Raw genomic sequence first — 136,540 nt, 5'->3', positions numbered from 1 at the left:
TACTTACCTTACACTTACCACATATCAGTAACTTATTTTTCTTCGGCCATAAATATCGATTCACGTTTGGCCAAATTGAGTAGGCCCACTTGCGTTCTCCACTGTGCGTCATTTTGTTTTGCTTTGCTTTCTGATCAACGGTTGTACGAAATATACATATTCAAAAGTCTATTCTCGTATTCGGCTTATGTAATTCGTTGTTCACCAATGCGATTTAAGTCGATGATTATATACGAGGATTGGCGACATGTACATTAGGAGAACAATCAGAAACGATCTAGCTGTAGTCAGATCTTTGAGCCTCTAAAGCTTAATACATCTAGATTTACAACTTAAGGTACGATAAATCTCTGTATGCGAATCGGAGGACTATAATGATGATTCCGTTTTTACTGAAAACTATCCATACCTGACAGTTTTGTACCATAATTAACACTATTTGGAATAGCATTCCTTTCACTTGTCTTCTGTCTTCTCATTTGCGAATTGAAGAGCTTCTAGAGTTCGAGGCGCTCAAGTTATACACAGTATATTAAGAAACTAAGCTCTAGATATAACAGAAACATATCTCCTTACTGATAGATTTGTACAAAGGCTAAGATACTGTCATTCACTGTAGAAAACAAATGATAGGAGAGATTAACTTGAATGCTTAAGAAGAATCATGTTTGCATTTAAATTTTACTCTTTCTCTCACTCTCTTTTTTAAAATGCTTTCTAAAACCCTTGAAATCTTCTAGACTTGAGTCCTAAACAGAAGAAAAAAAGTGAGAAATATGAAAAAAAACTTTACATCCAGGTTTAATTTAGCTGTAGAAAACAGGGTTCTTTATAGTTTTACATATGATTTTGATATTTTAAAAACTTCTGAAAACATGCCAAAACGATCATGAATCGGTTGCTGTTAGACCACCAAGAAAACCTGGAAGCACTGGACATCTGTTTTGTTCTAGTACGGAACTACTCAGCAGTGCGCATGCACGACCCCGCTGAAAGTATCTCAACCTGATGAGAAGTCTCACAATGCGATAAAATAACCGTCTAGTAATTCCAGGTTTCCAATCGTGGTCTAACATCAAACGGTTCATGATCTCAATCAAAAACTTAATAATCTCCACAACCACTATACTGAAAATCAATAATCATCCAAACACTCACCATGTGACATGTAATCCATCAATTTTCTTTTTAAGGACTCTCTAAGAGGTTTTTATTCAAAACTGATTAAACAATTTACTTTCAGATTTTTCTTAGCTTTTGAAAAAAAGCTATATTGAAAGGATCCATATGATTTCCTGGAATCATCTTATAATTAGTTTCAGAAGGGGTTTTGTGGAGATTTTAGAAATTTCACTGATTGAAATCATGAGTCAATTGAAGCTAGACCACCATGGAAAACCTGGAAGCACTGAATGGCTGTTTCATCCTAGTATGGGACTCCTCAGCAGTGCGCATCCACGATCCCGTACCCCACGAGATCCAAACCCAGGACCTATCATCCTCGCGCCAGGAGCTTAACCAACTAGACCACTGAGCTGGCCTGCACCCAACGGTGTTAATGTCTAACTTCAACCAACCCATGAAGTTGCGCCACCGTACATCATTGTCTTCAGTGAGTTGATATCTCACAACAGACTTGATTGAACTCCACTGGTCACGGTTCTCACTAGAACTCCAGGCGTATCTCTTGAAGTCAGTAACTAGGGAGCAGATGATTATTATCAGAAGGAGTTTTGTGGGGCGCGCTGGATGCGTACTGCTAATGAGCCCCATACTAGGATGTAACGGTCATTCAGTGCTTCCAGGTTTTCCATGGTGGTCTAGCTTCAATTGACTCATGATTTCAATCAGTGAAATTTATAATTAGTTACTAATTCACAAACTATTTTTAATTATTTTTTGATATCATTTCATAATAATAAATAACTTCAAAACAATCAACTAATTGAAATATATAAGAATAAATTCTTTAAATAAAATAAACACATTTCATCATAAAACAATAAAAGTAAATGTGAATAAACAGTTAAAAATTAAACTTGTCAATTAATTATGTCATTCAACATAATGGTATTACTTACAAAATAATTAGTAGTAATTACTATAAACCTAAAAAAACAAAGCATTGAGAATTAATGATAACATTGTTTACGTTGTTTGTTTGTTCGTTTGTTTTAATCCAACTAATACATTAGTGTTGTTTACAATTGAAAAAAAAAATAATGATAACATAGAAAAAAACTTAGTTGAGGTATAGTAAATATAAAGTATATTTTATAGTGATTGATTGTTGTAAACAAAGTTGTAAACAAATAATAATAATAATAATCACTTAAGAAACGTTTAATTACAGAGTAAGTATGTTATTTAAGTTCCTTTTTTGCTAAACAAATAGTTTTAAGAAGTATGTGTAACTAGGATAAACAGAAGGGGTTTGATGTTTGATATCAGAGTCAGTAATCTACAAAATCTTGAAGATTCTTTTTAGACTAATATTAAACTGATAAGTTTACTGAAAGAAAAGATGCTGAAGGTGAATAGGATATACATTGAAAAAAAAATTGTCAAATTGCATCATGTTGTAAATGTTAACTTGAAATCCTGAAAGGAAACGGAAAATAGAAAGGCCAAAGAATACATTGTATCGAGAATTGGAGGCAGACATGAAAAGGATAAATAATAACTGGAAACGTTTGTCCAGATGAGAGATGGATGGAAAATGCTAGTGAGCGACCTATTCTCCTTAACGATGGGTAACAGGAGTAAGTAAATAAGTGACTGGATTTAATAGGCATTAAACCCTGGATCTAGGTTTCGTATCAGTCAGAACTCGTTTGAAAAGTTTACCTTGAATCTTGATGAATAATTTAAACCCGCGTCATTTTTAAAGAATCACTTCAAAAAGTATTAATCAAACCGAATTCATAAATGAAATCACTGTTTGTTTTTCCGTAAAAAAACAAATTGGAAGTGGTTCCGAATTATCATATGCCTAACCTCATTTGAGCGTTAAATATACAAACCATGGAAATCGAATTGAAAAATTGTTATTTAAAAATGAACCCTTCAGAATAAGTTATGTATAGATCAAATTAATTGAGACTGACAGCCGTGGGTTCAAATCCCGTGAGTGGGATCGTGGATGCACACTGCCAGAGAGGAGTCCCACAATAGAACGAAACGGCCGTCTAGTGCTTCCAGGTTTTCAATTTTAGTCCAACATCAATCAGTTCATAATCTCAATCAAAAACTAAGTAATAAGATCTTGAAAACAAATACAACCTTATAGATTGTTATCAGTAAAAAGAAAAAACTTCCGTCTAGTTTCAATTTGTTATCTCTCAAAAGCCTATCAATCATGTATAAAATAGTTGATAAGTTAATAAATACAGAAATAAACAAAAATCCACTGCTAACTTTTCATTGATTTGTTAATTATCACTAATTCAACTATCTAAATGATTGATAAGTTTCAATCAATACTAAGAACTAATTAAACATAATATTAGTTTCAGAAAGGGTTTTGTGGAGATTGTAGTAATTTCAACAGTTGAGATCATGAGTCAATTAAAGCTAGACTACCATGGAAAACCTGGAAGCACTGGACGGCCTGGCGTGAGACTGATAGGTCCTGGGTTCGAATCCCACGAGGCGAGGTCGTGGATGCACACTGCCAGAGAGGAGTCCCACAATAGGACGAAATGGCCATCCAGTGCTTCTAGATTTTCCATGATGATCTAGCTACAAATGAATGATGATCTCAACTGTTGAAATACTATTAGTTACTATTCAATTATTAATTAAATTATTAAATATTTCAGTCTTATAAAAAGTTATCTATAATCTAAACAGCTCACTAGTAAATTTAAAGTTAAATAACATAATTTTAAATATACCAGTTGTTTTGAGATTGTAAGTTCATCTTCTTGACATGCTTCAATTCGTCCTGTAATTACTTATTAACTCTTATTAACCGTTTAATCAAATGAGTGAATGTCATAAAATGAATATTAAATCATCTATTTTTCTTTTTATTGAAGCAGAATGTGAGAAATAAACAAAGAAACAGACAAATGATCTAATGGTACTTTTATGCTAATAATGTTATATTCCGATGAGAATAATAAATGGTAACTGTTAGAATCTATTTCTGGACTAATACTATCAATATATTTTTATTATATAATTGTCAGGTAACTAAACTATTTATATTCGTGTTCCTGTTATTATAAGCTTTATTTTGACCTACAGATTGTTATTATACGATTCGTCGTTCCTGATTTATATCCAGTCTATTAATTAGAGTTTCCCACATTCACAGCCACTTTTGGCTAGATCTTGTACAAATGTTAGTTTCTATTTTGCAGTGTGATGTGGTCTGTTTGGTTTGTATATAAACCCAGTGTGTTTGAAATACATGATTCATATCGCAGAGGATGAGACTGGTGTTTCGAACTCAACAGGCAGGGCTAGGCAAGAAGTAGAACTGATAAAGACTCTAGACTGTTCGTACAGGTTTATGCGTCATTGGTCTGGTCGATAAATCACTGTTCTTTAATTGGCGGTATCATTACATTATACATTGATAGAGGCACAAATCCACAAGTTATAACAAATAAAATTTGAGATATGTTAATTTACTGTAATTTCTAGACTACACTTCAAAAAACAAGCTACTTGAGTCTGATATATATTTTTAGCTAAATTTTGCTATTGACAAAATGACCAACATCTTTTTACTGCTACTAATTAGTTATACCATGAGAGATGTAAATTACTCAAAACCATCCAGCTAAGAGAACAAAACCCCACCCAAATCATCCACCTGAGCTACAAATCTTCTCCACCATCTCAAACTAAGTGGTACGGTTAATTAAAGCTTTGTCCTTTTTTTTCTACCTCAAGTCAATAGATTGAGTAAGTTTCAACTACTTAAGATTGCTTATCAGTATGCTAATCAGTATCTATAAAGTTTCTTTTTACTTAAAACGATCAATCATCAAACTGTCGTTTCAATGAGTGCACTTAAGCTATTCAAGATTTTAATTACATCATAATTGTCGATAATTAATAATTTAAACTGTAGGAAGTAGTTATTAGCACAAACTAGTAGAAACAATAAACTGTTAGATAGCTGTTTCATTATAGGATAAAATACCTCGGCAATGTTTATCCACCTAACTACATGAAATCAATCTTAGAACCATCAAGTAAAACCAAAGGCGCTATGTCGTTAATAAATGAGTAACAATTTATTGGTCGGTATTTTTAACTTCAAATAACCGGATCCTTAAGTGAAGTTAACAGTAGGTTACTTTCTCAACTCTGATCTGGCTAAAAGATGTCTTGATTATTTTGAGGTGATTCTACATAAAATCGTATGTGTGTATGGCTTGAAAATCTCAAAATAAAAGTAAACAGCGTGAGGCTATAATTTATGGACGAGCCAATCACGTATAAGAATAAAGGTCTCGGATTTCGGAGCGAAATTCACCCATCCATTTAGCTAAATAGAGTTTTGGCATTATGGCTTAGGTCAGCTCGTGAAGAAAACCCTAAATCTAATTTCTAACCTTAACCATCAACTTTAAATCATAGTTCTAATTTCTCACACAGGTTTATAACCATCATTTGGTCCTAGTTATTAGATGAACATTCTCAAGGTCACTGTAACGTCGCTCAAAGGTCGTCTATAAATTATATTCTCACCGTGAACATTTCCTTACTGCTATCTGGCTATCAAGAGTCGTATATCAAATACAAATTCATGATTTGAAACCCTATATCTAAATTAAAATTTCAATGAGTGATTTCACTTTAATTTAAAGATGTAAAATGATATTAAGATAATTGTGTTACTTAAATAATCAATGATTGATACCATTGGTCTGTTGACTTCTTGGTATATTCTAAAAACGGCTGGTCAACGGAACTACAGTCAAAGTGTAGTGAACAAGAACATCAGTGGGGACAATCGACTAAATTTGACAGGAAATTACAGAGGATCTCACTAAAATTTGAGAACCATATAGTAAATCGTTAATTTGCATAATATCAATCCATCAAATCAAACTTGACTGTTCCTGTTGCAAACATCAATCCATTGTCTCAAATTTCATTGTTCATGCATTTTCATATCAACTGTGTTCCGTTCTCACTCTTTCCTCATTGACCTTCTACTGAAATATATTCTATGTCTGACCACCATTATACACTACTTATATGGACATAAGTAACCCACGCCACAATAGTAAATAAATAATTGAAAATCTCATTTACCTACCTGTATATACTTATAAATTGTAAATCAATTAACTTTGCTTCCTAGCAATACAAGAATGATGACTGAGATTGAATTAAAATTTGATTCTAATTCTCTTACGAATCAAGTGAGGCTTTGAAGTGAAATATTCTGACCATCTTTTTTCTATTAATTCTAAATAGTTTAGTTACTAATTAATATAGTTAGATCCCACTGGATTATTAACTTTTAGCATTGTCTCTCTGTGGTCTTTGATCAATAACTTCTAGACATTTTGTGGATTTTGCTCAATTTGAGAACGAATGATTTATTTCTAACATTTATCTAATCCTTACTACTGATTGAATTCTGTCGATTAATTTGCAGTGTGATTAGTAGTCTTAAGGACTCAAACTTGAGTAAACCGTGTTGAGATGGTAGGTGGTTGAAGATAGCTGGAAATAGATCTTGTCATACATGGCATTTGTCAGTAAGAAATGCTTATAATTTTGATGAGACTGACGTTCTTAGTGGAATTCGAATAGTTACTTCTTTCAACAACCTAAAATTTCAGCATAGGGTAGACGATATCGAGTGATTTAGACTAGTTGCCACATTACAAATTAATTAGTAGGATTCGATATACACTAAGAATCAGACAAACATGATACTAGTCACTACTCATTGATCAATCATTGGCAAACATCTTAACCCTATAATAAGTCAGCAGCAGACCGGGTAGCTCAGAACTACAATCTGATGAGCCGAGGCTGGTCTACGTGTGTTCGGATCTTAAAGGAAATGCTAGTTCCCAGATGTTAGTGAGGACACCTTGCTCTTCAGTAGCAATTACCATGAAATCGAGGTCTATGATTTCTTGCCAACTAACGTCAACCACTCGATATATATATATATATATATATATATATATATATATAATCTGTTGTGACTTAAGTCATAAACATGGGAAATTATAAAAAATAGAGTGGTTTACTGCTACTCACTTTGTCTGTTACCTTTTCATACTTTCATGATTTAGACAGTTTTCGACAGGAAAAACTATTATTCCACTTTGATTATTCCATGAGGCTCAGATCAGTATTTAGATCACTTTGTTTTAATTGGTGAGAATTTATAGAAAATCATTTGTATGAAATGCCTTTTACATACTTAGTACCAAGATCATGTGGAATTACTTGCTTAAATCTGAAGAAAAGCACGGATAAACTATGTTCGTACATAATCAGTTAGAATAAATGTATACGTGTTAGCAGTCGCCCAGTTATTCAGTAATATGCAACACAAAACCTGGCGCATATGAGGATTGATTCAACTCCCCACATCACAACACAGCGAGATAAGATTATAGAAGAAATTCACAGAGCAGTTATAGAAGCAATATCAGTAGTAGTGGAACGATTCGGTCTAAGAAAAACACAAAACGTATGAGGGGCATATCCTAAAAAGAACTGTTACCAGAATCATTTAGATACATAAAATTTTTAAAATATCCTAGTGATTCTCTTAAAACCCGCAAAACAATTGAGCTACCTACTGCTACGTTCCATTTAATTTATGCAAATACATATAAACTACTTTTAAGTAGTACAAGTGTCTGTAACAAAACAATCGGCCTCCAGTTGATTAATACACAAATTAACATGAAATTGGTCAGCTGAAGGTCGCACATCTAGTATGACAGTTTTAGACCATGTTGATTTTAGAATCCAACATTTCACACAAAATGACTAATAGTCATTCTCACAATGGGTTTTGTGGAGATTTTAGAAATTTAACTGGTTGAAATCATGAGTCAATTGAAGCTAGACCACCATGGAAAACCTGGAAGCACTGGACGGCCGTTTCGTCCTAGTATGGGACCCCCAGCAGTGGGCATCCACGATCCCGCACCATGCGGGGCTCGAACCCAGGATGCCGGATCAGTGATCTAGTGGTTGAGTGCTCGGGTTCGAACCCCGGTGGTGCGGGATCGTGGATGCGCACTGCTGAGGAGTCCCATACTAGGACGAAACGGCCGTCCAGTGCTTTCAGGTTTTCCATGGTGGTCTAACTTCAATCGGCTCATGATTTCAACCTGTGTAATAGTCATTCATTAAACCATAGTATCAATTTCTTTGTAATTCCACCTGGAGCCCCGCTGGGGCTACTGCCGTTCCCAAACCCGGATAAAAGAGGAGGGTTGGGCATGGGGTTAGCAACCCCACCTCGTAGGAAAATAACTCTCTGAAAAAAGCTCTAACCAACAATTTATTTGTACAACTTAACAAAAACACTATATTCATTTCAGATATTCTATAAATTATCATTAAAAATAAAAGATGGAACTAGTCTACTTACGTTTTTTTTCTACTCATTTTCAGTTTATTATCCTAAAACTATATATTTCATTTAGAGTATATACCATGTAAAATGTATCAAATTAAACCTAATGGGAGGCAAACTTAAGATAGGCAAATAATCCCGGTCAGTAGCCTATGCTCCATTGGGAGTAAAAGGTGTAAGTAAGTAAATAAAAAGAAAAATGAAAGAATTTTTCTTATAATCAGTTACTAAACTGTAATTAACTTTTTTTAATGGATTATTCGTTCAAATACATTGAAACTATTGTAGTCCTGTGACAGTTTTACTTTTCTCTTTGTGTTCCTCACTTTACTTCCAGTAAAGATTCTCTTCGATAGATTATTTCTTCTTTAAATTAATCGTTTCATAATTTACCTTGTAGTTAGAAAAGTAGAAAGAGGAAACAATAAACAAACAATTTTACACATGAAAAAAGAAATTACATTGATAAAAGTTTCAGTGATTAAAGTTGAAAGGAAATCAATATTTAACTTGGTAGTCTGTTTTAAGCTTTACCATTGAAAAGGACTATTTAATCTATAAAGTTGAGTAACGTATTTATAGGTAAATGATGATTAGAAATATGACAACAATTGATGATGTAATAAATAAATTGCAGTTGAGACTATGTGAAAATAGCGCGAAATAACTGGTTGATAAATGCTATTCAGAATTATACTAACCAACTTCCCGATGAATATCTACTTACTTCCTTACGCCTGTTACTCCTCGTGAAGGAACATAGGTCGCTCACCAGCATTCTCCATCCAACCCTGTCCTCGGCAATCCTTTCCAGCTCTTTCCAGTCGTTATCCATCCTTTTCATATCTGCTTCGATTTCCCGATGTTATGTGTTCTTTCGCTTTCCTCTTTTCCGATTCACTTTAGGATTACAAGTTAGGGCTTACCTCGTGATGAAATTTGACGGTTTGAGTAGTGTATGTCCTATCCATTTCCATCGTCTTTTCCTAATTTCCTCTTCAGCTGGAAGTTGGTTCGTTCTCTCCCACAGAAGGCTATTGCTGATGGTATCCGACCAATGGATGTTGAGTATCTTGCGTAGACTGCTATTTATAAATACTTGTACCTTCTTGATTGTGGTTGTTGTAGTTCTCCAAGTTTCAGCTCCATACAGTAGAACTGTCTTGACATTGGTATTGAAGATTCTAACTTTGATATTGGTTGAAAGTTGTTTTGAGTTCCATATGTTCTTCAATTGTACGAATGCAGCCCTTGCTTTACCAATCCTCGCCTTTACGTCTGCGATGAATATCTAACCAGGATTTATATTTTCTTTCCTTATTCCTCTTTCTAAGAAAATAAGTGTATTGATATTATTTAAAGCCATTGAGTTTGCGCAAACTATAAAATTCTTATCATTTTTCAGTATATTTAAGATCCTCAGTCAGAATAACTCAAATGAAACCAGGCTTGGAAATAAACAAGTTAAAAGAAAATTGGCAATAATATTCTGGTAAATCCAACAAAGTTGACATCACACCATTTTATTTTATATGTTGCAGGGACAAACAATGTCTCCAATCCATTGGGTCACACGTTATGTATGTCTGAACACCGTTTACTGTGACGGCAATGCTAACTAGTGTTGGGGACGGTTGGAAGAAAGTTAGGGGCGGTCAAACTAAAACGTAGCATCAGTCCACAAAGTTACTAACTCCTAGTCTTAGTCATGTTGGTGGATGTGGATTACTTGGTTGGGGTCCGCGTGACTATCGTAACCAATGGTTGGAGACTTGGTGACATGGTTCAGAAACGACCACAATGGCGTATGTGTATGCACCCCTTGTCTTCCCTTAAACCATGAGTTTAAAATTGCTTTATGCCTTTCTTTCTACAAACTAATTCTTTCTCACTGTATAGTATCGTTATACGCAATCTTTCTTTATATATTACTACCATTGAAGTGACTACTTCTATTAATTTGGTGTTAATCTTGTTGTATTAATGAGGTGTTTGATAAGTCTTGCGGATTGAACGCTATATTCATCTCCTAAGCTATTCTGTAACCCCAAGCTAGAACTATACAGCGACCTGAACGCGAGAGAGAAGATGCGAAGTATGCGAGAAGTAGCTTACCCTAAGGTTCATTTTAACACACAAAATATAGGGTTTTTATAATATTTTTAGATGTCCTTGGGTTGCTCGAAGATTCTGGAATGCTACTAAACATAGTAGCAGTGTAGCGATCAGCCAATCAGAACCTCTTCAAGTGATGTTCCACCCCCTTGATATTTTTGGCTAAAACTTCAAGCGAACTGTGATTGGAGGAAACGCTCCTTAGTGTTTCCTGATCCTTTCTTGTCTTTTGCGAGAAATTTTCTAGATCACCCCAAAAGTATTGCAACTTGAACCGATGCATATATGTGCGCGGTCCTACGTTGTAGCTGACTGACTGACTGACCAGTCCATTGGGTGACCATTAACTGAATGTTATCTGAAAAGATTATACGTCTGTATTTTTACTTCGGTGTAAACGTCTTTCATCATAGAACGAGAATTTGATCTCAAAAAGATTTTTCACCTATTTCACTCTCTATATGATATAAAATGCATACCTTTCATATTCCGGGATCACCCTTTCAATACAATTGTTGGATTTCATACAAACTACTTAATTACATTTAAGAAGTTTTTTTAAAAAAATGCATTTTAATAATAACACAAACCGACTAGAGCTAGACATTCACCTAAAATCAAAAAGACTGAATAGTTGTTTTATTTTTATTCGAGATTAGACAACAGTACCTATCAACGGCTCTATCGCAAAAGATCGAACCCAACATCTTCAGTCTCATGCACCAACACTTAACTTCTAAGTCAGTAACCCCGGACCAAATGGTGTACATGTCTAATTTTAATGAATTCACAACATTACACGACCATTTTCATTGTGTTTGGTGGAAAGCTGCCTCACAACTGACACGTTTGATATCATTATCACTCGATAGCTTCTACAAACCTCTATACTGATAATTATCATGTGCTCATCAGTGACTGATTTTGAGAGTTATATCTGGAGTTCTAATGAGAAGTTATGATTAATAAAGTTAAAATGTGTCGAGTGAGGGGCAGTAATTCACTAAACACAATGAAAGATGGTAGTGCAATATTGTGAATTCATTGAAATTATATATTACCGCTGGACTCCGATTGAGTGGTCTAAAAATTAAGCGTTGGAGCGTGAGACCAAAGATGTCGGGTTCGATCTCTTATGATAGAGTCTCAGATGTGTACTGTTGAGGAATACCATATAAGAATGAAACTACTCTCCAGTCTTACTGGCTTTAAATGAATGTCTAACTTAGGTCGGTTCTTGATATCGATAACATTGAATAATTTCCATAAACTTGTAAACTGAAAAATGTGTTTGTTTGTGATACTAAATAGTCTTCTTTACATGGAATATCTTGTTTCACATGTTGTATTCGAACACTTATGCCAACAAAACAAACTCATAGAGAATCCAATGTCATCAGTTTAACCGAAAGAAACACTTGGTAATTTATAACCAATAAGATTAGCATTATTAAATAAACATAAATATTAGTTCTCATCTTTAGAAGAGATGTATTTGTTAATAAACTATGAAAGATTATTTAACCAAGTGATTTCATAATATTTATAAGTGTAAAAGCTAATTGTTACATAGATCTACTTTTTTCTATGGTGGTCTAGCTTCAATTGACTCATGATCTCAACTATCCAAATTACTATGATATTCACAAAAACCCCTTCTGATATTCATCAACATATGTTCACCAATCACCGGCTTCAAGAGGTATATCCCAGAGTTCTAGTGAGTAGCAGTGACCAGTGGAGTTCAACTGGATCTGTAGTGAGATAGTCACTCACTGATGGCAATGGTGAATGTGTCGTTCAGTTTCATGAATTAGTTGAAGTTAGACATTAACACAGTTGAATGCTATCTGGTTCAGTGGTCTAGTGATTAAGCGCTTGCGTGCAAGACTGATAAGTTCTGGGTTCAAATCACACGAAGCGAGGTCGTAGATGTACACTACTGAAGAGTCCCACAATAGAACGAAACGGCCATCTAGTACTTTCAGGTTTTCTATGATAGTCTAACTTCAATGGACTTATAATCTCAACTATTGAAATTACTATAATATACAATTAATTTGTATTGACTAATATTTAACGAATGGAAGAAATCTGTATAAACTAAATTTATAAAAAGATTATCGAATAAAACTTTTTTTGCTACCATAGGGGTTGTGGAGATTATTAAGTTTTTGATTGAGACCATGAACGGTTTGATGTTAGATCACCTTTGGAAACCTGGACGAAACGGCCGTCCAGTGCTTCCAAGTTTCCAAAGGTAGTCTAACAACAATCGGTTCATGATCTCAATCGAAAAAATTCTTGTTGTTGCTAACTTACAATAAGATTTGGTAATTGAATAGAATTTAAATTGATACATTGTTCATTATCTTGTTTCCAATGATTCATGAATTTTATATTGAAATTAGAAAAATCTGATGATTTCCTATTTATTGAAGGAGCTGAATATGATCGTAATTTATGGATTTTTGATGAATTCGTTTGATATGATTTATTGAAATTATCATTGATTAATATATCTAATTGATCTAGTTCATTATACTTAGTTACTATATTATTATTATATTTTATATCAAGATCAATATAAGTATCTTTTATTGATTGAACATTTTGTTTATGATTAAATTGATTTTTTTTTAAATAATGAATTTGTTTTAATAAATAATATTTAAATTGATTAATATCATAAGATGATTGATAGAAATATTGATTTGTTAATAACTTTGAATAATCAATAATATTGGTATGATTATTAGTAGTAGTATTAGTAGTAGTAGCAGTAGTAGTAGTAGTATTGTTGTCATTTGTTACCTTTACTTGTTTTGTTTGATGTTCTATAGTTGAAATATTTTGTTTCATTGATTGATTGAATAGATTATTATTATTATTATTATTATTATTATTACATAATAATTGTTCATGTTCTTTTTGTTTTAATTCTTTAGTAACTGCAAATGCTGATTTAGGACGTTTTATAACACTTGTGATAGATTAAGAAAATGTTTATAGTGAAGAAACATAAACAAAAGGAATAAAAATAATGAATTAAAATATGAATTAGTAAAATGATTTATTCATATTGTTAATATTGATAATCTCTAATGGACTTAAACCATTAACTGAAATGTTGAATTCAGTTAGCTTAGAATGTTTTACAGAATATACATATGTTAAGGATCATTTATAATAGATAGAAAATATATTGTAAGATCTTTGACTGAGATCATGAGTCAATTGAAGTTAGACTACCATGGAAAACCTAGAAGCACTGGATGGTTGTTTCGTCCTATTGTGGGACTCCTCAGCAGTGGTGTTAGTGTCCCAAAATAGGACGAAATGGCCGTCCAGTGCTTTCAGGTTTCCAACGGTGGTCTAACATTAATCGTTTCATGATCTCAATCAAAGAAATTGATAATCTCCACAACCCCTATACTGATATTGTAAGATTTTTGAAAGATATCTGAAGAATGTTAGTAAAAAACAAATAGGGGCAAGACTACAAGTTATGGATGAATCAATCCGATTTAAGATAACAGGTTTTGGATTTTAGCTCGAAAATTATTATTATTATTATTATTATTATTATTATTATTATTATTCGCATTCGTGAGAACTTCAAACCTAAAACTGATTATGAGGCCTATTTTCTAACATTATAATGTACATATATGTAAATTAAAATGACTTCTTTTTTATAGATCTACTCAAGATAATTAATACAAAAGGTGAATTTTTCTTATCAGACTTTATTTTCATTGACATGTTACATAGATATGAATCCTTTTGAGATGGGTCCTCTTAATATGCATCAAACTACTATCATTTTAAAAGCCAAAAAAATAGCAAATATAATAGTTTAAATTCACGTAGTATTGTTTATTTGAATCTTCTCACTGATTTTTAGGACTGTAATCGGTCAGTCTCTCATTGGCATATATGAATTTTCTGCGGATCACCTCGATATTGCCTTAAATCAAAAGCATTATAAACAAAGATCAATGATAGATAACAGTAGAATCCAGAAAACGCATCTCGTCCTACAGGGCTCGCGTCCTTGAGTAAACATCAACTCCGGGATACAGATACATCCGGTTATCGAATTCCGAAATGGACGAAACGTACTTCCTGGATTCCACTGCTAGACACCATCCATCTTTGTTTATAATAATTAAATACTGTTAATAGCTAGTAAGAAAATTCCTTTATTATTCAGCATTAAAATCAATATGTTTATGTTAGTGATATGTCTTGTTTCAAATAGAGTCACACTAACTGTAACTTGGGAATACAAGGACCCAACATTATTTCGTGGGGGAGGGTAAAGTCACAATCTAAACTTTGAATCTTTAAAAAAAAAGAAGGGAAGGTGATATGACGGGAAGAAAAATCAAAATTCCATTGATTTACTCATTATGAGTCTTGTTCAACATTACTTCCGTTTTTGATTCAATGTAATGATTACTCAATGAAGTACTTGTTTTGTTTTCTCGTATGATAACTTATTCTGTATAACATACAATATTCGTGTATTCAATTGACATGAACTATGATCAGCATATGATTTGTCATAAGTGAGTATTTTTCATCCTAATTATTAATCAAAGCGTTTGCACAATCAATATATCAATGAGCGTATTTTTGACTAACATCGTCGTGTTTTGGGGTTAACAAATCTTCACTTATACCAGTCTTTGTGTTCTTACTTTCGCGTCGTAGGGATTTCAGAGGTATAAATGATAAGTGTTTCCGATACAACAATCAGTGACGACCAAATATAAAGAGTAGCTTACAAAACAACAAGACGGGGATTTTGGAAAAAGTCGGCAAGACATATCAGTTAGAAATATTGCCTAAAAACGAAATCAAATCAAACCTGTGCTTCACCGCATATGTTCCCGGTATTGGTGGTGATATTAAAAATTCAAATTCAAAAGATTTCTTTTTACTATTTCGTAACAAATTATTGGATCTATTAGAATTTGATTGAATCGATGACCCTGATGATATTCTACTCATTCTATTTGACTTTGAATGTTCACTCAAAGATCGACAAGCTGAAATGTTTGTAGAGAAGAAATACAAGTAATGAATCAAAATTTGAACTAGTAAAATGATTTATTCATATTGTTAATATTGGTAATCTCTAACAGATTAATTTGAGAAATGTTGAATTCAGTTAGCTTAGAATGTTTTACGGGGTCATTTGTAATAGATGGTATATATATATATATATATAGCAGTGGAATCCAGGAAGCGCGATTCGTCCTATTTGGGACTCGTCAGCTGGATGTACCTGAATCTCAGAGTTGATGTTCACTCTAGGGCTTGGACTCAGTACTGTTCGCTTCAAACGCCATCGCATTATCCACTTAGTTAGTGAGTCCGCCTAACATTTTGAAGAATGTTTGTAAAAATAAGTTTATCATATCATATAAGCGCATTCAAACGATCTCATGAAGATATGCATAAACGAACATTGTGTGGCTTATTTATACTTTATTTATTAGTGATTCCAGTGTCAGATTCTTTTATTAACAGCCCGAATGCATTTCAATAAATAAAATCTGAAAGAAATGTTCCCACCTATTACGGGGATCATACGATATCCAAAAAACTGTACATCATTACTCACTGTATAAATAATAATGACAGGATTCCATTTTAATTTAGTTTATTATTATATTAAATGTCAGACGCTGAGGAAAGTTACCAAAGAAATTAGGTTCTAGTGTTTAGAACAACTCCATCTGTTGATTCCATGGTATTATCTTGATCACACTTTAAAAGTTTCCTACTATCAACCAAAATATTTTTACTTCCATCTATGTAATTATATTGATTTTGACTCGATTAGAATAAACCAGTAAAATAATAATGTTCCTTTTTTTTAAAAAAAAAAACCCGAACTTAAGTTTCAGAATTAATGGCACTCCTCAACAAACCGTATCTGCAGTGCTAAGGCGATTGATAACATCTTCGGCATTCAAGTCACAATCATTCATCTATAAGATTGGAGATGCTGCTGACCAGATATTAGAAGTGTGGTCAGTAGAATTCTAACTCGTCAATAGCCAAATAAGCTTATCATTAGTTTGAGTGTAGAATCAAGATGAAAAAAATGAATATTGATTGCTGATAACAACCATGTTGGTACGTGATAACTACTTTCGGCACTCAATATCACTAGAACATATTTTCTCAAAGGTTGTACACATGACCTTCACTCCTAGCACTTAAATTATCTGATGATGTAGGAATTAATAGTATGTACATTTATTGAAACAAAACCTTAAGGCGTAGTTTCAAATTCTATAGTCTTATTCCGGTTTTTCTGATTCAGGTAAAACTATTTTGATTTGAATATTCGGATTACTTGGATTTAGCTAGAAAAGGACACAAACAGATACATTTTTGTCAATGTTCACTCATCTATTCAATATTAATACTAAAGATCCGTTTCATCATGAATCATTTTATAATGCAAACTATGAGAGCTTAAAGTAAGGTAACACATTTTAAACAATCTAATCAAAGGTTTAGGATAAATTTCCAGGGTTTTTATTAGTTTTAATAGGAAAACTAACTTTTACAGGAACACAACAGTAATCAAAATGAAAACAATCAAAATAACTAACTGAACGAAATTTAGAAATTGGATTCATCTAATGCTAACTTGTAGATTTAAAAGTAATGAGTTTAACACAAGATTTGAGTATCCTGAGTTTAAACCCTTATGGGTTCGTCGGTGGATACAACTGAGGAAGCTGACACGAGAGTGAAACAACTATCTAGTGTCTGTTAAGTTTACAATGTTTGTTTATATGAAGTTAGTTCATGATATGAACTGTTTAGCGATTTTTGCCAGGTGTTTTTCGGCGAGATGGGGTTGCTATCCCCATGCCCAACCCTCCTTCTTGATCAAGGCTTGCGACTGACAATAACCCTAGAAGGGCTACAGGCGGGGTCAGTTAGGGAATCCTAACAGGTGGCCTATATTCCATGAAGAGTAAAAGGTGTAAGTCATAGTATATTAAGTATTTGACTGGATATAATACCTGTACTTCAACAATGAGAGTCAAGTTGTTTTTGTTATTTATCTCAGATAGATTAAAACAGCACGAAACATCACACGCAAGCGAGATTGCATAGACTATAAGATAAATTCTTTGGTACAAACCTGATTTACGCCTTACACCTATCATATTTGACTGTTTAAAAAATCTTGGATCTGCTGAATTAATTAAACATGATCTAATATATCTTGACTCAGCATAACTAGGCTTAGAGTGTAATGAATTGTTATTCTGTTGATTTGATTTATTCTTAATTGATTTAAGCCAAAATTCTTCCGCTTTATCTTCAACTGATTCATGATATTCCCATTTTACAGTATCAAAATTTAAAGCTAATATATTGTGTTGTGTATTAACAATTAATCTATAAATAAACAGAATTAAATTAGATTGAATAACAAAACATGATAAACAATTCATTTGTATGTTGGTTGTTTGAATCTTACCATTGATGTTTAGGAATGTAATCAGTCAGTCTCTCATTAACATATGTGCATACTGTGCGGATCACCTCGATATTGCCTTAAATCAAAAGCATTATAAACAAAGATCAATGATGGCTAGCAGTGGAATCCAGGAAACGTGTCTCGTCCTACAGGGCTCGCGTCCTGGAGTAAACATCAACTCCGGGATACAGATACATCCGGTTATCGAGTTCTAAAATGGACGAAACGTACTTCCTGAATTCCACTGCTAGACACCATCCATCTTTGCTTATAATTCAAAGACAAGTTTGTTTAATTAATCAAAAGTCATATACATGTTAATCTTTATGCCATGGCATTATGTTTTAAGTGATTATAAGGCTTAAAAAAGTTTACCTAATGCTTCTTACATGAAAAACATACATAGAATTCAATCACCGATTATTCTGTAGCATCGATATTCGCTAATCCATTCATTGAAGGATTAATATGAATATTCAACGATGTAATTCTTATGTAAAACTGTTGGATCATTTGACAACATTATGTAGTTACATGAGCAGAAATAGAATATGTATTATATATTACCTAAAAACCACTTTTTAAGAGTGATAATCACTAAAAAACAAACAAGGTTTAAGAGACAGTATGATGATGTTATCAAGAAACTAAGTCTTCTCATTTTAATAATGACTGTCTTTGTGTTCAGAGAAATCGTTATAACTTATAATTGGCAACATATAGGTAAATAGGTTCATTCTTCGTCTGTAGTGGAATTTTATAAAAACGAATAATTATACACTGTTGTAACAGGAGGTGTCCGAAATCTGATACTGATATTCGATGTGCTACACGATAACCCCCCAACTGACTACTTGGGCTAGAACACAAGAGTGACCGAGAAAGTGTGTTAGGCTACCGAATAAAACGTACAAATACTCATTCACATATATACTACTCTATCCTTAGAAAATTGACCCCAATGAAATGTACCTGACATTTAAGTCACTTCTGACTGCCATCGATTGACTTACTCATTTGGCTACTGCTGATTTACCCACCATATCACACATCAGTGTATTTTCAATTACTGTACAACGCAAGCGTACTCCATTTCATTTTTTTCTTTAAACATTCTATTTGATCTTTACTATTTGAAAATTCGTCAATATGGATTAATGCCATACTATGATAAATTTCATAAAAATTCCAATGAACTGCTGATTTCAAATGAACTACCAGATTGAATATATTTCCATTACTAGTAAAAAAGCAGAATTATAGTCTACACAGAATTCTATGTCTTTAGTTAATCCCTATAATATTACGATCAAGGATTATGACAATATTAACTCTTAAGTTCTAAATATCCTTGTTATAATATCTATATGGGAAACTAAAGTATAAAAACTTAATAAAATGGTCAGATTTTGACTTGTTTTTCAGAAGTACATTATTTTCAGAAGGGGTTTTTTGTGGATATTATAGTAATTCCAATAGTTGAGATCATGAGTCAATTGAAGCTAGATCACCATAGAAAAACTAGAAGCACTGGACGGCTGCTTCATCCTTCTGAGGAGTCTCACAATAGGATGTTTATTGAACTTGAATTTTCTTATGATAATAGTCTGATAAAAATGTATACACTATCAATGTTTATGAAAGATTCAATAAATATTAACATAAACTAAAAATATACCGATTTTCCAATGGCATAATACTTATAATTGGATCATGACGATAATTTCCCGGTAATATTCTTTGACAGTGTTGAGTTAATAAATTCCATACACGTATACGACCATCTGAACAACCAGTTATAATTCTTAAATCAATCAATTCAACACATAACACTTCACTAAATAAGAGAACAAAATTATTGATATTCATTTGGAGTATAAATGAACAAATTATTTCAGAATGCATAAATTGACTATATACTTTAGTTTTCCTTACCCTTTGAATTTCTTTTATCAATATGTATATTGTATTTGGCAAACTATGTAACTGTGAATTTCATATTGAATAATTAAAGGTTAAATGACCGTCCAGTGCTTCCAGGTTTTCCATGGTGGTCTAGCCTCAATTGACTGATGATCTCAACTATTGAAATGAAAGATTTCTTGCTAATCAGCCATTAACTAGCAAAATGTAGTTGAAATATTTCATTTAACACATATTTCTAAGTAAATCAATACTGATAACTTAGACTATGGTAATAGACAACGGAAATTCAAACCATACAGTAACAATATGATTTTTCTATAGATCTCAAATGCATACATTATTGAAAAAGTTTATCATCACGAAACTTATATATTGTGTGTCACATAAAAATCAACTCAGTTCATTTAAAACAAACCTTCAAAAATTGGATGTCCTGGTTTCTATCGAATTTCTGATCCTGGATGAATCATTTGTCTAGTTTTCCATGACTTTAGACAATTTTCAACCCGGTCTTATTTCGTAATGACATCTACTAATACGCTGTTGAACTAAGTTAGTATCTGTTACCAATTATTTATGTAATTATTCTACGCCTTACTAGCTACTAACTTTTAGTTTCTAAACATTTATTACTTCCAAATTGTTCAGAGTTATAAGTCATAATCCTTGCTACATAGAGTACATTTCATTATACAATTGAATTTCTTCATAAATTAAACATATTAATCTAGAGGTTAAGCTTTCGTAAGCAAGACCGAAGGTCATGGGTGTAGGAATGAATTACCTACAAATGAATTTCTTGAGTAAGTACCTATACTGTCGCACATAAAATCTTAGCAGGGCTCTAGTCAAAACAAATAGCTATGTATATATCCAACAAATATGATCTGTTCTTAAAATCTAATTTAATAAAATTAGTGCAAAAACGGAAAGTACTAGTCAGTTACAAAGAGAAAAATAAACGCGCGTATACCAAGTAGCATCAGGGATACAACATAATGAAGTAAAAGCAAGGGTTAGTCATTCTTACTTAACTTGTGCAACTTCATCTTACTTACTTACTTACACCTGTTACTCCTCGTGAAGGAGCATAGGTCGCTCACCAGCATTCTCCATCCAACCCTGTCCTCGGCAATCCCTTTCCAGCTCCTTCCAGTTGTAATTCATCCTTTTCATATCTGCTTCTATTATCCGACGTAACGTGTTCTTTGGCCTTCCTCTTTTCCGCTTCCCTTCAGGATTCCAAGTTAGAGCTTGCCTCGTGATGCAGTTTGACGATTTGCGTAATGTATGTCCTATCCATTTCCATCGTCTTTTCCTAATTTCCTCTTCAGCTGGAAGTTGGTTTGTTCTCTCCCACAGAAGGCTATTGCTGATGGTATCCGGCCAATGGATGTTGAGTATCTTGCGTAGACTGCTATTTATAAATACTTTTACCTTCTTGATTGTGGTTGTTGTAGTTCTCCAAGTTTCAGCTCCATACAGTAGAATTGCCTTGACGTTCGTATTGAAGATTCTCACTTTGATATTGGTTGAAAGTTGTTTTGAGTTCCATATGTTCTTCAATTGTAGGAATGCGGCCCTTGCTTTGCCAATCCTCGCCTTTACGTCTGCATCTGAACCTCCATGTCTATCGACGATGCTTCCCAGATATGTGAAGGATTCTACATCTTCCAGAGTTTCGCCATCAAGTGTGATTGGATTGCTGTTCTCCGCTTTGAATTTGAGGACCTTGGTTTTCCCTTTGTGTATACTGAGGCCTACTGATGCAGAGACTGCTGCTACATTGGCTGTCTTTATCTGAATCTGTTCACGTGTACGTGATAGGAGGGCTAGGTCATCTGCGAAGTCCAGATCGTCTAATTGGTTCTGAGCTGTCCATTGTATTCCGTGTTTTCCTTCAGATGTCGAGGTCTTCATAATCCAGTCGACCACCAGAAGAAAGAGGAAGGGAGAGAGTAAACAGCCTTGTCTGACTCCGGTCTTTACTTGGAATGCATCTGTCAGCTGTCCTCCATGCACTACTTTGCACTGTAGTCCGTCGTATGAGTTCCGGATAATATTGACAATCTTCTCAGGAACTCCGTAGTGTCGAAGAAGTTTCCATAATGTCCTCCTATCTACACTGTCGAATGCCTTTTCATAATCAATGAAGCTGATGTATAGTGATGAGTTCCACTCAACTGATTGTTCGACGATGATCCGTAGTGTTGCAATTTGGTCTGTGCACGACCGATCCTTTCGGAATCCAGCTTGTTGATCTCTTCATCATTGATAGTTAAATTAAGAGATTCATATTAATAATTGGTTTGGGATTAAATGGGCCTTAGGCGGTGCGTGTTTAACTCAATTATAATTGGTTGATTCGACAGATATTAACACTGGATTTCATTCCCGCATGTGGAATCGTAGATGAGCTCTGACGAGGAGTCACAAACTAGGACAAAACTGCCGTTCATCACTTTCAGGTTTAATATAAAGAAAGAACCGTGATTTGATCACAGTGAAGATTTAGAAAAGTTAAATAAAAAAGCACCCTTATTGTTACAATCCACTTACCCAGTATGCACTAATGTACCTATACAGTCGGAGAATTCTCCAATTATAGACCATATTTTTACAGATTTATCCCTGGACGATGTGACTAAATGATAGTTGTCGAACCGTAACGCTGTAATAACATCAGTATGACCAGTCAATACCTGTTATAATAATGATGTTAATAAAACATAATTCAACTGTATATCATCAAAAAACGTTTTTGATTATCTTTTCTGAATATTATTCAAGTTTGTACACGTTATTCTTTCAGTATAACACATGTAGATCAACGTAGAATATTATTCTAATGTTTTCAAAGTTGAATTTGCGATTCGATCTAAGCTACACCACCGTTGAAAACCCGGAAGCACCGGATGACCGTCTCGTCCTAGTATGGGACTACTCGGACGATCCCAAACAAAAGACTCCAACCCAGGACCTTTGGTTTCGCGCGCGAACGCTTAACCTCTAGATCACTGAGCCAATAACCAACGGTGTTAATGACCTTTCATCCATTGTCTGAGGTGGACGATTGTTTCACATTCGATACGGATTGGACTCCACTGGTCATGGCTCAAAATGGATGACGGCTCTGTGGTCTGGATGTTAAGCGTTCGCACTTGAGACCGGTGGTCCCGGGTCCGAGTCCCGCGTGCGGAGTTGTGGACGCGCACTGCTGATGAGCCTCACAATAGAACGAAAAGGCCTTCCAGTGCTTCCAGGTTTGCAACGGTGGTCTAACATCAACCGGTTCATGATCTCAATCAAAAACTTAGTAATCTCCATAACCCCTTACTTTGTTTTTTTTTGTTGGGTTTATCATTTCATGTAAAATGAAGACATAACTAATTTAAATTAGTGTAATTGTTTGGTAGTGAAAGTAAAGTGTGATTGATCGTTCAGTGTGAACAAGCAGGCACTTAGCCAACTAACTATTAAATATGTGATTCTCATCCCTCTCCTTGATTTCTACTCCGAACCCACTGTGTGTGATTGATTGTAATTGTATTAGATAAGGTATTGTCTAGTGTCAATCTGGTTCTCTATTTTGTATAATGAAACCTAGTTCTTCTATAACGAGATTAGTCTAATTAATGAATTAACATAATATCGAAGTATACCTGAGAGAGAGAAAAAAATATTATAAATTGTATCTTATATCAGTGATTATTTTTGTACCGATTAAATATAGCGTACAACTTTACTTACAACACTTAGTATAATTATTTAACTAACTTATTATTTATTTATTTATTGAGTTAATTATCGTAGTGTTATTATCTGGAGGACCATTTAAAACTAGACGGTACTCTGGTATGAAGATTATAAATAAAATCAAAGTAATGTATTCATTAAATTCACTTGGTATTATTTACTTGAATCTTCCCATTAATGCTTAGGATTGTGATTGATCAGTCTCTCTCTTATTGGCATATGTGCATACTGTGCGGATTGCCTCGATATTGCTTTAATTCACAAGCATTATAAACAAAGATGGATAGTGACTAGCAGTGGAATTTAAAACACGTGTTTCATTCTATTTGGGACTGGTCAGCTGAATGTACCTGCATCTCAGAGTTGATGTTCACTCTGAGACTGGAACCCAGTACTGTTCACTTCAAACGCTATCGCGTTATGCACTCAGCTATTGAGTCCCGACAGGTACTGACGAGTCGCAAATAGGACGAAACGCCTGTCCTGTATCCCACTGCTAACCACTATCCATCTTTGCTTATAATTTATTCATTTTCTATTCGATTATTATAGTTTCAACAACAAAAATTATCATTATTGTTACAGTTTATGCAGTAATCAGTTGTATTTATTCATACATTCAGTGCAGAATGATAAAAATCTTTTTTAAAAACTAATAACTAACTAATTTTATGAATATGATTGTAAGTATTCATTATTTTATGTAATATTAACCTTTATTAAAATTGGTTTTTTATTACCAATTCTCCATACATTTATACGTCCACTATGTTCACCAGTTGTACAAATGTATCCTCTTAAGCCTACTGATGTGATTGGAGTTGAATGTTTCATAATCCATAATGGTTTTTGTTCATCTAATCTCCAGACTTTAAAATATTTCACAAGCATAAAAAAAGATCATTTAATTTAACAAAAATCTACTAAGTAGTATATCAAATTAATTATTTGGATTATTGTTAAAATAATACTGAATAAAAGTATAATATTTTATACTAGAAGGGAACTATACAAGATAATAAAAGGATGCTTTTCTACTTTGAAGAAATCTAAATACTTGAAAATAACTTTAAATGAACTAAATCATCTTTAACCTTTAAAAGATAATGAACTAGAAGAGTAAACATAAAAAGTATTTTATCCTATTCATTGTTAGATGAAATCATTATTTCTAATTATAAAGAGAGTTGGATGATGGTTAACAGTGGAATCGAGGACGCGTGTTTTGTCCTATTTTAAACTTGTCAGTTGGATGTATCTGCACTGCAGAGTTGATATCTCAGGACTATTATTCAACATAAAGAAAATCTAAATCTATTCAAAACTTAGTGTTTTGAGATATGGTTGTAAATTGGTTTTTGATGTTCAACTAATAGGTGCCTGTTCATTTTTATCACCTCACTTGCATCAAGTTTTACATGTCTTTATGTTTTGGCTACTTAGATGAAACCTAAGAATATTAATCGATCAATTCAAACTTACTTTTGTGATCAATCTGACACTCGAATGCTTGGTAATAACTTCCTAGTCGTTTCCCATTTATTCATTCATCTTTGGACAATCACATCGACTAATCGCTTAAAATTTATGCCCTATCTTGTACACTGACAGAAACCTGAAGCTCAAACAACAAGCGTAAATGACAATTACAATAATGTAAGAAGACCTTGTTCATAAACTCTGAGTTCATAGGTGGTACCATAGCAAATATTCAAAAACCCATTAATGAAATTACTAAGAAAAACTTTCTATTCTCCAAAGCAGTATCTTTTATATTTGTTCAATGATGAATGTAAAACGACGAATAATTCTATTCTTGAACACTTCGTTATCAAGAAGCAGCTTTTAAAATCACTTACTTAGTTGAATAATCTGGCTTTAAAAAATGCATATCCGAAATCGATTATTTTTTAAAATTTATTTCTATACTTGTAAACTCTTGTGAAAGAATAAACATGCATATATACGAACAAATGCATACGGAGACAATTAGTGTGGCACCAGACTCTGCATTAGTAGGCCTCAACATGCACAAAGGAAAAAACAAGATCCTCAAATACAACACAGAGAACACCAACCCTTTCAACTCTGGAAGATGTGGAATCCTTCAAGCACCTGGGGACCATCATCGATGAACAAGAAGGATCGAATACAGACATATAGGAAAGGATTGGCAAAGCAAGGGACGCATTCCTACAATTGAAGAACACATGGAATTCAAAACAACTTTCAACCAATATCAAAGTGAGAATCTTCAATACGAACGTCAAGACAGTTCTACTGTATGGAGCTGAAACTTGGAGAACTACTACAACCATCATCAAATTGGTATAAGTATTTATAAATAGTTTGCTACACAAGATACTTAACATCCATTGGCCGGATGCCACGAGGTAAGCGCTAACTTGTAATCCTAAAGGGAATCGGAAAAGAGGAAAGCGAAAGAATACATTACATCGGGAAATAGAAGCAGATATGAAAAGGATGAACAACGGGAATGAGCTGGAAAGGATTGCCCATGACAGGATTGGATAGAGAATGCAGGTGGGCGGCCTATACTCCTCCATGATCAGTAACAGGTGTAAGTAAGTATATATATATATATATATGAAATAATGTTACTATTCCAAAATTTATTAGTTGTATATGAATGAATTCAACTTACTACAACATGTACGATCAACTGAACCACTTGCAAATTGATATGTACCTTGAAATCCTTCTTTTTTAACATCATCACTTGGATTATTATTATTATTATTATGTCTATTATTTGAATGATAAGATGAATATGATCGTTTTTCAGATGTTCTATTATATTTTGACCATAATTTAGTTTGATCTAACCAAATACAAAGTATAGTATCTGTATGACCATGAAATATTCTAATACATTTTGATCGACTATTTCTAAAACTTATAGGATTTAATAGATTTGTTTGTTGATTTAAACAATGTTGATTATTATTATTATTAATATCAGATAGATTCCATAAACGAATACTTGTATCATAACTACCTGATAATAAAATTTGAAGTTTAATATCTAACCATAATGTTTTTACACTTCCAGCATGTCCAATTAACCAAACACGATTTAAATGTGCCCTACATATTCAAATAGAAATATAAAATTGATTGTATAGTTTAAAAGAAGACAAAAAAAAGAGAACATTTTAATGATTGTTAAGTTTAATCGCTCAAAAATATTCCCATTATATGCAAAACACAATGATATGAATGAAGAATATTCATTCCAATGAATTTCTCATCAGGTACTCTATAATTATCTGATATCCAAATGAATAATCCATAAAATTAGTCAGATTTAAAGTAGAGTACATCATTCCAAATTGGGAATATGTGAATCAAGGATTGTTGTTTGTTATATCAAATCAAATCATATCGTTAATGTTGAAGCTGACTAATGTGAAGTTGTCGACTTGAATCAGTTTATAAGTGAGATGAAATGGTAAGAATAAATGGTCAGGATAAATATGGTCAACGTTAGGTGAGAGAGAGAGAGAGAGAGAATAATCCAATACAAATCAGAAAGTACGTAATATGTAGAATAATATGAATTAGGTCAGATATAGTAGATGTTATTTATTTATTTTAACACATAGGTATTGGTACAAGGAAGCACCAAATAGATATGCGCCACACAAATCTCATTTGATATGTGTGAGGGCTGTGATACTACCCGGGTGCCCAGACCGAAGCAGGTGGTTTTCTTAGGGGGCCACACCCGGAGCCTTCGACCTGAAGGTCTGGTCCATAAGGCAGTGGAGCAACGTCAAAGGGTCCAGTCACATGGTAGTCTATGACCAACGATTGGTTCATACGCCATTTGTTCCTTTAGGATACTGCAGCCCACGTGCACCATTGGTTTGGAATCAGGGTTTTCCAACTCCCCTAGGTGGACTCTACATGTCCACCAACCCGGTTAAAGCACCGGACATTCGCTTTCCGTCCTCTCAATTTCCTAAACGACACCCCCGTCACGACAATGCAGTGAGTAGGACTTCCCTGGCATAGGCTATATACGCGTGACCATGTGAGAGTATTTCGAGAGGGGTAGCGGACTCTCCCCACTCTCGGCCGTACCAGGACATTTGGGGGTGATACAGTAGATAGAGGTGGATGCTGAATAAATTCCTCAAAAAGGTTATCAAGTGTAATAATAATAATAATAACAATAATAATAGTAATAATAATAATGGTAAAGATAATAATAATAATAATAACAGGTCTGCTGAACTTCAGTCTTAGCATTTCACTCAGTGCATCATCTCTGAATTATAAGCGAATATACAGAGGCTTTTTATTCACAGTTAGACATTCTCTATGCTCCCTTTTAGTGACTATGTTTTTATTTATAATTAATTTGTAATTAATAATTACTAGTTACTTACATAAATTCAGCAGTACTACCGGATTGATTAACATTACCATTTTGTTTATGAATGCAATTAGATGAAGATTTTTCACAAAATGACTTCATAGTAATATCTATAAATTTAATTGTACGTTGTTGAGATCGTCCTTCACAATGAGCTAACCAATGACTTCTATTATCTACATGTATTACACGTCGTTTGCATAATGGTTGATTTGGTTGCCTATAATAATTAAATTATTGAATTAATGTAACAAAAGTAAGTTGTTTTAATGAAACATTCAATGAATATAATGTCCTGTTTTATTCCTAAAAAGATACCAAAATATATACATAAATCTAATGAACAGACATAGATAATTTCACTGGTTGAAATCATGAGTCAATTGAAGCTAGACCGCCATGGAAAACCTGGAAGCACTGGACGGCCGTTTCGTTCTAGTATGGGACCCCTCAGCAGTGTGCATCCACGACCTCGACCCCTGCGAGATTCGAACCCAGGACCTACTAGTTTCGCGCGCGAGACTGATAGGTCATGGGTTCGAATCGGGCGGGGTGGGATCGTTGATGCGAACTGCTGAGGAGTCCCATACTAGAACGAAACGGCCGTCCATTGCTTCCAGGTTTTCCATGGCGGTCTAGCTTCAATTGACTCATGATTTCAACCAGTTAAATTTCTAAAATCTCCACAAAACTCCTTCAGACATAGATAATCGAATCACACGTTCTATAATATCAAATACTAGTTTTTTTCTACAAAGTAAATCTGTTGACAAAGTTAAGCGTTACAATTACTTAGTTTTCTAACTTTATTCATCATTTTTATGGTCAAAACTCTTTCACAATTCTAATCTTCCGATTTATTCAGTCACTCATTTAATTGACTTTGTCAATTAATCATGTAACCCTGATTATGGTTTTATGATAGTATGTATGTGTTTATTCATGTTTTGAATTTCTTACAAGATTTATAAAAACTAAGTCACCTTACTATTCTTAGTGGGTCTATTAGCGAACTTCAATGACGTATATAGTCTCTGGATCTTTAATCTGTCATTCAACATACTAGTATGCCTGAAATATATGTACCTTAAATATAATTCGTATTAGACTTTTGATATACCGTTGTTCTAAATGTGCTAAATCGATGGAATACATAAGAAGTCAAGTAGGATATACATTACATTAGCGTAAATATTGTCTGATTATAAAGGAGTCAGACGTTTGCCAAAAATATAAAGTCTTGCAAAATTTTGCAATTCAAATGTTATGATCTCGATTATAAAACGAAATAAAAGTTCATTCTTATAGTTGAGTTCGTTGTGTGGGGTCTGGTACCATGCAACGCCTACATGGACTATTCTAGCATTCGGACAGACCAGTTATTCATCGCAAGTTACATTTTGAACTTGTCAGTTGTTCGCTTATAACATGACTGTTTTTATTTGAGCGTATGTGTATCATTTGCCCAGTTCATTATTTCTTTAGCTGATTTTTATCTGACTATAAATAGTAAATCACGCTTTATCAAAGGGAATTGGCACACTTGCCTTTTCCGCTTCTCTTTGTTTGCCTGCTTCTCATTTTAACGTATGTCTGCGTAAACAGTTGAATGAAATAAAGCAATCCAACTTAATTTGTGTTTGGCTCCTTACTATCGCCGTCACTCAAATGGGGTTAGCCTAAGTGTAACATAAGGAAGTAAACGGAAGATCTGTATTCATGGTATATTCATATGTTCGTCCAAAATGGAGTCACATTTCGGACCACTTTAATTTCCTCTCTTAAATGAACCTCAGGAATTTTACATTGAACCCAATACTATTCATTTTTAATCATGCAACAATACTGAATAGCCTAAAACGTTATTTATAAGCTTGAATGGAGACAAAAAGGCTATAATTTACACCCTATTGTTAATTATTACTAATATCTTCTTAAATATATCCTTTATATAATAGATAGAATTCGTTGTTTCTGATTTCAATGGAACAGGACACAATTATTTTCAATAAACTAATGAGTAGATCAGTAGTAAAAATATGCTTTGGCTTGACTTCTTCAGTAAATTTTTCAGTTGTTAGTAATTTAAATGTCTCGAAGCTGATAACACCTATTTATAACATGGAATCTAAGTCACATTTCTAACAAGACGGTAAAATTCCTCAACAAAAAACAAAAATACAAGATGCTACATCTTTACTTTATCAATACTGAATATTACCCATGTAAAGTCCTTACCTTTCTAGCAATACATAAATGCTAAATGGTCCACAGTAGATATTTCTTTCAAACATCAAAGCATATCGTATTTTTATCTTATTATATGCTTGTTTTATTTCATACGATATTGAATCCCATGATTTTTGTATCAAATCATTCCAATCATCAGATGAATCAGACTATGGTTTTACAAAAATAGAAAAATTCCCTCATAACAAATTATTGATTTAAACAAATGACTGATTGACTATTTATGAAAGAGGAACTTCTGAGTTAGTTCACCTTGACTGAGTTCAAAGTTTGTTTTCGTCATAGATCGATACAAACTACAGAATTACTGTAAGTCAGGAAGCACTGGATGGTAATTTTTTTCATCTTAAAATAAAACTTCTGAATAGTGAACACTCAAAACTCTATCATGGATTGAATTCATTACCTTCAGTTTTGGCTGTGAGTTTTTTAACTCTCACACCATTATGTTTGAATTCACTAGTCTAAATTTCTAAGTTTAATCAATTTGGTTTAATTTATTGTAGCCAAGTGAAAATACAGCAATAAATAAAATGAAATCAAGAAGTATTGGAAAGAAAACTGAAAAATCTAATTACTTTTGAAATCTAATTTATATGAATATTTTATTACGGCAGTTGTACAGTACTTTTCCAATTAACATCATAATTCCAATGCTTTTAATATTATCTTTGAGTGTACATGATAATTTGGTAAAAGAAGAAATAAGATTACCTGTTACACAGTAATTTATGTGCATGGAACAAATATTTGCATCAAATACATTAGAATTACTATCAATGCAGAAATATCAAAACGTCTAGGATATGATCTAACCACTAATCTACGACATACGTACCACAGATCTTCAAATTACACTAAGAGTAGAGAAACTAAGCTTGATAGGCAATATTAACGCAATAATTAATCATGAATTGGTCATCTGGAAAGGTCTAATACTATACAGTAGCCCTTATCATTAATTAAATTTCATTGGTTCACGGATTCAGAATGGATCCTAAATACAATCATTCGACTGTATAGAATATACCATATATGATGTTAGATAAAACCATGAAATCAATTTTTATACACTTTGACATAGATGACCAAGATCAAAATAAAACTTCTCTGTTCGGAACAATAAGTAAAAATTATCGACCACATTTTCAATAGTTCACCAATTAGAGCAAATCTCAATGATTTTGTCTTGGTGGAAAAAAAAGAATCCAATTCTCTGTTCAACTTTAGTGAAAGTTACAATCTTTATACAATTTTTAAGTACTTTACTCAAGGTCAAATAAAAGTATTCTTTAGGAAGTCAATTACTACTGATAAGCTGAAAAATATGTTTTTAATTCAACTTTAAAAGGACAAGTCAACTAGACTAGACATTTAATTTCGTATATCCTTATCATTAACCAATATAAATTCTAACATAATATCAGATTATCCACCGATAACAAATCGCCGTTTTGTTCGGTTCTGAGATCATTCAACACCACACATACTTCACCTTATTTGTCCTCTAGAAAAGACATCTCCTCATATGGAGTCTTTTCTTTTTACAAAGGCAATGAGTAGAAGAATTATACTCTAAGATAGTCAACCTTTAAAATACTCAGCACCAATGCCACTTACTACGATTGGATATTCCTCTGAATGACTATGTACGTATTAGAAAATTTCACTCATATGTATTGAATAAACCATAAATCTGCTCATTTCTAAACGTAGGATGCAAGGGTTCTGTCTTGTATGAGTTTGATAGATCGAAATATTGAAATCTCGAAATGAGATGTTACAGTCCTTCCTGAATTTTAGTAATCATTCAAATGAATCAAACCCTCGTCAAATATAAAAGTGATACTACTTTACAAGTTTTTCGAAGACCATTTTCAATAAAACATTCAGCTTATTTGTAGAAGTTTTAGATGTATCTATTTATCATTTTGTTCAATCCAGCAATATTTTATGAGAAAAAATAACCGCCTATGTTTACCAACATAATTTTTGTCGTTAGAGTGCATAATATATGTAACATAAATAATATAAAAATAAACCTGACTCAAATCACCCTAATGAAATTCAGTCGCTTCACACATAGCGATTTCGTAGCGGAATTCTTTTATACGATGTGAGGTTGCTAACTCTACGACCCGCCCTCTTTATTAACTGGGTTTTGGGACAGGCAATAGCTCTTGACGAAACTTCAGATGAAGTTACTTTATACATACCAGTAACAATTGCTACTGAAACTAGGATATTTAAAATACTTTGTGGATGATTTATTTATTTAAGCTCTAGCTCGTAAAAAGAAATATAAACATATCAGTTTTCAAACCTGTGATCAAGATTCTGAAAACCAAACACATGAACTAACAAACCACAGTTTCACTAAGGTACATACCAAAAAATCATTTAAATCTAGATTAAAGCATTGCTTATAAAAAGACTAATTCATTTATAATATGACACGTAAAACCTGAGCATTGTTTTTTGAAATGAACTAATAGTGAGTACTTTTTCATCTCATTTAAATTTTTGACACATACAGATAACTGCTGGGAGTTTGACACTTTCTTGAAGTGAAGATGCAGGCTTAACATCTACATGGTTTATAATTTTTGTAGAGGCCTATTCCTCTTTATTTAACCCCAATAGACGGTATACCGTTAATCAAGTATTTTAGCAGGCCAGTTCTCCCAGTATTACTATGAATTTACCAGAGAATATTCAGGAGCTGGAACACCAGTTGTTGGAATAGTGTATTGCAAATGATTAATAAAGCCCGCAAGCACGCAAAAGACATGCATACAGGGAAGCGAGTGAGAGTAAAAAGCCGAAATATCCTTAGATATTTTGTGAGTGTTAACCACTTGTGAGTAAGTTATTGAGTGTCTTTTTTAACAACCATTAGGAGGATAGACAAAAATTGAGGTGCAGACATGTGTTCAATCAAACTCATACATACTTTTTACATGGTGGGTTAATTGTCTAAGTTACAAGAGGTAGGTAATAAGAAATTATACGAGCTTACTACGGTTTTATCCACTACTTAATTTTGCATGATTGATAAGAACAATAAGAACCATGTTCTTAATCGATAAAAACAAAACAGATCAAATTTTCGGTAAAAACTTACATGCATTTTTTTCCCTTGACTACATGTATTATCATTACTCCCTGTAACTACCCGCGGTTCCTTAAATAACCCAGAGTTTGGTTCACCTGAAATTTTACTTCTCAACTGAATTGGGCATACAGGAACTGGTACTAATGTGTATCTCATAAAGTGTGGATCAACTCGAAACAGTGATGACTGAAAATTAAATAAAACAATATCAGTCAGTTCATCATAATTTAGCTCCTTCCTTACAAACTAATGTAGGGTGTATATGTAAATGATCTAAAATAAAGGTTACAAACCACAAATGGTGTGTAGTTTTTCTGCTTCATAGCAAGTATTTATCAGAGATTTCGAAAAACTACTGATTAATTCAGTAATAGTATTGGGCTCGAAATGTACTTTTGATAAACTAGAGGTTGGTTAAGCGCCTAGCGCGAGACCGATAGATCCTGGTTTCGAATTTCGCGGGATGCGGGATCGTGGATACGCACTATTGAGGGATCCCATACTAGGACGAAACGGAGGTCCAGTGTTTCCAGGTTTTCCATGGTGGTCTAGCTTCAATTGACTCATGATTTCAACCATTGTATTGTATCAATTAGATGACTGAATTAATGAAAAGTGCTGCTTAAAGAGAATAATTTCCAGACACCACGAACAAAGTTTAACAGTCAGCATCAGCCGTACTACAAAGAACAATGTGCCGAGTAACTACAGTTTGATAAAATCCTTCACCCACCATCTCATCCAGTCTTATCAGATAAAAGACAAACTCAATACCCATACCCAAAGGCCTTGGTAAGAACTTCGATTATTTCCCATGACTCTGCCACTCATTTGACGTATAACTATAGAATGATTAGTACCAGGTACGAATAACGGTAATTCATCTTTGTTCATAGAGATGCGGTGGTATGATAGCTTTGATCTTCCATATTACCCTGAATAAATCTAAATAAGCTTGCTGGTTGAAACATTAGGATTACTCAAGTTTCAACCAATGAGACTGCTTTAAGCACAGTTTTTACACATGTTATTTTCGATATACTCAGCGCACAATTTCTTTTTAACTGTCCGTTCAAATATTAAAGAATATCCATATGAAAAATTATGGTTTCTGGAGTACTTTAACACGACCAATACAGAACATTTTTGTTTCACAGATTCTGTAATTTACCAAGTTTTAATGATTTCATTGAATGAACAGGTGGAATGAAAGTGAGCTGGGTATTACACCTGTTATAGTTTCAATAGGAAAAGAGAAAAGCCACCTACATAATACGGAGTTTGTGTGTCGAGATCTTAAAAGCTAGTATGTCTTTGAAAACAAGGAAGTTTGAAAATAAATAAACTGAACTGAAAGTTTTGATGGCAAAATCTCGGACAAATGTAACAACAGCCAAATGAATATGTCTTATTCTGGACTTTTAAGATACGTCTTTATGAGATCTAATACAGATACTAATTGGAAGGACTACGAAGCTACTCTTAACACTTGGAAACATCTACAAATGAAATTAGGTTTGTGGGGTGTTTATAGCAATAGTGTATGCTAGTGAAGCTAATTAATAATTTATAAATGACCCAAGACCTAACAAAGTTTTAGACAGACTTCTATTAACCCACTTATTACTAATAAAAAGGAATACACCAATGACACGAAAAGCCAAAGATTCGAAATGATAAAGTAAACATTTCATGAGCTATGTTCGAACACATTACAACAACGATTGGTATTAACTGCTTAATCTTAATTTGCTTTGGCCGTTGGTCTCCTCAAGATCAATCAAGTAAAATAATTATTATTCAATTAACGGTAGTCCAAATCTTTACGGAACTGGTAGAGGTCACAGTCTTAATGTTACATAGATGTCTTAATAGTAATGTGCTATCATACATTTTCTGATACTTTACTCTATTTGGATTCGCCGTGCAAGCGACACATTCACCACCATCAAAAAGTTTCAGATGAAAATTACCTTAAATTTAATTAACAGTGTCCTTAATGGCAAGATATTCGACAGTCAAAACGGAGGCAAATAATAATCTACTATTTGAGAGTATGTTGATCACCAGAACAAACACAGCGAACCTTTAGACTCACGTATATCAAGGTCAGTCCAAAATGATCAAACCAAAGAATACGACAACTATAATTCAATGACTTATAAGGTGATCTTCATACAAATACTATTCAAACGAGTGGCGGTATTTGAAGTATTTGGCTATATGCAAAATTTCGTTAATAAATCCCCATCAAACCCATCACCATGTACAAAATTAACAGCAAATGTCAGAAAAAGAATAATTATGATTTACCTGCAAACTTCTCAGAGATTAAAATCAGGTTACTGAAGCCTCTAGGGATATATGTTACTCAAACGCCTACTAAATCGCTGCAATCAATATTATGCGATGAAGAAATATAATAACAGAGGAAGACAAGCTAAGGATTACCTCCAAAATAAGTTGTGGCAAGAAATATATTTCCTTAAATATCTAGCATTTTTATCATGGTAAAAAAAACTCCGAAAGTTCCTCCTAATCTATAAAAGACCCAAATTCAGTAGCACTACAAACATATGGTTAGACAGCCGCAAACAAGGTGAAAGCTGGCAAAAAAGTTCCCTGGCCTAAGTTGAAGCATCTCACAATGGAAGAGCAAAAGGGGAAGTTGACAAGATGAGTCTTGAGGAATGTATAAATGACAATACTTAATGAAGTAAAAAGTGAACATCGGGAATAAAAATTTAAAAGAATCAGTGAGAGTGAATATTTGAGAGAACGAATAAATACCATCATCACTAAGACTGAAATCTAGCCATTGCTGGGCAAAATTCTTGGTCATAGATTTCGAGTAGCTTTTGGACTTTTATCAAAGCTTTTGCTTAAAAACTTATAAGGAATCTGGAGGTCTTACTAACAATCATCTCTGAAGATGTCAGAGGAATTTACATATACTTTAGTAGAATCACTTTAAAGGAAAATCTTACGTTTTCTATTGACCATAAACCGTGCTTCAGCATTTGTATAAATTAGTGCTAGTTTTGTGTATACCTAACTATAAAGTCTCAAATTCAGTTAAATGTGTCGAGTATGTGCAGTGTGTTCTCTCTTCAGTCATGGTCCAACTGTGACTATTAAAGTACGTGTTGGCAAAATCTGAGGATTCCTTAGTTCACATATCAAAGTCTGTATCCCTACTACTTCCAAGTGTTTTACAGCCTCAGTTCCTTAACTTAACTTGCTGCATCGGTTGATTTTAGCGATTTGTTTAAAAAAGTCATGTCCTCAATATGTATGAACTAGTTTGTTCATATTAACTGAACAACTGACCGCAACCAGATCAGCAACCACACGCATTGTCGAGAAAAAAGTTTCCGATCACTGTACATCAATGTCTATTGAGAGCTACAAAATAACTTGAGCTATGTTTCCAGAATTTTAAAAATATATGTTTCTATAACACTATAGATAGTTTCTGAAATCTTACCGTACATTGAAGTTCGGTCGAAGGGCTACCTCTTGTTTTACGTGCAACCTTTTTTTCTTGATTGTTAACAAATGACTTAATTTTTGAGGTGATATTCCATGGCAGTTGTATTGAAGATTCATATTCCCGAGTCTTAAAATCACCTTTTTGTAGTGAATTTTTGTGAAGTTCAGAGCTGATCGAACTTGTCATAGACGGACTGCTACCAACCAAAACATATAGAATAAAAAGCCTTTGATAAACTAGAGGTAAACGTGATAAGTAATTTATAACTCGGGTCTCAACTTCATCCATATGTTGAGGTGAAAGAAGCTTCCGTTTATCACTAGCAAGATTCCAATCCATACAGCCATATAACCTCATTTTAGAGTAAAGAATGTCTTTTGACTTGTTTAACTCAACAAGTTTACAAATATCATCTCGTAACTTATTCAAATAAGGATTACTCATCAAACTCATTAATAGAGCTTTGATGTTGTCCGTGCACCACGAACTCAGGATACACTCACCAATTTTTATTAACTCAGAAAAAATGCAAGTTGCACAACTACAGCAATTATAAAAGTCTTTATTGTTGCAAGAATCCATGAGCGCATTAACTGCAAATAAACTTTAAAAAGTACACAGCCTTATGTCGTCCGATTAATCGTATCCAAACTTCAAATTTGTTAAGCAGAAATAACTAGTCTTTTCACACTTCGGGATATATCCCATAAGTATGTTTGTAGATGCAACTACTTCATTACTTGATCTTTTAAGAAGTGACTTTCTAGAACCTTGAATAAACACAGACATCGCTCACTAAGTACAGATTCAGATTTACGTGGTAAGGATAGAAGACTTATGGCCTATGTCATTCCCTTTCTATTATGCTTCTGCGAGTGCCTGGTCTTCTCTTGAATGAGTCAATTGAATGTGCGGACACCACTGCTTCGGGTAACAGGTTCCAAGTATTGATGACGGTGTGAAAACCTGTATGCCACAGGTATTTTGTTCGTTCTTGGCTTTTCTACTAGCCTGCTATGTCCTCTGAGATGTCCCGATCTAGCAGGAAGAAAAAGAGAGAAGAAGTTAGGTCCGAAATCACATCTCAGTATTCTGTACATCAAAATTAGATCTCCCCTTGATCTGCGATAGGACAGAGTAAAGAAGCCCAGCTTTTAAAGCCGCTCTTTGTATGGTAAACCCCGGAGTTCTGGAATTGCACGGGTGGCTTCCCTTTATACTTCTTCTAGGATATCTGAGTCACCTTTTAAACAGGAGCTTGCAGCCTGAATGCAGTTCTCAAGCCCAGTTTCCTCTAAGGATGTGTATACTGTGGTGAACATGGTAGTATCTAACTTAGTGAATGTCCGTTTTAAAGCCCACATGGTTCGAAACCCCTTAGATGCGACCTCCCGGCAACTAGCCGTCGTCTTAAGACCATGACTCACTGTCACCCCTAGATCCTTATGTGACTGGGCCACGGGTAATGGCACTTCCCCTATGTTGTACCTATTAACCACTGGATCCCCAAAGTGTATATAGATACTTTGCCACGTTGATAGGCATCCGCCACACTTTAGGCCAGTTAGTCACATCATTTAAGTCTGCCTGAAGAGCACATGTATCTGTGTCTCCAGTTGTTAGTTGCCAGATCTTTACACTGCCAGCGTATAATAACGTTGGAGACTGTACTATACTTGGAAGATCATTAACATACATCATAAAAAGTAAGGGACCTAGGACGGAATCTGGAGGTACCCCGCCTAGTACTGGTCTCCAGATGGAGCACTTGGAATTTATTCTCACTTTCTGTCTACGACCTACTAGGAAATCCTTAATCCATTTTAAAAGAGGTCCGGCAATACCAAGGTTTTCCAACTTCAATAGCAGTCTATTAGTTGGCACCTTGTCAAAAGCCTTACTGAAGTCTATGTAGACAACATCCACTAAGTTTCTGTTGCTTGGCGCCTTCATCCAAAACTCCCTTGCTATAAGGAGGTTCGTTGTACAAGACAGACTCTTTCCAAAACCATGTTGTTCTATGTTTAGCAAGTTATTGGTTTCCATAAATGCCATTATGGTCCGTCTGACTATGCTTTCCTATATTTTAACTACGACACTGGTGAGGCTTACAGGTCTAGAGTTGAATGGAAGTTGTCTCGGTCCTGTTTTATGTATGCGAGTGATGAGTGCGTCCTTCAAATCCATAGGTAATACACCTTGGTCAAGTGACATGTTGAATATCACAGTCAGTTGTGCCGCAATATATTGTGCAATATGTCTCAAGATTTTGGAGTGTAGTTCATCTGGTCCTGTCGACTTTTTCATGTCTAAGGTGCTGAGAGCCTTAAGTAAGAAGGTGGTTTGTTGACTCTGTATTTGTGTCTGGTTCTTTGTCTATAGGAGGTTTCTGAGTGAAAACTGCCCCAAAATAGTCAGCTATTGCCTCTGCTTTTTCCTGATTTGCCTCTATCATTTCAGATCCACTCCCTTCTTTGATTAGGTTGGGAATCCAATGATGCATCTTTGTTCTGTAGTCTATGTACGAGAATATCTTCTTAGGCTGCTTGAGTGTAGATTGCGCCAACTGCATTTCATAGTTTCTTTGAGCTTCCCGAATTTCAATTATACACGTGTTTCTTACCGATCTGCAGCGTCCCATAGTACCTGCTGTACCAAAACTAATAGCAGTATTCCAACATTTCTTCTTTTGTCTTAGTAAACGTCGAGTATCCCGGCCTATCCACTGGTGGTCGTGCTTCTTCTTCTTTGGGACAGTCCAGGGTGGGTATGGTTGAGTTACCCCACTGTATAACTGCTTGAAATAAGTCCATGCCTCTTGTACTGAAACCCTTGAGTAAATTTTCCAGCTTTCAGCCGATGCGAAGGAGTTGATTGCCCCCATATCGGGCCGTCGGCAACTGTTTGACAGGCAATCCAGCCATGAATTTGAATTATATGACTTCATGGTCCGTTCTCCCTAGTGTTGGGGGGAACGTCATTTGGCCGACATCATCACCGTGTGTGAAGACTAAATCTAAAACAGAAGAAGAGTTTCTTAAGTCATGTCTTGTGGGGTTTCCAATGTTTTTGGATAAAGCTAATCCAATCGAGGTTTCTAACAGTTTGCAATCGAATGACGTTATCGATGATCTTACTTCGAAATTAACCCAGTTTATATACGGTGCGTTAAAGTCGCCCACTATAAGGCTTTTACTCCTAGTACACCGGGATTTAATTTCACTCAGGAGGAAATCACCTACTACATATTCTGGACTGCAATATACTACAACTAGTCCAATATCTGGCCGTCTACATTTCAGTTTGCATAGCACCAGTTCACAAGTCCCTGAATCATGTGCCACTGTCTCAACTGCTCGTATGGTTAGGGTACTTTTCGTGCACAGGATAACCCCGCCTGCACTAGGGTTTAATCTGTAGACTTATGGTCTACTATGATATTAGTACTGCTCTAATAATAGACCTAATCCTAAAATTGTAGATTTGTCATGATGTAACTGCCTAGTCTATGAGATCTTACGTGGAAGTTACATCATCGTCTACACCAACTCACTGTATCGTAACAATTACCAATACATGATGGTGAGCGAGCTTCGGCTAGAGAAAGAACAATATGTTTAATATGAATAAAAGATATAAGGTAACATTCCGCAGGGACCGCGCCTGCATGGCCGAGCCAGGCCATCCAATCAACCCCAATTCATTAAACCCCTTGTTCGCGCCTTCTCCATCGTTAGGTATTTCTCCGCGTTAAATATTGAATATCTATGTTCCGAGTAGTCTCGTGTTCAGCTTTGAGGATTGTGTGGTCATGGTCCAATACCACTACAAGTCTATCAGCCTTACTGGATAAAAAAACCCAGTCAACCGAATTTCATTATCTAATACTCCTGACGTTAATTGTTTTTCTGAGACAGCAATAACATCCGAGTTTTCTTTACACACCATTATCTTGAGCCCCTCCATTTTATTTAGTAAACTGCGAGCATTTGTGTAACACACCTTTGATTCCGTAGAGAGCTTGCCCTTATCACCCAAAGTGGGTTGAGGATCGTTTCCCTCTGAACGTTTACAATTTGAACACCCTTAAGGACGAGGTTTCTTCCACCGTTTCGACGACGCTCATTTACTTCCACTTCTGCAGCTCGTCTCTTAATACGATCAGTTAGGTTGAGATCCTCATGGACATATATTCCGAAACCAGTCAGTTTACGTGAATCACCTAGTATCAAGTTTCTTTATTCAGCCGTAGCAAATGTAACCTTCAAGAGGCGGCTCTTCTGAGGATTTTCAGAATCCACCTCTTGTTCTATTCTATAAAGCTATACAATAGCAACAACCCAAGAGCTCAGAAAATCAACTACGTACGCACTTTGTTCGAGAGGGCGAGGGCGCACTGCAGCACACTGGCAGCACGAAAAAATGAAGAGAAATACCTGAAGGACGTATTTCAAAAGAACGGCTACCCAATCAACTTCATCAAAAAATACCAGCCGCACGCATCATCAGAATCAAAGTCAAGCACAGAAATCAACAAAAAGATCACCCTTCCACGCAAAAAAGGCATATCACAAAGCACAATGAGACTGTTGAAAACATTCGGAATAGGCGTTGCACACAAAACGACAAATACACTACAATCAATCCTATTCAAACCAAAAGAAGAAATGCTAAAAGAAGACAAACCAAACATCGTCTACAAAATATATTTTGCCAACCGCGAAAAGACACTACATCGGACAAAGCGGACGCCTACATGGACATCAATCAGCAGTCAAACGCCATGACATTCCCTCACTTATATCAATGCACGTGGACAACTGATGAAACCTATTTGACTGGAAAAATTTTGAAACCTTGGATGGAGGAAATTCCAAAAACACCAGAGAATTTTTAAGAGTTAGACACTCATGTCAATCAGCAATCAACAAGCACATTGAAATCAACCCAATTTATCAACCAATCAGGAAAATTATTTATAAACATAGGAACAAAGATCAAACCAATGGGAGATACCTTTATGGTCTAATTTAAATTTAGAGCTAAGCTCATGATAACGCCCTCAACTTCCTTGAAAGCAAGGTTCTGTTCATCTGCTGCTGCCCATTTATCAGAGGACAATTTTCTAGCTATGTTTAGCAGCTCGATCGCCTTTAGGATCAGCAGAGACTTGGTAGAACGACGTTCTTTACACAACCAACATGATAATGGCTTACAGCACCGTTCATATGTAGCCGGTTTGAGTCACGTGCACATACTGTGATACCACTTATTGTAATTATCACACTGCATCCCCTCATCGCCCGGGAAATAGTACGCTGGTCCACCACAACGATGTTTCAATTGCGACATAGATTTGTTTTATGTTTATATGTAAATAAAACTTCAAAAAAATTAAAAATGGGACTTCTGTAGTTACAGAAAGATCTTAGCACCTATGGATGCAAATAATCCTCAAAGATATATTCATTGTCGAAGAATAAGTCCCAGTGTCTTTAGTTTTTATGCATCTGTACTCGTAAAGTACAAATGATAAACTTCACTAGTTTAAAAGCGATACTTTTGGGGATTACTTTAACTGAAAAATTGGATTCAAGCGAAAACAGTAGTCTTGATGCGTAATTTAACGATCAACACCATAGAAATTGCTCAGAGGAAAAGAATCACTGTTCTTTTTTAATAACCCGGAAGACATAATTCTCTCTTGCTAATGAGCGGTTTGAGCCGCTACTACTTAATTATTAAAAATTGTGTTTTCAGTACTTAGGAGTGCATCGGGTCTTTTTTCCAAAGGACTCCAGTAATTTTGCATGGACAAGGTCAGACAGTAGTGCATTTCAAGAATTGATTGCTAGTAGCCTGAAGTTCATTTTAATTTCATTTTAATCCGCCAGTACTTACCCTGTATTTCGAGTTAGAATGAAAGTTGATTAAGTCTTTTGGAGGATACCCAGGAGTGTTAAGCATATTGGAAGTCATTGGAATATTGCCTCCGACTAACCTATATTCTGATGCGTGAAACCTCATTGATCTAGGTGTTTTGCACAAGACGTAAATTTGAGCCCCCGGAATGATCATGTTTCTCGCCTCCAGATACGTTCCAGGATACTCTTGTCCTCTTATAGTGAAGAGTTAAGCATTTCATTATCATTCAGTAATAGTGTTAAATAAGACTTCCTAAATAATTAAAATAACCCATAGTGTCATTGAATAAGAAAAAGAGAATTCAGCGAAGAAAATTTTCTTTTCGACGAAATCATTTACTTAAGCTGTACATTCGTATATGTAGTTATATGGAAAATGTATGTCTATAGAAGGATAGAAAGGGTTGTATCACAAAAAAATGGATTCGACAATAAATAACAAATGAGGTTAACGTACTAATCAAGGGGTAAGGAAGAACAAAATTTAAGGGTCAGATAATAGTCCAATTGACAGATTGACAGATATGAAGAAAAACGACAAAACAACAAAGGTCATAATAATAAACTGAATGATAATCAAGAAAACTTGTAAAAGGTAATAATAATAAATGATTGAAGTTTAAAGTGCAAAATAGTAATTTAAAATTATGGATAATAATAAAAGTGCATCAGGAAAAAAAATACCTAGCAACATACCCATTAAGGCCAAGGAAGGATAAGAGGCTGGACAAATCGTTTCTGCACGCAAAGTTCAGGCTTTAGTTTGTGGATTGCCAATGCCTCTGCGGTGCATAAAATATTGATTCGAACCCCCTTCGATCCAGTTCCTTTGACTCTGTAAACTATTTTAAACGAAGAGTCTTTTGGAGCGATATGTCCACAGTTGATTAAGTGCTCCTGTATAGAACTCGTGATTGTTTTTCGCTCCCCTTTCAAAAGCCAAGCCGGATAATGTTCCGAGATGCGTTTGGATAATGATCGCTTTGTGCGGCCTATGTAACATGCCCCACATGAGCAAGTAAATTTATAGATACACATTGAAGTGGCCCAAAGCGAAAGTTTGTCCTTTACACACCCCAGAATGGTAGGTCGGCTAGAGAAGATGATTCGAAGTTTAGCTGCGTGGAATGTTTTATTCATTGATTTCGAAATCCGTTTATTTAGGATTTCAGCAGCTGTATCTCCCTTAAATTCCATATTCATAAATAGAGTTTTTTCTCTACTGTCAATGCTTTATCATGGGGTCTAGGTACCAAGTTTCTATCGATGAATCTCGGTGGATAACCGTTTTTGATTAGGATCTGTCGAAGATAAAATAGTTCCCTATCTATTGTGTCGTTGGAACAAATTCGCCTGATCCTTGAGGATAAAGAATGAATTAAGTTCCTTTTTCTAATTAATGGAACCCAACTGTGGAAGTTCGTGTATTGTCCATTCCAAGTGGGTTTTCTGTATATCGATCTCTGTAATAAACCGTCAGGCATTCTTTTTAAATGGATATCAAGAAAATGAAATTCGTTGTTTGTCTCTGCTTCTAAGGTGAATTGGATTGATGGGTGACAGTTATTGAAAATATTCAAAATATCATTGAGGTCACTGTCTTCTTCGCAAATAATGAAAGTGTCATCCATATATCTTTTATATAAATGAAATCTTTCAATTATTGGTCGAAGTACCGAATTTTCTAGGTTCGCCATAAAACAATCAGCCAGGAGAGGACCCAATGGAGAGCCCATTGCAACTCCATCTATTTGTTTATAGAAAATATCATTAAATCTAAATTGCACGTTGAGCGTACATCTTAGAAGTAGTTCTTTAAGGTAATGTATCGGGATACGCATATCAAGATTATTATTTTAAATATAGTCACATAAAAAGCAAATGGTTTCTGTGAGAGGAACATTTGTGAAAAGAGAAGTGACGTCTAATGAGAACATTTTTTTACCGGATACATTGATATTTCTAATGGAGTCAACAAAGTCAAAGGAATCAAGAGCATTGTGTTTGTTGATATGATTTTTAACAGGTTGTAGAATGTTAACTAACCATTTAGCGATTAAGTGATAGGGAGAATTGTTCATATCCAGTATAGGACGTAGTGGGTTATTATTCTTATGAACTTTTGGTAGTCCATATAGTCTTGGTACAACAGAACCAGATGGTTTGAGGTGTTCATAGAGGTCATGATTGATAATATCCTCATCTTTCATTTTCTTCAAAATTTTAATTAGCATTTGTTCAGTTTTTTTCAGTAGTGTCTTTTTGAACGTTCTCAATAGAGAATTTGACAGGATCAGATAATATTGAAGATATTTTTGTAACATAGTCAATACGATCCATAAGAACAATTCCTGCACCCTTGTCTGGGCGGCATAAAACTAAGTCCTTAAGTAAATGATTTCGTCGAAAAGAAAATTTTCTTCGCTGAATTCTCTTTTTCTTATTCAACTTCCTAAATACTGCCTTTGCTAAAGTTAGTAGCACATGTATAACCAGCGAAACTTATTGTTTTTCACTAGGTCGTGATTACGCTTTACTCTGTTGTACATGAATACTTACATGAAAATATTAAACGAATCAAGGTGATCTAAGATTCGGTGATCACAATGATTTAGATTTTATAACTACACACAATATGTAGAAGTGCGAGTTGATGTTACAAAGACATAAGGGAGCATTGATAAAGATAAAGAAACAAAAAATGTGAAAGACAAACATGGAATGTAGAAAATTAATGAAATTGTTTATCTGGTCAAGAAAACAAGTAGTCAATGATTTCTTCCGAACATATTTACTAGGACTATAGGTTTCGATCCCCATAGGTTCTACTATATATAGGAGACTGTTTCGGACCCCATTGAAAATTCACTAACTTACCTATCTTCCCACCACCAACCTTCACTTTTATATATTTTATAAATTGGTACAATCTGTGTCATTGCGATTATCGACTCTTAAATCACCTTGATTAGTTCAATATTTTCATGTAGGTATTCATGTGCATCAAAGTAAAGCATGGTGATGGTTTAATTTGTAGGCCCTGAATAAATTTTTAAAGATCAGGTGTTAAGCACTTTAGATAAACTGAACGAAAATGGGCCTTGAAGGCACTAGTGCATGATTTTCCGGAATGCATTTTGGTTGCAGCGTAAGACCTTATCGTACAAAGCACCTAGACTGATAGATCTTTTCCAAACAACGACAGTTCTAGAGTGAAGTTGCTTAATTTGTATGTCTTGTCTTTACCATGCTACAGATGGATGCTTAAAGTTGTTCCAATGTTTTCCAACAAATATTGAAGTCGAGTCGGATCATCCTGATATCACAGGTTAATATCCTAATTCCAGACGTCTCTCTGAAGCCCAACATAATCAACAGGAAATAATGCCTCGGAGGATAATGTTAAGGAAGGTCATTTATTGAAATTAAAGTACTGGATGCTCTTGTATATAACCCTGGGGCATCCAGTATCCCGATAAAACATGGTGTTCTCTCTGACCTCGAAAATTTGATTATCTTGATAGGGCTTTATTCAGTCACTTTGTGCCCATCGACCTGAGTTCATTGATAGAACTTGTCTGGTGGACCGTATCAAATTTCAAGAAAAAACGAGGTGTATTGCACCCGATGACCCCTAATGTTCGAGAATGGTGGTCCGTATAACCACTGAAGTCACCAAATTGGCGATGTAGGACTAAGTTCCTCTGAGGCCATGCTATTGGCGTGAGACGGATCCTATGACTTTTAAGTAGTTGGGTGGGTCATTACAAATCAAAGATTTTATAAACCTTGAAGATATTGAATATAAAGCTGAAGAATGATAGTTTGAACGGTTATTGCATCGCCTTTTCTAAAGACTGGAGAGACATGTGCTATCTTTCAAGCGTCTAGAACAATAGATTGGTTTACTGATTGTCAGAATAGTAAATTGAAGGGTGTTTCAAGTATTGAGACCACTTCACTCAATAAAACAAAGGGAAATATGTCTAAGCCAGAATGTGTATAGTTGTCTAGATGCTGCAGTTTGTTGACTCACTGGTCAGCTGCTTAAACCCACTCCCAAGAGTCCACTTTAACAGCAGATAAAGCTTTTTTCGATGTAGGTTGTGCATGACAGTTTTAACTCATGAAAGTGCTGTTTGCTCAAAATCTCTGGAGTGAAAACACCTCTTTTGTAGTTAGACCATTAGGACCTTATGACTAGGAGCTCTGACCTATTTATGTCGAAAAGAGGTGGCATGAAATAAAACGCTTTTCAGATTGAGTCTGTTTATCACATTTCAAGTTGTTTCAAATGGTTCTTAGAAACTTTCGCTTAACAGGCTTCCGTATCAAGTAGCAGTGAATCACCGACGCCTCAAAGCAGGAACCCAGGTATATTTAACGATAAAAAAATATTGGTTAATCATAGTGAGATACCGCCCTTAGTACTTCAGAATGTGTTAAGTTTTCCCTAAAAAGACTCCTGGGAATTTGCCTGGTTAAACTTGACCGGTAGAGAATTACATCACTTGACCACTCTTGAGAAGTAGAAGGTGTACTTACAGTCCATTTTGTCGCTAGTCTCTGGTTTTTACCCCTAAGGTTTGTGTTGGGACTGAGCGTAAGTAGGTGTTTAAAGAGATGCCCAGATGTGTTTGGGATGCTGTAGGCTATTAGGTCAGCTATAAGATACCTATACCCCAATGGGTAAAAGTTCATTGATTCGAGCTGCTCTCGATAAGACTCGGATTTTAGTTAACGAACTGATTTCGTGGCTCACCTTTGGATACATTCCAATGCATTCTTATCCTTTAAACATGAGGGAGGAAACACCGTATTTCTATACTCTAAATGGGGTCCAATGAAACTGTTGAATATTAAAGGGAAGGTCTACCGTCGCAATAGCCAATAATGTACCTCAGTATTACCAGTGCAAGATTTGCTCGGTAGGTATTTTTGTTTCCATTAGCGTAAGACTTAAGACCACATCATCAGTAAAAGTAATGAACCCGACAGTACTTGCTGAAGAAGGTTGTTTATATAAAGGGGTCCTAGTAGTGAACCCTGGAGGACCCTACAAGGACATTACGTAGCCTGAGAAAAAGTAAACTTTATCCTGCCTTAGAAAGTCGATTATCTAAACGTGAAGTAGGCCAATCAATGGCGGCTGGACACATCTTGGTTTAAGCTTGTTTATAAGACATCTATGATTGACCCTATCAATATCTTTCGAGAAGTCAAGGTACATTACATCAACCTTCCCCTTGTAAACGAGATTGGCTGTCTGTTTGTCTGCCGCGGCCAGCAGTTTGGTTACACAAGAATGGCTCTTCATGAAACCGTGACGTTTGAGTGAAAAGAAGCTAATGGATAGCATGTAGTCAGATAGAAGGTCGGACATCAGGGACTCCACAATTTTTGAGGGTGTTTAGGAAAACGCTACCGGCCAGTAGCTGAAAGGTTTGCTACGTTGACTTCCTTTAGGAATTGGTGTAATGTAATCCAGTTTCCAATTTTCTAGTACTGTACCTCGGCTTTAGGAATATGAGAACATTATGCTAAGTGGTTTTGTTAGTATTAGAGCCGCTTCCCTCAGTATAGAATAATGAACCATATTCTGGATAGAAGTATTCTTGTTCATATGCTTGAATTTCTGAAAAACCAAGTCAGCTTTCAGGTTCACTTATGGGAGCCCCTTGGATTTGCTGGTAAAGTTCTCGTCGATGAAGTTAGCATGAGACGGCCGAAATGTCTGAAAGTGTCGTTCTGCTAGGAGGTCAGTAGAGTCACACTCATTGTAGGTTGAGTCATTAGGATCTAGCAATTAGGAAACTCCGATTCTGACATGTTGAAGATAGGCTGCACAATATAATGAGCTTTTCGGATTGAAGACAAAATTATCTACACCTGACTATTTAGAATAACTAATAAAAATAATTTCTTTGCAAATGACCGCTGAATGAGCCAACATAGGTCAATCGGCTCAATTTCTTGCTTATGAAAACCGATTGGATAGTTGGTCCTGTTCGTGATGACTCTCTCATTATCATAAACCTTAAAGACAACCCTGACCTTCCTCTCAGTTTGCAGGACAAAAATGACAGGATGCCCTGGGGTGAATTGAACAAGAAACTTGAACTTCCTAGAATAGAGCCATTGACGGTCACACGAGAAAGGAATCTAAGCATCAAAATCACCCAAGGCTACTTCGTGTAACACTTAAGAATGCTACCAACGTAGATGATGTCCTGGTAGATAGTCGTTTACTGAAATCCGATGGGAACGTAAGAATACTGCCAGACACACCGTATTCTGAACGCAATCTCATCCGGAACGTCCCTAAAGAGTCTCGCAACAAGTTTTTCTGCAGAAGAAATATAATTGTGCAAGGTGTGCCGGAAAACATGGACTCCAGTCAAGCAAACCCTGATATTAGGGAATGGAAATTCATCAAACAGTCCTTGAGGCTCAAAAACGTACTGACTCAACGTGTGACGAGACTAGCGAAGAAGGACGGTGATTCTAGACCCCGGCTAATGAGGATAACTCTCCCATCCTCCCATATGGCGGCTGTAACTCTGGAAGCATTTTCTAAGAACAGACGTCTGTTGCCAACTGGAATCCACATGCACCCGGACAGGCTATATGAAACCAGGACCAAGCACAAAGGCAAGTCGGGGCTGATCACTCCACTTGTGGACTGTCTCGATGATAAAAAATATGTGACGGACAGAGCTTACCAACTCGGCAAACTTTATATAGGTAGGCTACCTGTCCATTCACGTAAGGCTGACACAGACAAACAGGAATAAGCTCACGCGTTTCAAATTGAAAGCATAAACTGCTTATACATGAACGCCGCGAGTCTACCAAACAAAATGGATGAGCTACGCGAGCTTAGCAACGCTACTAATGCTCATCTGATAGGAATATCTGAATCTTGGATATCTTCTCAGTTCTCGGACCAGGAGCTAGCAATACCTGGGATGTCTTTGTTTCGCAATGACAGAAAAACGGGAACTGAGGTTGGAGTAGCAGTATACATACGATCTTGCTTGGACGCGCACCAAGTTCATAACCTCGAGTTTAACAATCTTGAGGAATCCATATGGTGCTCTGTAAGATTGTCTACTACTTCGAGGTGCCTAGTCGGAGTCATATATAGGAAGCCCACTGCCGACATCGAATATGACAGTCGCATGCTGGAAGGACTATCCCGCTCTACACATCTCGGTTTCACTCATATCCTGATTCTAGGGGACTTCTATCTCCCCAGAGTCAGTTTCGCGTAACATACGTATATCGGAAGTGAAAACTCAACTGAGGCTCGGTTCTTCAGTCTCGTTAAAGATGTGGGGTTATACGAAAATATGAAGTCGGCAACTCGTTGTAGAATCAGTCAGTCACCGTCGCGCTTAGACTGTGTATTTACAAACGAAGAATTTCTAGTTGACAACCCCTCAATCCTGGCTCCTCTGGGGAAAAGCAATCACGCCGTTATAGCCTCCAGTTTTGTCAGCAAAACTGAGCTAAGATTTCTCACCAACAATATGCGCTGGAATTTCAAACGGTTGAATGTGTCGGCTCTACAGGACTATCTACAACAGGTGAATTGGGATGTTCACTCTCAACTCGGTATGGATACTCAATGGGACCTCTTACTGCACACGCTCTCATTTGCTACAAAGCAGTCAGTTCCTCAAACGGTCCCCAATAGCTACAAGCAACCTACAGTCATCAAGAACCACACTCTTCGCCTGCTAAGTCGCGAAAGGCACTGTTGGGCAAAATATAAACGAACTGACAACAATGGAGTGTACAGGCAATACAAATATATGAGGAACATATGCACGACAGCTATAAGAGAAGACAGGCTTCATTACCAGATAAAGCTTATGGACAAATTTGCCTCCAATCCGAAAAGCTTATTCTGTTAGGCAGCCTCTCTTCGTCAAGCAAAAACTGGAGTTTCCCAACTGCTAGGTCCTAACGACCAGACCAATAACGACGGCGACACCGCTGACCTTTTGGCTGAACAATACTCTCGGACATTTCAACCGACCCACATCAACTATACTGAGGACAGCTTCATTTGCAACGGCACAGGACTTTCCATAGTGAACCTGAGCGCTGACTTGGTGTTCTGGAAACTACAGCACCTAGGAAAATGCATTTCTCCTGGCCCAGATATGGTCCATTCTGGTATACTGAGAGAAGCAGCCTCAACTTCACTTTATCTCAGGCTATGGAATGTCCTAGTGGGGTCCCCCAGGGCTCAGTACTAGGACCTCTTCTCCTCTCGATCTACATAAATGATCTTCTACAACAGATAACGTCAGATTTATTACATTTTGCTGATGACGTGAAACTTTAAAGGGAGAGATACGCGGCCATGACGATATACAGGCACTTCAGGAGGATCTGACTCGACCTCAAAGTTGGGCAGACGATAACGGACTTATCTTTAACACTTCAAAGTGTAAAGTAGTCCATCTGCGACATGTCGCAGACTACATTTATAACTTAGGAAACGCCTCTCTAGTATTATCCCAAGTCGAAAAAGATTTAAGAGTCCTGGTGCCCTACGATTTAAAGTCTTATGGTTACTGTGACAAAAATGCCTTCCGAGCAAACCTTGCACTGGTAACATTGAAGCGCATTTTTGGTCAGTTTTACGAAAGAACTTTCCCTATAATCTTCAACAGTTTTATCCGTCCCCATTTAGATTAGTATTTTGTCCCTCACTCCAAAAGGATAAGGAGACTCTGGAGCGTACCCAAGAGCAAGCCACGAAGTCAGTTCGAGAACTCAAATTCAAACCTTATGAAGAGCGCCTTCATTCACTTAACCTTTATCCATTAGAGTATAGGCGTCTTAGAGGTGACCTTCTGATGGCTTACGGTATCCTTAACACTTCTGGACATCTTAAACACCTACTTAAGCTTAGTCACAATACCAACCTAAGGGGTAGCACCCAGAAATTGGAAACACAACATAGCAGAACGGATTGTAAACACAACTTCTACTTCTTAGGAATTGTCGAATGCTGGGATTCGCTGCCGGCCGAGCTAGTCCAAGCGACTTCCCAGGAGTCCTTTAAGAGGCAACTTGATCTATTCTTAAGGACTAAGGATAGTATCACACTATGATTAACTAATTTCTTTTCCTCTTTTATTGTTAACATACCTAGGTTCCTGCCTGGAGGATTTGGTGATCCCTCGCTACTAGACACGGAAGCCTGTTAAGCGAAAGCTTCTTCTATTCCGTCCACAACCATTTGAACCACTTGAACCATTTGTTTAAAATCACCTGGAGGCGCTAGTCTTCACTGTAAGTAGCTGGATTGCTGTATAGACATGGGTCACGAGAACATTTGGCACTCACGTCCGAAGAATTATGGTCAAGGCAGTAGATGCTGTCGTGTTTGTTCCAATCGACATGGTTTGATCCGGAAATACGGTCTACATATGTGCAGACAATGCTTTAGACAGTATGCTTCTGTAATTGGCTTCAAGAAGTTTGACTAATAATACAAGTTATCATGGATTAATTGTTATTGTTATTAATCTCATTTCCTTAAGTTTGACGTCACAGTAATGTTCCGTTGTAGTACTGTCCTTGTGTTGTACCGTCAGGATATAACGTACGTATTGTACTTAACACAGCCTCACTTGTTTCTATTCTTGTGCTATATGGTAGTATGTGTATTTAAATTTATGGCCCTCACCTTAATATGTACATTATCATATTATTAGACTGACTGATTAGCTAGGGTCGCTAGCAAGCAACCAGAACATTAAAAAGGCCTCTACGGATTCTACTATGAGTAGATTACAACTTCAAGCAATAAAAGTTTACGTTTGAACCTGTGATCAAATTTAGGCAAAACGGTGCTAGTTGAAGTAAGACCTCGTCATGGGATTCGTAGTGATTTTATTTCCTAATCCTGCATATTGACTAGTGATTACACCAAGTCATTCAGACAGTATGGTACTGTATGCATCATAGTCATGACTGTCTCAACAGTACCTCCAAGCCTTTGTAAATACCGTTATCCAAGGAATCCAGTGCGGGTTTTTTTAATAAGTTCGTTAAGCTTTCCATCATGGGTACCTGTCCCGTGATTATCACGTGTCACATCCAAGCCTTTGATCACTAGTACCCTAAGTATCCAACACAAACCTCCTGACTTTCGTGGCAAAGAAATGCCGTTTCCCTTAGCCTATGATAGATTTCTCGTCCTCCATGAAGTAAGTCGCATTTTCATATTTTAAGAATTAATCTACAAGCTCCCGATTTTTTTAATTACCAACCCGACTTCTCTGTCGACGGTTTTCTGGAAACAGTGAGAATCAAAGTGGTATTCAGTAGCTTTCACATCATTATGGTGTAGATCGTATTATTTGGAGGGCAGATTTTTACTGAAGTATGGAAAATGCTGCAACCACGGCCATCGACCTCAAGTGATTTACCTTTCCTTTGTTGCTGGGGCTGTCAATACTAATCATATAGATCAGATCACAATAGCTGTAGCTGCAGTGGATTTCAAATTTTCCCATTTTTGGTCACACAGAAGGCGGTACTAGTGATTAATAGTTAATATCTAGTTTAAGATATTTGTAACTAGTACGTGTTCCATCTTAGATTTTTCATAGGTGATAAATCACATTTTATGCTTTTTCTCCGACACCTAGACGTTCAGTCACTATAATCCTCATAATCATAAATTAGGTGGTCCGTTCCACTTCCTGTTTATAGGTCGATCTAATTTGTTGCTGGACGGGAGTGTTGCGGTGAGTACTATATCAATAAGTAATTGGTGCCTTGTCATCTGAATATTTTTACGGTTATCGACCTCGTTGCAAATATTACACATTAAGAGTGTCGTTGTTAGTTTCGATTACCTGAATCGATATTTACAAAAGTAACGAGGTTATACCTCCACCATTAAATTTTGAAGAATCAATTACCATGACTATCCCTCAGAGCTTACAGCTTGATACATTGTTTAGTCCATCTCATGTCTTAATCCTTGAGCTTTTATGTCATCAGATTAAACAATTACTCGACCATAGTTTCTGAATTCCAGCGAAAGATGTCTGATTTGTCAACTTTCGCCCCTCGGACATAGTGTCTCGCTCGTCAAACTTCCAGAAGGAATAAAATCTAAGGTTTCCTTTATAGCTGTTTTAAGTATATTATATAGAATGGCAAGTAGTTTGCAGTGGCGTATCCACGTTAGTAATTATGTCTTTTATAAAGACATCAGTAAATATAGGGTTTCAGGTGTTTTATTAGCCAATGACAAGCTCCGTAATAATAACATTGTTTTAAACCGGAAACAATGCAGTAAGATGACTTAGATATAAAAGTACGAGTATCGAGAAAACGGTATGTACGTCACCACGTCACGCACGCAATTTCACAGACATCAAAATCTTGTTAGGTAGTAAGCGGGGTTAAATCACTCAATCCCATAAGCTCATTAATATGCCAGGATTCCATATATGGTATAAAGGAGAAAATAGATTAAGTAGTGTGATACATTTATATACATCAGGCTCGTGGAAGCAATGAAGCAAATGGGACCAGACCATCTGTGCAGCGGTAAGGGAGTAGGTGTGATAGCGCTTTGGAGTGTTGTGCGGCGCTTATAAGTCTGAAACCATCGATGTAAGTCACTAAGCTGCAGAAGCCACATCTCCAGGCAAACACCAAATACTGTAATATGCCCGAACGTAAAGTATTTGTCAACCTAATCTTAATGAAAACAGTTCTGACTATCACTGGGCATCTTGATGCTTATCAGTCTCCATACGCATACACCATACCCTATTGTGCTCTGTATTTGTGGACCGCAACCCATACGAGCTGAGGCTGTCAGGTGACTGTTCGGTCGACATTGATACCACACAATCGCTCACAACCAGTGGTAACACCCAGCTTCTTAATTAGTTCTGACTCAAGTCGTGTAAAAAAGCAGTCATCGTCAGATTTTTCAAAAACCTTGCATCCAAAAGCCGCTCAGTAGTCTATTGCTAATGGTAAGAGCCAAGTACCCCATCGTCGGGAATGATTGCAGTTATTGCTAATAAGATAAAAATGTAAAAAAAAGTTGTTTTCGTTGTCTGTGTTACCTTAAGTTTCATCCCACGGCACAGACTAGTAAGTCAATTAAGAATGTGAGAAAGAATGAACATATAGGATAGAAATCTAAAGTACCTTATGCATGATTCTGATGAACTAAATTTTCGGAGTATATCACGAACAAAGTGAAGTATTAAAATACTAACCACTCAGCGCTTGGGATGCAACATTTCCGTCAAGAGATTTGCAAACGTTAAGCTTAACTTTGGAAGGGTCAAGAAAGTGCAGCCTATGACGAAATACATGGAATACTTCATAAATTAATGATCGTTTACATTGGGAAAGTATTTTAAAACCCAACTAATACGTGAAATTATTGTCTTAAATAACGACCTGTTACCGGTAAACGAATTAGCTAGAGGGAAACCTCCAGTACGAGAATGAGTGATCCGATCTTGAATCAACTATCAGTAACGAGCTTCCTTGGTAGTATGAATGGACTCCATTTTTAATGTCAGGATCTTACCATTACTGTTGTGTGTATTTTTCATCGGATATTAAAGTCGAGACCTCCTTGGTTTTCTACTGGTAAGTAGGCTGTATTTTAGGTAGCAAATAAGACTAAATCAAATTATATGAGATCAACAGATATGAAGTGAGAGTTACCATCTTTATTGTTGAGTTCTGAATGACTCACCTCAAAAGTTAGGTTGAATCTAGCCGAACTATTATATTGGTTTGGATGTAAGTTCTCATTCTGCAATTTTCTCAGTAAGCTAAACTCTTATCTCACTAAGTGTCCAAATGTCACTGGTTCGTAGCAGGAATTAAGTCTATCTACCAAAGAAGTGATATTTCATACTATGTCGATAGAGATAACCTTCAAGCCACAATTTATTAAACAATTCTAAGCGGATGTCTGACGCTTTAACCGGGTTGGTGGACACGGAGGGTCAACATAGGGGAGTTGGAAGGCCCTTGTCCCAAACCAATGGTGCACATCGGCCCCAGGGAACAAATGGCGTATGAACCTTTTGTTGGTCACCCACTATCACGGGACTGCATCTCCTAACTTTGCTCCACTGCCTTGTGGATTAGGTCGATAGGTCAAAGGTTCGGGGAGTGGCCTGAGAAAAGCAGCTGTTTCAGTTCGGGCTCCCAGGTAGTATTTCAGCCCTCACACATATCGTATGGATTGTGTGGCGCATATGTATTCGGTGTCTTCTTGTACCAATGTCTAGGTGTTTAAATATAAAGCTGACAGTTTAAAAAGCATCCCAATAAATGATGTCCGTGAGGTATCATACTCATCTCTAACAATAAATACAAGTGACAGATGGAATACATAATCATTTAGTGTCTCGAACAAATATAACCGATCCCGACTACAGCTAGCTAACTCAACAAAACCTCAAGTCACCAATAAGAGAATTAAATGCACATACATGTGTACCTTCCTAATATACAACTTAACAGCCAACAGATATTCGGGAACAAAAAACAAATTACTGTATTCGATACTGTTATTATTGTTATTATCACTAGTAGTAGTTACTATCTGTTATCACTGTCTTATCTCAAAGGCAAACAATATACATAATTATATATTGTTTAGTCAAACAAAACAGAATTTTGACAAGAGGGAATTGTAGACCAAAAGAGTGAGCGAAGAGAGGGAGGTGGGCGCAAGTCAGAAAATGTGAACACCACAAGTAATACGCGAAATGAAATATTTAGAGTATGAGATAGAAAAAAGAGCAATACATAATAGCCAGAAAATATTAGACGCATTAGAAGACATTTAACAAAAATGAAGCAGAACTATTCAGTTAATAAAGCCATTGCTTTCTGTAAAGAAAGCATCCGTCGTCAAATAGCTCATTCTTCACACATACACACAGAGAACGAAGTTATTTTATATGAGGATCCATTGATGCACATAAGTTAAAGTGTGAGAAAAGCTGTGTCGAAACACATGTTTTAGAGGAAAATATATCGCACAAACTAAAGACGCGACTGCAAGAGAGACATGATACATTTGAATTAAAGCAGCAATAACAGAGAGCAGTAATAATATTCGTCGAAAAAAAAAACAATGAAATGAAGCAGTGTATAACATATGTTTATGTGATTTTGACCAACAGGCCTGTTTATGAGTTTGCATTTACATACACATACACCTTCAAGAATTAAGATAAGAAGAATTAAAATAGAACTGAAGAAAAATGAAATACATAGTTAAGTACCAAACGTTTATATTTATAAGACAAGACTACAATTGAATACAATAGATTTAGTCATTGGCGCACATGCAACCATGAATGTAAGCGTTAGGCGTAAAATTCAAATGTTTACTGCATGTGTGCATATATATCTATATACTGCGTATCAACACGTTCATATCTGCACATGTCAATATGGCAATAAGTTGTATATGGAGCAGAGAAAAGCACATTTATGAATTGAGAATGTATGTTGCCTTGTCATGGTGGACAGTAGTATAGTAATAATAATAATAATAGATAACAGATTGAGGAATTAAAATCGGCAAGGCATGAAAGAGAAAATACAAGGTGACCATAGTTTACTTGGAAACGAAACACAAAATGAGATTATGCAATCAGAGATTAACGCTAGAGGGAGAGAGAGACACACAAACAAAACCGTGTGGCACAAAAATACATACTATCGAGAGAAAAAAAAACAGGATATTAGAAGACAGAGTGGAAAACAATATAGTGAATAGAAAAAAATTGATTTATTTCCCTAATTCACATATGGAGAAATGACATTTTTTTTCTTGAATTTTTATTGGAAAATCCAACACTAGAGAGTAGTTTGTTTTTTTTTCTCTCTGTTTATTCAAACGAATCAACTCAAAAGATATGATCATAGTATTTGAATAGTGACAAAATGAAGTTATGCAAATAAGAATGAGTACAAATGTTTACCGTATTCCCCTCCACTCCTTAGTGAATTCAATTACATAACAATGAAACAATATAGATAATAGTTTATTCCACCTTATCAAACTTTAGTATTGTTGTAAATATATTTTATTTCAAAATACATTATTTGTGTCAAAGCACAAAGCGTTAAAAATAGTGAATAGAAAAACACAAGCATACATAAATACATACATACATATAAAAGGAAAGCGTTAAATAATAATCATTTCATAAATTTAGTACGAGCAACGAAACATGGCAGCACATAGTTTATTTAGTTACTTATCTATTCTCATTCCATAACAACAACAACAACATGATACGAAATATTGATCATCATTTGAACTATCCGCTACTTCTATCATTGTTTCCGATTAGAGTACTATAAGTTAAAAAAGATTTTACATACAAAAATGTTTGAGAGAGAGAGACAGAGACATAGTCGAATGGAACTATCATCATTATTATTACTAATGAATTGCTTTGCCTGTTTCAACATTTGATTTATTTAATTTTAGGCATTGAACAGATAAAATCCACTTACATCACTTGTATGTGTTATTTAAAAAAAATGTGTATTCTAGTTATTTATGAAATTGTTAAGCAAGTGTATCTGTGTCTCAAGGTAAGTATTAACATTGAGAGAAGAGAAATGTAAAAGCATTCGATTATACAACTATTCTTTTGTAGATTACAAATGGGAGAACAAAACAAAAAGGGAACACAAAGAAAAGATAAGATAAAAAGGTATTTCACAACAAATAAGAAACGAATGTGAATTATAATTGTACGATTATTACTATTATTATTATTATTATTATTATTATTATTATTATTATTATTATTATTATTATTATATAATGTGTTATTTGTGAAAATACTTTCTGCGTTGTAGACGTGCATCTTACACTCGCTTACAGGTTCTATGCAAGTGTACAACATGATTCTTAAGCAGTAATCGAGAGAAAAAAAGAAAGATATGTACTCAACCAAATGATGAATAACTGCACCAAAAAGAAACCATACATAAATCAACACGACCAATAATAATAGACAAATATCAAACAAAGAAAGGAAACATAGAACAAAGAAAATAAACAGACAAACAAATAAATAAAACAATCAGTCAATTAATACAAACCACATCCTTTCAGATTATTTGCTATAATCACATCGGTAACAGCATCGAACACAAACTGAATATTATTTGTATCAGTTGCACATGTTTGATGACAATAGATTTCTTTGTTAGGTGATCGGTTTTTTGCTTCGAATGACGCTTGAATATAAATAGCCGCTTCTTCATACGTTTGTTTACCTATTTTGTATATGTGTATATGTATCAAAAAAAGAAGGATGGTAATGAATAATAGTTTAAATAAGAAATATTATCCAATTATTTACATAACAGCAAGATTGATTGGTTGTTAAGCGTCGATAGCACATCAAACAAAACCAATGGGATAATGAAAAAATTATAATAAAAAATTGGCCAGATTTATGGAGATGGAAACATTTTCTAAAAAAAATTATTTCCATGATAGATTTACTGACATTATATAATGGAAATTGTTTTCTGTTTAGAGAATCTATTCCTTCCACTAATCGAAAAGAGAAAAATTTGGCTACTTATGAATGATGAATGATTGAGATTTCAAGTGAACCAATTTATCTTTTTAATTATCTGATTACATTTGTCTTATAGCTTCAAACCATATCATGAGCACGTCATAATCGGAATATAAAGTGAAAGTGTTGACTGTTATAAAACTCACAGATTACTACTACTAATCGTTAAAGATTTTGGTGAAATTGAGAAAGAGTACGCCGTTTATGGAGATAGTTTATTTTAAAAAATAGATCTTTTTAGGCTGGCTAAGCATTTCAGTGGGGTGTTGTGAAGATCTGAAAGATATATCAAAGCTAAGATGACTATCAACCCACTGTGTTGATGAAAAACATATGACGTGTAATGCCTATTAAACAGAATATGTATAACTATCATACACAAATCTCTTGTACATGGCTTCTGAGTTAAAATAATTTATTGAATGACTTTAGGTTAGTTCCTAAGTGATTAGATTCGTAGATCACAAACAAACTGTGTTCGCTCATAATCAACACCCATTTACAAGTTGTTCAGGAAACATAATTTTCGTTAGCGCCACAGATACACTGTGTTAATATGTGTTGAACGACTTTAACATAAAATTTATCTGCTGACACTTATTACCGACCGATGAATAGTCTGCCATTAGGGGCGGCCAAACCAAAAGTGGCATCAGTCCACAAAGTCACTAACTTCTAGTCTGAGCCATGTTAGTAGATGCAGACTACTTGGTTGGGGTCCGCGTGACTATCGTAACCAATGGTTGGAGACTCTTGGTGACATGGCTGAGAATCGTTCACAATGGCGTCGGTGTATACACTCCCTGTCTTCCCTTAAACTAAGAGTTCAAAATCGCTTCATATCTTTATTTCTACCAACTAATTTTTTCTTCCTTTACTATGTTCTTATATGCAATCTTTCTTTTATATATTACCACCATTGACTTAACTACTCCAATGAATCCGGTGTTCATTTTGCTGTGCTAATACGGTATGGCAACTTGGACCGATGCATACATGTGCCCGGTCCTACGTTGTAGCTGACTGACTGACTGTGAGGAATCTATCAGGTTCTCTCACTGTTGAAATCGAATAGGACGACATCATAACACAACACAAATAAGTACTTATCACACAAAAACCAAGTATAACAGGTTCGCGTACTCGCAGCTCTCAATCATCGTCTTTTGTGATATTATGCCGTGCTAGGAATGAATTAGATTTCGAGTGGTTTGAATCAACAGCCTATTTGTTTGAAAGATATTTAGCTTCAACTAGACCATCCAATACTTTCAGATTTCCAATGGTGGCCTAACATTGATCGATTTATAATCTCAATCAAAAACTATCCAGCTAATTGGAGAAAAAAAGTGTGCATACGATAGTAGAAGCCAATTTCCAAAAAAAAGAATACATACCTGGATATTCTGGGAAACAAATAGTCAATGGGGAACGTTTGATTTTCTCTTCGAATAGATCTTTTTTATTTAAAAATAAAATAATACTTGTATCAGTGAACCATTTATTATTACAGATTGAATCGAATAATTTTAATGATTCTTGCATACGATTCTGTAAAAAGAAAATAAAAAAAGGCAAATAACAAACTTGCAAATATACTACTTATTTACTACTGAGCGAAAAAAAATGAAAAATAATCCATTTGAGGTTTATAAATATTTTCTTTATAAAAATAAAATTAGGTGATAAGAAAGGTTTGTAACTCAAATGGATGATGTTGGTTGAGTTTCGTTCTCTATAGAGAACGATTTAATCTTATAGTTTTAATTGTCCTTCTGGATATTGTCGGTAGGAAAATTCTAGTGGAAGTGAGCTACATGAATTTTCTTACATATGACCGCCAGCTTATTCTTTCGTTAATATTTCATGGTTGTTTTTGTTGACCATTATCCGATCAGTGACTGCATATTCATTTTGAATGTCATCCCTGCTGACCTTATAGTTCTCCATGATTTTGTTTTACTGGTTGATAAACTGGTTTGATTTCGATATGTTTATTGATTACTGATTGACTGAGTGCGATGCTTCCAAGAGACCTCTGGTCTTCTTGGTATTTCCTTTATTCACGATACCGCCATTTTCCCAGTTGAACATGTGTTCATAACCATATACATGAATTGATATAACTAAAGATATGTAACGGCACTTGACAGTTTGCTGGTGTTCACATCCAGACGGTCACACCTTGTTCGATAGTGCTTTTTTCGCAGTTGAAACAGTTTATTTTGCAAACGATGTTTAACTTTTTCACTTTTGTCATTTCATACTTTGTATAAGATTGACTGAACCGATTTCATTGGTTTCTACAAACACCTTACTTTTATCTGAATTTATCCAAAAAGATAATCAAAACTTCATGATGAAACCATCCAGCTCAGATGGTCAAATTCCTTAGAGAACAGAGAAGTATATATTCCTCCCAGTTAGTAGTAGTATGGATTGAGACATAGAGTAAGTGAACACATCTACTCCTGCCTAATTATTTCAATCTTCACGATTTTTACCACTAGTTGACAAGATTCTGTGAGGAAAAAAGATTGAGACATGTAAAAGAATGGCAGACTAAATTCTATTAGTGCATTGAAAGTCTTTCGGATCAAACCTCTAAAGTATTTTTCTGATTAGTTAGTTTACGATTCGTGGATTTAAAAAACAGCACGATTGACTTATTATTAATAGTAGCAATAGTATTTAGTAACAATAGTATATACTAGTCGCCAACATTGTCTTCTTTTGCTTTATACATTAAAAATCTGGTATTCGAAGTGACTACACGCTATTCATGATGATCTTGTTAAACTTAGAAATACAAATCAAAAATATGAAGTTTATGTAAGGGGAATGTGTTTTCAAAGAGCATAAAATACAGATGCAACAGACTATACGACTTATTAGTTACTCAGGATTAATATCGAATCTACTTTCATTCCATCCTAAAATGACGACTACACCGATCAGAAGCGACGTAATCAAACTGGTAAATTGATATGAATATCCAAGAAAGGTAGTACATTCACATTACTAATTAAAATAATAAAGATTTTAACGGTTGTAGTCCAGTTGATCAGTAATAACCAATGATAAACCTAGCACAAATATGTGTTAGTCGAATTTGTCATATCATATTGGCGCGACGAAATGAAAATTAACAAGTTGAAAATAGATCGAAATAATGTGGTAGCAATAATAATGAGGAAGATTGAACATAAAGAACACCATCCGATAAATTAAAGAGGTATGTATGAAGGAATATTGGAACTTAATGTCTAAACTAAGATAAAGAGTGAATGCATCATTATTAGTGAGAACGATTCGAGCCATGTCATCCAATGTCTCTAACCACTGATCGTGGTTACCGTACGGACTCCAATCATGTATTCTGCATCTACAAACACAGACCAGACTGATAGTCAGTGACCTCATAGACTGATATCACACCTTTAATTGGCTGAGCATAGTTTTCTCCCAACTTACACTTTCATCAGTTATGACATTGTTCTCTGAAGTGGACAGTGGTTGAACATACAAAACACATTATTTGATTTCAAAGAATACTACTTTCCTAACCATCAATTCAACTAAAATAAATGACAATCAAAATTATACTTTTCTATCGTACACATAATCACAATCAAAGAGAATTACTTGTCGTTCAATCTCACAAGATTGTAAAGTCCGAACTCCGTGTCATCTACTTTGGGTGTGCCTAGTATAGTGTCAAACTTTTTGACCCTATATCGAGTAAAAAACAATTGTGATGATACGTGTCACTCCATTGTTGAATGTCTTTTGTGAATTCCTCATTCGGTATCGAAATAATTAGTTAGTATCAAAAACCTAGAAAATTCATTTTATGTTTCTTAATAAACCACTCTATTACAAAATTAATAAAGGGATACAAAACCAATCCATACAGATTTGGATCTGGGCAAAAGAAGCCTTAGGACTGCTAGGTTAAAAAAAATACAGATTTGTAAAGGAAACCCATCACCCTTTCAAATTCATGATGAATATTTTAGAAGTTTGATACAACATCATACACTAAAGTAAAAAGTGATGATTAGTAATTTCGAGAATCTACTAAGATTTTCTAAAAATTAATAGACATACTGTTGTCTCATCTTCATGCAACACTTGATCGTATTCGCTCATAGCAACACAGAAAATAATTGCTGTCACATCTTCAAAGCAATGAATCCATTTTTTACGCTCCGATCGTTGTCCACCCACATCAAAAAGTCTAAATTTTATCAAAGATAAAAACAACAGGGCAACATAACACATAAACACAAGTCAAAAATTATTATTAGTCAGGAAATTTTTGTTAAACGAATTGTAACTTAGCAGGAAAGTGAAATGTGTTATATAAGATTAAACACGTGATTCTAACTTAGTGGAATAGTGAGATGACCATGAAACTCAACTGCAGGGTAAACAAAAATAAACTGAAAATACCTGAACTACTCATAAGTAAACAACTTAATTATACACAAATATTACCAAAATGGTTGGTGTATTATTTTGACCAAAGACAGCAGAACAATTTGCTTTAAAACCAATAGCGATTAGTAATCTCACTTAGAAGAGGTTAACAATCCGAGAACTATATGGGTTCGATTTGTTACACCTCATGATAGTATATCAGAAGAAAATGAAGGAATAAAATGAAAACAAGAGAATTTAGAGAAGTACAATAGGTTGGCTCAGTATGCAAAGATATGATCACATGAACCTTAATTTCAAACGTTAAATAAGCATAAACTTCTTAATATTAATGATACCCAACAAACACCTATTTCAGAAAACGCATCAAAAATCAGTGAATCCAATTGTTTATGACGTATTTAGACAAAACATCAAAGTTAGGAGGTTTAGACACATAAAAGATTCTATCTAAGCTAGAAAGTTTGTTCTGAATCAGTCAATAGATCTAACCAAAACAAATACCTATTTGGAATAAAAATTGGACATTTGTATTTTGAATAAAACTTCTTGATCTATGATAGCTTAAAGGAATAAAATATTTTAAAAAAAATAGTTACCATGAAATGAATCAAGCTATAAAGAAAGAACTTTTGTTATCAAAATAACATTTACTGAAAATAAAGAAATTACTGTGAAATATATACCTATTTATATGAAAAAGATATGAAATGATATAAGCTGACTGGTTACTCTGTAAGCTTCAGAGTTAATAACTGGTAGGATTTGGTTGTGTAGATAAAATTTCAACCTCTCTTATCTCTCAAAATGAAGAAGAAAAAAAGGCGAGACCATAATTTATGAACAAACCAATCAAATATAAGATAACAGGTCTCGGATTTCGGCGCGAAATTCACCCATCTGTTTGGTTAGATAGATTTTTGGCATGATAGCTGATATCGATTCGTGATGAAAACCCCTAATCTAATTCCTAACCTTAACCGTCAACTGTAAATCAAAATTCTAATTCCTCATACTGGTTTATAACCATCATTCGGTCCTAGTTATTAGGTGAACACTCTCAAGGTCACCCTAGCGTCCCTCAAAGGTCGTTCACAGATTATAGTCTCATCGAAAAGAAAATAATAAAGTCTTACAGAACTAAATTTAGTCAAATGAAATGATATCAATGACAAAATTGGAGCTAAAAAAATCTATTAATTCATAGTTATATAATATACTCTTGTGGGTCAGGGTAATTTTACATTGGTTCTCAAAACCAGAAACCATCCAAACTTTCACGTGACAACTCAAACAGTACAGCTCAATCGCGTTTAACAGGAGAGTCGCACACTGCTAAGGCTTAAAATTTGTAGCCCAAATAGTACAGCTCAATCCTGTGGTGCAACCACCACACAGGTACCAAGTACCCTGGTGGACAAAATGCATTAATTAATAAAAAAAAGAATTAATGTCAAAATACACATACTTGAAATTCATATTTTTAAATTGAAAGTGTACTTCCACGATACCAGTTGTTTTAACACGAGTTCTAAGAATATCTTGCTCGGTTGGCATATAATCTTTAGCACCAAGACGATCCAAATCATCAAGAAAACTAAAAGAGAAAGGTGTAATTTTCAAATAACACAATGTCAGTTTTGACTGAACAACAGAAATTCGATTATTTATATAGAGAGATACATAAATGATTATTGACATTTAAACTGATACATGATACATAAAAGTTATTTAGTATAGTAACAATATATATTACAAACACCTAAGTGTTATTCCTTTAAACTATGAGATTAAAATCGCTTCATATCTTTCCTCTTGTACTATGTCCTGATATGCAATATTTCTTTTATATACTACCGCCATTGAATTAACTACTTCAATAAATTCGGTGTTGATCTTGTTGTGCTAATGAGGTAATGACAACTTGGGCCGACGTTTTAGCTAACTGACTGAGAAAAATTGAATTAAACTATCGAAATGAGGATAAATAGGTCATTTTAACAAATGGGTATCAATTAGTGAACCTCTAGTCTCAACAGAAAATAAGTTCGAAAACAAATCGACCTACGTTCCAGAATCTGACTACTTCAACAACGGTAACAAACGGTCAAGATGCAAGTGAACCCCAAGAAAATACCCTATTAGTAAGGAGGAGGTGTTGGGGGTGCTAGGTCCCCAGAAATCACTTGGTAAACTTATCACTTTTGTAGTTTTATTAATGAAGTTCCAATTTCTCAAGTTCGCGCCGAATGAGCCCATTTTTGACCTTCAGTTTCTATTTCCCACCTGGAAGGACCTTAAATGTCATTGATTCGTTTCCTCTTTTAGTACCCTATTTTGTGATGTTTTTCAAGGACATTTTTCATTATATATATATATATGTCCGCGTGAGTTGTGTGCTTGTCGTTTGTCCTTCCAGGCTGTTTGTGGAATATATATATTTTCCCGTATGAGTCTAGTCTTTCTCCTCTAGTTAGTACAGCTGAGGCTCAGTAGAATAGCTAAGCTTATCCTGTTGTTGGCTGGCTTGCTGGCTTTTGTACCGTTCGCCGGTCCTAGATGATATCGTAATCCTTCGAAGATAGCACTATCAAGTACTCAATTAGACGGCAACTGAAATGTGGAATTTACAAACAGTAATCCCTAATGATGGGATCTAAAAGGAATCTAGCAGTGAAGTAGAGAGAATGTGATATTTAACGAAGACAACATCAAAGTGGAACAACTCTCTATCATAACGACGAAGACCATGAGGTGGTACATAGAAAAGTTAACAAACTAAAATGTTGTGGCAACCAATTGGAACATATCAAAGGTCTCACGAAAATCCGAATCAGAAAAATTGTACCGACGGTTATCGTCACAATTAGTAACTAACACTCATTCACAAAAACTAGATAACCTGATATCTGCATAGCATAAACATGTTTAACAACTTATCATCTTAATATCATTCACTGTCATGTACATATTCACAACTAATTACAACTTCGTATTCCTCATAATATATGATTATCACTGTAAACAGACTATCGGTTTCCATCCCCTATCTATATTCTATTTTAGAAACTATTTAGTAATGAACCTATTCTATCATTAACAACAAAAAGCATTTAGTGTGTTTTACAGTAATTGGCTAGTTGCGTTGACCTTGAAAGAGACTTTGTTTTGGGTCGCAAAAAGGACAAAGACGACAAACTTATTTATTTGTACTATTTTGTTTGCGAAAAGTTATCACCCAACTGTCTTTAATGATATTTATGTGAGGAAAACAATGAAAAAGTAGGCTATTAACAGTTTTCTACATTTAATTGATTGATTAAGATGATAAAATGTTTGAGACAACAGTAAACTCAACAATTCATCCTCTATAACAGATCAGTTTATAATTCAAAAGAGATTATGGGAATGGAATTAATGCCTCGAAAACAAGTAAATAAACGAGACAGGTAAACCATAATCAAATTTACATTTACAGAAATAATCAATTATATGAACGAACCCCTCAGCACCTAATGAAGTTCAGGTAATAGGATACTATCACTTTATTTTAAACAATATGGCCCATACTGATAACCGTCAGATTGACTATCCCAACTATTATATGTTTTCCGAATCAGTAAGCTTAATATACATTGTCAAGCAAATAAAAATGTAAATGAATTATTACAAATTAAAGAGGTGTTTGAGTTCATCCAGCCTCACCGATGTTGATACACTAAAAAGCTTTTCCTTTATCACATGAACATTGAACTAGTGTCACATTTAACGTTAATAATTGAAAACAAAAGTGGTCGACTAAGGACAGTTTTTAGTGGAATAGAGAGTAAAGTCCAGTTATAAGTCAACCTTTTTTCATTTTACTGTCTTCTCCAAAATATTTATTCAACTATATTTTTCAGTCTAACTTACCAGATGTTTACTTAAAAGTTCAGTTCTAATTATCTCTTCCTAGGATTTTGGAACTCACTGTCTATTGCTCATATGTAGGGGAACAAGTAAGTGAACAATACTGAGGTTAAATATAGGTTAATAGGTAATAACAGCAAATCGATTGATAAGGCTATGAAACTTTATGAACTGAAATAACTACGATCCGCGTTAACCATATCTAACCGCCTTCTTCGAAACGTAAAGTCGCCGATGTTGCACAGAATCTAGGAGTGAACAAATTAAGATGTAGTATCAACTGATGAAGTCTCTGACTGTTGATCTGATACATGTTAGTAGGCAGAAACTATCTGGTTTGTGCCCACGCGATAATCGTGGGGCAGCCTAAACCAGATATTGGGTGACATCACTCAAAATAAGTCCCTCAATATTACTTCATACTTTTTAATAATCGAATTCATTTCTTCTTCTCGAACAAACATTGTCTGTATTTATTTGTTTTAATATAAAGGAGACTGCTAATATTTCTACTACTATCCAATGTATATTACTACTTTCAATGGGAAAGTCGTTAAAACTCCCTTATGAAGGTCCCTATCGAGTAATACAGAGCGCCGAAAAATATTTCATAATCGATAGGTACGGAAAGACAGAAAGTCTCTAGATTGACTGAGTTCATCTTTCCTGGACATTCAACAAGAAAACGATAATAAGAAGATAAAGAAGGGACTTTAAACCTCTGTCTCACCGAAGCTGGAAACCAACAACTACTCAACTTCAAACCCTATTAGCACAACCTATTCCGGTAAGACAATAAACAAGTCTAAACGTCATATTCATTATGCTGACTAATTTTTTTCGTCACAACTTGTCAAGTTTTTCATGTTTCTGCATTGAAACAGTTTTCGTTTGTTTATACACACAATAATCCTATAATTATCTAAATTCCGTGTAATTAGCAATCTCTCATACGTTTTCATTCAAAGTGTGGGTAGTTTTGGTTATTTTTTATGAATTAGCGTCCGACCAATTCTTTGTGTATGTTGACTACAGAGTTTACTAATTTTGGATGTTATTATTATCACTTTTCCTTTTTTTTATGCTCAGTAAAACAAACGTACAATTATTTTAAGCATTAACATATTACATGGGCCTAAATATATATTGTGACGGAGAGAATACTGGGAATGATGTGACTTTCGGAACTACTTTACGGACTATTATTATTTCTATTTTTATCATATAATTATTACATAATTGTATTATTGTAATTTTATATTTTCCTTATTGTACGCTTTTAATATACCGACCAACTATTGTTGTACGTTTTACTATTCCTTAATTATGTCCAATTAGTCATTCACCTTTTCACTTTCGTTCTCTGCCACTTTTGACGTAGTTATGCCTATATATTTACTGCATATTCATGTTGATAAACGGCCAGGAAATTAGTCTGTATCATTTTATGAGTTGATTTACTTAAACTATACTACCGCACTACAGCTTGCTGTGTCCTATATTATCTGACCGAAGACTGGGTTAGAATAAGAGCATATTTTCTGAACCAATAAGAATTAGGATCATTTCATGACTTTAAATCCAAGGTTTATCTTGCCAGTTGAAGTGTAGGACGCTAGCGATAACCGAAAACACGATACGTAAAGGTAAAGAAAATGCACAGGATTTTCATTGCTGAATCTGTCCTCTAGATAATCCCGACCAATCTATAGATATAACATAAATATTTATCTTACAAAATAGCACTACATTATTTTCCGTCTAATTTGTGTATTTTCCCACTTATTTTTCCATCAATGTCTCCTCCGGACAATCTAGAAGGAGGAAGATATAACAGAAACGGGTAATTTAGACCGAATTCGTGGATCATTTTGCGATTAATCACATGTTCTGAATAATTGCATTTACTTTTTTTATTGAGATCATGAACCGATTGATGTTAGACCATCTTTGGAAACCTGAAAGCACTAGACGGCCGTTTCGTCCTATTGTTGGACTCCTCAGCAGTGCGCATTCACGCCCCTGCTCGCGGGATTCGAACCCAGGGCCTTCGGTCTCGCGCGCGAACGCTTAACCTACTGGACCACTAAGCCGGCATCCAACGGTTTTATTGTCTAACCTCAACCATTCCACGAAATTGCGCGACCAACTTCCATTGTACTGAGGTGGATACCTGTCTCTACCCGGCATGGATTAGCGCCACTGGTCACGGCTTCTCACTAGAACTCCGAGAATTCCCTCACGAAGCCAGTCACTAGTGAGCACATGTTAATTACTAGTATAGGGGTTGTGGAGATTATTAAGTTTTTGATTGAGATCATGAACCGATTGATGTTAGACCACCACAATAAGACGAAACGGCCGTCCAGTGCTTCCAGGTTTCTAAAAATGGTCTAACATCAATCGGTTCATGATCTCAATCAAAAACTTAATAATCTCCACAACCCCTATACTAGTAATTGCATTTAATTTTCACAGTACTAGTTATTGATCATAAAATGTTGTTTAAGTCAGTATTGAACCACTTTGTACACCTTCGGTACGGTACATTTCATTTTAATTCACCAAATACATGTGCTACCCATCTGACACCTTGTTCTCTCACTAATTGCTGCCACATGAACAGGATTTTAACGTACCTTTCATATTTCTTTATAGCTGGTGTTCCTGAACACTATCATGGTTAACTATTCCGTCCCACCCCCAAACTATATATCATTACTCACAAAACCAACAATCATCAATAACAATTGTAGAATTTATTTTCTGAACCTACAGAACACGCAACCGTTGAATATCCCCAAATAACTAATATATATATATATATATATATATATATACTTGGTTTAGATATAATTAACCCGCTTCCATAAATATATGCTTTCAGAGGAACATCAGTATTATCTATATAATCTATTTTTGGTTCGCTATAAGAACTAAAGTGCTTTTTACTTTAAATCCAAAATTTCAACATTTAGCAGGAATTTCTTCAGTCTCACAATACGTGTATACACGAAGGTATAAAAATTACTAGGAAGCAAGAATATCCTTTTTTGTTTATAATCGATGTTGTTTTCTCGAAATAGAAAAACAAGAGCAAAATTCAAGACAGAATTAAGCGTAAGAAAACTACATGACAAGGGGTTTGCACTTCTTAGGAAACTTTTAACCACCATGTCTTGAAATGGTGACCTTTTGTATATATACAAATACAAAACATGCCTACAAAAGTAAGTACATACAAGAACGGGATATATAAACACACACACACACACACACACACCATAAAAACCACTTACTATTTTGCCGAATCATTTAATTGATATTCATTTGACCGTGCAAAACATTCTTGTACACCAGAATCAGCCCATAATCGTTTCATTGCATCCAGTAAATCTTCCGAAAATGGTTTTGTATCCTCCATAGCTTGGATAACATCACAAACAATACGAGCATCTTCAGCCTGATATAGTTTTATACAAAATATAGAATGTAAGTAAACAAAACACGTTTAAACAGTTAAGAGTATAAATTGATTACTACTGTTATTAAATAGTAAGAAACCCTTTAGTTCTTTAATGAGATCAACAATCAAAAATAAACTCAATAATTTTCATAGAGTAATGTTAAGTGTGAATTTTAGAACTTCCTAATTTACACAAAGGGATTATCGACTAAAACGTATTTCATTGGACTAATGTAATCAGAAATTTCCGACTAACTAAAAAAATCAAATTAGTTCTGTTAATTGTTACTCTAAATGAGAACCAAAGTGTTAATAGGGAAAACTGATCAAACGTTTAAAGGAAAAATTAAGTAAACATTTATAAATCTAACTAGGTGGCTTAAAATTGTTGTAATAAAATGTATAGTAAGCAATGATACATTCACTTATTCATGATTATGGTATTTTAAAGGTGATATCGAAAATATAAAAGAAAACATGAAATTAGGGATCCTCAGTTTTCAAACAAATATTTAAACACTCCATAGACATTTTAAGCAGAGTTAGATAGTGGCTAGCAATGGAATTCAGGATGTGCATTTCGTCCTATTTGGAACTCATCAGCTGAATGTAGCTGCATTTCAGAGTTCATGTTCACTCTGGGACTCGAAATCAGCACTGTTCGCTTCAAACGCAATCGCGTTCTCCACTTAGCTACTGAGTCCTGATAGCCACCTGCTTTTGCAATGGGGTGAAGTTTAAATTAACTCAGTGTTGTTTTATTTGTTTCTTCCCATTGTTCTTTAGGACTGCAATTGAACATCAACGCTGGGATGCAGGTAAATCCAGCTGACGAGTCCCAAATGGGATGAAACGCGTATCCTGGGTTCCACTGCTAGCCGCTATTCATCTTTGCTTAAAAAGCGTGTGACTTAAGGCTATATCGAGACGATCCGCACAGGATGCACATATGCCAACATGAAACTGATCAACTGCAGTCCTAAATAACAATGAGAAGATACAAGTAAAACAACACCAAGTGAATTTACCACACAGATATAAGACAAAAACTAGAACTTTAAAACGATCAAAAGTTTGTTCAAGTTATTCATTTAGAATCAGAGTTAAACGAGAAATTCATAAGCACATAACTTAAAAGCTGAAATTCTCTAAAAGCCCTACAATTTCCGCTAAAAATAATACTCAACTGTAAGATATAGTGGATTGTCAATGAGGAAAATGATGATTGACTAATGATTTGTTCTGCCCAAACAATAAAAAAAAAATATACGACAGACTTAAGTAATGAATAATAGAAGATTGACTTATTCTTTAATGCATCACATCAGAATAAATGATTGGAAAAGTTAAATGCATTAACATAGAAACAAATCAAAAGAAACTTCTGAAAAGAATCGTGAAGAGAAAAAATATACATGAGCAGAGAGAAAATAAACACAAGTAGAGATTTTGAAGTGTAATAGTTGAATCAGCTTAACAGAATCAAACTAGAGTATCTGATACTTTTCTACTTTATACGATACGATTGGAAACTGTTCTGGAAATAGTAACAATACAATTTGACTTAAATGTGGACAAGAGATAATTCGATGCCATATTCCATGCTATTTGGCGACAAAATCTAGAATCCATATACATTGCATGTGTTCATGAAAAACATATTGCTGCAAATTCAAGACGTGTACTCTCTACCTGAAAACTCTAAGATTCTTTCCGGATTCCCAGTTCCATCTTAACCAACAAATCAGCGCAACGCAATTAAATATCTATCTCTTTATTAAAAGACTATGGGTGTCCAATGTTTATTACTATTATTATGTAGATAGTTCGACAGAATTAAATTTTTATTACCCTGTGTTTAAACGACATGATTTCGTTTGAATACTGCATTAAAGAATAGAAACACAAAATAATCCCATATGGAAAGCATATTTAAAAGTGGTCTGATAATTAATCTTGTATCTTTTAACCAATCTATGTGTGGACGAATTTATAGGGGACGAGTGAATGCCTAATTCCTTCATGAAGAAAAGAAAATCTACAGGGTCAAGGTCATTTAAGTAATCAAAATCGAATAGATCTATCTGAAAGTAAGAAAGGTATTTCAGCTTCTCAGCTGCACCTGATCACTCACCTTCACATACAAACAGAAATATATATATATATATATATATATATATATATATATATATATATATATATATATACATAACAATAAAAATCTGAAAATATTAAATCAGGTGAAATAAGTTGAGGGAGACAGATTTTGTTAGTGTTGTGTTACAAAACTTTACAAACGGAAATCAATCAGACCATTAGATGCACTCAACATCCCAGAAATTGTACGTCTTCTTCAATCTTAACGGCAACATTTCGCATATCTTGAAGGTCATGTTAGCTTATAAAATTTCGATATGAATGCAAAGAGCTAATTCAGCTCTTGACAGTCAGTGCCAATTGTATCTCAGTCAAGATTTTAATCTGTTTACCAAAAGATTAATGTACTTTTCAACCGTAAAACACGGTCTATGTATTTAGAGGACATGGATGGATTGTCACTATTGAGTTACAAACACTTTTCAAAACATTCTTCTCGTATCACGAATCTATCAAGTGAATTAATACAAAAGTTAAATGTAGAAATTTAAGCAGAAATGGTTGATATGTATGTTAACCTTCATTACTTGCATACGATATGTGTAACTATGTTGTGACAAATCATCGACCCATAAAATCACTCTCGATGCAGTATGAGAAGATACAGGTTTCTAGGTTGAAGTCAGTGAGAAGATAATCGTGATATATTATGCTCAATGAATTTAAGTAATACGACTTGAATTATTCAACTATAGAGTAAATATGTACTTATTTTTCGTCTTATTCTATATCTCAAATTTCCTTCACTTATTCTATTCGTTAACGTAATATTAGCATATTCTGTATATGGTTTTCCATGACTATTTGTAGCGTTATGATTATGATTATGATTAGACCAATGCTTTTTCATTTTAAAGATTCCCTTCCCTAATTTGAATAAACACTGGAGTAGGTACTATTCTACATTTTATCGAATAGTCTACTTTACGTTCGTTGAATGTTTCAGAAAAGTTAAGAAAATTAATGATAGTTTATGTCATCCATTGATATTGATTAGTGAAGAAACGTTACAGTATGTATATATTTATAAATAAATAAGAAGAAACTGTTTTAAGTTTCCAAAAAAAGAACTTCATATTCGGTACATTACATTTCAGGAAAGCAGGGATTATCTTAATTTATAATTTCGTACAGTAACTAATTTATGATTAAGGTAAAATGCTGTAGGTCAAGGTTATGAACTCAAAGACATAGTAATCAATAATGGACTGATTTCCCTAGTTAGGGATATGTATATGCATGCATATATGCATACATACATATATATGCATATATTGTGTGTAACAGATAATCCTACATATATTCCATGTGTATATTCAACGATCCTAAGATTGTATACATACATAGACGTCTGAGAAATAAATACTGAGCTTTGCAAAATATTGATGGGAAAAAATCATATCACCCCTATTTCAGTTGACTTTAATTTTTCACCTAATTTTTATACTAATGAAATAGACCAGTGCTGTCTTTTAATATGTCCAGTAGTTTAGTAAGCTGGTCTGAGTTGAACTAAAGACCAACTCTGATGCCAATTGAAAGAGTGGAACAGAATAAAAATATTATTCCTTCTCCACAATCCTTCTCTCTTATATTCGCAATGCATCTCATCCTGATATAATGAGAAAGCATTACCAACCCCTTTATATTATGTATCCACAATCATTTTTGTCCTGACATCATTCATTCATAGAAAAATGAGATGATTTTTCATCAAAACGATCGATAGATTAGCCATTAATAGCCTTGAGAGTTTGATAACCGTTCAGTTGTAAATTTAAACAAAAACTGATTAGTGTAACGAAGAGATAAATATAACGTGAAGAGTTGTAAACGTCGAATATTTTAACTAGATGACTTCCTGGAAGTCTACTAAAAAAAATAGACGAACTGTGGTTAATCTTATTGACAGTTTACAAAAACACCACGACGTACTTTATAGTAATGTGGGATAAAAAGAAACTGAACTGCAATTTCTAGTTAAGTATGAGTAATAACATTAAGACTGTAAGAGTATAATACGATTTGTCAGATTATAAAGCCGAAATGATAGTGTCTAGTTCTTAGCGCTAATTAATGAGTTCTGTTATTTATTGATCTGTTTCATGGTTATTATTTCGTTCACACATTATTCAGTGACAATTTACACTAAATATAAAGACAAATGTATGGACACCACAGCACCATTACTTTCTTAATGAACAGATCAACCTTATTTATTACACATTAGCAAATGAAGCTTACACAAAGATTCTTTCGACAAATCCCAACTGCTCAATGATGGGAAGTGATGTAATGTAAGTAATACAAATTAAAAATTTCTACAAATCCCTCATATTAATAACAATAATGTGCTCACTAGTTTCTAATTTCGAGAGGTAATTTCATGAGTTCTGGTGAGAATCAGTGACCAGTGGCCATCAACCGTATTGAATTTGGGGCAATTACTCACTAATGTCATTGGAAGGTGCTTGTGTAATATCCCGAACTGATTAAAAACAAAATGCAAATTACAGGATGCCGATCCAGTGGCATTAAGCTTTAAGCACTTGCCGCTAGACCTGAGGGTCTGGGTTCGATCACCGATATATCGTGGATACGCACTACGGAGGAGTTCCACACTAGTTATCCAGTGGTCCCTGACTTTCAATAGTTATTTAACTAAGGTCGGTACGTTGTATAAAATATATGATGGCTCTTGACTCAAAATTATAGTGAAATTTATTCCTGGTGTTAAAATTAGTAACTAGAAACTTATGATAATTATAACCCTTTCGGTTATTCTTATTGTTTAGGTTTACTAAACTCTTAATGTTCTAACTCCGATAGAAAAATATTTACGTCCAACTGTTACACAGATACTCCAACATATCGTAAGGAAAAATTTGCTTATAAGACTAAATACCAATGAACCTTAGACTATTCAAGAATTCATCCCATCCGTCCAACAATGTGAATAGGTGTACCTATTATATTAACGAATAAGCAAATATCGTTGTTATTAAATCATAAATGCTTCTTTTCAACTTAATCCAGAGGGGTAATTATCAGGATCCTTTTCAAAAGTCAAATGATACTTTTAAACCAATAGAACGATCATTATACAGAACATTTTTTTTTAACAAACTATGTTAGACGAAGATTAGTGAGTTCAAAAAAAGAGAATATAAAAAAATGACACAATATTCCTTGTTCCCATGTTAAATAATATAACATAAATTTAAATACGGTCATCATGCACTAATTCACCAAAAGAAAACATCTTAGTTATTCAATGACGTTAAAAGTGCACAGAATGGGATTATTGATTTTCAAAAAAAAAGCAACAAAAAAAAAACAGAAAACCTTTTGATGCATATTTATTAGTGAATTGACAAAAAGTCACAGTGATTTTTGAACCTGCTTGATATCACGAGTCTAAATTAATAATTTCTTTATAATAACTGTCCCACATCATCATTTCATATGATATTTCAACTAGGATTGGATACAAGTCTTTATGTGGAAAGATACCAACAATGATATTGATTTCAATTAAATCCGTAGATATTTAGAATCCCAACGAAAACGCCTTCTAATAATAAGAATTTTAATGAACAGATAGATAGCTGTTAAAACTACAAAACTTAATTGATTATTGACTAATTTCAGTCAGTCAGTCAATCACGACGTAGAACCTGTGTGTATGAACATCTATCCAATTCGAGGTGCCATAACTCATTAGCAAATTGAGATGAAGCTGTCAGGTCAAATCCCAGAATAGTAGAGGTAGTAACAGTATCAGTAGTAATAGGAAAGATTAAGCGTCAAAGATACGATTCGAGAAAACATAAATTAGTAAAAAAAAAATTTAAGAAGACAAGAAGTAATAGGCAATTCAGAAGTTCAGAATTTGGGAGGGGGACAAAGAATGGATGCACCTGGGTCATTTCAAACGATTTTGAGTCATCTCATTAAAAGTCTGTAACTGTTGGTTACGATAATCACTCGGATTCCAACCCAATGGTCTAAACTTGTTAACACGGCTCAGACCAGCTGCCACTGATTTCATGGACTGATTTTAAGTTTTGGTTTTGTCGCCCCTAGCCTGCTCCTACACCAAATAACATAACATAATAAGGAGAATCGAACTTATATTAGACAGATGATAACACACTGTATTTGAAAACAAGCTGAAAAACGAGTACTGCATTGTTAATTTTATAACGGGACGAGTATTGGAAAAGTTGAACATTTGGAACTATCCTACTTGAAGTTGTTATTTATATTTTCCTATTTGTAAGTTTTTTTCATGGTAAATAAACTGTTCTTGTGTGTTGTACTATTTTTAGGTTACTGTTAATTTATTACAGATTTATTAATCGTTATTCTCCCACCTATGGAGCAGTTATGCCAATATTGCAATTTCTTGATTATGTTGATCTGTGGTCAATATTTTACTCTATTTTATTGTATGAGTTTTCAGTCATGACTGAATTCAGAATATAACAGCATCTGGCTGCTGATTTTTCTTTTCTATCAAGGTAAGAAATAGAGGAGAACTTAAGGACAACAGACCAATGAGAGCTTAAATAGCGTCTTCCCAAGGTTAGCGGTGAAGGTCAGGTGAGTAACTGGTCACGCCTAGGACACTAGGCTACAGAAAAAATAATAAACGCAGAATAGAAATTAGTTAGAGCTCTAATAGATGACTTTAACATAAGATATCAATCAATTTCAAGCCGTAACAGTTCATGAATTAATTAACCATTAAAATAAACCATGCTGATAGGTGCGGACTACGTGGATAGAGTCCAGTCGATAATCGTGATTAGTGATTGAAAAAATTGGGCAATATAGATCACAATCCGTGATAATGGTGCGAATCCAATCATTCTTCATCTTCTACCAACTCTCGAGTTTTAAGATTATCTCGCACTTTTAGTCCACGAAATCACCTTTTTTGATTCTATTCTTCAATGTTTAGTATTTCTCACTATCATTGATATAACTATCATTCCAACTCTTTTACTTCCCATCTCGTTATCCTGATATGGTATCCCAACTTCAGTTGACAAATTTTATCGAGGCTCTCTATATTAATTTTGATTTGCTGACTGACCAGTTATTCAACTACAGCGATATTATCTCTCTACTTTCGAAGATGGAGATAGAGTTAATGCTAAGAAGTTGATCAGAAGATTAAAGAACCGAGAATGAATGTTTTTAACTATTTCCCTTGATATCATAAAATATCTTATGCTATAGTGTGCACAAAAATCATCAGAGTACACAAGTCTATCAGTGTCAAATGCTTGAAGACTATTGTAGAGATTGAACGTCAACAAGTTCCTTGAAACTACATCTTTCTCAGTCATTCAGTCAGTAACGACGTAGAACTTCGTACGTACGTACGTACATCAGTTCGAGTTGCCACACCACATTAGCACAGAGATGCAGTGGTCGATTCAAATACCGTAGTGGTAGAGGTAATAAGAGTATAAGCAGTAATCAGGAAAATTAGTGTTTGGAGATGTTATTTAAAGAGCATAATACAGTGAAATAAATTTGGGAAGAGAAAAAGAAAGAGACAAGGAGGAATAAGGAGATCGAAATTTGGGAGAACACAGAGAGTGTATGCACCTGTGCCATTGCAAACGATTTTGAGCCATGTCATTCAGGCTCTCTAACCATCGGTTGCTATCATCTCGCGGTCCCCAACCAGGTAGTCTACACCTACCAACATGACTCAGTCTACTTGTCAGTGAATTCATGGATTTGTGTGATGTTTTGGTCAGGCCGCCTCTAGCTTTCTTCAAACCTATTCCTATACCACTGAACATCGCACGTCGAGGCAGTCGGTCGTTGGGCATACATAACACGTGTCCCAGCCATCTCAACTGATGGAGTTCCACGACTTCATCAACTGATTTGCCATCCTTACCTAGTATCCGTTTCCTAACAACTGCGTTACTTACTCGATAGTCCCAGGATATGCGAGCAATATTTCGAAGACACCTATGATCAAATACTAGTAACCTACGAATATCTTCTACTCTTACCGGCCATGTTTCACAGCCATAAAGTAGGACGGAACGAACTGTTGCATAGTAAACCCGTCCTTTGGTTGATAGACGGATATCTCTTCATTTCGCTAACAAGGATTAAGGGTTCTAGATTTAGTTGTACCGTAGAAATTCATTGTAGACGTCAAGTAAACTAACGGATGGTATCTAACCATTTATTCAGACGGTTTCAAACTTTCCGTAAACTTTCACAACATTTCCTAGCCTTACTGATCTTTAATTTAGATGATAACCTCCTAAGGACACCTGTAATTTTAGTGAGCTGTAGTAGTAGTCTACTTCTCTTGAGAAAGACTGACTGTAAATCTATGGACGATAAGTTAAACTGTTTGAAAACATGAAGTATCATAACAACACTTAACCAACTATTACTAACCATAAGTATCAAATGAAATTTAATTAAATTCATTATGAAATAGTTTCTTTTCAAAAAGAAGATACTCAGTGTCGGTGGTGACGTCCATAGTTGAGTCAATTGGAAATAGTTGGGAAATTCATACCAACGAATAATTTCTACAATTGCTGATGAATTATGGTAAACATTATACCTTGTCCAACCAAAACCTAAGAGATATTGTTCAATTCGACTTGCCCCATCAAAACACTACAGTTTCCCTTTACCTATATACAGATCAGAATTAACAACTTTTAATCGACACTGAAGAGAACTAGCCCATCTGACCTACCGATATCAAAAGATTCACAGTTTTAAATCATTTCTGAACCAGAAATATCCGTCATATTCAGTGAAAATGTAATTAGAACAATGAGGTTTGGCGAAAGTTCTTGCATAATGGAAACTACTATTTAGTAAGAGAATAAATCGATTTTTATGGATGCTGTCCCAATAGTCAATATAATCAACCCTATTTTCTGATGCTAGAATTTGATACCTGAATTGAGGTAATGATTTATTTGTAGCATCAAGCTAATGAAAATAGATTTTCCTTTACGTAATAATGCAATGTCCAAATATTCGACTTAACATTCAGATCTTAAATGATTGGAGGATGAGTGACCTACAAGCTAATTTCCTCCAATTGCCTTTTGACTTTTATCATGTCCATTTTGTGTTCCGATTCTGTATATAAGCATGTTATTGTATTACAAAATTTACCAATTCTTCTGACTTAGTGGTCTTGTCCTTGATTTATAATCATTCGAGAGCTTAAGTCAATAATACAGTCTCGTGAGAAGCCATCGTCTGGATACATCATAACAGTGTGTTCGTCTATCGATAAAGTCTACCCACTGATTCTGACGCTTAGTGCTGGTTAGTGTATCATGAACTTTGAGGGTAAAGTTAGCAAGATTATGTAACCTAAAGGTTTAATTGTTACATCTAAATTAAATCCGGTGAAAAATATAAATAAAATCTTCATTGTACCCTTTGTAACGAATTTCATGATTATAGAAAATTAGTTTTTGAAATATAGAAGAAATTCAAGACTTACTCCTTGTTCACTATCACCGAATTGAATTCCAAGAGTGTTCATTGCTCTGAGAATTGCAACCATCGATTGAATGGTATTACTATAAACCACCGGTTTATACTGTTTATTATCTTCTTGTGTAAATCCACCTTCATGAATAATTCTAAGAGGAAAAACAGTAATTGAGATGAGTTGAGAAATTACCGAATAAGTTTTTTTTTTGACAAATAATCCACACAGCGACAGATAAGACAGTCAGCCATAATCAACGTCTGGTATTAATACGTGTTGGCCCAAGTTATCATACTAACCATAATCAACGGTAAACAAACTAACGGCCAAAGCTTAGTAATCACATTTGTGTTTGTGTACAGTGTTATGATCCACACCGAATACATAGAATAAAGTGACACAACTCAGCTTACTAGATTTTGCCAAGAGAGGTTATCAGAGTTGTGATCCATCTAGCGTGTCAACCAAAGACTACGTACCAAATTAGCAGAACGAGATGAATAGTATAACAGTGGGAATGACAGTAATATCAATGATTATCGACAGGACCCTATCCAACCTACCAACACGGCTCAGTCCATACATATTTACGGTAGTTCAATAATTGTATAGTCGTTTGGTACATTGGTAACGTTACCCCAAAGAAGGATAGATGAAATATGTATGCATTAGATAAATATCAATGTTAATACATGAATGTTTAAGACTAGTGTTTTGCCTACACCAAGTCACGGTTGGCTATTTATCGTGAAAAAGATAAAGATAAGTCTCTCATTAGCATTTCACAAAATGCATCTGGAAACTAGTCACTAGTTGCTTTATTTCAATCCATGATGGACAAAAATTATTCCTAGTACTAAAAATTAGCAAGTTTTAGGAATATGGGAGGCCAATCAACCTAGCAAATTTAAAATGGAGTGAGATTTCGAGCCACCTTGATTTTTCAATGGTTCTTCTAACTGTGATACCACAGTTTGCGTTAAAAGAATCATCTACACAATTAATTGTTAAAAAAATTGTTCTAATAAAGCATATGATGTAATAAGCTGAAATCCCCTTGTAACATTGATTGAAAATAATATTTTAGTCATACAAAAAACGCCAACTGATCTACAATTTCCACAAAAACCCTTCACTGACCATAATCATGTTCTCACTAGTGACTACCTTCGAGATACCATTCCCAGAGTTCTAATAAGAAGGCGTGACCAATGGAGTTCAACCATATCGGGTGTGAAACAGATGGCAATGGAAAATGGTAAGACATTAACACTGTTACATCCCGGTTCAGTGGTCTAGAGGTTAAGCATTTGTGTATGGGCCCAAAGGTCCTTGGGTCAATTTCCTGTGCTGAGGGTCGCACATCCACACTATTGAGGAGTTCTATGCTAGGATGAAAAAAAACTGTTCCGTGCTCCCTAATTGTTATTAATGCTCCAGTTAAGATCATTTCGTCATTTAAACTATAAAATAACCTATCATGATTAAATTAAGTGTTCTCTCGTAAATAAAAATGAACTACAGTTCACCAATTAATCAGTTAATTGATTTCTAATCAACGAATTTATGGACAATTACATTTGATAAATCCTTATGTAATAAATTTATTTAGTTTCTAACTATACAGGAAGTCAAATATTATATTTCTGTAATAAATATAGTTCAACAGAAAAGATTTACAAAAACATTAGAAATAATACCAATCATAATAAAAATAATAATTCTCATCAGTGGTAAATTACAGTACACTTGATTCTCCACTCTGTTAAGTGATTTTTTTCAACAGTCAGTACGATAACATAATAAACAGATTTAGATTTAATAGTTGAATTCATGAGTTAGTTAAAGCTGGAGCATCATGGAAAATCTGGAAGCACTGGACAGCCATTTCGTTCTAGTATGGGACTCCTCAACAGTGCACATCCACCATCCTGTCCTTGGGATTCGAAGCCAGAACCTATAGGTCTCGCACAAGAACGCTTAGCCTTTAAACCACTGCTCACTAGTGACTGGCTTCAAGAGGTATTTCCTAGAGTTCTAGTGAGAGGCCGTGACCAGTGGAGTTCAACCAGGTCTGTAGTGAGACAGTAACTCACTGAAGACAATGATGGACGGTGGCGCAATTCCATGGATTAGTTGAGGTTAGATTTTAAAACCATTGGATGCGGGCTCAGTGGTCTACAGGCTAAGCGTTCGCGCGTGAGACCAATAGGTCCTAGGTCCGATTATCGAGGGTGGGATCGGGGATGAGCACTGTTGAGGAGTCCCATGCTAGGACGAAATGGCCGTCCAGTGCTTCTAGGTTTTCCATGGTGATCAAGCTTTAATTGACTAATAAACTCAACTATTAACTTACTAAAATCTCCACAAAAACACCCCTTCCTAAATTTAGATTTAACTTAACTCCGACAAACTATTATACTATAGATAATTAGAAAATATAATTTGTATTGATAAGATTAGAACTCAACTATGAAATAACTAATCAAAATATTTTACCGACTAAAATCACGTTTATTTGTTAATTTCTAATATTTGAAGAGCATTTAAATGAGAAAGATAATATGCTCAAGTGAGAAGTTTTCAACATCAGGATACACATTCACAATATGAAATCCGATACATGGTAATCGACAATCGTTTCCAACGATATCTTTTGAACAGGATATCACATTTTGAAATTATTCTAAGTGACCAGATAAGCAAAAACAGTTATTGCTCAAAACTAAAGTGAACCGTGTGGCATTTACTGACACCGAATGTTTAGCTCTTCAGTGACCAAAGTTCAATGAAACATCAAATACAATAGCAAAAAGGTTTCCAATGGCGTGGTTGCAAAAATATATTCGGTTATATGAAAAGTTGGTTTCCATATATTGGTGGATACGATAAGTAAACTCATTCAGTTGAAATCAAAATATAACCTGGTATATAAATGTGTCGATTCAAGTTGTCACACAATATGACCACCGTGAGATGAAACTATCAAGACGACATTCCAGGGTAGTAAAAGTAGTAACAAAATCGGAGTTAATAGAATAAATTAGGCATAAATAATATGATTTAAGAAGGAAGAATGATTTGTGGAATAGATAAAATATGTAAGATAATTTTAACACTCAAAACCTAAGGCAAAAGAAAGAATGAATGTACTTGCGACATTGAGTACGACTCTGAGCCATGATATTCAATTCCGACCATGACTGCTATCTTGAAGTAGTGGTTAGGCTTGCCCATTGTGACGACTCAATAGAGCTATATTGGCTGGAACATATGTTTATTTAGATCCTCCATGCCACACAGGTTTGTTGGAGAACAATAAGACTAAAAGCAACAACTTAAGATCCGAGGGCGAAGTCGTATTGCTGACTGTAGAAGGGTGTGACAAGAGTAAAGTGTTCCCCTCGGACAACCAGCATCTGCAGCGATGCTGCCTCTTCATAACGGAAGTAAGGGATTAGAAAAGGTCGACCCTAAAATACCACACCACCCCTTAATCCATGGATTTTCATCTCAGGTGGTAAGACCTTTTAAAATGCAGAGCTCACACATCAAGAACTTCGTATAAAATGGCAGTGCGCGCCTCAAAAAGTTATTCCTTGAGCGCTACAGTCACGCTCCCAGGTCGCTAAGACCACTACTACTAGTTCAGTTTCTTTTTCAAGTTCATCAAGAAGAAATATCCTTCCACAGCGTGGGCAACTGGGAAGTGACAACTGTCCCTACATTTCTATCAGCACCCAAGATCATCTTGTTGACGATCAGACCCTCCTTCACTTAATAATTATCTGACCCCCACGAATAAACGTCTTTATCACCACATGCCAGCAAATCTAATAATTTGAGTTCACAAAATGTTATTCACGGTCTCCTAAAATCACGCTCTAAACTATATGTTGGAGATTATAATGTTTGAACCTTCTTTCAGATAGGACAACAGGCTTCTTTAGCTGAAACTCTATGATCTCACGCCACCGATGTATACTATGTCTCCGGTAAGCGCATACAGGATCCAAGTACGTTCATTCACTTGATCCCAACATGCCAATATAAAGCACCATTCAAGTATCTGCAGACCTCACTGCTAATTCCCGTGACCTCATAAGTGCAGCTATAGCATTAAGTTCTAAAGCAAAACAGGCTTTACTAGACTTGATTCCAATAGACAGCCGCTTGTGCATTGTTCGACTAAACGAGACAGTAAGAACACCAAAAGATAAGGACACACATCGTGGCCTTTTTATTGTCTCCGTCTACGCTCCCGCTGATTGCAGCTCAGATGAAGTGAAAGATGAATTTTACAGGAAGCTATCCAACCTACTTCAAAAAACTAAACGGTCGGCTGAAGAAATGGTTACAGGTGATTTTTATGTTCAAGTAGGTAAGTTAAGCTAAACCGAAAGGCTCATAATTTTGTGGAAGATAAAGAATGAATGCCTCTGGACCATCTCATTAAAATTCTGTGACTATTGGTTACGATAATCATGCGGACTCTAACCAGATAGTCTACACCTGTTAACATGTATCAGTCCAATTGTCACTGATTTAATCGACTGATACCGTGTTTTGGTATGATCACCCCCATTTTTCTTCCAACCTGACTCTGCACCATAAAACATCGCACGTTGAAGTAGGTGGTGGTTGGGCATACTTAACGTATATTCCAACCTCCTCAATTGATGAACATTAACTACTATTTCACCAATCGATTTCTCATCTTTGCCTAATACTCTGTCCCTAACCTCCTCATTCCACACTCAGTTGTCTCAGAATATACGAGAAATGCTTCGTAGACACCTATGATCGAATACCAGAAATCTACCAATATCCTCTACTCTTGATGGCCATGTTTCACAACTTTAAAGTAGAATGGAGAGAACAGCTGCTCAGTAAACCCGCCCTTTGATTGAAGGACGGATATCTCGACTACAACACAGATGATGCAGGTTAGCAAAGGCCAATCAAGCATTTCGAATCCATGCAGAGATTTTATCAGATACCAGATAGTCAGTACTGATTAGGCTACCAACATAAGTGAAGCGATAGATGCGTTCAACTACTTCAGTCCCTACCACTAATTCAGGAGATAACGCAAACCAATCCTGAATATTTTACATTTGGAGGGAGAAGACCTCTTCCCAAACATGCTTGCAGTTTTGCTTAGGATACCAGAAGACTGCATTTTGTCAGCGTCTTCGACAGACAGAACTGTCATCCGAGCATCCTAAGTCAATAAGTGAATCTCTTCAAAAGAGACCAATTCCTAAAAAATCAAACTATCAGAGAGTTATGTCCAAAACGATGTTTATGACGAAGTTAAATAAAAATACAAAGTGGACAGCCGTGACAAACACAGCTTTATGTTATCTATTCCGAAGACAGTCGTTCATTATAAGCTCTAATTCGACCAGTAACGTCCGAGTAGATGACCTGTACAAGGTTGATATAGTGAATTATAAACTATTTAGGAAGGTAATAAGTAACCACGTCAACAAAGTTGCACGTTAGAACAATTTACAAACGAGGATAACTACAATAGTTCAACACTGAAACATTCCTTTATTCTTGATAACACCTAATCGTTCGAATCAATACCTTGTCTTGATTTTCAAAAATTATTATACAAATAATCAATAGTGTTTCCTCATATTTATTGAGTCTAGTTATTATTCGACGCCAACTACTTTTCATCTGAATTTTCATAATTATCACCCTTCTGTTGACAGGACACAGATTATATTAAGGAATGTTCAATGTAGGATTGTGATGGAGCACGTTGACTGATCCATTCTTAGTCAGTCAGTTCAGGAGAAAACCCTATAATCTACCTGTGTAAAATTAGAAATATACTAACGTTTTTCTTATTGTAATTCAATCCCATTCAACTTGATTGATTTAAGAAATAATTACGAACTTGTCAAAGCTGTGTTTTGATTTGGGCCCGAAGAGTACTAAGCAATAAGGATATCAGGGTTGAATAACGAAAGACTTAACACCTTCCTAAACCAATGGTAATTCATAATAATTAGTAATAATAATAATAATAATAATAATAATAATAATAATAATAATAATAATAATAATGTCACAATGATGACTATTACTGTTTGCTGTTAAAAAAAATCAAGACAATTTAAATACGAACCAGGACTGTATAGTGAAAAATACTAATTAACAATGACCGTTTGTCAGATCAACAATAGGATGTCCAAATGTCATATGAACAGTCAGTCAGCTACAACGTAGGAACAGGTACATATATGCATCGGTCCAAGTTGCCATACCTCATTAACACAACAAGATGGACACTGGATTCATAAAAGTAGTTAATTCAGAGGTGGTAATATATAAAAGAAAGATTGCAATAAGGATATAGTACAGGAAGAAAGAATTAGTTCGTAGAAAGAAATATATGAAGCGATTTTAATCTCTTAGTTTAAGGGAAGACAGAGAGTGTATGAACAATCGTCATCAAATGACAAATTTCCACTAAAAAAGCACCATACACGGCAAACTTATATTCAATCCATGAAGGATGTTCCAGTATAACTAGCCTTTTATAGTATCCATAGTCTAAACAATAAACAAATACACGAATTTCTTAAAGACATCTTTATTTCCCATTTTAGACCAGTTCTTCAACTGCAACATACACACATAGACAATCGGTAATATTGATAATTTCTACCCAACACTTTATATCTCATAATCACCGATCTGGAATCCTTATTCCGAATAACATAGAAATATACAGAGACATTTAGGTTGTCATTTCTATTATAGATTGACACTAATTATTACAAGTTCAGTATACAATCTGCAAAAAGAAACTAGATTAAAGATCATTGTTACTAGAGATTACTGAGGAAAACTATGCAATAAAACTTAAATAGACTTAATGATGGTCCCGATGTTTGAAGATATTTTACCATGATCATAATGATTCACAAAGAAAATATATTTTATTGTATATCTTGCTAAAGCCCATGATTGTTTAATGTAGACGTATAGTCTAGATATACATTAGCTATCTACTTATAGTGTCATGTTTATTTGTTGATCAACATCTTAATACATTTTATTACAAAGATTGAAAAATGAAACTGTTGAAATGACTTAGCTTACTTCATTTGTTTGACGATTGTGCTCTTTCCTGATTCACCGGCACCTAAAATGTATATGTTTGGGAGAAAAAAAGAAAGGAGGAATTATATTTCAATGTAGAAAGTTTGAAAGATAGAAACATAAAAATGTGATTAGTAAGTTGGTGGATGTTTATTTAGAAAATGAAGTACTTGACAGTATTACACTAAGCCTTTCTAGATGAGAAGTGGTGGTTTAGTAGGTGAAGCATTCAATTTTAATCATTAAGACTTATGTTTAAATTCGATTCGACTTACTTCGGTTTGAGTACCACGGCAACAACACATTAGCTTTGATCACAGGATGTTTAGTCAAAAGCTGAGTTGTACTTATTTAAGTATACAAAATCTTGTACAACAAGGCACCAAAACATAGAGTGCACCACACAATTTCACCGAACGTAATTATTAGCATATTTTCGTGGGGGCTAGGAGACTTCCCGGGCTCATGAGCCGAAGCACGTGCTTTTTAAGGAACCAATCCTACAGCCTTCAACCAGAGTTTGATCTACAAGGCAGTAGTACAGTATGCAGTCTCATAGTACCCAGTGACCGAGATAGGCTCACACACCATTCGTCCCTTTATGTACAGGATGTCACAGGCACAACTGGTTTGGTGTTAGAGTTTTTGAACTTCCCTTGGTAGATACTCCGTTACCACTAACCCGACTAAAGCACTAAGTACATGAGGCTGTAATTAGTAAATGATTTACAAAGTAAAAAATAATGAACTGTATTATAATTTGAATGTCATTAATTAATCAAGCGAGGGTTTAGTTAATCTATTTGAACTATTTTAATGTGTAATGGCTAATGGCAATACTAGTCTGTTCAACATAAAGTAGACAGAACTAAGTTTAAACTTAGAATCCGATTGGTTGTAACTCAAATGTGTTAACCAACTGAGGCACCGCTCCAAAAAAGACTTTATAAGATGAACAATTAACTAAAAAGTTGTAAGTATGGACCTTTTCCCTACTTAGATATAAGCTATGAGAAAATAGCTAATAATCATTCTTCTACTACATCCCGTTTGGTCATCTATAATAAAGAATTGGCTACCATTGCCATCGTACAAGTGACCACCACCATATTAGTGTGTAGATACTAATCAAAATCGAATCAACTGTATTTTATCTGAATGAACGTGCATACTAACTAGATATCATGCGGACCACAGAAGGCATATACACTTATTCGTATTGAAACTGATAAACATGATAAACGTAGACAATCGAATGTGCCAACCACTTCCCTCAACATCTAGTCTTGTTCAATGTAAAGTAAGACGAAAAAATAACAAGACGTGAGATAATTAAAGGAGTGTTATGATTTATTTTATATCCAGTAGCCGGCTAATGGTCGATAGAGTACACAAAATGTTCACCCGTTTTCAAACTAACAACGAGAACTCCAAAGAGACCAGTTAAGCACCTAGCATTATTTATGTATTATTAAAATTTAAAAACTCGCAGGATTATCGAAACAAAATGAAAGACTGTCCCACAGCATAAATAAGAAATACCAATAAAGTGTACATTTCTGGTGGAAATCTGAAGTAACCGGTACAAGAATAATTTAGTGTAAACTATGAATGGGTGAACGTCATAAATAGAGAAATAGTTAATGAGTTAAATAAAAGTTTATAACTAAGACAACAGTAAAATATTATAAAACTTTCCATACAAATACATTAAAAATATATATAATGAATCATCCTCGGATAATAACTACCTATCACAGTTTCCCACATTCAATTATTACCACAATCCTAACAATGAAGACGTCTGTCAACAATATTTAGTGGCATACAACCCTATCTAAACACTTCAACTAGTATGGATCCAAGAGGAGGTAAAAAAATACACATCTACGCCCCCTAATTTGTGAAGATAATATTTAAGATGATCATACAAACACACTGTTATGAATGTTATGAGATTCTCTTGAAGTTCAATGCATACAAATATTATTCTTAATAAAAGGATGGTTTGAATTATCCCGTTATTCACATCTAAGACTGGATATTTGTGTACAGGTACTAGATATAATTGTGTAATGTCTAGCAAGAAATTTCCCCTCGTATTTAACGAAAGAATTGAGAATGTCTATTTCAATGTACATAAGTAAACGACTTGTGTTTCACCTTGTGAATGAATACAGTTGAGTTAGTTTCCCCCAAGACGAAAACTACCGGATTCTCGATTTTATAGCGACAAAGGAATATACTTTTAAGAAATGATAAGCTTCAAGTAAAAACATTACATAGTGCTCCTTATTTATAGAATAATATGCCAGCTATTAGTCTTCGCTTAAAAAGGAGCTTCACAATTTTCCTCATACGATCTGAATACACGGTACAATAACAGATAAATAATTATTTGTAAGTTGTTAATTACTCGAGCCAAAGTAAATCAGACTGCGAATGTACAGTGAGCTTGTAGCTTCCTTAAAATTTTGAAACTGATTAATATTCAGTAACTGATAAAACATGATCAAAAGACTGCTTGCACTAATCGACAAAAGTAGTTGTTTTTTTATTAATAAGGTATAACCAGAGGAAATTAGGAAAAGACGTTGAGAGTTGATAGGACATACATTACGGAAATCACCTAACTGAATCACGAGGCAAGCGCTAACTTGGAATCCTGAAGGGAAACTGAAAAGAGGAAGGCCAAAGAACACATTACGTCGGGATATAGAAGCAGATATGAAAAGGATTAATAACAACTGGAAAGGATTGTCCAGGACAGGGTTGGATGGAGAGTGCTGGTGGGCGGCCTATGCTCCTCCACGAGGAGTAACAAGCGTAAATCAGTCAGTCAGCTACAACGTAGGACCAGGCACATATGTGCATCGGTCCAGGTTGCCATACCGCATCAGCACAACAAGATGAACACCGGATTCATAGCAGTGGTTAGGTCAAAGGTGGTAATATATAAGAGAAAGATTGCATATAGAGATATAGTACAAGAAGAAAGAATTGGTTCGTAGAAAGAAAGATATGAAACGATTTTAATCTCTTAGTTTAAGGGAAGACAGGGAGTGTATACACCGACGCCATTGTGATCGATTCTCAGCCATGTCACCAAGAGTCTCCAACCATTGGTTACGATAGTCACGCGGACCCCAACCAAGTAGTCTGCATCTACTAACATGGCTCAGACTAGAAGTTAGTGACTTCAAGCACTGATGCCACGTTTTGGTTTGGCCGCCCCTAACTTTCTTCCAACCATCTCCAATACCGGATAGCATTGCACGTCGTGGTAATCGGTGTTCAGGCATACATAACACGTGGCCCAACCATCTCAGTCGATGAAGATTCACAACCTCATCAACTGATTTACTATCATTCCCTAATACTCTGCGTCTAACCTCACTATTACTTACCCGGTGATCCCAGCAGACGCCAGCAATATTTCTAAGGTATCTGTGGTCAAATACTAGTAGCTTACGAGTGTCTTCTACTCTTAATGGCCATGTTTCTCTGCCGTGAATTAAAACAGAACGGACTGCCGCGCAGTATACTCGTCCTTTTATTGATAGACGGATATCTCGCCTTCGCCAAAGGTGACGTAAGTTCTCAAAAGCCAAACGAGCTTTTCGAATCCGTGCTGAGATTTCGTCCGATACCAACCGATTAGGGCTGACCAGACTTCCAAGATAAGTGAAGTTGTCAACGTGTTCGACTACTTCACTCCCTATCCTTAGTTCAGGTGTTGACGCAGACCAGTCCTGAAGCAACAACTTGCATTTAGAGGGAGAGAAGCGCATTCCAAACATTCTGGTATTGTAGCTTAGTGCTACCAGAAGACTCTGCATTTTGTCAGCGTCTTCACCAAACAGGACTATGTCATCTGCGTATTCTAAGTCGATAAGTGGACCTCCTGGATGGAGATCAATACCCGAGAACTCAGTCGACGAGAAAGTTATTTCCATCAGTAGATCTATGATGAAGTTAAACAAAAATGGGGAAAGTGGACAGCCTTGACGGACACCACTTGAGGTTGCAAAAGTAGATGACAGTTCGCCATAAGCTCTGACTCGACTAGTAGTGTTCGAGTAAATAGCCTTTACGAGGTTTATGTACTTCTGGGGTACGCCTTTCAATGACAGACACTGCCACAGAATCTCGCGGTCTACAGAGTCAAATGCTGCTTTTAAGTCGAGAAAGACCACCATTGTCGGACGCCGATAAGTATGCCTGTGTTGTAGAATCTGACGAATTGTGAATATGTGGTCGATGCAGCCACGACCAGGTCTGAAGCCAGCTTGGTTCTCTCGTGTTTGCAGTTCACGAGTCTTAGTTAGGCGTCCGATAATTATCGAGGCTAGTATTTTAGATATTATATTTGTTAAACTAATCCCTCTGTGGTTGTCACAGGATGATTTTGACCCTTTCTTATATATTGGGACGATAAGTGATTGTGACCAGCTAGATGGGATAACGTCTAACTCCCAGATTTTAGCTAAAATATTAGTCAACCTAATCGCTAAAATTGGACCACCATCCTTAAAGACTTCTGGAGCCAGTCCATCTGGACCAGCTGCCCTTCCTCGTTTCAGATTAACTATAGCCTTTTGAACTTCAGCAAGAGTTGGGGGACCTACTTCAATGTTCCATTCCCACTGTCTGGGAATGGAGGGTAGTTGTAGAGTAGCTGAAGGCCAGCTGAACTGTTCTCTGAAATGTTCCGCCCATCGTTCTAAACGCCTGGACTGAGAGCAGATGAGTGTATCGTCTTTTTCCGATATAATCTCATTTACACTTGACTTATTAATTCCAGTTTCTTTTATTAGTCTGTAAAGCTGTCTTGTGTTCCCTATAGTCGCCGCCTTTTCCATCTCTTTTGCTTTCGTTGCCCACCACTGCTCACGGTCGTTTCTTAGACTTTTTCTTAACCTAGATCTGATTTGTTGTCGCTCTTCATCATGTTCGGAACCTGATGGGACGAGTTTGCGAGAATCCATCAGTGTGATAGACTTTGAAGAAATCCACTGGTTCTTTGAAACTCTGTGGTTTAAGTCGCTAATAGATGTCACTGCTGCTTCCACAGCTGTTTGTATAGCTATCCAAGCAACATCTGGGTCAGCCTCGTTTTCAGAACTACCTAAGTGTGAACTCAGTTGTTCCTGGAACCTACTTTTTGGTTTTCTCGTTACTCAACTCAGTTCTAATGGGTCTTTTTACTGTGGCTTTTTTGCGTCCGGTGAGGCGCAAGCAGATGCGTGCCCGTATTAGGGCGTGGTCGGAGTCCAAGCAGGTACTCCAGAATGAGCGACAATCTTCTACCGACCCTCTCCAACGATGACTGATGGCAATATGGTCTATTTGAGTCCATCGTTGGTTTGTTGTAGGGTGTCGCCATGTTAGACGATGTCTCTCCTTATGCTTAAAATTTGTGTTTGCTAAAAATAAGCGATTGTCTGAGCACAGTTGCAGCAGACGGTCACCATTATCTGTTCGCTGTGCTGGAATGTTAAAATATCCACCTAAATGCCTTTCTCTTTGGTTTAAGCTACCTATCTGAGCATTAAAGTCACCCCCTATGAGTACTATGTCTGAGCGTTTAGCTTTCTGAAGAAGTTCGGACAGCTTTCTGTAAAATTCATCTTTCACATCATCTGAGCTGCAGTCAGTGGGAGCGTAGGCAGAAACGACGAAAAGGCAACGACGTGTGTCCCTATCCTTCCGAGTTCTTACGGAGCCGTTTAGCCGAACAGCACATAGACGACCGTTGACGGGGATCCACTCTAGCAGTGCTTGTTCCGCCCTCATGCTTAGTGCTATGCCTACACCTGCCAGTCCACGAGAACTGGCCATCGGGTCACCAGATACACGTAGGGTGTATCTCGTTGGCTCTCCGTGTTGCCGAGGTGAGGTCAAGTGAATGACCACACTGGAATCCTGTATGCGTGTTTCGGAGACACAGCATACATCAATGGAAAGAGACTCTAGGGTTTTAGCCAAGGAAGCCTGCTGACCGATTTGACATAGAGTGCGTACGTTGAAGGCTCCAATGTGTAGTTTGGAGCGAGGTTTCAGTAGACCTGGGACAGAGTTTTGAGCACTAGAATCGTTGGCTATGGTGACACTCGAGGAAGAAGCCGAAGGAGGAAGTTTAGGGTTGAAAGTCAATGTAGGAGGAATAATAGGAATTGAAGAGGAAGGTTGATTATGAATACAGTGGTCTTGGGTGCTGTTAGAGGTATGAGGGCGATTATCACTTCCCGGTTGCCCACACCGTGGAAGGGTTCTTCTGGAGGTACCCGAAAAGGAAATTGGATTAGAGGCGGTCTCAGTGACCTGAGAGCGTGACCGCAGTGCCCAAGGGACAACTGCTTGAGGCCGGTCGCGCACGGCCTTTTCGTGAGAGGTTTCTGACGTGTTAGCTCCGTTCTTCGAAGGGCCTTACCGCCGGAGACGGAAATCCGTGAGGTAAGGTGAGGTGCGCATTTATAGGGTCGACCTTTTCTAACCCTACCCCTCCTTGTGGGAAGGCAGCATCGCTGTCATGCTGGTTGTCTGAAGGAAACACCTTACTGCTGTCACACCTCTGTACAGTCAGCAGTACGACTTCGCCTTCGGACCTTGAGTTTGTTGCTTTTAGTCTTACCGCTCTTCAGCCGACCTGTCTGACATGGTAGGACCTTGAGGAACGGTTGTTCCAGCCAGTATAGTTCGGTTGCTTCATCACGATAGGCAAGCCCGACCACCACGTCAAGGTAGCAACAACGGTCGGGACAGGCGTAAATAAATTTAACCAGTTACAAAGCTTATTAAGATTTAACTCCTCAAGTTCATAGTTCCCTAGGATTTTAATGAAAATACTTTTATTAATATTGAGTTGAATAAATAGTAATGAAGTGTTCCACAGAATAGGAAAACTCAGGAGATTTAAAATGTCTTGAAGATAATATCAACGAAAATGTATATTAGTAATTATCTAACAAATTTTTAATAGAACAATCCTATCAGTCAATAATTTGCACTCATTTACGAGGACATTACTACTCAAATAAACGGTATATTGATTAAAGATGAGATTATGTTAAGAAAATTATACATTTTACAATTGTACTCTTCTAATATTTATGGCACTGATAAATTAAGATCATTACTTATCGTGATATTTTAAAAGAAAAGATTGAACATAATCACTCTAATATAAACATAAGATGTTATCAGAGTCAGTTAGCTACAACGTAGGGCCAGGCACACATATGTATCGTTCCAAGTTGCCATGTTATCAGAATTATAAATGAATTCAGAAATTAATAAACATACTTTATAGATCTTATAAACAATATGCTACTACTTCGATCATAGGTTTAGATTTCATGTTCGGTCCCGATAAACATAATGAATGGTAACTTTGGAATCCGTTTATGGACCAATAAATACTATACGTATATTTTTATCGTATAATTGTTAAATAACTAAACTATTCATATTCCTCTTATTATAAACTTTATTTTGACCTATGAACTATTATTATACGATTTACCATTCTTGAATTATGCCCTGTCTATTAGTCACTGCCTCACACATTCACAGCCACATTTGGCCAAATTTTGTACAAATGTTATTTTCTATTTTATGGTACATTGTGGTCTGTTTTAATTGGTATATAAACTCGGTATGTTTGAAATATAAGGATTCATATTGCAGAGGCCGAGATTGGTGTTCTGGACTTAACTGGCTGGGCTAGGCGGAAAGCGGGGCCAATCAGGAATCTAGGCTGCTCGCACGTGTTTTACGCGTCGTTGGTCCGATCGATAATTCGCTGCTTCTGATTGGCGGCTTTTGGCTATAACATTTCATCGGTTGACAGTGACTAATTATACCTTCATTAGTTTGATACGAATGATATATTTATACGATTATCGTATTATAAATAACTGTAAAGAAGATAACCAATAAAACGATATCCTATCACTTATCATCTTTTACTAAAGTTCTTAAATCCAATGAGCGATAGATATGCCAACATATTCAATGATTAGTTATTCATCATCTGAACACACTGAGAGCATTTACCTGGACTTAACTCTTCAAGATATCATCATATATTTTATTCACGAACAGTGAAAATGAGTCATTTACTTCGGGCGAAGTTGAAAACCTGGTAAATTCTATACGTGCTGTTATTACAACGGATAAAGATAAATAATCATAGGGTATTTTCCGATCGTTTTTTTTTAATCTTTGGTAAATTACTTGTTATCTGATAAGTATCTCCTAGAATATTTTGCACATAAATAATAGCTTGCACGTACTAGTAAACATTCTACATGGACAGTACATATTACTTTGTGCCGGCGTGTTTGAATATCTGAGTTACCTGTCCCTGACACCTAAATGTTTCATCAAGTTATTTATTTTTTTGTTTGCTTTAACACATTATTATGTCTATTAATCGCATAACCTATTCAAGTGCGTTTATGTAAAGTTTACATTTTGTTGTACAAGTTACAAAAAATTGCAATCAGAGACATCATGGTGGTTAACAATATGCATTGAAAAGAATGAACATGATTGAGATGTCGATTTTTCAACCGCTAACATCTAACTAGCACTCACTCAATATTCATCGTCAGGATCGATCAACGAATAAGAAAAAGAAAGTTGTTGAAATAATTTATGCTGAGAATTCTATATTTCACTGAAAATGTAATACTGAATAAAACCATGGCTAATACTAATAATTCAAACTAAAACACGATCAATATCTACAGGAACTTCTTGTAGTAAAAATTTGTGCATAACAACAACCTTTTATGTAACCTTCAATGACATTTAAAAGTGATTTAAACATGATTTTAGTAATCTATTTTTGTAAAATCAAAGCCATTTCATTTGCTTCAACTTCTAAAGTAAAGCGATATCGCCTTCAGATAAACGATGTATGTGGACTGAAAACTAGTCACGCAACATTTACATGGATAAAAAATAATAGAGTAACTCATTTAACGACTGTACAAGTAGTTAGGTAGGTATACTTAATTTCGAGACACAAATCTTATATGATGGCTAGTGATACTATCAGCTCATAAAAACAAAGAGAAAGAAGTAGGTTTGAAACCTCTGAACTATTAGTTGAAAGCAAAATATATTAAGACTTTGGCTTATGTATGTATGTGGTCAGCGATTTAGGCTTCTGTATGGTTTGAAGATTTATAGCCAAGTTGGGTGATTTTGGTGATCACTAGTAACTGACTTCGTGTGATAATTCTCGAAGTTCTAGTGAGAAGTCGTGATCAGTGGATTTAATCCGTGCCAGGTGGAGAAAAGTATCTACCTCAGACAATGGAAGATGGTCGCGGAGTTTCGTGGATTGCTTGAAGGTAAACATTTAAACCATTGGATTCCGGCTCAGTGGCCTACAGCTTAAGCGTTCACGCACGAGACAGAAGGTCCTGAGTTCGAATCTCGCGTGCGGGATCGTGAATTCACACTGCTGAGGAATTCCATACTAGGACGAAACGGCCGGCCAGTGCTTCCAGGTTTCTAATAGTGGTCTGATATCGATCGATTCATCAGCTCAATCAGAAAGATTTTGGCAGAGTTTTGTTCTCTGGACTGAATGGTTTGGTTTTGGAGCTTTCATAGTAATTCTGAACGACATCATCAGCACAAACTTTATGTAGAAGTGAAGGTCAAAGATAACCAATCAAGATCGAGGTCTACAGGACAAGCTGTGAACCATATGTTTTATTTTATTATTATTTTATTTGAACACATAAACATTGGTACAAGAGAGCGCCAATATATATGCGCCACACAAAACAATGAGAATTCGAAGAGAAAAGAAAAAAAAGGTAAGGAGCGTAAAAAAAAGAGAACAATAACGAAGAGATTGGTGTAAGGTAGTGTGGTAGTAATGAGGGAACGGAAAGGTACAATCGGAAGAAATCTTTCAGATAAGGGAGACACAACCACTTTTTATGAAGAAAGTAAAAGAAGGTTACAGCAGGATCGCCACTGGCTTCTATTCTGAGCCATATCTGATAACGTCTCTAGCCACTGTATAGCACCATCTCTCGGACCCCAACCAGGGAGTCGTGAAGGACCAACAGCCCCCGAATGCCCTGGTACAGCCGAGAGTGGAGAGAGTCCGTTCTCCCTCTCGAAATACTCTCACACGGCCACGCGTTTACAGCCTCTGCCAGGGAAGTCCTACTCATTGCCTTCTCGTGGCGGGGGTGTTGTTTACGAAAATGAGAGGACGAAAAGCGAATGTCCGGCGCTTTAACCGGATCCCAAACCAATGGTGCACATGGGCTCCAGTATCCTGTGGGAACAAATGGCGTATGAACCAATCGTTGGTCACCGGCTCCTTACGATGCTCCACTGCCTTGTGGGTTAGACCTTTAGGTCAAAGGCTCGGGGTGTGGCCCCCTAATATAACCACCTGCTTCGGTTTGGGCACCCGGGCAGTATCACAGCCCACACACAAAAGATGAACTCTCTATATCTATGGAAACTACTTTTCTCGCTTCGAACCATATGCGGAGAAATCCGAACACTACTTCTACTTGAAGTTTGTGCTGATGATGTCGTTCAGAATGACGACGAAAGCTCCACGACCAAACCATCCAGCTCAGAGAACAAAACTCCATCAATTAGTATGACTGTTTGGCAAAACTACCGAAGAATCGCTACTTGCTACCTCATTAAAACTCTTATTACCGACCCAAGAGGGAAAAGAAGACCGAAGATGAAGATTTATTTATTCACCAATCACTGATTAAAACATCAAAAATCTAGAAACCCAATATTATATCATTTTTAATGTTCAATTAGCAGATAAAATTTAATGTATCGGATAAGCAGTAGCTGAAATTAATTCATCAGTGATTTAATGTATATATGATTTACAAAATCAGTAAATTAACCGAAAGATAAAATTCACCACCGAAGTATATATTTGCTTCCTTCCTAACATGAACACTGAGTGATACATAACTTTGAGATCACAAAAGACAAAGAATGAATTACTGCACAACTTAACTTATCCTTGTCTTGTACGCAATGTTTGATAACTACTAGCCAATCTTAAGTCGAACTCCATTAGTAGAATAACACAAGCATCTGGTGCTAAGATTAGCTTTCAAAGTACAGATTAAGTTAGGTAATTATTGGTCATCAAACTATTAATACTTACTAACTACAGCAGACCTTTATGTAAAAATATCTTATCCAATAAAACAACACACTATCAGTGTTAAAAGAATCTGATAAAAACCATTCCGTCCCCTAGTTAGTGAGTTACAAATACCATGTACGATCTAATGACACCAGTCATCGAAACAAACCTGGATAAGTAGAGAAAAGTTCAAAACAAAAACTCACTGACTGAGAATAGAATATTTGAAACACTATTACAAGGAATTCGACCTGCGTTGAGTCACTGAATGATCATATACCTAAAATGATTTGTATCCTCAGGAAATGAGCAAATTAATAAAAAGATACCCAGAACCCAAACGTGTGTGCAGTTGATTACGCTTTGTGAAACGAAAGTATGTATTCCTTAAACATAACTTAATGAACAGTGTGAAGCTATGCTTCCACACAGACTAAACGTTATTTCAATACATATCATACAAAAATGACAGAAAACAACAGTTTAACACGGGATAAATAATGTAATTTTTGAAGTAAAGTCAGAAAGCGCTAACCTAATTAGCAATACAACAATGGATCAAGCAAACTTCCTATGGTAATTAAAATTAATATGAAATAAAAACTCTCCAAATTTGGATTTAAGAAATGAATGAATCAGTAGCAAATTTCACTAAACGAAGTTAAAGTTTCTAAACAAAACGTTTTTGCACTCTGTCAAAGGAAACCTAAGAAGCTTACAAAATGACCGAGATTCAGCTCGAACTTAAATCTGAATTTCGTGAACAGTAAGCGTTACTTGTTGTTAATCAGTGAAAATAATTGTAAAATCAAAGTCTAGCACTTCCGGCTAGTTGTTTTCGACTACTAAGTAAGACTACACGGAGAACAGTAGGAAGACAATCATTAAATTAAGTGTGGAATTATCTTTTAAATTTTGTGAATAAGATTTATTTAAGCTGAGTATAAATTAATTATTCCCTATTTGTACTTAAGTGCTAAAAATGCTTGTACAGTGATAACAGCTCAAGGCCAAGAACACTCGTTCAGTCCAATGTATTATTAATGTTCCCTACTATCTCTGGGAACTGCATGTAATCCCATCTTAGTGGTCACAATCACTGATCGTCCTAATATAAAAGAGGGTCGAAATCATCATGTGATAGCCATAGAGGGATTAGTTTAACTAATACAGTATCTAAAATACTTGCCTCGATAATTATCAGACACCTAACTAAGACTCGTGAACTGCAAACACGAGAATCATGCTGGCTTCAGACCTGGTCGTGGCTGCATCGACCACATATTCACCATTCGTCAGGTTCTACAACACAGGCATACTTATCGGCGTCCGACAATGGTGGTCTTTCTCGACTTAAAAGCAGCATTTGACTGGTCTGCATCAACACCTGAACTAAGGATAGGGAGTGAAGTAGTCGAACACGTTGACAACTTCACTTATCTTGGAAGTCTAATCAGCCCTAATCGGTTGGTTTCTAGCGAAATCTCTGCATGGATTCGAAAATCCTGTTTGGCTTTTGCCAACTTACGTCACCTATGGTGAAGGCGAGATATCCGTCTATCAATAAAAGGACGAATATACTACGCGGCAGTTCGTTCTGTTCTACTTTACGGCTGCGAAACCTGGCCATTAAGAGTAGAAGATACTCGTGAATTGCTAGTATTCGACCATAGGTATCTACGAAGCATTGCTCGTGTATTCTGTGATACAACTGAGTAGGAAATGAGGCAAAGAAAAGAAATCGATTGATGAAGTATTAGCAAATATTCATCAATTGAGGAGATTAGGACATGCTTTACATATGCCCAACCACCATCTACCTCAACGTGCGATGTTTTATGGTGCAGAATCAGGCTGGAAGAAAGCTAGGGGTGATTATACCAAAATACGGCATCATCAGTCGATGAAATCAGTGATAAGTGGACCGATACAAGTTAACAGGTGTAGACTATCTGGTTAGAGTCCGCATGATTATTGTAACTAACAATACTGTCACTACATCTATTACTCTGGGATTCTCTCCAACAATTTTATTTCTCTGTACTGATGGTTGTGACAGCCTGAACTGATATACATACAGATATACGTACCAGGTTCAACGTAGCAACTACTGACTTCACTACATTCGCCTATCTACCCTTCACTATCATCACCTACTATTTTGATGATACTTACTTAAGTTTCTTAATTACTTAATTATACTACATAAGGAAGAAGATTGTATACTCCAATTAACTAGTTTTTGAATGCACTAATTCATAATTTGAAGGTATGGGTCTCTGCATATTATATATATATATATATATATATATATATATATATATATATATATATATATATATATATCAATCAGGTAATTATCTGCAGTGCGATCACTAACACGCTTAATCATATTTCTATTCGATCAACAAAATAATGATAAAGTGTACCATTTTATTTTGTGCAATCAGTGCAAACTACTTTAAATTCTCCCCCTCGAAATGCAAAATGTTGCTTCAGGATTGAGTTGCATCGACACCCGAACTAATGATAGTGAGTGAAGTAATTGAGCGTGTCGACCACTTCACTTATCTTGGAAGTCTGATCAGACCTTGTGGTCTGGTGTGTGACGAAATCTCAGCACGGATACAGAGGACTCGATTAGCTTTTGCCAACTTACATCATTTATGGTGTAGGCGAGATATCCGTCTACCAACTAAAGAACGGGTTACTGTGCAGCAGTTCATTCCGTCCTACTTTATGCCAGTGAAACATGGCCGGTAAGAGTAGAGGATATTCGTAGGTTACTAGTATTCGATCATAGGTGTCTTCGAAATATTGCTCGCATATCCTGGGACTATCGAGTAAGTAATGCAGTTGTTAGGAAACGGGTACTAGGTAAGGATGGCAAATCGGTTGATGAAGTGGTGAAACTCCATCAGTTGAGATGGCTGGGACACGTGTTACGTATGCCCAACGACCGACTGCCTCGACGTGCGATGTTCAGTGGTATAGGAATAGGTTTGAAGAAAGCTAGAGGCGGCCTGACCAAAACATCACACAAATCCATGAAGTCACTGACAAGTAGACTGAGTCATGTTGGTAGGTGTAGACTACCTGGTTGGGGACCGCGAGATGATAGCAACCGATGGTTAGAGAGCCTGAATGACATGGCTCAAAATCGTTTGCAATGGCACAGGTGCATACACTCTCTGTGTTCTCCCAAATTTTAATCTCCTTATTCCTCCTTGCCTCTTTTTTCTCTTCCCAAATTTATTTCACTGGATTATACTCTTTGAATAACATCTTCAAACCCTAGTGTTTTTGATTACTGCTTATACTTTTACTACCTCTACCACTACGGTATTTGAATCGACCACTGCATCTCTGTGCTAATGTGGTATGGCAACTCGAACTGATGTACGTACGTACGAAGTTCTACGCTGTTACTGACTGAAACTACTTTAAATTGCACAAAACAAAAGGTATATAAGCTAATTTCAAGATAAATAATGCGCATAAATACAAGTGATTTGAATAAATTTCCAGTTATGCAAATCAAATACGTTTCATTTCACCTGTATAAAACAAATCAACTCTATTGAATGGTTTAAAATAAGGAAAGAAATTTCCGCTTGTGTTTCTTCATTTTGTTTTTGGCATTTTTTTTCCTCTTCCAGATATATATATATATATATATAGATAGATATAGATATAGATATACAATCAAAATTAACGCAAGAAAAAGAAAAAGAAAAAAAGAGAAAAAAGAAAAAGGAAAGAAACCAAAAATAATCCACCATCATTGCTGATTTGCATATAATATAGTAGGCATGACATTCAATCGATTTTCAACATTTCTGACCTAATTTTATGTAGGCGGTAAGGCGTTGTATCATTTTGATTGGTTCATTTATTATTAGACTATGAATGTCGATAGAATCATTGCCTCTTCATTGTGAATTAGAATGGTTTATACTAGATAGTTAAAGGAGATTTCAACTATTCAACGTTCTTTTTCTAACTCTCTAACTCTCTCTCTCTCTCTCTTTTTATCATAATGTTTGTCTAATAATGACTTGTTTAAAATATTTGAAAGAATAAATGACATAGTTTAATGTAACCCTATTACCTTTTGGTGAATAAATAAATAAATAACAGAAAATAGAAACTAACAAGTAGACATGTATATCAGATGTACGAAAACATGGAACACAATGAATAAATATACATGATATGATCAGATTATAATTTTACAACTACAATAAATGTGTAAAACTTGATAGTGAAATTTAAAAAAGAACATTGGTGAAGAATAAAGAAGTGGAAGTAAATCCATGTACTAAATATACTGAAACTAGTAATCAACTCCGCCTGTAGCTCTTCTAGAGTTACTGCCGGTCCCAAGCCCGGGTAAAGGAGGAGGGTTGGGCATGGGGTTAGCGTCCCCATCCCGTAGAAAACTAACTCGCTAAAAAAACGCTTACCAGAAAAAATAATTCAAACCATTTTAACTCTGCCCTGAGAGTTAGAAGGTCTTCATTTAGAAGAATTATGACGCTTCATGGTGAAAGCCGAATTCCTTCGGAAGCCACGAGGCCGATGCCCCATATAACAACCAGAGCAACAATTTTTATAGGTACATGGAACGTTAGAACAATGTGGGAAACCGGGAAGACCAGCCAAATAGCAACGGAAATGAGGAGATACAACTTGGCAGTACTGGGAATCAGCGAAACCCACTGGACTCAAGCTGGACAGAAAAGGCTAGCTACGGGAGAGATGCTGCTATACTCCGGTCACGAAGAGGAAAATGCTCCACACACACAGGGAGTTGCTCTAATGCTGTCCAAAGTAGCACGAAATGCACTTGTAGGATGGGAATCCCACGGATCCAGAATCATCAAAGCATCATTCAAAACAAAGAAGGAGGGGATCTTAATGAATATTATCCAATGTTATGCACCCACCAATGATAGCAACGACGACATTAAAGATCAATTCTACGAGCGGCTGCAGTCAATCATAGAGAAATGCTCAAGAAAGGACCTCACCATTCTGATGGGAGATCTAAATGCCAAGGTCGGAATAGACAACACTGGATATGAAGATATTATGGGACGACATGGACTGGGAGAGAGGAACGAAAATGGAGAAAGATTTGCAAATTTGTGTGCATTCAACAAATTAGTCATAGGAGGCACAATATTTCCACACAAACGTATACACAAGGCTACATGGATCTCACCGGACCACACTACAGAGAACCAAATAGACCATATTTGCATCAACAAAAAATTCCGAAGGACAATGGAAGATGTGAGAACCAGGAGAGGAGCTGACGTAGCTTCAGATCACCACCTAGTTGTAGCCAATTTAAAACTGAAGCTAAAAAGAACTGGACAAGTGGACAAACAGCAATACAAAGGTTCAATACAGCCTTCCTTCGAGATACTGACAAACTCAATGAATTCAAGATAGCTCTCAACAACAGATTCCAAGCCTTTCAAGATCTACTGAAGGAAGAAGAAACCACCATGGAGGACAACTGGAAAGGCATCAAAGAAACATTGACTTCAACGTGTCAAGAGGTTCTGGGCCTAAAGAAACACCATCATAAGGAATGGATCTCTATAGAAACACTGGACAAGATCAAAGAAAGGAAGAACAAGAAGACAGCAATTAACAACAGCCGAACACGAGCAGAGAAAGTCCAAGCACAAGCTGAATACATAGAAGCAAACAAGCAAGTGAAGAGGAGCATTAGAGCCGACAGGAAGAAATACGTGGAAGAATTAGCAACGACGGCAGAAAAAGCTGCTAGAGAAGGAAATATGAAACAGCTCTACGATACAACGAAGAAACTATCAGGGAAATACAGTAAACCAGAGAGGCCGGTCAAAGACAAAGAAGGCAAGCCAATCACTGAAATTCAACAACAGCGAAACAGATGGGTAGAATACTTCGAGGAACTCCTGAATAGGCCGGCTCCAATGAATCCACCGAACATCGAAGCAGCACACACAGATCTTCCTATAGATGTCAACCCACCAACGACGGAAGAAATTAGAATGGCCGTCAGACAAATCAAGAACGGGAAAGCAGCAGGACCCGACAACATACCAGCTGAAGCACTGAAATCAGGCGTCGAAGTAACCACAAGCATGCTTTACCCTCTATTCAAAAAGATTTGGGAGGAGGAACAAGTGCCGATGGACTGGAAAGAAGGACACCTCATCAAGATTCCAAAGAAAGGAGATCTGAGCAAATGTGAAAACTACAGAGGCATTACACTGCTGTCAATACCAGGGAAAGTCTTCAACAGGGTGTTGCTGAACCGGATGAAGGATGCAGTAGATGCCCAACTTCGAGATCAACAAGCTGGATTCCGAAAGGATCGGTCGTGCACAGACCAAATTGCAACACTACAGATCATCGTCGAACAATCAGTTGAGTGGAACTCGTCACTATACATCAACTTCATTGATTATGAAAAGGCATTCGACAGTGTAGATAGGAGGACATTATGGAAACTTCTTCGACACTACGGAGTTCCTGAGAAGATTGTCAATATTATCCGGAACTCATACGACGGACTACAGTGCAAAGTAGTGCATGGAGGACAGCTGACAGATGCATTCCAAGTAAGGACCGGAGTCAGACAAGGCTGTTTACTCTCTCCCTTCCTCTTTCTTCTGGTGGTCGACTGGATTATGAAGACCTCGACATCTGAAGGAAAACACGGAATACAATGGACAGCTCAGAACCAATTAGACGATCTGGACTTCGCAGATGACCTAGCCCTCCTATCACGTACACGTGAACAGATTCAGATAAAGACAGCCAATGTAGCAGCAGTCTCTGCATCAGTAGGCCTCAGCATACACAAAGGGAAAACCAAGGTCCTCAAATTCAAAGCGGAGAACAGCAATCCAATCACCCTTGATGGCGAAACTCTGGAAGATGTAGAATCCTTCACATATCTGGGAAGCATCGTCGATAGACATGGAGGTTCAGATGCAGACGTAAAGGCGAGGATTGGCAAAGCAAGGGCCGCATTCCTACAATTGAAGAACATATGGAACTCAAAACAACTTTCAACCAATATCAAAGTGAGAATCTTCAATACGAACGTCAAGGCAATTCTACTGTATGGAGCTGAAACTTGGAGAACTACAACAACCACAATCAAGAAAGTACAAGTATTTATAAATAGCAGTCTACGCAAGATACTCAACATCCATTGGCCGGATACCATCAGCAATAGCCTTGTGTGGGAGAGAACAAACCAACTTCCAGCTGAAGAGGAAATTAGGAAAAGACGATGGAAATGGATAGGACATACATTACGCAAATCGTCAAACTGCATCACGAGGCAAGCTCTAACTTGGAATCCTGAAGGGAAGCGGAAAAGAGGAAGGCCAAAGAACACATTACGTCGGATAATAGAAGCAGATATGAAAAGGATGAATTACAACTGGAAGGAGCTGGAAAGGATTGCCCAGGACAGGGTTGGATGGAGAATGCTGGTGAGCGACCTATGCTCCTTCACGAGGAGTAACAGGTGTAAGTAAGTAAGTAAGTAATCAATAACATGGTAGACAAGAAGTTTCTCGATGATTAAAACACTAGTACTTTCATCAAACAGTCAATGAGCTACAATGTAAGACCAGGCACATATATATGCATCGGTCCAAGTTGACATACGTCATTAGCATAGCAAGATGAACACCGGATCCATAGAAATAGTTACTTCAATGGTGGTAATATATAACAGAAATATGGCATATAAAGATATAGTAAAAGAACAAAAAATTAGTTGATAGAAAGGAAGATATGAAGCGATTTTAATCTTATAGTTCAAACAGAAGTTTTCGAGTTGAAATTATGTCTAAAATCAGTCTATGTATCCACTAACCAACACGCATAAGACGTAGGATAAAAACCAAGTATACGAAACTGTACTTGGTTATTGAACTGTTGTGGTATTTGTATGAAATGATATGCATTGTACATAATTGCATATATTAATTATTCATGTCACAATACAAATCCACGTAAGTACACGCAGTTCTGGCTTATTCGAATGCTGATCCATTTGTAGCTATTAGTGCATATTTTAAATGTATCTGGGAGTTTCTAGCGTTGACACTACATACAATCTCACTGCTTATCATGATCGACATCGCGATAGTAGTCATTATTAGATGACTGGATATTAGTTCAAATAGTTAGGTATTTGAAGACTATGGGTCGATTTGAAATGTGCTGCATAACGAGAAACAATATCAAAGATGACAGAATCGCAGCCCATTTCCTAAAAGTTATCAGTGAAGACACCTAAAATCTGCTGAAAAAAAACTAGCTTTTTCAGATAAATATATCTCGTTGCCATATGGAACCATCGCTGAACTATTATTAAGTTATATAAAACATAGGGAATTCGAATATCCAGAGACGGTGAAATCCCACAAGATAATTCGTTAAAATAACAAGGCAAGAAATATCATCCATGGACTTCAAAAAAAGTCGAGAAACCTAACTCCGGAAACCAACATGCCGAATCTCAAAGGAAAACTAATACAAATGTTCAAATGTGCATTTAGGATGGTTAAAGATGCATTTATTAATTATAAGGCGGTAAATGAGCTGGATTTGAAACCAATAAAAATTTCTAATACATGATACATATGCCTAAATCAAATAAACTTTCAAGGTCATACAAATTCATGTTTAATTAGTATGTTCATTCTCATGAAGATAAGATTAGCAATGAACAAATCCGAATCAGTATATAAAAGTGAGTGCAAGTTTGGTAAATGTTTCTTATATGGAAAATCTCACTCATGGAAAAAGTGTCTATTCCGTAATATCAAACGTTTTAGACGTGGTACTTTAGAGATCTTAAATAATCCATCCATAACCCTAAATAGACAATGTAGATGCTTACCAAGTCATACTGCGTAGATACTGGGATTCTACAAACTACACATCACAAGATCCACAAAGGCTATGAACAAACGTTCACATATTTTTAACAACACGATTAATCATTTCCCGATTTGTGATAATTTGAAGTAACTCAGTAATCAGTCGAGCTCAGGTTTACGAATTTGACTTAAAGATACTGGTTTGTATGAGTGCTAGTGGTACTATCGAAATGCACAAATCGAAGTGTTCGAAGATTTTTGAATCACAGTTTCCGAATATTGATTATTTTGGTTACAAAGTCACTGTTATATTTGGTGATGGACATGATTTTGACATTTAAAAACCGTTTGATTCACTTAACGACTACATAAATACTATTAGTAATGTTTTGCAGAGTGAATGTTAACCAGACAACTAAACTTACTTACGCCTGCTACTCCCAATGGAGCATAGGCCGCTGACCAGCATTCTCCAACCCACTCCATCCTGGGCCTTCTTTTCTAGTTCCCTCCAATTCTTGTTCATTTTTCTCATGTCTATCTCCATTTCTCGGCGTAATGTGTTCTTTGGTCTTCCTCTTTTCCTTTGACCTTCAGGATTCCATGTGAGGGCTTGTCTTGTGACGCAGTTGGGTGCTTTCCTCAATGTGTGTCCTATCCACTTCCAGCGCTTCTTCCTGATTTCTTCCTCCACTGGGATCTGGTTTGTTCTCTCCCACAGTACGTTGTTGCTAATAGTGTCCGGCCAATGGATCTGAAGTATTTTGCGTAGACAATTGTTAATAAACACCTGTATTTTCTGGATGATGGCTTTCGTAGTTCTCCAGGTTTCTGCCCCATACAGTAGAACTGTCTTGACATTTGTATTGAAAATCCTGACCTTGGTGTTGGTTGACAGTTGCTTTGAGTTCCAGATGTTCCTCAGTTGTAAATATGCTGCTCTTGCTTTGCCGATCCGCGCCCAGACAACTAAAAGCAAGCAAATATATACCACTAGACAGTTTTTGAATATTCACTGCCACAGAATGGTCCAAGCAATGTTTAGTATGTTCATGTAGTCAGATAGTGCCCATTTTTTCTGCTTATTCTAAGGATTGAATCACTAAATTGACTTTAGTGTGTGGCCATCAGTCGGCCACATTTCAATTATATCCATTCTGCCAATTATGTACATTTCAGGATAACATTATAAATAATTTAACCTTTTGCAGTGTGTAATGTGGATTTTCATCTTTTGTCACTTTTTTTCAATTTTCTGTTACCGTTACTACGACTGTTTCAGATTCTTCCATAAACAAACAGAATTATTAATAACCTTATTAAACCATTCATCACTTTTCCTTAACCTATTTCCATGAAACTACAGAGTTGTTTCTCAGTACAGCTAGTATTTCCACGCTGACTATCAAGATTAATCATTTTAGTATTATGAAATAGTCGGCCAATCAGACATCGGGTAAATGATAAGCGCAAACAATTGGCCAAGATTCGGCTTCCTTTTCTAAGGAACGAGGCATATACCATTAGTGGAAATGAGAGTTGTTTCCAGGTTCGCTCTGCCAATAAGAAGCCTACGTCACACTCTAAACCTTTCAAGCTTGCATATAGCAAGCTTTTGTATCAAGTATCAGAATCAGACACTGAAAAACACAACATATTGCTACAAAAATCATGAAAAGATTTGTATACTGGACCATAATCTCTTATTAAGTACGAAAAAATTAGAATCAATGACTTGTTATTTATAATTCGACAGTTAAAACTGGTAATCCAACCAGAGCGCTACAAAAATAAGTTCATAAGCAACCAAAGAATGAAATGAGTAATTTTACTCTGGTTGTTCTTAGTCTAGTCAAACTTCAGAAAACAAATTGAATGATATTATTTTACATCCATTTTCTAATGTGATCATGATATATATACAACATTCATGTCTTGGAAGTTATGACAGAAACATGACTAAAATGATAAGTGTTAATTTCGGTGTGTTATTTATTGTCTTGCAATGAAAAGTCAAGCGACAACAAAACAGAGAAAAAATTGATCAATACAGGCAGGTATACTGAAATAATGAAGGATAACAGTCAAAGAGAGAAAACAAATCAACAGTAATGAAGTGTTAATGAAAAAGTATGTCAGTAAAATGAATTGTGAGGTTAATAGCACGAAAACCAACAATTGTGTAAAGGATAGTGAGTGGAGGACTTGCAAAACTAGCTTATCAAACTAATTGCCCATACAACAATCAAACTCGTTTTTGATCTCTAGTCAAGGAACATCAATTTATTTAACGAACAGAAAGCCTGAAAGAAACCCTATCTACTGTTCTATGTTATATATGGGTGGTTTAGAAAAAACTAATCCATTTCTAGAGATGAAAACGATATCTTTGTCAAAGAATCAACTGGATTGCTTCAAAGAGTATTTAATGGACTCAACACAATTAGAGCACAAGACACTTCTCCAAAACTCACAGGAATCTGTATCCGCACTCCGTTCTTGAAATGAACTTTTGAAATTAGTTTAGAATTTTATGTTTGAGTAGCTATTCGTGTAAGTCTGTCAGCTCTCCACGATCACTTGCACAAAGTTCTGCATGTCGCGTGATTCAGTGACTTGGATGACTGTTAGATATGACAGTTATGATTGTATTATTGCAGTGGCCGATATCCATCCCGACTGTTTTCTTATGTGAAATGTATCTTTTACGACATCTGTCTTACTGTAATTGTCGCTATCATACAGGTTTGTCTTATCTACTTTTTGACGAAATATTTTAGTTACTGATGTCACATATTACGGTGTCCTATAATAACTAGCAATCTTCTATATCAATGGATTAATATCACTGTAATTCGTTTGTATCTATAACACCCAAAATCTAAAACTAACATGAACTTAGATAAATCCAGGGGATCGTGTAATTTTGAAAAAAAGCAAAAACAAAGATTCCAGCAGAATAGCATGAATTCATTTTACTTCGTTGGTTCTCGTTGGCCACTTACAACCTGTGATATTTAAAAATCCTAATTACATAACGGGTTTTAATTACTTACATGGAAGGGTTTGGCTGGAAGTTATATTCAAGGCATATTAGCATAGCACAGCAAAGGTGTAAGTAAATTTAATAGACTGAATATTATAAATATATACCTTATGTAAAAGAACATCCTACAACATTGATTGTGACAACAGTACAAACGACCAGAATACCAGTGATTATATAATGAGTAAACGTTGATAGAAATAAAATGAGTAGAGCTCAGTTGATAAAATAAGATTGCTAATTTGGAAGATAGTCGAAATAAAACTCAATGATGTAATAAATGCAAGAAAGAGTTTAGACATAGTTTAAGATACAATGAAGGAATGTTTGTCACCAAGGCAAAGAAAGACTAATAACCACCTCCTTTTGAAGTCAGATTTTTGACGCCTGATAGCAATGGCTTCAGCAAACCTCAGAAGGCTGGAGTTCGACTGCTTACTAATCACTTTGAAGGACTGCAAGGTATCCACCTGATGTCCTGTATCAAGATGTTTGCTAATTGCACTATTTAGAGTCTTTCTTTCTCTTGTTCTGAGGTTTGTTAGAACATGTTCACGCTACTGTATGCTACCCATTCGAAACCGACAGTTTGAATCTTAATACTACAAATCTAACAATCAGTCCATATGGAGTACATTTATAATTATTTTAAGACGGCAACAGATCTAGATAAACCGTAGGAAGTCTTACAATTTATTCAATCTATTGAAACTGAGAAAAGCTGTAAAATAATAAACACGTAACTCATGCAAGTAAAGTAAGTCGCTTATGAAACTCAAAACCTGTATCTCAAATCTGATAAATTTCAATATTTACAGTAAAACCAAGAAGACAGATCACTAACAATCAGAACAAGGAATTGAATAAAACAAACAGTAGTATTTCATATAAAGAAGTTGGATAAACAAATCCATCTAAAACCTAGTTTTTCCCTTGTTTCAGAATAAAATGATATGGACTAGCAAGTCATCATAAATGACCTACTTTTTAACGAATGTTCAAAAATAATCACACCAATTATATGTCTATTCGTTCGTATTAAATACAATAAAGAACAAGTACCACACCATATTACGTAATGATATAAGTAAAATTGAAACTTAAATACTATACAATTAGACTTGATGGCCTCATGCAAGTGATATGTGTCCAGTGGAAGTAGGTGGGATTGGCCACTATAAGTGGACAAACAGACACTTAAATCACTATTAAATATACGATTTCCCTTATTATCATTGATTTCTACTCCGGAATTACTGAGCGTAACTACTTGTAATTGTGTTGAATATTGTCTACCGTATACTTTGGTTTTTTACGATTGGTCGTAAATCGTATGATGTGACGTAATCCAGTCTGTGTATAGAAAATCGATCGGGTATCCAATCTAGTGGTGACGCATTGTAGTAACAATAAATGAGTCATAAAATTTTAAAAAACCATACCGCCATAATCAGACTCCGTTCGAGACCGAATCTATGGTTGATAACAATGCTACAGGTGACTGACTTCATTAAACGGCTCGTTGAACAAACAATCGTGTGATATTTTACTGCTCCATTTTTTTGTACTAACAAACTAATGTCTATTATTCCGCTAAAATTATGGACATCGTTTACAACAAATTTTTAGACAAGGCAGTTAATTTGATCATTTCAAAGAAAATACGATCAACCATTTTATAGATGGAGTTATCCAAACAACATGGATGTAGTAATGAAACCCCACATAATGCAAAATTACTTACTAAAAAGGTTGAGTATCTCTGCAAACGAGATCATCAGTATACAAGTGACTGAGGTAAAATTGACAAATTAATATTATTACTAGTTACTAAAAATGATCCTTGTAAAAGGCAAAAAGGTAGCATGACTACAGCTTGAACCAGGACAGTCAAGGGAATACCAAGAAGACAAAGATCGGACGGCCAGAAAATAAAGATACTAATAATGGTATAAAGAACTGCACGGACCAAATACGACGATTACCTAACTTGTCTTGTACTGCCAGGAAACGTAAGAAATTGACATCATACATTAATTGCTTCATTTTATATATTAACAAGTCGACCAGTCTTACTAATTGCTAAAACGAAGATTCGATTGAGGTCTTAAAAAGCATACAATGGGATCACATTCATAATATTTATGCGGACACGCATAATACGTAGTTTATCGTATATATAGTGATCCCTTGATAAATTCAGATGAAGCGACAATATTTAAATCGTCGTTCTAACAGGGTTTGACAGACCAATATTTAACTCGGGTTCTAGGCGATATAACCTGTCACTATTAGTAACACCTGCTTCGGTTTGGGCGCCCGGGCAGTATCACAGCGCACATGTATTTGGTGCCCCCCTGCACCAATATCTATGTGTTCAAATAAATAAATAATAAGAACTATTGGTAATCCTATTTCACGTTGGACGGTAGGACGTAAGTGCGTAGCCGTAAACCAGAGTTTCACACCTCTTGGTAATCACCAGTGAAGTTTGATATGAACACTTGATCTAGTAGTAACTAGATTTGTATACCTGACGTATACGGATGTTCTATATATTAGGACTATATTGTTGTTTTTCTCTCTCATTATCATTACTACTACATTATTTCAACTCCTTTACTATTTACCTAGCTAGTTTCATTTTATTACGCCAAACTGATACAACAACTTGGACTAACCCAGATTTGTGTCTAGCTCTACGTTAATTATAGTTGACTGAAATATTTTTATGAGATTTGTTAAGTTATTCCTAAACAAATGATTGAATGTATACCAGTCAGATGTTACATTTGAATAAGTTGTCAGAATGCCCAACTTTGAGAAATGATAAACATTTGCTCTTTGAACGATAACTCGCTTTGAAACACTCAATTGTAATCGCATGCACCCTCCTGTGTCTACATAAGTTGATTAAATATTCCACTTAATACATGACCAAAATAGCATTTCCCTGAATGTGGATAAAGAGTCATCAATCCTAAATAATGTATATGCTTCAAAATGAATTGACACTAAGAATGTCAACCAACATATTAAATGATTATCTGTTGAACAATCTTATTAGTTCTTTTATCACTGGAATTTTTTTACACCTTTTCATGTCATCGTAACTACATTTGTGTGACATGATAGTAAATCCCAAACCAATGATCACTATAATCAATATCAAAATAATAAACCATGAATAAGCATAACTCAGATGAAATCATTGTCTTTATACCTGATTCTCTGGAGTCTATGTATCAATCAGGGAATACTGTGACTTGTATAGTGAAAATCGCTTTCTACTGTCTTATATACAAACGGTAAGATGTAATTCCAAAAGAAATTAAATCTACTTTGATTATGTTCGCATTCGAAGTAAGTTCTTTCCCATACTTCGACCTAAGAATACATAAATTGTACTTTTAAAATCTATTAAGAAAAAGTAGATCAGCAAAGGAATCATTATCAGAGTTCAGTTGCGGAGTTATAGCAAAGGCATATAAATACTAGAATAACTGTATAGAAATGTGTAGATCTGTGATAATAATTATTATTATAAATTGAATTTCAATTCATTTTATTCCCGAATATTTAGTTTACTTTAATGACCAAATCTTCAAATCAATTGCCTAACGAACAGAATTATGTAACCAGTTTACTGGTTGAAACTCAACAGAATGAATATCAGCACGAAGTCCACAAACTGCCTGTGGATTGGTATTTAAAGCACTTAACTAACAGATTGCAAGTCCGAGCCCCACTCCACATACTTCGACTTCAGAAACCGTGTTAGATGGAATAGGAGTTAGAGAAAAAAATAAGAGGTCAAACTAAAACGTAGCATCAGTTTATAAGGTTACTGCAGTTAAGCTGAATCATACTGGCTGAAACAGATTACGTGGTTGAAGTCTGTACGACAACCGCGACCAGTGGTTGGAGCCAATTAAAATTGACAGTGTCCTCTAATCTTTTTGAGAACTTCAAAATGTAAAGCCAACTATAGTTCATCTGATATATATATCTACGTAGAAGATGGGTTTCATGGGTTGAAATGTTCCGGTTTGATAAGAAAAAGCATCAAGAGTCACTATCAAGGAGAAACGGCGTGTGATCACTAAAACATGCAAAATGCTAAATTATTCTGACGAACATGAATCAATAAAGATAGATACCTGTTTAGCTTGTTCAAAATAACCTATTAAATAAATCCTACTAGTGATAAAATGAATAAGAGACACTCATGCACTGTACGTATGTTAGAGTAAATCAGGATATGAATATACATCATTCATACACTGCAGTTTCAAGAAACCATTTCGCTGATCATTCAACAAGTTTGAGTACAGAGATTGTTAAGGGTGTGTAGGAGCATCCATAAAAAGGATTCTGGCCGTAAAAATGTCAACTAATCTGAAGACAAAGGGATAAGTCACTATAGAGCGAATTCTCTCAGTTAAAGATGAATACGTTTGTTATAAAGATTTAAAAGTTCAGAAATTAAATAGAAGTTGCTTATATGTCAGACACATATTAAACTCTCAACGGTTCAGTTTCCTTATGCTTAATGGCTAATAGATTATTTATTTACTTGAACACATAGATATTGGTACGAAGGGGCACAGAATACATATACGCCACACAAATCTAATGAAGGCTGTGATACTGACCGAGTGTCCAAACCGAAGCAGGTGGTTTTCTGAGGGGGCCACACCCCAAACCTTCGACCTAAAGGTTTGATCCACAAGGCAGTGGATCATCGTAAGGAGATGCAGTCTCATGGTAGCCGGTGACCAATAATTGGTTCATACTCCATTTGTTCCCTCAACATACTGGAGCTCATGTGCATCATTGGTTTCAAATCAGTGTTTCCCAACTTCCCTAGGTGTATCCTCTATATCCACCAACCCTGTTAAAGTGCTGGATATTCTCTATTCATCCTCTCAATTTCGTAAACAACACCCCCACCACGAGAAGGCAGTGAGTGGGACTTCCCTGGCAGTGTTTGTATGCACGTGACCATCTGAGAGCATTTCAAGAGGGAGAGTTGACTCTTCCCACTCTCGGCCGTACCAGGGCATTTGTAAGTTTCAAAACCATTTAAAATTAGCAGTATCGAAAAATCACAGAGCTGTATCCTCATGAAGGGATTTAAAAATAACATTCAATCATAGTAATATTACAGTAGTAGAATTAATTAAAGTAGATCATCATTTCAGTGATCCGAAGTATTTCTTCTTGATATAATTAATTGATTTTGTGGGAACCCTATTTAAGGTACATTTATCTCTTTAACAAATGATATAGAACTGATCACGTATTTCTAAATTATGTAATCATCCTAATACTCACCTATAAATGAATAAAGTCAGTCAGTAACAACGTAGAACTTCGTACGTACGTACATCAGTTCGAGTCATTTTAAAAAAATAATAATAACATTCAATGACTGATATTGGTAACTTACCTAAGAGAAGTAGTTTCACATCTTTTGCAGCTTGCATTCCATCTTCTTTAAGTTTTTTATCTATATTTCGACTTTGTTCAAGAGCATCACGCTCTTCTTTAGATAGTGTACAACCCATTTTATAATTAGTAGGGTATTATTTGTATAGATTTATGTAAATAATATTTAATATCCAATATAATTTAATGTTTCAATTATTGATATAAAGTATAAAGGATAAGATAAGGATAAAATACAATTATTCCTTTCACAAAATATAATTTCAAGGAGTTGTTCAACTTCTCCTAATCTAGTTTGAATATTATTGATTTCAGAATGAAACAAAGTTGTTGTATATTCCCCCCCCCTAATTGATGATAGACACTAACGTTAACAAATCAAATCTAGGCTTACTCACAAAATATTACTACTTATGGGAGAATGGTGTTGTTACTACTTAAACAAGACACACAAGACCCAATCTTAATGTATCAAATATAGATTATATATACATTAATATACATAACTAGTAGGTTTGTATGTGTGTATAGCTACGTGTGTGTGGTGTGCACGTTCATAACAGACTTCATTTCCAGTGGACCAGGTTTATTATAATAATAAGTAAGGCAGAGATTCTCTAACTAAAAATAGGAAAAATCTCATAGGCTATATATATATGTATATAATAGATATGTCTATAATCTTTTAAAAAATCAAAAAGGAATGTGGAAAATCCAACTATCTATCTATAATCTGATCGATATGATAAGGAACAAATACAACAATAAATTTCTCCCTATCCTGTATGTCTATCTATTTGTGTATGTGTGTATATTAGTAACCTAGTTTAGTTAGAGAAAAAAAATACAAAAATAAAAACTTTATTCATATTTGATTGGCTGATTATAATATTGGGGCTATATAATTTATATACTTTATTGGGACATACATATATATTGTATTCTTATATCTGAAAAATTGTTGTCTATACCTTATTAAGATTTGAAATGTCTGGCCAAAATAAATTTATTCCGTGTATCATTGATTTAGTTGCTATCCTAATTTTGGCCTGAAAATAAGGATTATAATAGTAGTAGTAGTAGTAATATTGGTCCTTTTATTTGTAATATGGTTCTGGCAATTTTTAATATAGGATTGATTTAAATTTGTCTCTAGAACATTATTTGTTATTCGATTAGATGGTTTTTAGATGTTTATTTAACTGTGAACATTTGATAAGCAATGGTACGTATACATGACTCACATTAACTCGGCGCCCAAATATTATGAAACCATTCGTTCAAATTTAGACGAAAGTTCTTAATTACTTACTTACGCCTGTTACTCCCAATGGAGCATAAGCCGCTGACCAGCATTCTCCAGCCCACTCCATCCTGGGCCTTCTTTTCTAGTTCCCTCCAATTCTTGTTCATTTTTCTCATGTCTATCTCCATTTCTCGGCGTAATGTGTTCTTTGGTCTTCCTCTTTTCCTTTGACCTTCAGGATTCCATGTGAGGGCTTGTCTTGTGACGCAGTTGGGTGCTTTCCTCAATGTGTGTCCTATCCACTTCCAGCGCTTCTTCCTGATTTCTTCCTCCACTGGGATCTGGTTTGTTCTCTCCCACAGTACGTTGTTGCTAATAGTGTCCGGCCAATGGATCTGAAGTATTTTGCGTAGACAATTGTTAATAAACACCTGTATTTTCTGGATGATGGCTTTCGTAGTTCTCCAGGTTTCTGCCCCATACAGTAGAACTGTCTTGACATTTGTATTGAAAATCCTGACCTTGGTGTTGGTTGACAGTTGCTTTGAGTTCCAGATGTTCCTCAGTTGTAAATATGCTGCTCTTGCTTTGCCGATCCGCGCCTTCACATCTGCATCAGATCCACCCTGTTCATCAATGATGCTGCCCAAATATGTAAAGGTTTTTACATCTTCCAAATCTTCTCCGTCAATTGTGATTGGATTGGTGCATTCTGTGTTGTATCGGAGAATCCTGCTTTTCCCTTTGTGTATATTGAGACCTATTGCTGCTGAGGCTGCTGCCACACTTTTCGTCTTCTCCTGCATCTGTTGTTGCGTTTGGGATAGAAGGGCCAGATCGTCTGCGAAGTCTAGATCATCCAACTGCATCTTAGATGTCCATTGTATCCCGCGCTTCCCTTCAGACGTTGACGTCTTCATGATCCAGTCGATCACCAGGAGAAAGAGAAAGGGTGAGAGTAAGCAACCTTGCCTAACACCGGTCTTCACTTTGAACGACTTTGTCAACTGTCCTCCATGCACGATTTTGCAGTGTAATCCATCATATGAGTTCTGTATGATATTGACTATCTTCTGAGGCACGCCGTAGTGTCGAAGAAGTTTCCATAGTGTTGTTCTGTCCACGCTATCAAATGCCTTTTCGTAGTCAATGAAGTTAAAGTAGAGTGATGAATTCCATTCAGTTGATTGTTCCACAATGATCCGTAGAGTTGCGATTTGGTCTGTACACGATCTATCCTTACGGAATCCTGCCTGTTGGTCCCGAAGTTGGGCGTCTACGCAGTCCTTCATCCTGTTTAACAATACCCTGTTGAAGACTTTTCCCGGTATTGAGAGAAGAGTGATGCCCCTGTAGTTATCACACTTGCTGAGATCGCCTTTCTTCGGTATTTTGACCAGAAGTCCTTCTTTCCAGTCTGTTGGTACTTCTTCCTCATCCCAAATTTTGCTGAAGAGAATGTGGAGTATCCTTGCAGTTGCCGCTACGTCTGCTTTTAGTGCCTCTGCTGGGATGTTGTCTGGTCCTGCTGCTTTGCCACTCTTGATTTGTCTGATGGCCATGCTGATTTCTTCAATTGTTGGTGGGCCAACATTGATTGGGAGGTCCGTGGGTGCTACTTCGATGTTGGGTGGGTTCAGTGGAGCTGGTCGATTCAAGAGTTCTTTGAAGTGTTCTACCCAGCTGTTTTGTTGCTCTTCAATGTTGGTGATTACCTCGTCTTCCTTGCTTTTCACTGGTCGTTCTGGTTTGCGGCGATTTCCAGAGAGTTTCTTTGTCGTGTCGTACAATTGTCTCATGTTTCCTTCTCTTGCAGCCTTTTCCGCCGTCGTTGCTAAATCTTCCACATATTTACGTTTGTCGGTTCTGATGCTCCTTTTCACTTGTTTGTTTATTTCCGTGTATTCAGCTTGTGCCTTGGCTTTTTCTGCTCTTGTTCGGCTGGTATTGATCGCTGCCTTCTTGTTCCTTCTTTCTTGAATCTTATCCAGTGTATCAACAGTGATCCATTCCTTGTGGTGGTGCTTCTTGTGACCCAGGACCTCATGACATGTTGAAGTGATTGCCTCTTTGATCCCCTTCCAGTTGCTCTCCACAGTAGTTCCTTCTCCATTGAGTAGATCATGAAAGGCCTGGAACTTGTTGCTGAGGTCTATCTTGAATTTGTTGAGTTTGCTAGTATCCTGGAGAAAGGCCGTATTGAACTTTTGTGATACTGTCCGCCCCGTTGTCCAGTGCTTCTTGAGTTTCAATTTCATCTTAGCGACCAGTAAGTGATGATCTGATGCTATATCAGCTCCTCTCTTGGTTCTCACGTCCTCTATAGTCCTCCTGAACGTTTTGTTGATGCAAATATGGTCGATTTGGTTTTGTGTAGTATGATCCGGTGAAGTCCATGTGGTTTAGTGTATGCGTTTATGTGGGAATATGGTGCCACCTATGACCAGCTTATTGAAGGCACATAGATTTGCAAATCTCTCACCATTTTCGTTTCTTTCTCCCAGTCCGTGTCGTCCCATGATGTCTTCATATCCAGTGTTGTCCGTTCCAACCTTGGCGTTGAAATCTCCCATCAGAATGGTCAGGTCCTTTTTTGGGCACTTCTCGACGATTGACTGCAGCCTATTGTAGAATTGATCTTTATCGTCTTCATTGTAGTCGTTGGTAGGCGCATAGCATTGGATGATGTTCATTGAAATTCCCTCTTTCTTTGTTTTGGAGGAGGCTTTGATGATCCTTGGTCCATGAGATTCCCATCCTATAAGTGCATTTTGTGCTTGTTTGGACAGCATCAATGCAACTCCTTGTGTATGTGGTGCATTTTCTTCTTCATGGCCGGAGTATAACAGGAGCTCTCCTGTAGTTAGTCGTTGTTGTCCAACTTGTGTCCAATGTGTTTCACTGATCCCAAGTACCTCTAGGTTGTATCTTCTCATTTCTGCAGCAATTTGGAAGGCTCTTCCGGTGTCCCACATTGTACGAACATTCCATGTACCTAAATAAATGGTCGCTCTGGTTGTCAGAAGGGGCATCGGCCTCGTAACTTCCGAAGGAATTCGGCTTTCATCATGAGGCGTCATAATCCTTCTAAATGAAGACCTTCTAACTCCCAGGGCAGAGTTTAAAAGATTTGAATAATTTTTTCTGGTTAGCGTTTTTTTAGCGAGTTAGTTTTCTACGGGATGGGGACGCTAACCCCATGCCCAACCCTCCTCCTTTATCCGGGCTTGGGACCGGCAGTAGCCCCCGGAGGGACTCCAGGCGGAGTTAAAGTTCTTAATTAATGGTACATATTAGTATCTATAATACATAAAAACACTACATCAATAATTCATTACATGGTACAGGATCCAGTAGTCGTATGTGATTAGTATGAATGGAATCATTGATCAGTCCCCAAATGCCCTGGTATGGCCGAGAGTGGGGAGAGTCCGCTCTCCCTCTCCAAATGCTCTCACATGGCCACGTGCATACAACCACTGCCAGGGAAGTCCCACTCACTGCCTTCTCGTGGTGGGGGTGTTGTTTACGAAATTGAGAGGATGAATAGAGAATATCCAGCACTTTAACAGGGTTGGTGGATATAGAGGATACACCTAGGGAAGTTGGGAAACACTGATTTGAAACCAATGATGCACATGAGCTCCAGTATGTTGAGGGAACAAATGGAGTATGAACCAATTATTGGTCACCGGCTACCATGAGACTGCATCTCCTTACGACGATCCACTGCCTTGTGGATCAAACCTTTAGGTCGAAGGTTTGGGGTGTGGCCCCCTCAGAAAACCACCTACTTCGGTTTGGGCACCCGGACAGTATCACAGCTTACACACATCAAGTGATTTGTGTGGCGTATATGTATTCTGTGCCCCTTCGTACCAATATCTATGTGTTCAAATAAAATAAATGAATCACTGATCATCGACCAACTAATGACATGATAAACGGTAGAATAAAATATATTATCATTAGAGCATCTAATTGTAAAGTTCGCAACCGGTACTTTAAATGTAGAAGGGTAGGTTCTTATGGAAACAAGCTATTCAATGAAGTGAAAATGATGATATGGTGAAATGATTATAGCGACTGACAGAAATCATGATTGAAATGGTCATCTCTCAGTTGATCCAACTTTCTTTTGAAAGAGTCGACAGATGGAGCTTCAATCACGTGTTGAGGTAATAGATTCCACTCGTTGACGATTCGATGAGAAAGTCGATAGTTAGCTGATGAGTAATTTGTCCTGGGCTTGTGTATATTTTTGGCGTGTCCTCGTAAATTCTCTGTATTGGGAGATAAGAGAAATGAGGGCATTGTATATGGAAATTCATCGCTAAGTAATTTGAAAACTGTAATCAAGTCACCTCTAGTTCTTCGATATGACAATGGGACTAGGTTTAGTTTAGCCAGTCGAGCATCGTGCAGGAGCTTTACTATTCTGGGAATCAGCTTAATTGCTGTTTAATTTGAGAACTACAAGAACTATGATTTCAACAGAATAAAATGATGTCACTCTATTTCCTTTGATGCATGTATACAACCTGAATGGTTTTAACATCGAAATCACGAAGGAAGTTTAAAATTCCCACATAAATGAGTCGGTGAATACATACATGTGACCGTAAATGGTCAGTCTACTTTTGGCATATGTGCATCATGTGCGAATTACCTCGATATTACCATTAACTCATAAATGTTTTAAACAGAGATGGACGATGACTAATAGTGGAATTTACGACGGGCGTTTCTTCCCATTTAAGACTCGTCTGTTGGATGAACCTGCTTCCCACAGTTGAAAGTCACCCTATTGCACAAGCCAGTGGCTATTTGGACTCAGTGGTTAAGTGGATAACGCTATGGGATTCGAAGTGAACGGTACTAGTTCATAGTCCCAGAGTAAACATCAACTCTAGAAACGCATGTACTAAATTCCATTGTCAGCCACCATCCATCTCTGCTTACGATATTCAATATTGTACTTATGAGGAATAGCAACTTGGACCGATGCATATATGCGCCTGGTCCTACGTTCTAGTTGATTGACTGAAAATATTCAACAAAATATAACAATCATATATCACTGCAAAAAATAGAGTTCTGGAATTTCGATAAAGATGGTGGCAAAAATCGATAAGGGTGAAATGGAGGAGTTACGCAATGAAATGTTTGACAATTAAGAATGGGATGAATGATGCTAATCTGGTAAAAAACACACTAATAACCTTGAATAAGGTTGGATAAGTGATGCAAGTAAACAAGGCTTGTACTACCATAGTAGTAAAAGGGTAAAGACTATTTCTCGTTGAGTACATAAATTGGGTTTCAGGTACTTGATAGTTATAGCTTCAGTAAATTTTAGGTTCGAGTTTCCTCGTTTATCAATCACCTTGAAAGATTTCCTAGTGTCCGTATGATTTCCCGTGAGAAAAAGATGTTTAAAAATATCTCTCATTAAATACATTTATTCATCCTGAATAAATCGAAAGAATAAGCCTTTCTTTCTTTTGAGTTTGTTAGGTACATGTAAATTTCTACACACAGAAAATGATAAGATAAAACAAGAATTTTTCGAAACAAGATTAAATTATTGAACTTATTGTTTCATGAACTTTTTCTATTAAGGCTAAATAATTTAAGGATATAACTTCTACATAAATTGGTTCACATGAATTATGATACAGATAAGCGTACTTTGAATCAAATGATAGTGAATATCCTACACTGACGAGTCCCAAATAGGACGAAACGCGCGTCATACTGGATTCCACTGCTAACCTCTATCTATTTTTGCTTAAAAAACTTGTGACCTAAAGCTATATTGAGGCAATCCACACAGGATTCACATATGCTAACATGAGACTGATCAAGTGCAGTCCTAAATAACAATGTGAAGATACAAGTAAAACAACACCAAGTGAATTTATACAACGTTTAGTCTAATATTACGATATAATAACTTGGATGAATGAACACTTTTATTTTGACTAGATAATAGTGAGCCCAATGTTGGTTATCTGAACTTAGTAATGTAATGAATGACATGGTGGTGATTGTAGATATGATTTTTGATTTACATACATCATGGAGAAACCAACAGTTACTGAAATTGCCTGGAATACTGTTGGCGACTAACAAAATAAGATGAGACTCACTTTTCAAATCACACTACTAATCGTTACTGCATACCACCAATGAAAACTGTCTTATTGTATTTCTTTATCAAATATTGATAACAATCATGAATATCTTCCAGGAGGTGACAAATTAAAACAGAAGTTAACTGTTATTTGTACAACTGAATCATGGCCAACTAAAAACAAGGATAAATAAATAGCAGTCCAATGTTCTACACACATACAAAAAGTAAATCAACAAGATAAGAATCAGATGTATGTGAAATGGCTCTAAACTGTAGTCCAATTGTTTTGGGATTGTAGCTAACAGTAAAATCTAGGAGGCGCGTTTCATTTGATTTAAGACCCATCAGATAGATATACCCTGATTCCAGTGTTGATGAACACTTCGGGACTGAAAATCAATGCCAACTGCTTTAATTGCCGACGTGTTATTTACTAAGCTACTTAGTCTAGATAATCACTAACTTGCGCACCACTAAATATCATGCTCGTCGAACAAATTTATGTTCGTAGTTTTGTGAGATGTGTCGACTACTTATAAGACGCCTCACTACAATACTGCATTACAACACGTGTTCAGCAATCGTTGTTAGATAGCTTATATCAGAGAAAATAAAATTAAAGACATCGTGAATATATGGGGTATTATGATAGATATGATCAATCACTATGAAGCGTAGTCAATTTTTGGAAAGTGATCATTTATACTACTCAAAGTAGTATATCGACGCTAGGAAAATTGCGCATCTAGATTCTACCACACAATCTGTCTTATCGGTTTCCGGACTTCATTTAATTGCTGCCTCACCCGCTCTCCATGTTTTTGAACTCCAAATGATCACACACCTATTCTTATATATATAGTTGTAATTAGCTGATGATAAACCACAAAATATAATGGATCTATATTATTAAACAAATCAGACTGGGTTAGAAAACCCGTGTGTTAGTAAAACTACCAATGAAAAAGTGCAAAGTGAACAGTTCTAATAAGAGAAACACTGAGTGAACTAAATGGCCTCTAGATAATCTATAGTTGCCAGCTACGTACCAGAGAGTTGAATGATAGATCAATATCTGGACTCTAACCTTTAGTGGGTTTGTAAAAATCTTGTAGCAAGGTAAGGTAGGATCCAATGGCTTAATACCAGGGGCATTTACCTATAGTGGCCTAGTACTGTAGGCAATACTAAGACATTATCTAAAGGTTTAAAAGCTGATACCTACTTATCGTTGATTGGTCTAGACATGAGCCTATTACTGAGTAGCTGACATGCTGTAGTTGGATCCATTACGTGGCCCATGCAATGTTAGGCAGTACAGTCACTTAGTTTTCATATCTTCTCTTAAATCTCTGTTCTTACAAGGTATGTGGTATTGTAAGTACAGGTAAGTAGGGTAGGCTCTTAGGTAAATTTTTCATCTTACATCATATAAGAGATAGAAAACTTCGTTGCACTTATGGCTCTTAATCGACGACTTAAGTCATCCTTTCCATATGGAAGTTTTACGAACAAATTATTCTCAGGAGTGACCAGTATTAATGTTTCGTTCCATTGATTTGAAACTTCTACGGATGACCTTCATGAAATGACATTTGTCTATCAAAATTCTTCTGTTGTTTACAGTATTATTATCATACGTATAACTCAATTATTTTAAAGAACCGAGTTCAGATAAGAAAATTTGTACGAGATTGAGCAAAATCTGTTGACATGTAAATATTAACCGGTTCAAGAAGTCTTGTAATGAAAGAGAACACAAATGGAGACAACTAATGTATTTTAATACAAAATTAAAGAATCTCCTGGTAAAATATGAGAACTATGCATTGAATACATCATTTGCGAAATTCCATCGCTCAAATTTTGTATGATTCTCCCAAGCCATAATTTCTTTTCTATTTTCTTCGAGTCGAACTTCAGAGCCTTCTGCTGCCATGCAGTCCTCTTCTGATTGGTGTTACATACTACTTATGTCTGTCGACACCACAGTTTTTCCGTAAATAAAACGTGAAGCAAATCCACCTTCACTTCATAAGATACATAAACTTAAGAAACTAACACCAATCAGTAGCCACTGCTGACAAGTATGTACTGAATTTACATGAACAGAATCAGAACATATGGGAAGTTTATTCGTGATTACCATCATTACATATGATTAATGTTTCATCAAAACTCATATAACTCTTTTGTTAGTTAAATTGATTACCCGAGCTCGGTTTTTTTAGTTGCGCTAAACTGTTTTTAAGTACTGAACTTAGTAGACTGCTGAAGTCAGCACTCAGTATTATAATATCTTAGAAGAGCACACTGTTCATGCTTAAAAAAACAAACATTTCTCAGTCAGTCAGTTATTTGCAATCCAGAACCAGGAATGTGTGTATTATTTTAAGTTACTACACTATATCAATACAGTGAAATAAAATTACTGAGATAAATGTCAAGGCAGTAGAAGTGGTAACAGTACAAGCAGTATCACAAAAGATTAGACACAGACACGATTCAAAACGAGTGAATTTATTGAATAAACAGTACAAAATTATTTTGGAAATGAAGATCTAACAAAATCCAAAGAGTAAATGCATTTGTGCCACTGAGAATAATTCTGATTCGTTTAATTGAAAGTCTCCAACCAGTGGTCAAAATAATGATGCTACCCCAAACCAGATATTCTGCACTAAACTATACAACTCAGTTCTACAGTCAACGACTTTATGGAGTGATGTCACATTTTGATTTGGCCACCCCACAGCTTCCTCCTAGCCTACTCGTACACCAGTAAGTTACTGGCGTAGATGTAAGCGCTACTAACTTATGTTCCCACAGATTTAGACATCAGTTAATATATCATAAATTGAAACACGAACAATACAGTCCGTGACCACTCACTCTAGACTGAAATCTACTTACGAAATTCGTCTTAGTAAACGTAACTATGCGGATACATACTTACTTACAAACGCCTGTTACTCCTTGTGGAGGAGTATTGGCTGCCCAACAGCATTCTCCATCAAACTATGTCCTAGGCAATCGTTTCCAGTTATTATTCATCCTCTCCATGTCTGTTCCCAATCCCCTACGCAGTGTGTTCCTCTTTAGGATTCCAAGTTAGTGCTTACCTCGTGATTCAGTTTGATGACTTTCTCAATGTGAATCCTATCCACTTCCAACGTATTTTCCTCCTCAGCCGGAAGTTGATTTGTTCTCTCCCACAGAAGGCTGTTGCTAATGATATCGGACCAACGGACATTCAGTATCTTACGTAGACAATTGTTTATAAATACTTGTACCATTTTGATGATGGTTGTAGTAGTTCTCCAAGTTTCAGCTCCATACGGTAGAAGTTTTGACGTTCGTAGTGAAGATTATGACTTCGATATTGGTTGAGTTCCATATGTTTCTCAACTCCGCTTGTAGTTTTTTTTAGTGTTACGCCTGGTCCCAAGCCCGCGTAAAAGAGGAGGGTTGTGCGTTCGGTCAACAACCCATCCCGTAGAAACAACTTTGCTAAAAAACACTAACCAGAACAATGCAGATATTCCCATCTAATTTTATCAAAGAACTAACTGAAAGTTATATGAGTGTTTGTGATTGGATTTGGAAAAAATGCCAACAGGATTGTAGTTTTGCTACGACCCAAGTTCCGCTTCAACTTTAACGATTAACTCGAAACCAATAATAGAGTCTAGGAACCTAGACTATACCTCAGTCCAGTTACCCATCAACTCCAATAAATTAAAATAATTAAAATCACAGCTCCGCCCGTCGACTCATTTTATATTTTTCCTCGCTAAAAATATTGGTTGACCGATAACGCTAAAGGCACTAGTAGCTAGTTGAAATACTAATCATATTGACTTATCCTACATTTTGCAGTAATGAAAACTCGAAAGATGCAATAACTAGCTACTGAATTAATTGACGTGTTTTTTTTTTAAGTCTTAGTACACTAGGTAGGCAATTTCCATCACGAAATGATATGAGGGTAATTGGTACAAGTATATGATTAGAATTACTCTAAAAAGTAATAGATCTAAACAAACTCTTTCCTGTACTATATCCTTATTGCAATCTTTCTTTTATATATTACCACCTCTGAATTAACTACTTTTATGAATCCGGTGTTCATCTTGTTGTGTTATTGAGGTATGGCAACTTGGACCGATGCATATATGTGCCTGGTCCTACGTTGTAGCTGACTGACTAAACAAAACCACATCAAGTAACAGTTGTGGTGTGCTTATCTTGGAACAGCTTCAAGAAGTTCTAATAGGAATCTGGAGCTTGATAAGCAAAATAAGTAAAACAAGTATCGTGTTTACCATGAGATCAGAAGTTCGTTGGTTCAGTTATAGAGTTGTAAGTGTACTTGCTGAGTTCTTGTCTAGTGAAAAAGTTTTACAATCTTCCTCAAGTTTCAACGATTCTCCAAATGATGTGAGTTCGTGAAAAATGCTGTGAATTATTATTCGGATAACAATTTTACCAAGATACTATCAATAAAACCTTTCACAAAGAAGGCGAAGTTGTATGTAGGATTGTATGAATACAACGAAAAACTAACCCTCATTCCACAGGTGAAAATTCCAATTCTGATATTTTGAATGAACGTAACCCCTAAGACAATTGGCATTCCACTGTGTAACTAGCAATGAAAGGTTGTCCGAACTGAGTAGGAGTCAGTCTGACTTGATATCAAGGGCTTTAAATATTTAAGGCTACTCTAAAAACAAGAAATAGTTTGACATGTAACTAACTTCCTAAGTAACTATGTACACATCGACTTATTGCGATATGAATCATACTTATAGTATGGGATATAATGTGTTAGTTAGTTGACCAAATGTAATAAAGGAAGTGAGAAGTTACCAAACCGAGAAATTATTCCCTGAAGAATAGTCAGAAAGACTGTAATGTAAATTTATAGAAACAGTCGTTACAAGAAAGTAAAAAGGTGATATAGTTAACTACAATATCATGTAGCGTTGATGAAGTTAGCTAGTTTTCGAACAATTTACCACGAAAAAAATGCATTTTGAATCTGCAGTTTATTGCTCATTTTAAGTTGGTAGAAAATTACGGATTAGTCGAAGTTGTCACACCATATCAGTAAACTAAGACGAAAGGAACAATATACATGACAAATAAGTTGAAGTAATGATACTGTCCATGATTGTGACGAAGGCTAAATCGAATATATCGCTCAACAAGAAGGAACGACTTCGTGGAGTGAAAAGTATGAAACTATATTGAAATTCGAGGTACGGGAAAAAACAGAAGAATGGATGCAGCTACGCTACTATGACCGATATTGAATCATATCACAGGTCTTTCACTGTTAATCACGATTCTCGTATAGAACCTAACCAGATAGACATGACCCAACTAAGTATTTCAATATGATGGTTAAAATTGACGGACTGACGTTATTTATTGTTTTGACCATCTGCACCAATTTTTCATATTACCTAGCATCTCATATTAAAAATTTTCCGGTGTGGAACTTCTTGAGTACACTGCGCATCTCGATGACTAGTTAATAACAGTGTTATTAAAACTGTTAGCGGGACATAGACTGGATTAAAGCATGCTCAATGCACGATTGCTTTGGTGCACGCTCATTGGCTAATTCTTATCTAATCAGCATTAGTCAAGACATAGTGAACACTCTAGAATCTTCTCATATAAAATCTGTAAATATACTGACATTTTCCCTATTGTGCTACTGACTTGCTTCTTACTTCCATCTAACCTTGTTATTTGAAATATAATCTCTTTCCTGTTCAACCGTGTTCTGATTTGGGGACTTGTCGAGTGAATCGGTGTCCAAGAATACTAAGCAATAGGAATAGCCGGGTCATAACCGTAAGAAAGAGATTATACCAGTGGTGACGAGGAAAAAGGAAAACAAATTCAAGATGTCCATATCAGATGATCAGCTTAACCGAATACTACAACAACAGCAAGCACGACTTGATGCACAAATGCAGTTGTTGGAGACTTTGACTCAGCAGCTTAACATCCACTACCCGAGTCCACATGCTATTTCAAGTACGTCTTGTGATGCAGTTGCTAGTAGCATCCCAGAATTCCTCTATGATCCCGAAAGTGGGAAAATACTTTTCTCACGTGGTTCAGACATTGGAAAGATACATTTAGAACAGAATTCTGTAACCAAGACGACGCGCGGAAGACTCGACTGTTGGTACGTAAGTTGGGAAGCAATGAACATGCACGTTATACTGACCATATATTGCCAAAGTTACCTCGAGAGCTCAGTTTCGAGGAGACGGTAATTCAATTGTCAGAGATATTCGTTGAGTCATCCTCATTGTTTAGTATTCGATATCGGTGTCTAAATTTGGTGAAACGCGAAGCCGATGAATATGGTGTTCTAGCAGACATCGTCAACAGAGAATGTGAACGGTGTACAAGAATACTAAGCAATAGGAATAGCTGGGTCATAACCGTAAGAAAGAGATTATAACAAAAACAGAAGCTCAACAATTTTTTTCTGAAAAGACGTCACATAACAAAACTAATGCATACATTTTCAATGAAACTATAAAAATGAAATATAGAAAAATAGGCTAGTAAAATAATTTATCAATAAGGCGTTGATATAAAGAAAGTTTTTTGTCTCCATCTTCGCGATCACAAAGAATTCTTCTACATTCCATCAGATCAGCTCCGGTCGCAGCTATAACTGAACTTCCTGGTACAGTGCAACCATCACGAAGAACGGAAGGAGGTCGATAGATATCTCGATAATGGTTATTAAAAATACGAGACAAACTTTGACATTCTTCTTCCCAAAATTTAGCATCTATTTCTTGCATTGGTTTAGAAAGGAATTCAGTAGCACGACGTTTGATTTCATCTTTTAGAGTCACTTTTCTACCACAAGTATCACAAGGCCAATGATCAGCTATCTCTAGAAGTTTTGTAAAACATTCCAATGGTGTTGATGAGCTTCCATAGTGACGATTTAGAGACACATAGGTGACTGACTGGAACCTTTGGTAAGCTGTAAGGGCGAATCGATAGTTAATCAGAGACATTATTTCTCAAGATGCGTTAGTATGCAGGTGTAAACCAACTAAAAATTAAAAAAAATAAAAATGGTCAAGTATAAATAGAGTATTTCAAAAGATCAGGGTAATATTAAGTGATGATTAAAAGGATGTAATACTACTGTTAGGGAAATTTTTCACTTTTTATGCATTTATATTTTAGTCACGAAGAAACTGTATTAGGTCATGGATCTTCGAAATGGTTTACTGTTGGTCAATTGAATTTAAATAAAGCGCACAATAGCTTTTAAGGAAAATGGTAACATAAGAGCTGACTCTTGAGATGAAAACTACTTATCACAATTGCTTTTAACTCAATTCTATTTTCAGTCATCAACAACGTGGAGCCTGGAACACATGCACTATTATTATTATTATTTGAACACATAGATATTGGTACAAGGAGGCACCAAATACATATGCGCCACACAAATCTCATTTGATCTGTGTGAGGGCTGTGATACTGCACAAGTGCCCAAACCGAAGCAGGTAGTTTTCTTAGGGGGCCACACCCCGATCCTTCGACGTAAAAGTCTGATCCACAAGGCAGTGGAGCATCGTAAGGAGATGCAGTCCCATGGTAGCCGGTGACCAACGGTTTTTTATACGCCATTTGTTCCTGTAGGATACTGGAGCCCATGTACATCAGTGGTTTGGAATTAGGGTTTTCCAACTCCCCTAGATGGACTCTCCATGTCCACCAACCCGGTTAAAGCGCTGGACGTTCGCTTTTCATCTGATCCACAAGGCAGTGGAGCATCGTAAGGAGATTCAGTCCCATGGTAGCCGGTGATTAACAATTGGTTCATACTCCATTTGTTCTCTCAGGATACTGGAGCTCATGTGCACCATTGATTTGGAATCATGGTTTTCCAACCCCCCTGGGCGAATGGCGAAAACAATCGAAATAACGCTGTAACAATGGCATAGAGAAAAATTAAATGCTGAGGATGTGTTTCGAAGAGATAAAGTGGAAAGCTCTGTATGAAGGAATTCTGTAGTTCACGATTTAGAGAAAAATAAAGAATGAACGAATCTGCACTATTGTGAATGATCATGAATAAAGTCACCCGAAATTTCCAACAACTGATCACGCGAGCCCCAACTAGATAGTTTGCAAACACGGCTCAGATAAACAGTCAATGGTTTCATGAACAGATGTCATGTCTTAGTTTTGCCGTTCTAGGCTCTTTGCCAACCCAACCCTACTACAGCAAACACTGCTTGTCGAGGTAGGTAGGAGTTGGGCATACGTATGCGGGTCAAAATAATATAAACAAGCGTAAAAATGAATTGCTTTAAAGTTTGGTGACGAGCAATTAATTTGTTGTCAAAAGAAATTCCCCCTCGAATAAAGAAGTTTCATTACCCTATGAACTTAAGAACTACCAATGTCAAGGAGGAAGGACGTGACGGAACAATGGACGAGATGCAATGCAATATGCTGAAAGCCCAAGGATTGAGTGAAACAATTAATCTAATTCTATTACAACGAACTATAAATCAGTACTTTTTGGGTTTTCGTGCTTTAGATATTTTATCTCTAAACCAATAGGCTAATTTTATTTTGAGGAGTGAACTCATTAACCCTCTTGACCACTAGCTTACAACATTAGGACGTTAATCAAGACCAACAGTACGACCTATTTTAGAAACACGATTGTTGGATATGATTCCATTCTTTTCAGGAGGCAAAGTATATTTGAGAAGTCACATGCGAGTGAAGACCGAATCTGCGCAAGTAACTGACCTACTCAGAAGACTTTTCTACTAGTCCAGTTCACCGTCGCATACTACTCATAAAGTTGAGAGGGCCCAAAGTTTCTATTATTGGGTTTATTTTATGCTACCAACAGAAACATAAGTATAATTAAAGCTGAACTATAAGGCCAGGCTGGTAGAATCTGATAGTCCAATCGCCCTGTTTTAGGGAAGCTGTTATAGAAAAGTTTGGAGAAATGGCACAAAACCCCAGAATCTTATAACACTTTGAGGAAGTCTGTGTATATTGAAAAAAATCCAAAATCTCCCCAAAATAGGGAGATTGGGAGACTTTAACCAGTGGAGGATGCAGCAAGTATGAATGAGGGATCTATGACCTCGTAATTAGGATTGAAGTTAAGGATGAGTAGTTTAACCTTAAGATGAGGGTGCATAGTTTGGAATTCAAAGTCAGAACTAGGATGTAGAGCATAAATATTGAGACTGCAGCCTATACCTGAGCTCCCAATTTTGGGAAAAACCTGACCCACTTTGAGGAAATGGCACCAAAACCCCAAAATTTCATTTAAATTTCCCAGCATCTTATTACACCTTAGGGAAATCGGCATGTATTTATTAAAACCCCAAAGTTTGGGGTATATTTCGCGTTCTCCCCCGAAATTCTGAGGTTTTCCCTAATATTTCCCCAGAATCGTATTACAGTTTTGAAAAATTTGCCCGTACTTATTAAGTAAACCGCAGTTACGAACAGTAAACAAAGTGTCAAAGCAATCTAACAGCACTTAAGAACACTGTATACCCCTGACAGCCAAAGCAACTTAACGACAATCAATGTATCGTGTGTACAGCATGGAGTTAGATATATATATCTAACTCCATACTATACATCCTGATTTTAACCAAACAATAAACCCCACAACCTACCCAATCTCACTATCTCAGGGAATTTTGGGGTTTTCCACTCTAAATATGGTAGTTTTTCTCAAAGTTTGGGGAAAAACCCCAATGTTATAAGATTCTGGGGAACACCCGAAATTTCCCCAAAACTTTGGAGGTTTTCGACAGACCTGGGGAAATTTAGGGGTTTTATGTCATTCACCTGAAGTTTTCTATAGCGGTCTCCTCAAAATCTACCCAAACAGGACAGAAATCGCCCCACTACTTTGGGCGAGATCGGGTACCAGTATCATCTGCATCACCGTGCAAGGGCATTCAGTCATTGGTAAGTTTGAGTCTAGATTGAAGGTACATTGTGTGCTGGGGCAGTGTGTGAATCTAACAAAAAAGAAAAGTCAGCGGCTCGGAAAGCAGACAGAGTGCACTTGAAATAAATAATAAAAGAGATTTATAACCACTTAAGACAATACAACCATTAGATTAAGAAAAGCTAGTCATTGAAAAGAATTGACGGAGGAAGTTTACCAACGAGTTACAACGCATTGGTTTGATAAGTACGCTATAAGTTTCTAATATCCAATATGGTTCAAATGGTTGTGGACGGAATAGAAGAAGCTTTCGCTTAACAGGCTTCCGTGTCTAGTAGCAGGGGATCACCAAATCCTCCAGGCAGGAACCTAGGTACGTTAACAATAAAAAAGGAAAAGAAATTGGTAAATCATAATGTGATGCTGTCCTTGGTCCTTAAGAATAGGTCAAGTTGCCTCTTGAAGGACTCCTGAGAAGTCGCTTGGACTAGCTCGGCCGGCAGCGAATTCCAGCTTTTGACAACTCTTAAGGAGTAGAAGTTGTGTCTACATTCCGTCTTTCTATGTTGTGTTTCCAGTTTCTGGGTGTTACCCCTTAGATTATTATTCGAACTAAGCTTAAGTAGGTGTTTAAGAGGATGTCCAGAAGTGTTAAGAATACTATAAGCCATTAGTAAATCACCTCTAAGACGCCTATATTCTAGTGGGTAAAGGTCTAGTGAACGGAGGCGTTCTTCGTAAGGCTTAGATTTGAGTCCTCGAACTGATTTCGTGGCTCGCCGTTGGATACGCTCCAAAGTGACCTTGTCCTTATGGAGTGAGGGGGGGAGTACTATGTTTCCGTACTCTAAATGGGGACGGATGAAACTATTGAAGATTGTATGGAAAGTTCGTCCGTCAAACTGTCCAAAAATGCGCTTCAACGTTACCAGTGCAAGGTTTGCTCGGAAGGCATTTTTGTCACAGTTAGCGTAAGACTTTAAGTCATGGGGCACCAGGACTCCTAAATCTTTTTCGACTTGGGATAATACTAGAGAGGGGTTTCCTAAGTTGTAACTGTAGTTTGCGACATGTCGCAGATGGACTACTTTACACTTTGAAGTGTTAAAGATAAGTCCATTGTCGTCTGCCCAACTTTGAAGTCGAGTCAGATCCTCCTGAAGTGCCTGTGTATCGTCTTGGTTGCGTATCTCTCTCCAAAGTTTCACGTCGTCGGCAAAAAGTAGTAAGTCTGACGTTACCTGTTGAGGAAGATCATTTATGTAGATCAAGAAGAGAAGAGGCCCTAGTACTGAGCCCTGGGGGACCCCACTAGGACATTCCATAGCCTGAGATAAAGTGAAATTAACCCTAACTTTAAAGTGTCGATTTTTTAGGTATGAAGTAAGCCAATCGATTAGAGGTGGTTTGATACCTAGTCGTTTGAGCTTGTTGATAAGACACAAGTGGTTAACCTTATCAAAAGCTTTTGAGAAATCAAGGTAAATGACGTCAACCTTTCCCTTGCAATCGAGGATGCTTGTCCAGCTGTCCACCGCAGTCAGCAGGTTGGTTATACAAGAGTAACCCTTCCTGAAACCATGCTGTTGGGGTGAGAAGAAATTTAAGGACAGTAGATAGTCATTTAAACCGTCGCATATCAGGGACTCCATGAGTTTTGAAGGTAATGACAGAAGAGCCACCGGCCGATAACTTGAAGGTTCATTGCGTCGACCACCTTTGAAAATTGGTGTGATGTGAGCCAACTTCCAGTTTTCCGGTAATTTGCCTCGGCTAAGCGAGTGTGAAAACATCACGCTAAGATAGATTTCAGATTGTGATTAGATTTGTGTACTGATGACAAAAAGTCTACGGCCTATGTTAATCCTGTCCTAGCGTGTTTCTGTGAGTGGCCAGTCTTTTCTTGAATGAGTCAATTGAAGGAATGGTCACCTTTGCTTTGGGTTATGACACCTTACATGCAATTGAGTTTCAGTCTTCAGTAATAAGGATAGGAGGTCTATCGACCTATATTAATCCTTGCAGTTTGTAATACATTTGAGGTCCAATCTCGTTTTGAATATATCAACAGAAGGTGCTGATATTACGTGTTCCGGTAGAGAATTCCATTAATTCACTACTCGTGTGGAGATTGATGATGTCACAGGTATTCAGTGTTTGGCAACGCTTCTACCAGTGACACCTTCTAATGTATTTCGTTCCCACCCAGAGAAATCAAAAGACAGAGTCGAGGAGA

At 35.9% G+C, this 136,540-nt stretch overlaps 3 protein-coding genes across 4 annotated transcripts; all 3 read right to left on the bottom strand.

The window, feature by feature from the left end:
* Positions 1-8,793: 8,793 nt before the first annotated feature.
* FBXW10_1 (F-box/WD repeat-containing protein 10) lies at positions 8,794-38,017 on the bottom strand. 2 transcript variants are annotated; one of them, XM_051208283.1, is made up of 13 exons: positions 37,981-38,017; positions 37,158-37,933; positions 33,680-33,856; positions 30,544-30,704; positions 28,319-28,525; positions 26,569-27,011; positions 24,618-24,772; positions 22,707-22,849; positions 19,900-20,058; positions 17,880-18,139; positions 15,576-15,756; positions 13,022-13,682; positions 8,794-8,977 (listed from the first exon to the last, which is right to left on the bottom strand). In XM_051208283.1, exons 2-13 carry the CDS (start codon positions 37,743-37,745, stop codon positions 8,942-8,944), a joined length of 3,171 nt encoding a protein of 1,056 aa, XP_051065313.1. In that variant the 5' UTR covers positions 37,746-37,933; positions 37,981-38,017; the 3' UTR covers positions 8,794-8,941. The 2 variants fall into 2 exon arrangements, with proteins under 2 accessions (XP_051065313.1, XP_051065312.1); XM_051208284.1 differs by lacking the exon at positions 8,794-8,977 and adding an exon at positions 9,102-9,913 and having other exon boundaries at positions 37,158-38,017.
* An 18,644-nt stretch (positions 38,018-56,661) lies between these two features.
* On the bottom strand, positions 56,662-117,035 carry GNAO1 (Guanine nucleotide-binding protein G(o) subunit alpha; the record flags this gene model as incomplete). The annotated part of the gene is made up of 8 exons (XM_012936387.3): positions 56,662-59,422; positions 61,131-61,284; positions 63,844-63,973; positions 65,645-65,773; positions 71,385-71,548; positions 81,228-81,369; positions 88,344-88,386; positions 116,918-117,035. 8 exons carry the CDS (start codon positions 117,033-117,035, stop codon positions 59,235-59,237), a joined length of 1,068 nt encoding a protein of 355 aa, XP_012791841.1. The 3' UTR covers positions 56,662-59,234.
* Positions 117,036-130,367: 13,332 nt separating this feature from the next.
* On the bottom strand, positions 130,368-134,580 carry MS3_00008353 (uncharacterized protein). The gene is made up of 2 exons (XM_051216717.1): positions 134,522-134,580; positions 130,368-131,403 (listed from the first exon to the last, which is right to left on the bottom strand). The coding sequence occupies exon 2, from the start codon at positions 131,363-131,365 to the stop codon at positions 130,895-130,897; it is 471 nt and encodes a 156-aa protein (XP_051065311.1). The 5' UTR covers positions 131,366-131,403; positions 134,522-134,580; the 3' UTR covers positions 130,368-130,894.
* Positions 134,581-136,540: the final 1,960 nt, after the last annotated feature.

This window comes from Schistosoma haematobium, chromosome 6 (genome assembly GCF_000699445.3).
Source record: "Schistosoma haematobium chromosome 6, whole genome shotgun sequence".
Classification (NCBI taxonomy): domain Eukaryota; kingdom Metazoa; phylum Platyhelminthes; class Trematoda; order Strigeidida; family Schistosomatidae; genus Schistosoma; species Schistosoma haematobium.
The sequence above is the reverse complement of the archived record's forward strand: the minus strand, read 5'-3'. Positions and strand labels throughout refer to the sequence as shown.

What these genes read in the sequence shown, in the direction of transcription:
- FBXW10_1 (XM_051208283.1), bottom strand. Translation starts at nt 37,745, where the DNA reads ATGGATTCTTGCAACAATAAAGACTTTTATAATTGCTGTAGTTGTGCA. An exon ending in ATTATGCCATTGGAAAATCG is followed by an intron (nt 18,140 to 19,899) that starts GTATATTTTTAG and finishes GTTTATTTATAG; the next exon opens with ATTAATTGTTAATACACAAC. An exon ending in AGGTGTAAGGCGTAAATCAG is followed by an intron (nt 15,757 to 17,879) that starts GTTTGTACCAAA and finishes CAAACATTTCAG; the next exon opens with CTTGTCGATCTTTGAGTGAA.
- MS3_00008353 (XM_051216717.1), bottom strand. Translation starts at nt 131,365, where the DNA reads ATGTCTCTGATTAACTATCGATTCGCCCTTACAGCTTACCAAAGGTTC.